The 129,207-nt window shown below is 36.5% G+C and overlaps 1 protein-coding gene and 1 pseudogene across 1 annotated transcript; both read right to left on the bottom strand.

The window, feature by feature from the left end:
- Positions 1-33,409: 33,409 nt before the first annotated feature.
- LOC127561660 (ras-related protein Rab-28-like) lies at positions 33,410-36,728 on the bottom strand (annotated as a pseudogene).
- Positions 36,729-62,959: 26,231 nt separating this feature from the next.
- On the bottom strand, positions 62,960-121,011 carry LOC127563025 (vitellogenin-2-like). The gene is made up of 32 exons (XM_051999199.1): positions 120,969-121,011; positions 120,352-120,372; positions 120,106-120,257; positions 109,716-109,967; positions 108,123-108,284; positions 105,757-105,905; positions 104,678-104,828; positions 104,426-104,583; positions 104,064-104,229; positions 100,916-101,038; positions 99,915-100,133; positions 97,404-97,621; positions 87,365-87,462; positions 84,142-84,266; positions 81,532-81,633; positions 79,439-79,558; positions 79,131-79,314; positions 78,275-78,368; positions 76,248-76,433; positions 75,725-75,854; positions 74,601-74,829; positions 74,446-74,516; positions 73,128-73,340; positions 72,873-73,015; positions 72,084-72,222; positions 71,626-71,761; positions 70,390-70,576; positions 69,911-70,005; positions 69,138-69,235; positions 68,572-68,731; positions 65,032-65,193; positions 62,960-63,259 (listed from the first exon to the last, which is right to left on the bottom strand). Exons 1-32 carry the CDS (start codon positions 121,009-121,011, stop codon positions 63,141-63,143), a joined length of 4,605 nt encoding a protein of 1,534 aa, XP_051855159.1. The 3' UTR covers positions 62,960-63,140.
- Positions 121,012-129,207: the final 8,196 nt, after the last annotated feature.

Below are 129,207 nucleotides of genomic sequence, written 5' to 3' on the forward strand. Positions count from 1 at the left end.
TAAGAAATGACCAGCGGGATGATTTCAGAAAGGCCTGGAGAGACTTACATGAACTGATGCTGAGTGAAATGAGCAAGGCCAGGAGATCATTATATACTTCAACAACAATACTATATGATGATCAATTCTGATGGACGTGGCCATCTCCAGCAATGAGATGAACCAAATCAGTCCCAATGGAGCAGTAATGAACTGAACCAGCTATGCCCAGCAAAAGAATTTTGGGAGATGAGTATGAATCATTACATAGAATTCCCAATTCCTCTATTTTTGTCCACCTGCATGTTTGATTTCCTTCACAGGCTAATTGTACATTGTTTCAAAGTCTGATTCTTTTTGAACATCAAAATAACTGTTTGGACATGCATACATATATTGTATTTAACTTATACTTTAACATATTTAACATGTATTGGTCAACCTGCCATTTGGGGGAGGGGGTGGAGGGAAGGAAGGGAAAAATTGGAAGAGAAAGTTTTGCAACTGTCAATGCTGAAAAATTACCATGCATATAACTTGTAAATAAAAAGCTATAAAAAAAGAATACATTGTCTTGGTCCTTACAACAATCCTGTAGAGAGGGAATGACAGATATCATTATCCCCATTCTAAAGATGAGAAAGCTGAAATTCAAAAGGACCAACACTGGAGATGGGATTTGAACACAGGCCCTTTGACTCCAGAGGTAAGGCCTTTCATTATGTAGCGCTGCCTCCCTACCAACAGATAGCAATGGATGGATCAGTCAACATGCATTTGTTAAACATCTTACAAGTATCATATATTATGCTAAGCACTAAAAACACAGATATAAACAGAAAGATAATTTCTGTCCTCAGGAAGAAAATAACACATAAAAGGGCTGTGGTTAGGGAAGTTTTTGTCTGAATAGTCCTAGGAGTGATGAATGAAACCATATCATGGTAATTGTCATAACCTTTGTAGGAACAAAAGGCAATAAGGTGGCCCCACATTGGATCTGGGGTCAGGAAGATCTGAGTTCAAATCCAGTCTCAAATACTTTCTAGCTGTGTGATCCTAGACAAGTCACTTAACCTTATTTGTCTCAGTTTCCTCATATGTAAAATAAGCCAGAAAAGGAATAGTAAATCACTCCAATCACTATCTTTGTCACAAAAAAATCCCCAACGGGGTCATCAAAACTAGAACTTAACCAAAAAATGGGCAAATCCACATTGCAGAAACAATGACAATATTTCTTTGTTTTTGATTGTCAGATAAAGAATTGAAAAGTAGCGGTGATGGTGATGAAATATGTGCTGAAAGAACAGATGGTAAATGTCCTGAGTTCTCTAGGCACTGACATTTACAGCTTAATGACCTTAGGCAAGTCTCCTAAGCTTGCTGAGCCTCCTTTTTTGTATCTTTAATAAGGACAACAAGATTTATTATACTTAAATGATAGGAAGACTGTAATGGCTAGAATAGAATAGCTTTGGAGTCTGGGTTCAACTCTTGCCTTTGATACTTATTAACTATGTAGTACCATGAGTAAGTCCCTCTTTGCCTCAATGTGTCCCCATTGTAAAAAATGCTAATAATAGTATATTATATATAATAGTAATAATATTATATACATAATAGCATAATAGTAATAATAGTATCTACTTCATATGGTGGTTCTGAGAATCAAAGAAAATAGAAACTGCGATATACAAACTTTAAAGTTCTATATAAATGATAGCGTATTTGCAAGGAAAGTTCTAGAGGATGAGAACAGGTATCTGGTGCTGGAAAGAACAAAGAGATGTTCTAGTCTGACTCCTTTATTTTACAGGCGAGGAAACAGAGGCACACCAAGGTAGGTTAAGAGACTTGTCCAAAGTCACATCATAAATTTCAGAGTTGGAATCTGGACCCTGTTTTACCAGAAAGCTAAAAAAGGGAGTAGGCTTTGTTAATTTATTTCTTTGTTTCTTAGCTTGGGCTAGTTTCAATCTGTTTTTTCATCTATAAAATGGGAATAGTAATCTGTGTACAACCTACATCATTAGGTTAAAGCCAAAAAAGTGCTTTACAGACCTTAAAATTCTATAGAAATCTGAGTTATTATTACATGAGGACTGCACCATCTTTTTTTGTATGTGCTTTGATGTTTTTCAAAATAGTGTCCATCAAATTGAGTCCTACTTTTCCAACCCTGTCCCAGTGGGGAAGGAGCTACGGATCATTGAAAGACCCAAGCAAAAGGCATTATTGTCTACCCATTGCTTAGATAGACATTCTAATATGTTCTAAATACTTGAAGAGAATCCTGTGAATTCTTTGATTATTCTGAAATGGCTGTGGAGCCAACAATTTCAAAATTAAGAAAACACAGCCTTTCATAGGAACCTGTTATCTTTTCTATTTTTGACATATTCTTTGGAGCTGAAGAAAATGAACACATCAACTTCCCCATATTCAGTCTCTGTGAACTGAGAAAGGAGGGGTAGTTGTGCTAACATTCCTTTTTTCTAAGAGTTCTTGGCAGGATTAAGATGAGAAAAGGTTCTCCAGGAACTGACATCATCGTACTTCTAGATGACTCTAGGTAAGTAGTAGTGGTAAGTCTAGCAATGGGGACAAAAAACTCAGAAGACTTTACTTACCATGCCATATGTCACTGACATAGGCAGAATCAATCCCTCCTGGAGTGGAATTGGAATGGCTACTAAAAACTCAGAGTTCCAATTAGAAGTCTTCCATACTAATTCAGACATCTGTAGATAGTCCCGTTCTCCATAAAACCAAAACAAGATAAAGCAAGACAGCACACTAAATTTGGACTCCAAAGACTTGAGTTCAGATCTCACCTCTGCTTGCTATTTCTGTGAATCACTTCCACTGCACACATATGAGTGAGAAGCTTCTGGGTTCTGTTCTTGCACAATTTGCCCCTTACCAACAGAGCATGTTCCATCTATAGATACCATAGTAATCTTCCCTGGGTTTCTATCTAAGGGTATAAATGACTGTAATAGAAGTCATAAATTTCTCATCGCTTGTTCCTGTCCCATTAAGATTTGAATCTCTTTCCCAATTTCCTGTGAATGAAAAGGAAGATGGCTTATCTATATTTTTTTCCACTTTTTACTACAGTGAAAACAAAATGAGTACTGTCAGTTTTTAAAATTCCCTGTACTGCTGCTACTAGTGAGGTATGAAATCTCACTGTCTCTACCCAGAATTCAGTGTCTAGTGTTCCTAAATGTAGCCAAAGACTACGGGATTTTGGTATCAAAAAGTATAACTGGACCTATCATCAATCATCAAGCATTTACTTAGTGTTTGGTAGGTACCATGCATTGGGCTAAATAAATGCTGGAGATAAAGTGATAGCTTCCAAATACTATGGTCTCTGTCCAAAGAGGCTTATAGTCTAATGATAGAGGCAGCCTATAAATTACTGGGTACATATGAGATCTAGACAGTGAATGGAAAAGTGTCAGCAGGAAAGATAAGTGGCATCTGGGGCAACTGGGAAAAGTCTTCAGCACATGGGATTTGAGCTAAGTCTTAGAGGCAACTAAGAAACCTATGTGGGAGAAGTGAAAAGAAGGACATTTTTTGCTGGTTTCATGGGCTCCTTACTACCATAAATGGCAGCAAGTAAGACCTGGCTAGATAATTATCAGAGCACTCACCAGATAGCCAATGGCTATTTTTTGAGCATTGTCTTCTCCTGGAGGTCCCCAATGTGTTTTTCAGTGTTCCCCCATGGCTTCTTTCCATGTTGCAGTGGAGAAGATGCTGGAGTCAAACTGAAACACTGACCATTTCTTAGGTCCCTATTTTAATTTCACACCCTGACTAAAGACTACTTGTATCTCTGCCACATTCTCCATATTTTCTGTAAAGCAGAGACTTTTATTTGAGAATATCCCAATGCAAAATTGGCACATCTCGGGTAAATACTTTTTTCATTATTTACCTCCAGGAAACTCACCTCCATACTTTCCATTTTTCTCTGGCACCCAGAGTTGGCAAGAAAATTCAGAGGAACAAATAGCACTGCCAACAAGTGTTTACACTAATCCTGAGAATGCCAGGTTAAAGGAACTTAGCAGTTACTGAAGGGGTCAAGAAAATATCACAGGTATTGTCTTCATGCCATTCCCAGATCATAGCCTACTAGGATCTCCATTTCCATTTCCACTAGATAGCACCACATTTACACCATCTATAGCTGTCTAGTACCCACTGAATCTTTTAAAATAAGAAGTCAGGAGTGAGTACAGCACTAGGTTAAATACAACTATATTTTTCAATTATTTTTCAGTTACATCCTTCTCTTTGTGACATTATTTAGGATTTCTTGGTAAAGAGTGATTTGCCATTTCCTTTTCTAGTTCATTTTACAGATGAGTAAATTGAGTCAGAATTAAGTGACTTGCTCAGGGTCACACAGCTAGTATTTGAGGCTGGATTTAATCTCAAGTCCTCCTGACTCTAGATGTAGTTTTAACTATTGGCCCACCTAGTTTTCCTATTGTGAAGTCTGGGTTAGCTCCCTGTTGATCTCATGATCAGCCAGAGTCTGGATCAGCAAAAGTCCTTGGTCTTTAGGGGGAAAAGTAAAGAAGATGGACGAAACTGCCACAAGCTCTCCACCTACCAACCTCCCTTCTCCTTGTCCTCCTCCAAAATGACTTTGGCTTGTTTTACTCCACCCCCTAATCCCTCCTACAATTATCTGTATATACCAAAAGACCGAGCCAGCACAGAATAGTGAGAAGGGCCATTTTCCAAGCACATGCTAATAGATTATTGTCCAATAGGTAATTAGCCTTAAGTGCTCGGTTGTTTAATCTCAGTGCACCTAATCAGAGTTTCAGCCCTTTACATCCTATGAAAATGAAAATGGTTCTGTTAGACATAGCTCCTCTCATCTCCACATGGAAATATGTCTAGTCAGAAGGTTATATCTATTCATATGTCAGTGTCATTAGTCAGTTGTGTCTAACTCTTTGTGACCCACAGGGTTTTAGAACACTAATCCTGTCCTTGCAGGTTTCTTGTTAAAGATACTGAAATATGCTGCCATTTCCTTCTCCAATGGATCAAGGCTAAGAGAGGGTAAATGACTTGGCTAGACCATATAGCCAATAAGTGTCTAAGTCAAGAATTAAATTCCTGACTCCAGGCCCAACTCTAGATACGTAGGTGTCCAGCTACCTAGAACTCGAGCTATCTAGCTGCTATGTATAACAGGGGGGCATCTGCAAAATCTACAAGGCACTGACTCCTTATGGTATGGGCTTTTGATGTTTTAGGAGATCAGAAAACTGTGCCAACAGTTTTGAATCTTTGTTTTCCAGACCAATTTAGTCTCATGGGTCGTTTTCTTGACTTTTTAGGGAGAAACTAGCTTTAGACTACATGAAATAGATGTAACTCCTTTCAGTCTCTAAGGTAATAGGGTCAAAATCAAATGGAGATGGAGATCTCTAAATTATACATAAGAGTCCCTGCAGATCACCCATTGACTTAGAAAAGTTCCCACTAATACTTCCTATGCTTTATTATGTTTTTATTTATTTTGCTCAATATTATTTGATTAATTCAAGTCACTCTTGGGAGTGTTATGGGCCACCATGTGTTGGATGCCTATTCTAAAGACTTACCTTTTTTTCAGTATTCATCCGATCTTTCTGTAGCTTGTGATACTATTGATAGTTCTCTTCCTTGGATCTTCCTTTTTCTTATGGCTTCTGTCTCAGCTCCCCTCTGCTTCTCCTACTACTCAATGCTTCTTTCCAATTCTCTTTCTTTATTGGTCATCCATCTTCTATTCCCTAAATAAAAGTGTCCACAAAGCTGTTTTTACTTGACCTACTTGTATCTCTACAATCAGTGTTCCCCTATGCCATCTCCTTTGAATGTAACAATCATCTATTTGAAGAAAACTTCCCAATCCATATCATTAGCTCTCGTCTCTCTCTTTTGAAGTCTAATTTCCAACTGTCTGTAGAATATCTCTTCCTGTATATCTTATAAACATCTCAAAGTCAACTAGTCTTAAAATGGAACTGATAATCTTTTGCCCTAAACCTACCCTTTCTTTAAAACTTCCTTGTTTTTATTTGGAACATTGATACTCTTTATAATCCCCCAAGTTCACAACCTTCAATTCATACTTAATCCATATTTTTTTCTTTCTCATTCCCTATAGTCAACCAGTTAGCAAGACTCACTTATTATATCATCTACAGAACTTCTTGGAACTGTCCTCTTCTCTATTTATACTATTTCCTTCTTGATTCAGACCCTTTTGCTTAGAACTGTGTAATTGCCTCTTAACCACTCTAATTCATTTCATGTTCCAGTCTGTAGAGAGACCAGAGAGAATGATCATTTGTTTCTTAGAGGAAATGGAACAAAGCCCCTAGATTTTTCAATCCTCTTGATTTAGCCCTTGTGATTTACATAGAACAAAGTGTTAAAGCCATTATCTCTGGAGAGGTTCATTCAGTTCCTTTTCCATTTGATGAAGTAGAGCCCTGAAGATATTTGTCTTGGCAAGGAGGGCATGATAAAGAATAACAATAAAAATTGATTTCTGAACATAACTCAGATGAGGATTGAACAAATAGATTTTAAGAAGTTAGTAGAAGAGAGTAATTTTAAAAAGAGTTAAAAATTTACATTTTCACCTGGTTGTATAGTATCCTCTGTAAGTAGTCTAGTTGAGGGTGAAAGTATCATGAGTGTTGACTGAGAGAGTTATAACTTTTCTCCATATGGAACACATAGGAAATATGGGTTATTCAGGTGACCCTAAAGAGAGCAAGACAGATGAGAGACTGAATAGAGAACCATGAAAAATTACACCAGTAAAGAGTAAGACTAGAAAAGAACAGGAGGATGAAATCCCCAGATGACACTGACATTGGGCCCATGACGTCCTCCTCCTCCTGTATATACCTGTCAGATGTACTTGCTCTGTGTGTACCACTCCACATAGGTGCTTTGGCTAAAGAACCATATGTGAACCCTCTACAGGCCCATTCTCCATTTTGATTATGTGTTTATGGGATAGTGACCTCAAGTTGAAGAAATGTCTTAGTTTTGTTACTGTGCTATTTTATTAACTTGAGACTATTTGAATTTTGTGATTGCCTGTTTAAGAAAATAAAATAAACAAAATAGCAAGGATGTATGAGTTGTAGTTGGAAAAAATCTGATTCACAAAAACCTGGCCCTTGGATGAGTATTCTGTTTATAAGTGAGCAAGGGCCCAGGTATTACAAAGAAGATTCAATTAATTTTGCAGTTGAAAAAAATTAAATAAACACATCAATGAATTTTAATGTTATGTATTTACATTAACAACATTAGTGAAAATTAAATACGGAATGGATAATGAATTTTTAAAAATTTCTAAAGGAAGCTCCAGTTTTTTGTTGGAATTTTTGTTGTTCAGTCATTTCAGTCTTATCCAACTCTTCATAACCCCATTTGGGGTTTTCTCAGCAGAGGTAGTTTGCCATTTTCTTCTGCAACTCATTTTACAGATGAGAAAACTGAGACAAACAGGGTTAAATGACTTGGCCAGGTCACACAGCTGATAAATGTGTCTGAAGCTGGAAGATGAGTTTTTCTGACTCCAGTCCTGGCACTCTACTCATTGTATCATTTATTGACCAACATTGGAATAGTAATTTAACCTAACAGCATATACATAAGACCTTTCTATTTAAGAAAGGATGAAAGAATAATTTTAAGAGGTATAAAGGAAAAGATACCAACACTTGTAGTTAGATAGAGTCAACAGAGTAAAGATGACAATACTACCTAAATAATTTAATGTAAGATACCAATGGAATTAATTCTTCATGAATTTAGATGGAGCGATAAAATTTATTAAAAGATAAGAATTTGATTGAAACTTTTGAGAGGAAATGGTAGAAGGGAAATTTGTTTTGCAGTATCTTAAATTATACTATATATAACACAATAAATTATCAAGATTGCTTAGTACTAGAAATACCAAGAAATGGATCAGAAATAAGAGTCCAGAATTAGAATCAAAGAAATGCAGTAGACTAATGTTCAATAAATATGTTGCAAAATAATATGGATGGGACAAATTTGATTTTTTAAATAAAATTTGGAAAAATTGCAAAGCAATATGGTTTTAAAAGAGACTTTGACCCACAACCCACATAATACAATGGGGTGTAGAGGAAAAGAAAGGAAATTTAGAAATAAACTAACAAAAGGTATACAGTATCACATTTGTCAAATGTAAATGAAATTGGTTTAACCTAAAGTTGGAGTCATTGTAGCTCCTAAAATCCTAAGAATGGGATCAAGTCTAATCAAAAGAATGGGATCCTCCATAAGGGACATCTACATGAATGCAGACAATATTATATTGACAAAGAAGCATTGGACAAATGGCAGAATCAAGCAATTTTGTCTATGGAAAGAGATAGATTTAGGATAGTGATTCAAGACCAGGTCATCATCAACAGAAATTAAAGACAAATTGTTATTGAGTCTAAAAAATTGCACTTATAGTCTAGTACTTTTATTTAACTACAAAAGCAATTGTTTTATACTCTTGTTTAATGTTTCATAGGATATTGAATGTTTCTGTTATCTTGAAGTTTTGTTGTCAGGAAAATAAATTAGCAACTTACTCTATGACCATCTTTACCTGAATAGCATTGAAAAAGTTGGGAATGCAATGGTAACAATAACAATAATGTTGCTGTTATTAAAAAAAAACATCATGGTGTAGTGGATATGGAGTTAGTTTAAGAATAAGAAAGAACTAGAATTAAGTCCTACTTCATAATGTATGCTGATTGTGTGATCTCAGACAAATTACTTGACCAGTCACTGCCCTCGGGCAACTGCAAAAATCAGAACAGATGATGGAATTCCATTTGGTATATGAAGCTTCCTCACCAGGATCATTCTATACCAACAAAACCACAAATCTTAAATTGAGAGAAGATGAAGATAATAAATAGATGGATAAATGGTAGGCAGACATCATTTATATAACTTTACCCAATGTGTACTATTTTGATTGTTTTCCTTCATTTTGGATAACTTTCTATAATTCTCCTTTGTATTTTTTAGATGGGACATTTCACACAATTTATTACTTTACCATAACTGTCATTTCTAAGCTATGCTTTGTTCAGTCATTTTCTAATTGTTGGTTTCTTCCCAGGTTTTTTTCTTCTTCTGTGAATATATTTGTACAAGAAAGTCTTTTCCCCTCTGTCAACAATGTCACTAGGGCTTAGTCCTAGTGATGTGATCACTGGGTCAAAGAATGAAAATTTTTGTAGCTCATATTGTATAATTGCAAAAAACATTGCTCCAATTCACAGCTCCACCAACTGTGTAATTATGTGCCCATTTCTCCATAACTCTGCCATCATTCATTTATTTTGAACTTCCTAAACTCTAATCTGTATATTCTGCCTCCTGGACATCTCTATTTGGATACAAGGCAGTCGGGTGATGGTTTAGATAGAGAATAAGAGTTAGAGTTAGCAAGACCTGAATTTAATCCTGAGGAGGAACCTGCTATTCTTAAAATCTACAGAGTTTGAGACACCTTCTGACTTGTCGGCCAATCCTCTTTGTCAAAGTATCTCATTCCCCTATTTTGGAGACCAAAGGAGCAACCAGAGCAATAAGACCAAAGAACAGGAAATATTGGACATGGCCAATGTGCATATGACACAAGATAGCCCCAGCAAGTCAGTCCCTGCCTGTGCTCTATGGGGTGAAACAATCTGCCAGTACATAACACTACACACATCCCGAGACTCTCTCTGGAATCTTTATCACATGATTCTTCTCTTTTTACCTAAAGAAGAAGATGGATCATGAGAGACTTCTCACTACTATATGGTGTGAGAAAATTAAAGCAATTCCATAGGAAAAAACTTTTTTTTTAAATAAACATATCCTTTGAATTTAGGAAGGATATACAGAAATTGTAAGAGGGAACTGAAATCTTCTTATATACATTTGTAAAAAAAAAAAATCAGAGCTTTAGAAATTCTCACCCAGAGGACATCAGTAAAAGATTTAGTGGAAAACTTTCCTTTATAAATCAAAGTACTGTAAGCCAGCAAGGACATAGTTCTTTCAAACCAAGGATATTGCTGGATTTGAGGACTGGGGACAATTTCCTGCAGAAGTAAGAACAGTTCAGTTTAAAACTAGTACTACAAGGGTAAACACAAGTTATTTGTGAGAAGAAAAAGAAAATCTTGATTCTAGACATTTTTACATTTAGCAAAAATGGATCCACCATACTGTACAACAATATTGACTATAATTTCAGGGTACTTTGAAGAGGCAGCATGGCTTGGAGAGAATATCAGGGGCAGAGAAAGGAAGATAGCTTGTATGGAGGCAAAAAAGCAGTGGCAGGTAGGAGAGGGTATTAACAGTGACAACTGCTATTAAGGAAACTCAGGCTCATAGATGGGTGGGGATTTGCTCAACAACACTGAATCATTGAGTATCAAAACTGGTCCTGAAACTCAGACTATCTGACCCTGAACCTGGGGCCCTTTTGAAGCTTCATGATCTCTGCAAACAGCCAGTTCCCATCCCAGTAATTCCCTCTACCAATACAAATAAAGTACTCCTCTCCAGCCTGTACTCTGAACTTTCTGGATCATGCCCTATCTCTGGGGATAACTATCTTGTCCCTTTCCCCTCTTTTCAACTCCTTTTTCAACATCATATGCTCCCATTATAACATAAAATTATTGAGGCTAGGGATTGTTTTTTTTTTCCTTTTTGTGTTTGTATCACTAGAACTTAGCATAGTGTTTAGTACAAAGCTGTTTTTTGGCTGATTGGCCAACTGATTTGAGCACAGGAAGTGCTTGGATTTTGTCTCAAAATCAGCACCTAGTGAGGTATATGTTGTCTGACTCTTCATGATCCATAGAAGATTTTCTTGGAAAAGATAGTAGAGTGATTTGCTATTTTCTTCTCCGGTTCATTTTACAGATGAGGAAACTGAGGTAAGCAGGAATAAGTGACTTCCCAAGGTTACACAGCTAGCAAATGTCTGAGAATGGACTTGAACTCAGGAAGAGAAGTCTTCCTGACTCCAGATCTGGCACTCCGTCCACTATACTTCCTAGCTGCCTCCTTCCTGGTATATAGTAGTAGGTGCTTAATAAATGGTTGGTGAAATTTTTGTGGGATAAAAAATTAGAAGTAAAACAGATTATCATGAATTGGGAAGCAGATAAACAAATTGTTCACAAATGTAAAATAAGATAAATACAGAGAAGCATAGAAAGACTTATATGAACTGATGCAAAGTGGAATGTACTGTGTGCAAAACAAAAGCAATATTATGAGATGATCAGCTGTGAATGATGTGGCTATTGTCAGCAATGCAATCAAGACTACTCTGAAGGACTTCTCATGAAAAATGCTGTCCATTCCCAGAGAAAGAACTGATAGTACCTGAACAGATTAAAGCATACTTTTTTTTACTTCCTATTTTTCTTGGGGGCTTTTTAAACATGACTAATATGGAAATGTTTTGCATGACTACACACCTATGACCTATATTGAATTGCTTGTCTTTTCTATGTTGGAGGCAGTAGGGAGGAAGAGAATTTGGAATTCAAAGTTTTACATGTAACTAGGAAAAATAAAATACCAAATAAATTTTTATTAAAAAGAAAAACATATACAAAAATTAATGCAAGGTAATTGGGGGAGGAGGCAATAGGAGTGAGGGGGATCAAGAAAAGCTTCAAATAGAAAGTAGCACTTGAAGTTGAGCTTGAAGGAAAACTAGGGATTCTAAGAGTCAAAGATAAGGAAGGAAGACTTTGCAGGTAGAATATTGCTTGTACAAGGGTCAAGTGATGAGAGACAGAGTGTCTTGTGTAAAGAACAGTGAGAATACCAGTTTATTACTGGGCAAAAACAAGAAGGACATAGGGTATAATAAATCTGAAAAGGTAGGTTGCAAAGATTTTTAACAGGCTAGGACAATAGGCCATTCTTATCTGAATCTACATTATGGAATACATTAATATCTATCCTTGTTTCTGTGACAGACCATGGCTCTTTTTTAGAGTCAGGCAACATTTTACAAAATCTCAGAATGGGAAGGATTACTTTATACTTTCCCATGTATTACCAAGGATTACTTTACACCTTTCCCTACATTAGATATAGAATCCCCCTCTTTCTTGTTCTTTCATAGCTTCTTGTTTCCCCAGAATTCTCCTCATAGAAGCAAAGAGAAGAACAGGAGAGTGGCAATGACAGACCAAAGTCTTTGCCAAAGTAAATCTTGGAAACTTGTCAGACTAGTTACTCAAAAGTACCATCTTCCTTTAGATACCATCAAGTTATGATACTCTGTTCTTGTTTCCAGAAGGGGTTTATATAAAATCAAAGTACATTCAGTTTTCATTCCTTGTGTTAGATGATCTTACCCTGATGTTATTGCTTTGTACTAAATGCCTTAATAATATGGAAAAAACACCCAGATTCCTAATTTTAGATGATCCTCTGTGATCTCCCCCATCCAATTTATGCCTGTATAGGTTTGAAGGATCAGAGCAGTATGTCACAGTATCCATTCATATATAAATCAGAGTGCTTATTTGTTCTCCTAAGGATATTAAGGAAACACGTGGCAGTTAAAGGAGAGAAGGAAATATTAATAATGATGATGATGATGATAATTATTTTTTTAAAAAGCAAACCTAAAGAGTGAGAAATTACAAGGCTTTTGTTGAACTCCAGGGTCATTACTGAGCTGAGCAATAAGAATTAAAGACTCACTAAAGAATTATTGAATGAATGAATTTACTCTCACTAAGAAGCTCTCAGTCCTCATCACACTTATTTTAGCTTGTAACTAGTGAGTTTTAAAAGCACAACTTATCATATAGGACTTCTGTGATGTAAAAACATTCCCTGATTAAATTGTAGGCTTATTTCAAATAGAATGTTTTGATCATAAGCCCTATTCACTGGAGAAAAGAAAAACAACCATAGACTTTAAAATTGTTCTTCCTTTCTAGCTCATTTGTCAATGTCACTGATCAATATATCATGGACAAGCGTTGATGCTCGCGGTTTCTTAGAACTATAAGATTTAGAGCTGGACGGGACCTTGGAGAACATGTTGTTCAACAGACTCATTTCACAGATATGGTTGTGTCACCACAAATCCATAAAGGACAATTCAATCAATTTCATTGGGAAAAACAATGACATTCAAAACATTCATTCTAATGGTGGACCTGTTGTTTCAGTTATTGAAGTAGCCCTTAGGCTGAGCCCAAAGAAAGCTTGCCTGTATCCAGATACTTAAATGATTTTGGCTTCTGTTCCATAAATAGCAGATTGAACTAAAGTCATCTAAAGTCATAAAAAACAAAGAAACAAACAGATTATCTAGTGACATTCAATATAACCTTTTTTTTTGGCTTAGTACTTCACAATCACTTTTTTTTTTTGCCCAAAAGTAGACTAAAAAAAACATAGATTTGGAATCTAAGGAATTATTTTATAGAGGGAAAAATTGAGGCAGAGTGAGGTTAAGTGACTAGCTAGTTAGTATCTGAGGAGTAATCACAACCCACAGCTTTTACTATGAGATACTTGCATTATGGTTGATGTACTACCCACTTTTCTATGGCTTCACTCCTCTTCAAGTTGCTGGTTGACCTATCTACACTAAATGACAGAATTTCTTCATAACCAGAGCTGAATGTCTGGATGTTTTTGACCCTTACTCTTTAAGGGGAAAATCAAATGAGTGTTGAATTCTCAATTCTCTGGGCATTTTCCCAAAACTCATAAGAAGTGAAAAGTAGATTTTTTTCCCCTGAGTTTTTTTTTTAGCATGTACATTCTCTTTGTTTACATGTAATACAACCCCTCTCATGCTTTCTCTGTACTTTGTGTCAATGTCTTTCCATCAATCTTCCATAGATAATCCACTGAATCTGCTGGAGACCTTCTTGTGGTTCTTTTACTATATTGCGAGCATCGATGCTCCACTCAAACTGACTCTCTATAGTCTTGTCACTTGTCCCTTTAAAAAAGGGACCTCTTCATTTTTTTATAAAGACAACTGGCATTCACAAAGTACATCAAGTGCTGAGATGGTGAAGTGAAATATACATCACCAAAGAAGTAAGATCACTTTAAAAAACCTGGCAGACCTTTTCCACTTTCATCTGTTTATTGTGCTCTTTCTGATTCTATCTATAAATATTCTTGGGGATGATCTGATCTTATTGGCTTATGCCAATAGCAGAAATCCAACCAAGAAAGAAAAAGCTGAAGTTAACCAAGACTTTTTGAAGGCACATCTAACTTCAATTCTATCTTTGCAGCTACTCAAAGAAGCTGCCAGTAAACCAGAACCAATTGCAGAATGTCGATGCATACTCCAAAGCTAAGCTTTCAGTAGCAGCATAATTCTAACCTCTTGTTTAAAATGCATCATAAGAAAACTTGTCTTTGGAGAACTGCTATTTATGATTCTCTTTTTGAAACCCAATGGATGCAATGGAGACTGAAAACACAAAATTAAACTACATAAAACAATAACAGTGACAAGGTTTGTCCCTTCATGGTGATGGTTATACTAAACTCAGTTACATTCATAAATGCCAAGAAAGGCATTTGTGGATATAAATGAAATCTTAACTTTTCTATGGTTCCTTAACTTATTTTTTTTTAAATTAGGAACACAAAATGGATATCTCTTTTCAAATACAAAGTGTGAGTCACTCTTACTCTCACTTTTCTAACAAACTCTTTCTCATTGGTTTGAATGTCCTTTTAAAATTGTGTATAAATAGCCATTACATTTTGATTAAGTCTGTGATTCATTTCTTGTTGGTTTCATGGGAACATAAAGGAAACCATTAATTCAACATTTATTTTCCTTTCCCTTCTTGGAAATCTGGATTCAACCTAGCCAGATACATGGCTCTACTCATGAAGAAATGGTTGGTTATAAAAAGGCAAAAGAAATTTGGAGACTCTGAGGATTGAGGGTTACCAACAAATTGGAGGGCATTGGAATGTCACAGAACACAAATCACCTAAGGGTACTTCTGAAGTAAGTAAGGTTTCTTCATGGGGAGCTAGAAAGTTATGTTAAATGGCCCAGATTTTTTTTTTTTTATGGTACTTAGCCTTAGCTTAATTTGCAATTTATGGAACTGAAGCCATGATTGATATAGCTCCAGTAAAAGAAAGTTTCCTTCAGGTTTAGTCTGGGGGCTACTTCATACATTCAATCATTCTCTCCTTTACTCATTAAATAAGCACTTATTAAAAGCTTATAATTTACTGGGCACTATATTAACTAATGGATATACCCAGTAAAATCAACATTGTGCCCACTCTCTGAGAATTAACACTTTTTTTTTCCCCAAGGGTGAAGCTTCAATTATGTACAACTTTTTTTTAAAAGTAAAGTAATTCTATTACTATCCAGCTTTCTGCTATCTCTTTCTGAACTTCCTTCTATCCTCTCCTGTGTTTTTATAAGAGTTTTAATGAATGGAAAAACTTATATTTTAATGGGGAAGAAAGATACTAGTGGATGAAAAGTAACTTAAGAGGGAGAGTTCCAAGCGGCTACATTAGAATTATATTTTCAACTAAGGGAGCTGGAAAAAGCCTCTTGGAGAAGATATCATTTGTATTGAAAGGACACAGGAAAACTAAAAGAAAGATGGAAGGAGGGAGAACATTCCAGGCATGGGGAGGAGCACAGTCTGTGCAAATGTGTGAATATAGAAGATAAGAACACTGCATATGTGGTCAGTATGGCTGGACCATCCAGGGAGAGTGAGATGAAAACAATCTAGAAAGATAAGAAGATTTTTGCTTGCTTCAAAACTTTACATTCCAGAGCTTAAAATCCTTTTAAGAGTGATATTTGGAGAAGTTAGATGGATAGAGCATCAGCCCTGAAGTCAAGAGTACCTGAGTTCCACTTCAGACTTAATACTTATCAACTTAACACTTACTAGCTGTGTGATACTGGGAAAGTCACTTAACTCCAATTGCCTCATCAAAAAACAAAGAATAAGATTTGATTCTAGAAGTAAGAGGGAATTGCTGGTGTTTATTGAGTAGGGGATAAATCAACACGGCCCTGCTTTTTTAACTGAAATAACAGATAAAACACCATAAAAATTAGATTGGCTATTGGTTTTTTCCATTGAACTGTCTGAAGGTTTTGAAATTGTTTTGGTACAACCAATCTGTAAAATGAGGTTGTTGAATTACATGTTCTCTAAGGTTCCTTTCAGCTCTAAATCTTATAATCCGATGAGCTTGGGAGCACTAAAGCTTTTCCATGATAGATTGATAGGTAAAAAATGAGCCTGAAGAGAAAGAACAATTTTTAAGTTTGTGGTTTGTTGTTGTTTTCCCCTGATGGATATGGCTTATGCTCAAAATAATCTATTAGAAATAGGGACAAAACTTTGTCCTGAAAGTTCTTTAGATCGCAAATTCTATCTGACAGCAGATGTGGTCAAGAATTTAAAGTGACAAGCTAAACATCAGTGTTTATGAAATAGAGTGAAAGTTCCATTGCTGAGGGAGGCAAATTAATGCTTTTTTCTTCATTCATTTAGCAAGTATTTTTAAAAATGAATTCTTTGATTTCTTTGTCTCAGCTTAGTGATAAGCCTGGAATTGAATATTGTTTTCCTGTTTTATTTTTTCTCATTCTTTGGGTTATTATTATTGTTGTTGTTGTCATCATTATTATTATACCCTGTTCTCCCTTAACTTTTCCCAGTGTCCCCAGATGAGTGCCTCCAGGCTCTCTGGAGTGTATGGTGACATATGATACCCTGTTCTTTCTTTACACTACCACCCCAGACATGAAGGCCTTAGTACAAAGCAATAATAGCAAGATAAGCTCATGTTACACGAGAGTTGAAACTCAAATACACTTTCTATGAATATCCTCTGGCAACAAGAGCAGAGTACAGCAACTCTCTTATTCCTGCAGGACACTGGAATGCCTGGCTAAGCTGTCTGGTTGCAGTTTCCAAATGAAGCCAGGGATCAGCCCGGGTGAGTCTCTCAATGTGTTTTTGCCAATGGAATCTTTTGTTTTGACTCCCAACTTTCCTCACTTTCCAGTGAAATAACAGGAGCATTCTGGCTGTGCAAAAAATCATGGAAGTTTAAGAGAGAATTAAACAAAGGAACATACAGCTTCTCCTGAAATCCTACCAACTGACGAATGGGAAAACTATAAGATCTTAAAGATACTATTCTAATCAATGTTGGAAAAATGAATTACACAGATTATGTGACTTATACAAGGTCCCTCGATGAGTCAATGTTGGAACTGAATTTAAACCCAAGAGTCCATCTGATTCCTCCATTATAAAAAGTGTTTTGAATTCATACCTCCATGCTTTGTAACTTCTTCCAGGATAGAATGAAAATTCTAATAAAAAGTTATCTGTCTTTTCTTTTTCATTCTTCATAGGCTGACATTGGGTGTATATGGAAATTAAATTCATCATCTGGAAAGAAGAATCCTTATCAATTAATTAAAGATGAGAGAAACAGATTTATGTCCCAAAAGTTCAAGATGTCCCCAATTATCAAATCACAGCAGGTATGAAGACTGGCCATCATCCCTACATTTAGGAAGGTATATTTGTTTCTGTAAATTAGGTATTCATTATGCTGAAGTGGAAATGACAGATGAAAGGGGAAAAAGGATTAGACTCCATTTGTAGTAAGCAGAGTTTGAGAAGCAAAAGAACCTAATTAATGTTCTGTTTATTAGAACCACAAAGTTTTGAGAGCTGTTTTGCCAAGTAAACCAGAAATACTAAAGAACATTAACCAAATTCATTTTTATACATCAATTGAATTGAATTGAATATTTTGGGGGAGGCAAGCCAGGTTAAGTGACTTGTCCAGAATCACAATGTCTGAGGCAGATCCTCCTGACTGTAGATCCATTATACCACCTAGCTGCCTCTACATAGCAATTTTAATCAAATAAGTCTATTGTATGCTCAGTATGCTCAATCAAAAGTGTGAAAGCAACCAAACAGCTAATACAATCTTAGACTGAATTGAGAGGTATAGTGTCCAGGTTTAAGTAGCAACCATATTCCTGGTAAAGCCATCTTGGCAGATGGACTAAATCAGACTTAAGATAGCCAACAGGCTTCAGACCCATTGGTGAATGTCTACTCTTATGCATGTGAATGGGTAGATTTATCCCGAAGAGTGAGTAGATGAAAACAATTTGTTCCAATGACCATAAAGGCAGCTGAAGCATGAGCAATGGAGTGCTTAGGGCTTGGTCAGATATCAAAGCTATCAAGGTCATCCCTGAATCTTGGGCCATTGTCAATCACCTTGACTTTTATCTTGCTACTGGGTTTTGATGACTCTGGAAGAGAGATTGAGGCTGACAACTTTATGCAACTCCATCTCGCTTACCCCCAATTTATTCATGAGTCAAAACATGACCCATCACATTGTAATGTCCTTATCTTTGGTCCTCTTAGAAAATGAAGGATGATCAATGACATGCTCAAAAGGTATTATTCTTTTTTTTTTTTTTTTTTTTTTTTTTTTTTTTTTTAGAAAGCAGCCTTAGAAGGAAGGTTTCCAAGAAGAAGACCTCACCTACTTGTTGGTATAGTAGTAGGGCTGACTGAATATTTTATGCAGAATGTCTTTACCTTACTAAATCCACTAGTTTCTACATCTCATTTTTGTCTTATTTTCCACATGAAATCTCTCTCTCTCAGGATAAATCTTAGGAAGAGAGACAGTCTGGGGTATTTTTATTATTTTTAATATTTTAAATTTTTAATTATTTTGATTTTTAGTATTTTACAATCAGTAATTTTAATATTTTAAAAATTCTCTCTTTTCAGATTCCTCCTACCCCCAACCTCCACCTCAGCTTGAACAGAGGAAAAATCGCCTCTCCTTTTAGAATTGTCATCCTCTAGTGTGAATTTCAAGCTTTGGAAAAAAAATAAGTGGCCATACAATTTATAGCAATTTCACATGGTATTAGAATGCAAATTAAGTATATAAAGGAATGGACTTTCATTTGCAGGTCACAATGATTATAGCCAGAAAGACTGACATATCTCCCATATCTAACCTTCAAGTCAGGAAAAATTAGAAGTGAAATGGCCAGACAAATAAAGGGGCAGGAGGAGGGCTGAGATTTTTTCTGGGTAGTGATTCATCGAAACATGAGAAAACAGATACTATGGATTGGATTCTAGGAGCCCCACCAATTCCATTCTATTGTCCTATGTCATCCTGTCTCTCCCCATCTTCCCAGTCTCCCAAGTTCCTTAAAACTTGACAGAGGAAACATGGAGAATCAGAATAAAACCTGGGGAATTTTGGGTAATTCTTATACACTAACATTTCTGCTTTATCACGTCTTCATGATCTTGTTCCTGGGGAAGGAGTTAGATTGTTTACATTATAAAAGCAAATCTTGAGCCATTATGAGTGGGAATAGTTGGCCTCTGAGACCAATCAGCTGTGAAATTCTGTTATTAAAATCTATTTTCCAGTTAACTAAAAGAAAAAAAAAAACATCTTTCATGATGATTTTGTTTGGCAACCCTACAATTCAATGGAATTCAAAGTGCCATTGTTCATGATCTGAATACTCCACTTGATTCTAAGATTTCTGGGTCTTCTTTTTCTAGGATGCCACTAATCAGAGACATCCTCTCCCACTTCTGCTTTTTACTTTCTACTCTTCTGCTTTTTATACAGTTTTTCTACTTTCTTTCCAACTCTTATCAATTCTATATATTTACAGCTATGACAAAAGCCTTCTTTATTCAAACTGTGGAACTGAAAGCAATTCAAAATTCAGGAGAACTTTATAAATAAAAATGCATCATGGAAGCTTAGAATCATAAAATAACATGGCTATTGGAGATCGTAAGGGTCATCTAGTCAGTCCTTTTATTTTACATATGAAGACAATAAAGCAGACAGAAGTGAGGTGTCCTATATCAGGATGAGATAATGGAGAGAAGAGTAGAATCTGGAACTCATGACTTTGATGTCAATGCTCTTTCAGTATAGTTCCAAGTTCCAGGTTCTTCAATTTAACCAGCCTTCTCATCCCAATAGATCATTCCCCTCTGAAATTCTTATTATGTCTTCCAGCATATCCCTCGACTACCTCTTTTATGGTTGATTCCAGATATGATTCTTTCCTTCAGCATCCTTCTTTGTTTTCCATTTCTGTTCTCTTACTCAACCACTTAACACAGTTCCCTATTTCTTTAATCCTAGATAAATGAATTAATTTCCTGGCTGCTCTTTTTGAGTACATATTTCTTTTCCAGACTAATCTTCCTAAATCATAATTTAATTTAGCACGTTGGTCCTTTATTAAAACAACAAAAACCAAAACACAAACTTGTAATGGTTCTCCATTGTCTTCAGGTTTAACTTTGAACTCCTTCTATGTTTCTTCCCAACCCTTATTCTATTGTCTTTTGAAATCAGCAAGAATGTAGAGGAAATTTGGATTTATTGAAGTACTTTATTGAGACCACATAACTCTGATTAGAGGCTGCAAATATAACTTCAATACCTCTTCATCTCTTGACTGGAAATACATAAATTTAAAACCATAAAGGATTTTAGAAGTCATCTAGTCCAACTGCCTTAATTTTATAAGTAAGTCAACTGAGGCCTACAAGCATTAAGTGATTTGACAAAAGTTTCACAATAGTGGGAATTACTTTCTTCTCTGATACTACTTCTCCCATGTTGCATAGTTTGAACCTCATTCCTCTTTTACACATAAAACTAATAGCCAATTTGGCCAGTCCTCTCTTCCCCTATACATGCAAATATCAGATCATGTCTTTCCCTTATATAACTTGTTCTCTCATCTCTATCTGAGTCCCTGTATATATGATTGAAGAACATTTCAAAATTATCATTCTTTTCTTTAACCAGATGTGAGATATTCATGGGTTATTGTCTCAGGAAATATTCTTCAAGATCTGATCCATTGTTAACCCTTCCTAAGAAGTTAGCATTTGATTCAGCACTCTCCCCACAGTCCTCTGCTCCAGCCAAAATGGTCTCCTGATTTTTCGTTGGGGAAGCCATGTACATTTCTGTATTTATGACATTGTTCATAGTAGATTACTGCTATCAATGCAAGCCTCATCTTCTCTATAAATTTCTATGAGTCCCAACTTATTTATCAACTTCAGGAAAGTATTTTAGAGAGCAGTTTGTTTGACAAAAATTTGGGAGACTTAGTGAGTTATAAACACAATTATTAGTCAGCAGTGTGATATAACAATCAAAAACCAATCTAATATAATCTGAGATTGTATTGAAATATAGCTCTTGGGAAGCAATCAGGCAATAGTCTCTCTCAATTCTGCCCTAACACAATCTAAAAGATTGTAATCAGCACTGGGTGCCACAGCTCATGGAAGAGATTGATAAAATGGACAATATCCAGAAGACAATCAGGATGATAAAAGATGTAGAGTCTATGTAATATAAGGATAGGTTGAAGGAATTGAGCATGATTAGTCTAGAGAAGAGAAGACACAGTTAGCATGGAATAGTTCTTTTTAAGAATTTAAAGAGCTGTCATTTGCAAAAGACATTAGACTCATTCGGTTTGATTTCAGAGGACTAAAAAGCAGGAGCAATGAGTGGAAGTTGAAAAGAGGTAAATTTAGACTTGAGCCAAAGAAAAAACTTTCTATTCATTAGGATTGCTCAAAAGTAGAATTAAGGGTCCTAAAAGCTGGAATGTTCCCCTTTTTAGGAAGGCTTCAGGTTGAGACCAGATGATGTTATATGGGAATTCCTTTAATGTACATATTGAACTCAATGGCCACGGAATTTCCTTTTCACATTACTATTCTGTGGTTCTGTGGATCCTTTAAGGATCAGATTCCCCCAGTTTCCAAGGATCTCTCAACAGTCATCTTGACTTTTGCTTTGCCATTGGACTATGATGAGAGAATAAAGATGATGATTTAGCTTAACTCTGCCTCACTTAAATCCAATTCATTTGTAAGCCAAGACATAACCCTTATTATATCACTGGTCTTCTTTGAGAATGAAAAGTGAACAACAAGAATGTTTTGGGGGAATTCTTTGTTCAGAAATAGGTTGGACTAAATGGCATCTGAGTTGCCTTCTAATTCTAAGATTCTGTGATAATTCTATAATCTTGTGGCTCTTTCTTTGGTTCTTTCATTCTTCCTTTCACTGGGATTTAAAAAAATATATTGAAGAGGGGACTAGTCTAGATTTTTTTAAAAATGAAGTCAAGATAAATTATAGCATTGGCAGAGAAGGGATTCATGACATTTGGAATAAATATTAGCTTTCCTTAATGACATATTATATCTGTCTATCCAAGAAGAATTAATTATAATAAAAGATGATTAAAGGGAGCCACTGTAACCCTTTTTCATTCTTCTTCAATTGCTCTTTCAAAATAGGGATTTCTGTGGTGAAATATCTTACATCCAAGACCTGGGTTTGGGAGGACTGGAAAATATCCATGTGAAACAGGGTGGAGTCACTTAGTTTCTTTATTACTTTTAGGCCACTAAAGCAGCCCACTAAAATATTAAATGTGAAACTCAGCCTTTCTGAATGTTGTTACAGTTTCTTGACTCTGATCAAAATCTCCATGGTGGGAACAATCGTATCCTGAAGCATATCAAATAAAGGAATACAAATTAATGACTTCACCTTTCTTGAAATCTTGCTAAACCCATTTAAAAAAAAATTCTTTCAGTTCCCTAAGGCTGACATCAGCATTTATCCCCAAACACTGAAAGTATGGATCTTTTGAAAATTTTGTCCCATTATACATCGTTATGAATTATATATTACATATTGTTCTCATCTGTCCATTCTGCTGGGTAAAGTCTTCATATACTTGTGTGCAATACAGTGGAACTAGGATAATGATGATGATGATGATAATGATGATGATGATATTAATAATTGCTAACATTTATATAGCACTATATGCCAAATTCTATTATAAGTGCTTTACAAATATTACTTCATGTAATCCTCATAACAATCCTATGAAATGGATATCGTTATTATCCTTACCATTTGTTTTGATTTTTGTCCTGCTGGATTTCAGTAACTCAAGAAGAGTGGGGCCAATGACTTTGTGTGTTTCACTTAAATCCAATTCATGTGCAAGTCAAAACATTGCCCTGTAATGTCATTGGTCCTCTTCAAAAACATTACATATATAATCTAGTGCATATATGTATATATATGTGTGTGTGTGTGTGTGCGTGTGCATGTATATATATATATAATACGTATGTCCTTAAACACTTAAACATAGACTCTATATTGTTCTATAATATTATGTATAATAATAGAGCTTCACCATAATATTATTGAGTTTCACTGAAACATTTTTTCAATAAAATCATGAAAGTACTCACTGTATTGTCATAGAACTAGTGAATGAGCAACATTCATTATGCCCTCACTCCCTAATGCAAAAGAGATGACATAGATAACAGATATAATAGAGGAGCATTTAATATTAAAAACAAATATACGTGGGGAAATCCAAAAAATAGAGGTAGAAGAAATAATGGTGGAAAGCAAAAGGATAAGGATCTATAATGGAGAGAGAAACACATTCTCTAACAGAATGGAATTTAATTACAGAGTACCTAGCAGAAGGACAAATTAGACAAGGAATTAAAGCAACAAATCACAAACCTAGCCCAGAGGCATGATATTAAAACTATGGGGGGACTTCATCTATAGACATCTGTTCAAGATACGTTTTCTCTCTCTCTCTCTCTCTCTCTCTCTCTCTTTTTCTTTGTGTGTGTGTGTGTGTGTGTGTGTGTGTGTGTGTATGTGTGTGGTATGTAGAACAAAAAAATTGGGGGGCATCTTATATTAATGATAATTTCATTCTTCATAAGACAGAGGAAGGTCTACTGTGGACCAGATTCTTTTCAATAAGGTAAAACTGGGGTCAGTGACTTTCCCATCTTGTGTTGATATCAGAGAAAGAAATCCAGGATTGGAAAGGGTCTTGAGTTCGTGTTAGATGGGGATCAGATGAAGGAACTGATCAGGTTCAGCCTGTAAAGAAGACTCAGAATACGATAGCTGTTTTCAGGTTTTGAAAGATTGTTATGTGGAAGATTTCTGAATGGCCCCAGAGGACAGAACCAGAGGCAATAGGGTAGGATGATTAGGATTAGGGTTAGGATTTAGGGATAGAGTCAGGAGTCAAGAGGCGGGAAGTAGGAGTCAGGAGTCAAGAGGCGGGAAGTAGAAGGCAGAAGTCAAGCATTTAGGAATAGGGTTAGGATTAGAATCAGGAGTCCGAAGATGGGAGGTACACCTTTAGGGTTAGTGTTAGTCACACAGTTTGTAGGTGTCTGAAGGTGAATTTGAACTTGATCTTCCTGATTCCATGTCCAATGTTCTACCTAGCTTCACCTGGTTGTCTCTGGAAGGAAACAAAGTCTTTTAGGGAAATTAGACTTAGACCTAATTAAAGAAAGTCATAGTCATGAACTGCTTAAAATAATGGACTCTTTGATCAGAGTTGGAAGGGGCTTAATAATTCATCTCATTGAACTCCTTTCATTTTACAGAGGAAGAGACCTGAGATTAGATAAGTAAATTGTCCAAGATCACACAGATAGTTAGCATGGAAGGTAAGCTCTGAAACCAGTTCCTCTGAAGCCAGAGTTAGTAGTCTTGAATGCTTCTTCATATAATTAACCATATATTAAATGAGCCTGTATTGTTGGTTAAGTGCCATTTAATGGTCCAGATGACAAGATAATCTTGGGAGCGATATATCCCTTTTATTTAACATGGATAGGGATGGCTTGGCAGAGAATATAAAATTTCATTTAGACTTTGAAAGCTGTATATCAATGGAAAAGATTCTAGAGCCATTGTGATGTTTCCAGGGGTCTCTGATTCTAGTGAAATTTTCACCTCCACTTCTGCCATGAAGTGGTTATGTTGGTTCTTGAAATCCAGGAAATTCTCCAAATGTTGATGGATGGCCCATTGCCTCCAAGACTCTAAACAATGACCTCTACTTTCCTATTTCAAGTTAAGCCTGGTCTTTCTGTGACCACCAAGATGTCTAACTTAATGCAGAAGGAGACTAGCTTCCCAAAAATTATTCTTATAAACTTCATAAAGACGATGGCCAGAAAGAACATTCCTACATAACAAGTGGCTACTTTCTTACATAAAGAGTTATTTCAAACATACTGACATCTGAAGATCAATGCAGCCTCTAATGTCCACAGCAGGGAAGAGTACTTAGAAAACTAATTAGAAAACTAATTACATCGATGGTGGTTTTGTGTACCCTTCACTTCTCTAGGATAATTATTTTTGGTTTAATTAAGGCCTCCTACCTTGGTTGGAGGTATGGCACCATGGGACAGTATACCACAGAATCACAGAGTCATATAATTTCCAAGTTAGAAAGTGACCTCAGAGCTCTTCTCCTTCAACCCATATTGAATCAAGAATGACCTTTATGATCTACCCAACAAATGATCATTTAGCTTTGTTCAAAGAACAACCAGGGACTGGGAACCCATCATCTCCCAAGATGTCCCATTCCACTTTAGAATAGCTCTAAGTATGGACATTTTCTCCTATTTTAGAGCTAAACTTGCCTCTCCCAACTATTGTTCCTAAATCTGTTTTCTGAAACCAAACAGGACAAGTTGAAATTGTCTTCCATAAGACATTCTTGGAATTTGGAGATCTCCCTTATCCAATCTTCTCTTTCCCAAGCTAAATATGCTCAGATGTTTTAATGAGTTTTCCTATAGCATGATCTTTACCATCTTGGTTATTCTTCTTTGAATGCTCTCTAGTTTGTGAAGGTCTTTCTAAAAGAAAGTGTCCAGGACTTAAAATAGTGATCAGTTGTGGTCTAATCAGGACAGATCAGTAGTATCATATCTCCCCAGTCTTAGATATTATCCCTCTCTTAAGGTAGCCGAAGACTCCATTAGCATTTTGGCTGCCAGATTACACTTGACTTTGTGTTTGTGGGCCACTAAAATCGGACAAAACAAAAGCTTCAGAATTTGAATAGGCAAATGGCTCTCTGATTATGGCCCATCCTTTCTCGTGGTTGGGAAAATGATTTATTGAATCCATTCCTAAGACTTTCTAGTTCTCTTTATTATGGTGGATTTTTCTTCTGGAGAAGAAACTTAAAATTAATTTGTGAAATTCATCTGTCACCTTTGGCCAAGAAAAATAAACAGAAACACAATAGGTTCACTTTCTAATGGTCTGTTATTCAACTATGGCACGTGCACATTGGTTCATTGAATATTTTTATGTTGCTTGAGAGGTAACAGTGCTGAGAGAGCCACAGAGTAAATGAATCCAAGAGACAGGGATAAGAAAGGGAACACTATGGCTGGTCATACTTGCATTATCATTTGTATTATTTCATGCATGTGAGACAGACTGGGAAAAGGTAGGAGACATGAAACCAGAGGCCATGGATACCTACTACCTTGCTCTCATCTCTAAAATAATAACAGCTCACATTTATAATGTGCTTTAAGGTTTGTGAAATGTTTTGTATGTTATCTTGGCAGCCACTACAATGGAAAAAGCATTACTTGTGTGATTTAAGTCATGTAACAACTATCTATCTCAGTTTCCTCAATTACAAAATAGAAATGATAACAGGACCTACCTTTTAGGGTTGTTACGAGGATTAAATGAAGTAATATTTGTAAAGCAAATATCACAATGCCTGGCACATAGTAGGTGCTTAATAAGTGCTTGTTCCATTTCTTTCCATTATCTCACTTGATTCTCTTAACAAACCTGGGATGTAAGAGCTATAATTCTCTCTCTTTTTTTTTTTTTTAAAGCTTTTTACTTTCAGAACATATGCATAGTTTTCAACATTAACTTTGTGTTCCAATTTTTCTCCCTCCTTTCTCCCCATCCCCCCCCAGACAGCAAGTAATCCAATCTATATTAAACATGTGCAATTTTGTATATGTTTCCACAATTATCATGCTACACAAGAAAAATCATCACAAAGAGAAAAAATGAGAAAGAAAACAAAATGCAACCAAACAACAACAACATAATTGAAAATACTATGTTGTGATCCACACTCAGTCCCCATAGTCTCTCTCTGGGTGTGGATGGCTCTCTCCATCACTAGTCTATTGGAACTGGCCTGAATCATCTCCATCGTTGAAAAGAGCCACGTCCCTCAGAATTGATGTTGCTGTGTATAATGAGATAATTAGGAGCATCAAATTAGAGCTAGAAGAGGCATTAGGGACCGTTTCATGGAGGAGGAAACTTTCCTAGACTAAAGGTGACAGATGGATTTCACAAATGAAGTGACTAGTCAGGATCACGTAGTAAGTGGTGCCTGAGGTTAGACTTGAATTCAGGTCTTCAGGTGTCAAGTTCAATGGCCTGTCCCAGTGAGCTACCAAGCTTCTCTTCAGCCAGTAGGCTCTGTGTAAAAGAACAAAGTTGGATCCAACTAAGAACATGATCTCCTGAGGATTGAAATTAGATGTATTTTTTTTCTCATTAATATGCAGAGGCTTGATTGTCCCTGAACCGAAAAAAAAAAAATGTTTTTAAACAAGTCTTTGTGCTGATCCTGATTGTATTTGGGTCGGCCGCCAGGAAAGTTGCCATCAGACCGGACCTATGGAGCTACAATTACACCGAGGTTATTAAAGACTCCTTTCTTTATTGTAAGTATAATAAGACACACCATGGGGGGGCTTCCACTAAGTTCTGTTTTTCTCTTTGAAGGATCATTAACCTTCATATTGAATTAGAATTTGTTGAGACTTTTTTTTTTCTGAGCAAGTTCCCCCTTTGGGGTCCTGATTTTGTTTTTGGTATTGCATTTTTGGTTTCAGAAGCGGGAGAGAGTTAATGACATCAAAGTGCATTCTAATTTATATCGGAAGTCTGAGTTATGATCTCTTACTGCTTTAGGGCCCCTTTAGTCTATAGGCCTTCTGGCTCCCATTAGCCTGAGTGGCCTAAAGCAGAGTTGGATGGAGTCTGGGTATGGTAGAGAAATGCCTTGTGTCATGGACCCCGGGCAGTCTGATAGACCCCTTCTCCGGATAATGTTTCAAATACGTAAATTAAAATACATGGAATTCCTAAGAAAACCAGAAGTTAGGGAAAATAAATGTAATTGGGGGCAGCTCGTTGATGCAATGGATAGAGCACCAGCTCTGAAGTCAGGAGGACCCAAGTTCAAATGTGACCTCAGACATCTAACACTTCCTGGCTGTATGACCCTGGGCAAGTCACTTAACCCTAATTGCCTCAGCAAAAACAAACAAAAAGAAAGAAATAGATGTAATTTTTTTCTGTCCAAATTCACAGACCCCTTGAAGTCTATCTACAACAGGTCCCTGCCGTAGTATCTCTGGATGACGTCAGAAAAGGTCCCTGAAAGAGTGAGACCCCACTAAGGACCCTATAGAGCTTTGGAAAAAAACCAACCTTTCTTGTTTGTTTTTAGTATTCAAAGAGGCTTTCAGGGAGTTTTGGTTTATGTAAGATGCAGAAATAAGCACCAGGATAACCTTCAGGGAACTGCAGAGCTTCTGTAGAGCTGGGAATGGGGGCTGGATTTCTGATTTTATTGCTATAGGGAACTCTCAGGTAAGGAGATGATCTCTTCCAATGAAGGTCAACACCTCTCTTCAATTTATAATCTTAGTGAGTTGTCTCTAGCATTGAGTGATATCGTGTCTTGTTTGAGGTCCCAAATAATAGCATATCAGAGGTGAGCTTTGAATCCACATCTTCCTGTCTCTGAGGTCAGATTTCTCTTGCCTTTCACAGCTCCTATAATGACCCCAACTTTCTTCCAGGAACAAAAGCCCATCTTTTTTTTTTAATACCAATATTCTAGGGGTATTGATGCATGGTATATTGTGAAACAGAATGAGAAGGGCTCAGCAGTTCTGAAAAGGCTTCGATATGCAGAATAACAGAATTATAGAACTTAAAGAGAACAGTTATTTAGACCAACTCACATCACAAAGGAATCTCTACTATAACATATTCAACAAAGGAACAGATAATTGATGTAGTGAATAGATTACAGGTTCTGAAGTCAGGAGGACTTGAGTTGAAATCCACACTCAGACACTTTAACACTAACTCTGTGACCCTGGCAAGTCACAAGCCCAACTGCTTCACCAAAATAAATGAATAAATAAAATAACATATTCAACAAAGATTTTGCAGCATTGGCTTTCGACCTTCAAAGAAGGGAAATATACAACTTCCCGAGGCAGCCACTTTCAGGTCGATCTAAATATTCAGCAGTTTTCCCCTATATTCTCCTGGAAAATTTTCCTCTTTTCAACCTCTACCTATAATTTCTTGTTATGACCTCTGGGGACAAAGAGAATAAGTTTACTCCCTTCTCCATAGGGCATGGACCAGAGTGAATACTAAATAAATATTTGTTGACTATTACATGCCAGGCATCTTTACCAGATCCTGGGGAATAGAAAGGAAAATAACAAAATACTCTTTATAGGGCTTAGTACATAATAGGTGCTTAATAAATGTTAATGGTTCTAGAATTTCTTTCTCTGGATGCCTCCCAATTTAGCAATGTCCCTTCTAAACTGTGATGCTCTAAACTAACATAAACACTCCAGATATGATCTTATTAGGTAGGGTACATATAACCTCTTCTTATTTTTAAAAGCTATTTCTTGATTTAGCCCAAAATCAATGGGAGTATGAGACTGTGAGAGCTGACAATAAAGAGAAGGTGGTACTTCTAATATTTGTTTTGCTTCTGTTTTTTGTTTTGTTTTGTTTTGTTTTGTTTTGATAAAGGATAATGACTTCCAGACTGGAAAGAACAAAACAAAACTTCTTAACAGGAAGTTAATATTTAAGTTAAGTAAGGAAATATAATAAAAAGGCACCCAGCTGCTTTTGCTTAATTGAAATCATCTCTTTGAAATTAACTACAGATTTGGGTATTGACATAAATGGCAAAAATGACACTGAACCACTCTCTGTGACATATCAAAATATCCTGGAACTCAGAAGAGGGACTAAAAAAGGATGTGTATCTTGATTTTTTTAAGGTGACATAATTTACCTAGATTTTAACAGAATATCTTTGAAAGTGTCTCATACTATTCTTGTAGAAAAGATGGAGAGATATGGACTGCAAAGTCTCAAGTAGAATGATACAAGTTCTGTGTTTAGACCTATGCTGTTTTAACATTTTTATCAGTGACACAAAACCAGGAGAAATAAATTTAAAAAGGAAAACAGGGTTGGGATCCAAAGGAATCTTGGTTGGCTACTGCAATGTGACCATATCTAATAAGATGAAATTCATTGTGGATAAAATCTTAATGCACAAGTTAAACAAATTAGTCTCAAAACTCTAAAATGAGGGAGTTATAGTTAGTTCGTATGGATAAAAATGAGGATTTTAGAGAATTGTAAACTCAATCTGAGTCAGTGTTTTATCTTGAAGCTGTGCTGAGAGGCAGTTTGCAGGACTAAAGAATGACAATGAGTATACACTCTGTCCCAATAATAAATTCATATTTATTGTCTTAGTTTCTGCTCTGGAAGTCACAATTAAAGAAGGATATTGATAAATTAAGGATCATCAGAATGAAGACAAGAAGAATGACAAAGGACTCTGAGTCTATGTTTTATAAGAGTCAATTGATGGACCTAGGGATGTTTAGTTTGAAAAGGAGGAAGACTTGGGAGTGACATGATACCTACATTCAATTATTTGAAGAACTGTCATGTGAAAGAGGTATTAGGTTCATTCTGCCTGACCACAAAGGACAGAATCTGGAAGAATGGAGTACCTATTACAAAGAGGCAACTGTAGGTTGGATATCAGGAAAAGTTTCCTTAAGTAATTAGAGCTATCTATAAGTGAAATGCCATGGGACATTATGAATTCCTCTTTCATGGAAATTTTCGAGGAAAGTCTAGATAATTATTTGTGGGAAATGTTATAGTGGGATTTCCCTTTGGGTATAGGATGGATTAAGTGGCTGCCAAAGTCCTACATGACATAGTTGTGTTTAATATTCGAAAAACTGTCACATAGAAAAGAAATTCTTTTTCTTGGGCTTAAAGGACAGAATCAGAACTAAGGACTTAAAAGTTATAAGAAGGCTCAAAACAAAAGGGGAAAAATACGTTATTTGGATAGCAAATGGTGTGGCAAATAAAATTGCTATGAAGGTAGTGGCTTCTTTCTCCCTGGAGATCTTCTAGCAGTATCCAGATAGTCATCGTAAAGGACATTGAACTCTGAATGGAGACTTGACTGGCAAAGTTTTGAAAGTCTCTCTAATCTACCTTCCACACAATTGCTGAAGTGATTTTTCTCTAAGTGCAAATGTGACACTTATTTGAAAACTTTATTTTTTTTGTTTAAATTTTTTTCTTACTTGAAAATTTTAAGTGGCTTTCCCATGTCTCCAGGACCTCTAAAGGCTTCAGTCTCACATAAAAAACCCTCCATAATGTGGCTTCCATCTTCCTTTTAAGTCTTTTGTAAAATAAGATTTAAGAAGAACTATATATTATATTACAATATGTATTTATACTCTAATTTTATTTTCCCCTTCTTACATTCTTCATTCCAGTCAAACCATCCTGCCATCTGTTCCCCAGAAACATCTTATCTCTTGTGAATTTGCCCAAGTAGATGCTTACATTTAAAATTCTCACTTTGGACTCCCACAAACCATAACTTCCTTCAAATCATCATAGCTTGCCACCTTCTACATAGGGTGGCACAGTAAATAGAATGTTGGATCTGAAGTCAGAAAGATCTAAATTCAAATCTGAGCTCAACTGTGTGACTTTAAGCAAGTCACTGTCTGCTTCAGCTTCCTTAATTCTAAAATGATGAGCATAAAAGCACCCACCTCCCAGGGTTGCTGTGAGGATGAAATGAGATAATATTTGTAAAGTGCTTAGCACTGTGTCTGGCACGTAGTAGGTCCTTAATTAACACTTGTCCTCTCCCTGCCTTGTCTTTGTTTATGAGTACTAATGAGTCTGCTGCATTTTAATCATTTTAAATAAAAGCCACACTGGATGCCAATATTGGACACTGAGTCATCATGCAGGAAGCAGGTATCTTGTTGCTCAGCTACTCATGAGCTATACCAGAGCTTTATTTTGGAGATGAGCCTAGATTAACTCCAGAAGGAGTCAATGAGCCAAAAATTTAGATCATTTAAGTAATTTATTTGAAGGAGAAAAAGGCTACCCGAACACTGAGGATGGGCTGATCCACATTGATCTGGCAATGCTTCATAACTCATTCTGAGTACATCACTAAGCAAACAGTTTGTAAAAGAAACTTCACATGGAACAGCTGGTGAATGTTCGTCAAAATTCATAAAGCCATCTACACAATAGATAATGATGGCGATTCGGCAAGAAAAATATAACATCAATATTCACTACTTAGTGAGTTTCCAACTACAATGTGAACAATTTAAGACCTTTTTTTATAGATGAAAAAAACCTACTCTCGTCTCATTTGTTTGAATTGTGCCTAAATTAAGAGGAAATAGACTCTGATCGAGGGCTTTGGGTGTTTCCTATAAGTACATGAATTTTAATGCAAGGATTTGGTGATAACTATGAATGGCTTCTCAAAAACATATTCTTTCTTGTTTGGGGTTTTGTTCTAGAGAGGTAGTCACTAAATGAGAATTTTCAGTTAAATACAGCTTTGAAATATTATATTGCTTTCTCTTTTCTCTAAGAGATGTCTGTTAATTATTTTTAGTGGGGGAAAATCTTAAGTTTAATTGTTTTATTCTGACAATACTTTCTGAGTTATGCTTTGATATATGCTGTTTTAAGCCATAGAATGAGACAGGCTGTGGCAAATCATCTGATTTAGGATTAGAAGATTTTCAAGAAAAGACCTTCTGACCAGTGGTAACTTTGGTTAGAAAGACATGAAGACATGATCAGTAAAGCAACTTAGCTATCAGAATGTCCTAAGAAAGTGGCATTATCCTAAAGAACAGATTTGCAATTTTGATTTCAAATTGTGTAGTCCTTGTTAATGCAAGGAAATGCCTACTGCTTTGTTGCACATAGAGGCATAATGTGGTTTGGTTGGTTTTATTTTGTTTTATTCCTTTTTTGGAAACTTCAAAATGTATTATAAGAGACTGTCACTTTTAAAACAAAAGTTCTCAGCCAGACATACATGGGTCCATCCACACAAGAGGCATATGGGCTGACAAATTGATCAATTCAAAGAAAAATATGTTCACTGAACTGTATGCATGGAGCTCTTAGGAGGGTTAATAATTATTGACAAAAGCTCCTGAGTGTAGTTTACAATATCTGTCTTCACCACCCTCAGTGACTGTTCAATTTTAGCCTTATTTAATTCAATCCCAAGGATTTCGGCAGTCACTCTATGAAATCTTAGGAAGACCGAGTCTGCTGTCTTAGCTGAGACAAAGTGGCTACTGAGACCATTTTCCTAGCAAAACCATAGTTGTTTACCAGGTTTTTACTGTGCTCATATGCTCCAAATCAATTTTATGACCCACCAAGACCACCAGTGGCTGGGTTTGGGATTCTTCATTAATTTTGTTCTCAAAGTTTTGGTAATTTGTAGTACTGTAAACAAGGGTTCCCTATACTCCACAATTATATTTATCCAACATCTTATCTCGGATTGTTTGCTCTCTTATATCCTAAAATCGAAGAAGAATATTCAGGTTTTCTTGGCAATGTTATCTTTCTCAAAAATAAATCTAGCTCTAAGGATGGGGGTAAGGAGAACTATTCTCCATCCTAATGATTGTATTAATACTTCCCAGAACCCGCTTTTCTTATATTTTAAGCCATAGTCCAGATATCCAAATCTTAAACTCAAATGTCATTTTATTAATCAATTCATTCCTCACATCTTCTTTTCTTTTCTGAATCCATTGCCTTTGATATGCAGCAGGGATGAAAATACCACCAGAGTCCTAACTTTTCCATCCCTGACCAAGACCCAGTAATCTCTTCCATTACTTTCTCTGGCAGTATCTTTTTGTGCTTGAGTAATTGTAAATGGTCAGGAGTGGATGGTAATCATCTGCTGGACTTTGGATATGCCTCTGTCATATAGACTGCTTTATTATTGTTATTTTGGGATCATATTCTCACTTTTAGATAACCTCTCTGTACTTTGAGATGACAGGAAAGCTATCTGTGTTCTATGATAGCAACAATCATTATGCTTCAGCTGAAGTAAAAAAGCAGGCATAGCAATCCTGATCTCAGATCAAGCAAAAGCAAAAATAAATCTAATTAAAAGAGATAAAAAAGGAACCGACATCTTGCTAAAGGGTATCATAGAAAATGAAGTAATATCAATATTAAACATATAAGCATCAAGTAGTGTAGCATCTAAATTCTTAGAGAAGTTAAATGAGTTGCAAGAAGATAGACAGCAAAACTATACTGTAAGGGGATCTCAACCTCCCTCTATCAGAAATAGATAAATCTAACCACAAAATAAACAAGTAAGAAGTTAGAGAGGTGAATAAAATTTTAGAAAAGTTAGATATGAGATAGATCTTTAGAGAAAATTGAATGAAGATGGAAAGGAATATATCTTTTTCTCGTTGATACCTACACAAAAATTAACCATGTATTAGAGAATAAGAAATAATAAGAAGGTTGATTTCAGAAAAGCCTGGAAAGACTTACATGAAGTAATATTGAGTAAAGTGAGCAGAAGCAGGAGAATATTGTATAGTAACAGCAAAATTATAGTGATCAACTATGATAAACTTAACATCTTCTCAGCAATACAATCCAAGACAACTCCAATAGATTTGGGATGGGAAATGTCATCTGCATACAAAAGGAGATTGAATTTGGATTGGAATATACTATTTTCACCTTTTTAAAAAACAATAGTAGCCCTGAGGAGTGTGAAAGATACTTTACAAATATTACTTCATTTGATCCTTACAATAATGTTATGAGGGAGGTGCTATTAGCATCTCAATTTTACAGAAGAGGAAACTGAGGCAGATTGCTGCTAAAGTGACTTTTTTCAGAGTCATAAGTGTCTTAGGAGACTTTATTCTTAGATCCTCCTGCCTCCAGATGTGGCACTCTGAAGACCTTCGTAAGCTAATGTTAATAGATGACTTGAAAAAAAGTTCAATTATCAACAATGGGAGAGATGGAGTGTTTGACAGAAAGCAGAATGTGGATCTGAAGTCACAAAATGTGAGTTCAAATTCTGACTTTCCTACTTATAATTTGTATGGTTTGGTACAAGTCAACTTCATCTTTTGAAATCTCACGTTTCTCACATGCAAAATCTATTAAGAATTATTTAATAAGCCTGGGAGTACAAAGAAACAGTGAAAACAACTTCTTGTTGTGCAGTGAATAGAGGAATGGATCTGGAGTTAAGAACAAATGTAAATCTAGCTGCAGACACTTATTAGCTATGTGACCTGGGCAAGTCACTTAATCTCTGTCTTGATTTTCTCACTGTAAAGTTAGGGATCATAACTTCTCAGGGTTATGAGGATAAAATGAGTTAATATTTACAAAGTACTTTCCAGACCTTAAAGAACTACATAAATGTGAGTTATTATTAGTGTTGTTGTTGTTATTATTACATTTACATTTTAATTTAATTGTAATTTACATTTTAATTAAGGAAAAATATATAGACAAGATATACCACATTAGATGAGAAGCACTCTTAAAGGGATGACTGGGAAATGAAGGTTGGACTAGATCAATATTTCTTAACATAGGGATCTTGAAATTATTTTTGAAAATTGTAATTCTATTTTAATCATTTTTTTAAATCTTATTCATTTAAAAGCATTTTCTGAGAGAGGTCCATTGATTTCACCCCACTCACAAAGGGGTCCATGACATAAAAAAGTTAAGAATGTTTAGACTAGATAATACAAAAATTCTCTTCCAGTTTTAAATCTCTGTTCTTCCAAATTTCCCATTCACCCTTCTCATTACAAGGTAAACCATGTAGCATCATATTCATGACTTAGCAGTTCTTCAAACTGGGCCCCTGAGAGAACTAATTTAAATTTATTACAATGAATCAAACTGGATGTTTTATTCAAATCACCTAATACTATTAACAACAAGAAGTGGATGGTGGCACTAATATTAATATAAGTCAGATATCCTCCCATGAGCATCCTAACAAAGTACACAGACTCCTGAAGGAAAAAATAAAGAATTCTCCTGGGAGGACTAATTATTTTGCTTGGGTAATGGGTATTTCTTAGAAGTTAATGGCCACGTGCTGGATGTCTGGATCAGCAGGGGTGTTCTATTGGTGTTCCCACTAGCAATATCCTACTGAGTTTTGATGTCACCCAATAACTAGAAGATATAGTGGTTAATCTAAAACTCAGACCAAGATTTCCTTGGCAATGGATAGAACTAAAGTTGGCTTTCTCACCTTTTGTCTTATCTTCATCACTTCTGCTGTAAGGTAATAATACTAATAATGCTCTAAGAAGCAGTAGAATGTTACCATGATTGGGATGGAACCCAATCTACCTTACCACCATACCTTGAATGCCCATTGTTATCCTCACATTCACACAAGGCTCAGCTTAGAAATGCTTCATTTTTGAAACTTTCCCTCAGGTTCTGGTTTGTAGAATTATTTCACTTCTATCCTAGTATTCCCTTTGAGAACAGAGACTGATTTTTTTTTTCATTGTGCTTCAATTCTTAACATAGTGCCTTATACATTTTAGGAGAACCAGACTTATAATTTCATTATTATATAGAATGTACAGAGAGGAAGAATTCTCTACCAATTCAGGCTAGCATTTACTGTTTAACTTAATAATTACAGAGAATTGTCTAGAGCATACCTGAAGGTTAAGTGACTTGCCTGGGATCATACAACCAGTATGTATCAGAGGCAAGATTTGAATTCAACTTTTTCAGATTTTGAGTTGTCTCTCTATGCACTGTTACATTGACTTACATAGTAAACATTTAGCAAAACTTTATTAAAGGAATAAAAGAATTAAAAAATGAATAAATGAGTACATCTGTCACTTGGAAGGTTTGGATTGAGGTCTTAACCAACCAACCAACATTGTCTGAAAAAAAGTTCCCTACATAAAATAAAGCCTATCAAGGCATGACATGTGCCTGATCTAAATGCTATATCTCCCTCAGTATTTAACACAGGGGTCCTGCATATAGTTGGTGCTTTATTAATATTATTAAATTGATAAAACAGTTGGAAGTGTGTTTGAGTATCTATGTATTATTTTCCAGTGCATCTTTTTTCTAAAGTACTCTCTACATACTGATGTATGATCCAGAGTTTACTAGTATCAGAAGCAATAACCAAAATGGTCCTACTTATCTTAAAATATTGAAAATCCAACAATCTCAATGATTTATACCATGAGAGATATGATAGGGTTGGAAAATGAAATCTGGAAGATAAAAGTTACAGTAGAACTGTTTTATGTGATAGCAGTTTTGGAATTGGCATTGATCTAACCCCTCTTGTTCTAAGAAACAATTCTGTTCACCCATGAATGACCAGCCAATAAAAGTGTTGGGTCACAATGCTCTGTCCCTTTGTCCTGTCAACTCTGCTGTAATTCACCAGCAAAGTGACCAGTTAGATTACCTATTATCATTGTTATATAGTTGTAGCCCCTGAAGGAAAAAATATTTTGAAGAGAAAATATAGTCTCATTTCCCTTATAGAAAGATGCTTCATTTTCTGATAGTTCTTACAAGGTAACTTGTAAGGGCATTCCATGACACATTGGTCTAGAAATCAGAGATCATTATGGAACATAAAATCCTTTGTTTTTCAAGACTTTCTAAAACATACCAATCTTTTCTTTTTTAATTCTCTAGAATACAATGTTCTTCCCACAGTTTTTTCATGACCACTTTCGCTACAAAGCTCTCCATGTTCTGTCCCACCCCCATCCCATCCTTCCACAGGGGCACACATCAACCGGTGACCAAATACTCTTCCAGGGCTACAGATGCTAAGAGAGCAGATTGGTCCTCAGCCCCTCAGTTGTTAATCTTCTTGATAAGTCATGGTGAAGATCATCATCTTGAGACCACTAGATATCTCTAGCCCTATCCTCTTTAATCTCTTGAGATTGCTGGGTTTGAGAGTTCATTTATTATGAAAACTTAACATTATGAATCAGAATGGGAACATTAGGTCTGGTCATTCACTGCCAGAGAGACTTTGAAGGTTTTGTTAAGAAAATACTGCTTCTTGTTTCTACTGGGCTTATACCCCAAAGAGATACTAAAGAAGGGAAAGGGACCTGTATGTGCCAAAATGTTTGTGGCAGCCCTGTTTGTAGTGGCTAGAAGCTGGAAAATGAAAGGATGTCCATCAATTGGAGAATGGTTGAGTAAATTGTGGTATATGAATGTTATGGAATATTATTGTTCTGTAAGGAATGACCAGCAGGATGAATACGGAGAGGACTGGCGAGACTTACATGAACTGATGCTAAGTGAAATGAGCAGAACCAGGAGATCATTATATATCTCAACAACGATACTGTTTGAGGATGTATTCTGATGGAAGTGGATCTCTTCGATAAAGAGAGCCTTAATTGATCAAAGATGGACAGAAGCAGCTACACCCAGAGAAAGAACACTGGGAAATGAATATAAACTGCTTGCATTTTTGTTTTTATTCCTGGGTTATTTATACCTTCTGAATTCAATTCTCCCTGTGCAACAAGAAAACTGTTCGGTTCTGCACACATATATTGTATCTAGGATATACTGCAACCCATTCAACATGTAAAGGATTGCTTGCCATCTGGGGGAAGGGGTGGAGGGAGGGAGGGGAAAAATCGGAACAGAAGTGAATGCAAGGGATAATGTTGTAAAAAGTTACCTGGCATGCGTTCTATCAATAAAAAGTTATTTAAAAAAAAAAAGAAAATACTGATCTTTAATCTGGAATTATGCCCAAAATGTTATCAAACTGTGCATACCCTTTGATCCAGCAGTGTTACTTCTGGGCTTATATCCCAAAGAAATACTAAAGAAGGGAAAGGGACCTGTATGTGCCAAAATGTTTGTGGCAGCCCTGTTTGTAGTGGCTAGAAACTGGAAATTGAATGGATGCCCATCAGTTGGAGAATGGCTGGGTAATTTGTGGTATATGAATGTTATGGAATATTATTGTTCTGTAAGAAATGACCAGCAGGATGAATACAGAGAGGCTTGGAGAGATTGACATGAACTGATGCTGAGTGAAGTGAGCAGAACCAGGAGATCACTTCAACAACAATACTGCATGAAGATGTATTCTGATGGAAGTAGATTTCTTTGACAAAGAGACCTAACTCAGTTTCAATTGATAAATGATGGACAGAAGCAGCTACACCCAAAGAAAGAACACTGGGAAATGAATGTAAACTATTTGCATTTTTATTTTTCTTCCCAGGTTATTTTTACCTTCTGAATCCAATTCTCCCTGTGCAACAAGAGAACTGTTCGGTTCTGCAAACATATGTTGTATCTAGGATACATATCTGCAACATATCTAACATATCTAGGACTGCTTGCCACCTAGGGGAAGGGGTGGAAGGAGGGAAGGGAAAAATTGGAACAGAAGCGAGTGCAAGGGATAATGTAAAAAAATTACCCTGGCATGGGTTCTGTCAATAAAAAAGTTATTATAAAATTTAAAAAAAAAGAAAATATTGCTCTTTAAAGCATTGGACTGATATGCAGAATGGGATCCACATCTGTGGACGTGGTCAATATGGGAATTTATTCTTGTTTTCCTTAACTAAATTGATTTGTTACATGCTTTTTTTTGTCTGTTCTTTTTACAGTGGTAGATGGGGAGAGGTGAGAGGAACAAAAAAATTAAATATTTGATAATTACAAAATATAAAATTTAGTTTAAAAAATTCTTTAAAACTTAATGCCTACCTTTTCTTCTTTTTAAACAACTATAAACATGACCTGTTTCTAGGCCCAAAGTATTGAGTATTAACTCAGTGTCAACTTTTTTTTTTTTTTTTTGCTGTATTTTAACTTTCAGCAATGGACACAAGGTAGGCTGAATCTAACTGAATAAATATATATAATTTTACTTGGATAAGAAGAGATACTTATACTTAATAAAGTAGGAAGCAAGTATATAGACTTTCAGGGAAATTTCTAAGTCAATAACAATCATACATATTCATCAAAAATGGTTTCTATGAATAGAGAAAATAATACTTAATGGTAATTTCAAATTGAAATGAAAGCCACAAGTATTGTCATAAATAAAATAGAATTAAACTACTACTCTAAGGGCTCAGTTGTAAGACGGAGTCAGTTATAAGACTAAATGAGCTTCCTAGATCTTTGGGAAGAGAAGGAAAAGGTGGATGGCTGTTGGTTCCAGAGCAGGAAAGGACCCCTCAGTGGACACTTAGTGGTTCACTTGTTTATATATGAGGGAACTGAAACTTCCTAGAGAAAGGGAATAACTTGCTTGGAGATCCACATGTAAACAAACAGGAGGCCTGCTTTGGTCCAAGTTCTTGGACTTTAAAGGCAAATACTCTTTGTACAAAATAGGATGTTCAGAAGAGGGAAAGGGGAAGAAAGAGGAGAGAGGAGTGTGTATGAGTGAATGCGACAGACAGACAGACAGACAGACAAGACAGATGTAAATACCCACTTGGGCTTATATTCCTCTGACCTCAGGAAAGGTCCCAAAGCAACAGTGAAGAGCCTAGAACTTGATACTGAAGGAGGGCCTTCCTTTCCCACAGAGAAGGTAACAAAAGATCTGGTTTTCTGATTATTAACCTTATAGAAAAAAATGGGAGCTCAAGAAATTATGACAAAGTGAGATCCCATGCTAGAAAACTCATGCCTCTTTCCTTTTGAAAAAGGGAAACTACATTAGACTTCCTGTATCTCAAGAACAAGTTAAAGGACTGTTTTTCAAAAAAATAAGTTTTTTTTTTAAATTAAGGATGGTCCCATCAATTAATAACAGAAAATGACATATTCCTCCCAAGCACATAACTTATAGTTCATTGGTATCCTCCTTTTCCTGAGACCTATTATTCTGGCTGGAGTCAAGTGAAGCAAGGATGGAGTGTTCTGGTCCCATCCTTAATAGCTAGAAGTTGACTGTGTCAGGTAAGATTATGAAACAATTATGAAATTCATAAAACTACCAAGTATAACCCAGGAGGCAGGTTCCTGAAAATTTAGCTGTTGACTACTAGTAGTTAGCTACAGTGAGTAGCTAAATTACTTTCAAATAGATATTTCATTTAAAAAAATTATATCTGGAAGCTTACCTAGTCCAGTTTGGAACTTACCTCAAGCATATTCCTCTATACTTTATAGCTGAGAAATCTGAGGTCAAAATGGCCAACTTACAATCCATGATTACATAGGTAGAGATACATATTTGTGGACATACCCAATATGGAAATTTATTTTGTTTTGCTTAACTATGCTTATTTATTACATGGTTTTGTGGTTATTTTTTTTTTCTTTTTCCATAGTAACTGGGAAGATGTGAGAGGGAGAAAAAAATCAATGTTTAATAATTTTTAAAAATTAATTAAAAAAAACAAAATACTCTTCTCTAAAACATTATGCCCACATTTCTTACCTCTAAAAAAAACTGTTAATATTACTTGTGTTTCTAGACCAAATTGGTTAAGGGACAGTTCTATCTTTGATAATATCTAATGGTTTTGACCAAGATTAGTCAAGGCATTAAAGAAACTGGACCGAGGTTCACATGACTCCTGGTCCAGTATGCAATGATAAATGCTCCTGAAGCTGATTTACATAAATAAATATAGACTACATACAAAGTAGACCCAAAGGATCCGAATTCAGCTTACCCCTCTGATTCTCATCTCAGGGATGTTGGATAAATTATTTCATCTTTTTTTCCCTCAGTTTTCAGTTATGAAATGAGAAATATGGCCTCTGAAGCTCCTTCTTGATTCTAGAGGTATCAGCATCCTAAATAAAAATCAAACATGGGTGATATTATCTTGGCAAAATCTAGTGAATGATGAGCTCTGATGGGTTTGCCATATTTCTTTGCTGAAACTTCTCCAAAGAGGGTGGTTTAGGAAAAAATTATGAAACGATTTTTCAAGCTTCTACAGAAGGGTTTTGTCAAAACAACCAGAGAAAAACAGTGACACCTTCTGTTTGTAAAGAGAAGTCCAGCCACAAAAACACGTTAGTGGTAATTTTTTGAAAGAACTCAAGTTCAACAGGGACTTGGTGGGATTTATTCTCCTATCCTTAAAGCCACCTGGTACCGGGGGCTTGAGATTCCACATCATCATTATCAGACCAGTCACTTTGGTAGTGGGAAACTCTCTTTTGGATAAATTCTTGTATCCTCTTTTGCCATCGTGTTAATTAGACCTTAGGTCGGAATTGAAAGGCAGCAGCTGTTCTCTAGCTAATGTTTCTCAATAAGGCATTTGATTTGTTTGGAACAGGGAAGGAGGCATTAGGCTGGTGGTGAGAGTGGATTTCACTTCTCACTCTCAAAGTAGTGTCACGAGAAGCATAAATCAAAAGGACATGGGATCAGAAATTTAGAAGCACAAGAGACCTAAGAAAACTCCTCATTGTAGAAATGAGGAAACTAAGGTGTGGAGAAGGGAAGTGATTTACCCATGTTCAGAAATCCTCATTTGCATTTCTCCTTTCTGCCAGGTTTCAACCTCAGCAAGACATACAAGATCACTTCCGAAGGAGCTGATAGCTGACCTCCAAGACTGGCAAGGACTGTCAGGGCTGAGGTTAATCAGCAAATTAGAGACAAATCAAGCATCATAATACATGTACATCCTCAAGATCCATGACTGGGATGGTGCTTTCATGGAGCCCCCAAAGAAGAAGTTGAGTAGAAGTGATTTTTTTTTTGAGATTCTAATGGATTTTCCTTCCTTAAAATAATCATATTGGTTATACTCAAAGCTGCCCTCCTTCCATTCACTCATTTATTCAACAAATACTTATAAAGTCACTATCCTAAATCAATAGGGTTTGTTTGAACTGAGCATCAGTTGCAAAAGTCTATACATGTCTTCAAGAAATTTACATTCTAACGAAGGGGGTGACATATAAGAGTATACTGAACAGCTACAAAGGTTTGGAGTAGGAGTGCCCTAATATCTAGGGGAAAAACAGTCAAATTCTAATCATCAAGTCAAATGAAGTCAAGTGCCTATTATGTGCAAGTGAGTGCAAGTGGAAGGGTGGGAGAATACAAAGGGAGGTTTTAAAAAAGAAGTCAGGAAGCACAATGGATTGAATTCTGGATATGAATTATAAAGACCTTACATCTTCTGCTTCAGTCACTTACTAGCTGTGTGATACTAGCTGATCAAGTGTTTTAACTTCTTGTAGTCTCAATTTATTCATCTACAAAATGGAGTGATAATAGAACCATGTAAGCTGATGCCTTCACTAGGAGGAGATTTCTTGTTTAGATACTGAAAAAAATGTTCTTAGACAGGTGTGGGTTGGACTTAATGATACCTTCCCATAGTAATCTCAAATTGTATTAATTAATCTAGGAGGAGGAAGCAGCACATCAGATGGACTGCAGGAGGGAAAGACTTTTGTTCTTCTATCATTTCAGTCATATCCAATTCTTTGTGACTCTATTTGGGATTTCTTGGTGAAGATACTGGAGTGATTTATTATTTCCTTCTCCAATTCATCTTACATTTAAGAAAACTGAGGCAAACAGTTAAATAACTTGCTCAGGATCACACAGCTAATCATTGTCTGAGGGCAGATTTGAAGTCAGGAAGATGAATCTCCCTGACTCCAGACCCAGCACTCTATCCACTGTGGCACTACCTACCACCCCATGGGAGGCTAATTAGGAAACTGCTCAAATTGTCCAATCTTTGGTGTAGCGCAGAGTTTGACACAACTTGTGAACTATGATCACTCTCCATTTTCCCATCAGCAGTTTTATTTAGTTTCAACTTCATGAAACATTATGCTCTACTTAAGATTTGATGATCACTTCAAGTTTCATTATCAAGCATATTGATTCAGCTTTTGATACTCAATACCTTCCTTCTCAGCTCCCTCAGTTGTCTCTCCCTTCTGGTTGGAGAACTAAAAGGTAGATTAAAAAAAAGGTAGGAAAAAAAAACCAACTCCTTCCAACATCTTCTTTTATGAGAGACTCAGAACTTTCAGAATTTTACAGGTAACTCCATTTTCCATCAGCAGCTCTGCTTGGCTCTGACTCCATGAAACATCATTCCCCACCTCCTACCTGCTTCCATAACTAAGGAAGATGAATCTATTAAAAGTACAATGAATAGGTTGGAAGAAAGAGTAGAGTTGAAAAGGGCTGGTAAGAGACTATAATAGCCTTTCTCCCCACCCTATATCCTTTTGAGTTTCCTTGTGTGTGTTGTTTTCCTCCACTGAATTTTAAATTCCTCAAGGACAAGAATTATATTTTCTTTTCTTACTGGTATCCCTAGTATTTAATATGGTGTCTGGCACATGGTAGAGATGCTTAATAAATGTTCATCAAATTGAATTGCAGATCCCAATGCAGCATGCATGGAAATCTCACGAGTGTGGGCCAAATCAGAATGACATATTGGAAAATTTTACCAAATTAAATGAAAATATATTACAATGCAGGTAATGACAATTTGTGGTTTTCTTAATTAATATTCAGCTAGGTGGTTCAGTGGATAGAGCAAGGGGGGGAAGGGGGGAACAACCCAAGTCAGGAAGACCTGAATTCAAATTCATCCTCAGATACTTCCTAGCTGTGTGATCCTAAGTAAGGTACTTAACCCTTTTTGCCTCAGCTTCTTTATCTGCAAAAGGATAGAGGGCTGGATTTATTTTATAAGGTCTCTTCCAGCTCTAAATCTAAATGAGAAATCATTTAAAGGTGGAAGCAAAAATAATGATGGAGAGAAAGCAAGAAGCAATGTGTCAGGATTCAGTCAGTCATTCTAAAGGAACAGACTCTGAAGTCAGGAGCTTGTGGAACTGGAAAAGAAGGCCGCAGAATCTGCCCAGGAGAGGGGAAGGAGGGGCAGTCTGTTGAGCCTTGGTGGCTTTGGGGGTAGTCATAGTAGAGTAGATAGGGACAGGGAGAAAATAGTAAACTATAATCCTGGAAACCTCATTTCCTTACTGGCTCCTGAAATTAAAAATTCAGGACAGGTCCCTTTTATCACTGTTAAAATTTTTTTTAAAAGATGATTTAAAGAAGGTCCCCTTCACAGCATTAAGAATACTAGTCTTTATGTACACAAATGTGCATACCTCATAAAATTCCTGGGAGAAGAAAACAGAAGCTATGTCAATCTTCTTAGCTGCTTTGTCCTGACAATTATTGAGATGCCGAGCCTGTGCCCAAAATCCAATTTTTCTCTTGTCTTGCAGGATGATAGAGTCAGTGCAGCCTTGGAAGAAGAAAATAGAAAAGGGGGGGAAGGTATTCTTCTCATCAGAATTTACATTCCCTACCAGAAAATAAAGTTTAGAAAAAATAGAATGGAGATTGTAAAATACAAAGCTTTCTTTTAGTTGTAGTCAGGTGAATTGGAAGAGGGATCAAGTTCCCAAATCCAGCTACCCCAGTAACTCACTGGGTGACCTTGAGTAAGAGTAAGGGACCTCTGAGTAAGTGGGGGTCTCAGTTTTTATCTCCTATGACATGTCAGTAATAATACTTGCATTAGCTATCACACTGGCATATGGGAAGAATTAAATGAATGAATGTGTATGAAAGGGCTTTCCAAAGCACAAGATAAAACAAGAGTCATTATCATTTTTCCCATTATTATTTTGGATATTGCAACAGGATAGTCATCAAGTATAAACACCCAAATTTTGCAAGTTCCTACTGCAATTATTTTAAGAGTGCTTTGGAACTTCTTTAGCATCATTCTAACTCGGTTGACACTGATAGATGGTCCACCTTCTAGGGTACAATTATTGCTGATATACCCCCTATCATAATCAAATGTAAATGGCTGAGTCATACCAGATAGGTCCATCCCTGTGAGCTTATATGGATGAGCAAATGAATCTCTAAGCGAGTTGCCAATATATTCTTCTAGCAGAGGAGATCTAATCTAAGGAGGGAAATTGAAAACTGTACATTATCATCAAGAGAGACATATGTCCTCCCTTCTAGGACAAGCAATATTTTCAATCAGTTGAGAAAGAGACCAACCTTATTTCACCTTTTTTTTTTTTTTTTTTTTTTTTTTTTTTTACTCCCTGTGTCTTTCTCTCAGGAAGAGCAGACATTGTCCGAAAATGTGGATGAATAAGGTTTGAGCATTTAATTGCAAAGCCACCATCACCATTTTCATGAATTGACTCCGTCTTCTCATCCATAAAATGAGGTGGTTAGACCAGATGATCTCAAAGGTCCCCTTCGGCTCTAACATTTTATAATCGTATAGCTCTATTGACTCTCTGTTCAGCAAAGCATCAGGAAAAGATCTTAGAAGGCGCTGATGAATGTTACAGAGCATAACGAATTGAGCCCAGCCCTCAGAGGAAAAAGCCAGTGTGCTAAACATGAGAAGTACCATGCTGGGGCAGACCTATGATCCATCCAGCCCAACCATCTCTTTCAGACATTGAAGCCAATCAATGGTTTATGAATGAATGCACACCAAAAGATGCTTTGCTTCTCTTAATACTCCATAATGAATTTGTCTTTCTTGAATTCATCTAAGTCATTCTGAAACTATTTATATTTTCAGCTTAATTTACTTTTCATTTTCCATCAAAAATTCTATTTCTTTCAAGCTTCAACTGATTCTCCCTAGTTCTAAAGCATCATATTTGAATATGATTTTTACAACTTGAAAATCTGTCCACAGTCTGATTTCCTTCATTACAGACCTTCAAGATACTCTTCTACCTTTATTGATGATCTTGGTTTTGGCAACTTAAATTTTCCTTTCTCCCACTTCTCCCACTCACCATCTGGTGATAACTAAGCTATGTACAATATACAATCTTTATTATAGCCCAATTTAAAATGCCTTAACTTCCTTTCTATTGCACTTCAGCTATTCAACATTACAGCCAGGTCCCAAATAGGTACAAATACCAAATCCTCCGAAAGAGTTGCATTATCAAATTCTCACTCTATTTCCACTCGGCTAGAATCAATTGCTATATTTTACATAATTATAACTTCAAACAGTGTGAATTAGAATATATGCGACCACTTTAGGGAACTCATTATTCACATTAAGGTACCTATTTAGATTGCCGTGTATTTGATATTATGAAAAATTGAAACTCTCTAAGGTCTGCTCAGAATGCTTCTTCTCAAATTATAAACTCTTTACTGTCATTACTCACATACCTATCCTCCTCTGAATCTATTCATCCCTTGTCATGATTCGCAGTCCCTCATCCCATCTGTTTTCTCAGTCCTTCAGTCTCACTGTACCTTTATTGTTATCTCTACCTTCCCTGGATGCTCTGATCAGCTATTTCAAAGATGTTTTTTCTGATACTCTAGAATCATCACCTCTTTGATCTTTACTCATGTCTGTTTATTGCTCTGGTCTTCATATACATGGCTAATGTCCAGGTACTTACTCTATTCCTAATACACGGTGCCTTATCTCCCATCTTTTTTCCTTTCCATTGGCTGTGCCTTTTGCCAAGAACATCTTTTTCTCTACATCTCTACCTTTTAGAATCCCCAGCTTCCTTTAAGATTAAACTCAAGTTCTACCTTCTATCAGTCAGTCAGATAATCAACAAGCATTAATTAAGTGCTTATTATATGCCAGGAACTGTGAAAAAGGTCTAGTAATCAAGGTGTTTTGCTCCCTTAGTCAAAAACTTCCAAAAGCACTCCATTTCCTACCATGTAACTAAGAATTCAAAGCCTTCTACAACAATTTCTCAGGCATATTTCAAGTCTCATCTTCCCTCTACTCTCCATTATAAACTCAATTCTAAAGATAATCAAGACTTTCCATGATTCTCTGAACCTAGATTGTTCTGACTCCATGCCTTGGCTCATACTATTTACTGTCCCTATGTGACCATTTATCAAAATCTATGTCATCCTTTGAAATCAAGCTCATGTCATTTATTCTATTTATCTTCCCAGATCTTAAACTACAGAAGTAACTTCCCTGTCTCTGCCATCCTAGAATACTTAGTCTTTGATCCACATATGGCTTTTGTCACTGACCATTATGTTGTAGTTGCTTGTTTACACATGCTATCTTTTCTAAATTGAAAGTCAAAGACTATGTTTATTACTTTTATTACTTACAGTACCTTGAAGGAAATCAATAAATAATTTTCAGCTGAATGGTGTTCACTTTATTCATATCTTTCCTTGACAACCATCTTCCCACCTTAGGCTATAATGCCTCAAGTCTGAAACTCTAAGAATAAGCTTGCTCCATGCAAACCCCTTATGTCTGTGTGCTCTGTTCCTAATTTTAGTAATACAAACATTTTGTTGTTGTTGTTAATTGACCCCGGCCATATGCATTGCACAGGCAGGAAATGCACCTGCACCCTCTGTAGCTCCTCCAGCCAACATTACATTTTGAATAATCTGTAGTGATTCCTCACTTATGCAGAGGTCGCATCCAGCAATGTTAACTATCTAGAATACAGCCAAGGAAGCAGAAACAATGGTCAAAATGGATTTCACTAAGTCCAAGTATTTCACTTATAGAAGAGTCCTTCAGCTACTTTCTCAGGATCTATTACTTCTTACTTTAGACACAATGCTAATGAGCTTAGTTTATCTGGTTTGTGGTCAGGGTAGGAATTTTAAGATGAATTTACATTGCAAAGAGATGAAAATTTAAAAAATAACAACCTAATATTAAGAGAATCTTCTAAAAGAACTAATTAAGAATAAGAGGCAGAATAGATAGCTCAGTGAATAGAATACTGGGCTTGGAATCAGGAAAATCTTAGTCCAATAAGAGCTGTGTGGGGACAAGTCATATAAATCACACACTCCCCACTTTGCTTTAATCTATCAGGAAAGAAAATAGTGAACTATTCCAATATCTTTGTCAAGAAAACCCCATGGACAACCTTGGTGTTCTGTGATCTATAGGATCTGGACACGACTGAATGAAAGAATAACAATAAAGCATAACAACTTGAGGTCTTTCAGATGTCTAAGCAAAAGGAAAAAAAAAACTGACCTGTCTCTAAAAGCATTCATTTTGATGACCTGAAGTTACCAAGGAAAAGTTCCATTTTGGTCCTCATGTTCCATTTTCTAAAGGTAGTGAAATGTGTCAGGCAATTTAGAAAGATTTCCATCAGATGAGATTGACATGTGGGTCTGAGATTTAATAGCTTCAAAAGGAAAAGGAAAATCTGGATCTGATAGAAACGAGAGAGAGAGAGAGAGAGAGAGAGAGAGAGAGAGAGAGAGAGAGAGAGAGAGAGAGAGAGATATGGAAAGAAAAAGAGAGGGGGGGGAGACAAACACAGAGAAGCAGGGAGAAAGACAAAGACAAATAGACACAAAGAGACAGAGAACCAGACAGAGAGAGAGAGAGAGAGAGAGAGATGGAAAGAAAAAAGGGGGGGGGAGACAAACACAGAGAAGCAGGGAGAAAGACAAAGACAAATAGACACAAAGAGACAGAGAACCAGACAGACAGAGACAGAGAGAGAAAGAGACAAGGAAGAAACGCAGAGAGATGCACAGAGATAGACAGACAGACAGAGACAGAGAGAAATAAATTCATTGACACAGAGAAGCAGAGATAGAGGAAAAGAGAAATCGAGAGGAAAGAAAAAAGAAAGGAAGACAAAGAGGGAAAGGAAGGAAAGAAGGAAGCAAGGAAAAGAAAGGGAAAAAAAAGGAAAGGAATGGAAAAGGAAAAGGGAAAAAGGAAAGGAAAGATATGTTGAGTTTGAGTCTATGTTAGTTCTTCTGTCAAAATTCTAGCCTGAAGAGTCTGCTCTTCAATCATTGACAGAAAATTTTGGGTGGCCTTGGACTTGAATCTTGTCATGTTAGGTTAGTTGAGCAGGTATGTCACACTTTCACAGGAACAATATAATGACCGAACATTGATTTTGTTGCCAAGAGGAAGTTTGCTGAAATGTAAACTTTATTTGAGTTTCAAGGCTCAAGTTGAAATGTGATCTTACTCTACCCTTAACTGCTAGGATTGTTGTGAGCATCAATAAAATACCTAGTGTAAAGTGCTTTGCAAATCTTAAAGCACAATATAAATGTCAGCTCTTATTGTTATTATCATTTGTAGCATTATTTATTACTATTATTATTGATATTGCTATTATTTTTACTACTATGATTACCATCATCATTATTACTATTACTACTACTATTATTACATTTGCCATTACTATTACTGTTATTATTACTAGTGCCATTATTATTATTAATATTACTACTATTATTACCATCATTATTATTACTATTGCCATTATTGTTGTTATTCTTATCATTGCTATTGCTACTCCTATTATTACTATTATTACCATCATTATAATTATTATTACCATTACTATGACTACTATTTTATTATTACTATTACTTATCATTATTGTGACTATTACCATTACAGTTATTACTATTTTTATTACCATTGATATGACTATTGTTATTACCATCATTATAATTATGACCATCACTGTTACTACTATTATTATTATCATCATCATTATTATTATCATTTTTACCATCATCATTATTATTACTATTACCATTATCATTTTTGCTATTATTACCATTCATTATTATTATCATTGTTATTACTATTATTACCATCATCACTATTATTATTACTATCATTCATTATTATTTTTATCATTACCACTTTTACTATTATTACCATTCATCATCATCATTATTATTACCATTTGAATTATTATTACTATTATTATTCTGCTGTTACTATTATGTCTTTAGTTTCTCTCTTAAATTTCAATATTTTGAAAATTCTAAACCTAGCAAACACCAAATCAAAATAATATTTCCAGTTATATCCTGAAACAGAAGAGGATTTGTTATATTATTATTTCTATCATGTTATAATAACTTGCTTTTCTTTTTAAAAATATACACTGAATTTGTGACCTTCGCCACCATCCTACTTGTCTGTGAAGCCTACTGGCTTTTTTTCTTCGGTGTATTCTGCTATTCTTTTGTACTGGGATCTTCATGGCAGAAAAAAAATGAAACAAAAAACACCACTCTCATTTTAGCCCTTGTGTGATATTCTCTACCTTTCAAATTAGACTTTCCTGAAGGTGGTAGATTGGATGGGATACTAAGTTTGGAATCAGGAAGTCCTGAGTTCAAATCCACCTTCAGACAATTAATAGCTGTGTGATCCTGGGTAAGTCTCTTTACTCTGTTTGCCTCCATTTCCTCACCTGAAGAAAAAAAAAAAGAAGAAGAAAATGGCAAATCCTTTCAACAGTTTTACCAAGAAAACCCTAAATGATTTCACAAAAAGTTGGGCATAATTGAAATGACCCCATGACAGCATCTCTTGCTTTTCCACATTGGCAATCTCAGCATCATTCTTACCTCTTTTTTTCTTGCTCACCCCACTCCTCCTGTATTCCACAAGTTGCTGATTCCTGTAAGTTTCACATTTACAGCATTTCTCTCATGCACCTATTTCTCTGCTTTCCCTTCTTCAAGTATCCTATACCCCATCACCATTGGCTGGGAGTAATCCTGTTGCCTTCTAATCTCCCTCTTTCTAGTTTTTTTCCCCCTCTCCAATTCATCCTTCATTCAGCTGCAAAAATAGTCGTCCCATCACAGCTCTGGAGGGATTTGAGTCTAAGCCCCTCAACTCTGTCCACAGCCAATATGTGTCTGGAGTGGTAGAACCCAGGTTTCTCTAGTTCTAATCCAAAATTGTATCCACTGCACCACACTGCCTCCACTCTTACTGCAGCAGAAAGGTGACTATGTTACTCTCTTGATCAAGCAGCTTCAGTGCCTGTCTATTGCTTCGGGGACAAAATGGAAACATTTTTAGTCTGGCTCCAACCTACAGAATAAGCATGTAGGACATGCTTGTTTGTTAGAAGCAACAAGGTATCTGGGAATGAGGTCAGAAAGACCGGAATTCAAATCCTGATTTCTAAGCAGTTATAAGACTGAATAAATCACCTCTCTATTGCTTGCCTCAGTTTCCTCAATTGTAAAATGGGAATAATAACATTTCTCACCTCCCTGTATGTTTGTGAGGATCAAATGAGATATTTGTAAAGCATTAACTTCAGTGCTTAGCATTCAATAGGCACTTAATAGATGTTTATATCCTTCCTTTCTTGATTTAGAAATCAAAATATTCAAAGAAAAGTTTTAAAGCAGAGAAAAATCTTCATGCAGTCTGAAAGTTATTCCTGAGTCAGAGAGATTGTGATAAAAGAATAAATAAAGATTTATCGAATAAGTGAATGAGAAAATGAATGGATGAATAAGCAACAGAAAAGAATTCATTTGTCTTCTCACTCATGAGTGCCAAACCTTATCAAAGGCATAGACCTCAGCTTTTAAGTTTAAATTTCTCACAGCACTCGCTGTCACACAGGGCCCACATGCTTCAAAGACCACCAGTTCTAAATTTTTGTGCCTATTGCAAATAGATTATTTCAAATACAAGTCACATCTACCAAGGGGAAAAAATGAAAATGCATCACCACTTTTAAAATAGCTAGCATTTATATAGTACTTTAAGGTTTACAAAGCACTTTACAAATATGATCTCATTCGATCGTCAACAACAGCCCTGGGAAATAGGTGTTAGGACTGATCTCCATTTTACAGGGGAGGAAAATGCCATTTTACAAGAATAGAAAGTCACACTGTGAAGATGACTCCAAGGCCAGATTTGAAATGGAGTTTTCCTGGACCCAGGTCCAGTGTTCTAAGTGCTATGTCACCAAGATGCCTGCCTTTCCAACTAAATTGCAAGTGTAAATATACTTCATTTTAATACATATTTACACAGAAATATAATTTATATTCATATAAATATACTTTATAAAACTATAAAGCTTTCATTTCTCCTAGGTTCATGGCACTATGAAGAGTCTTTGAATGTCCAGGTTAGAAAGGAAACCATTAGATAACTCTATAGATAGAAAAAAATTCCCTCAATAACATACCCTTCAAATGGTCATCAAATCTTTGCTCAAAGATTATCAATGCTGAAAATGACACAAATAATAAATACCAGGGTTGAAATGTCTATCTTCCTGATTCCCACATCCAGCATTTTATCCACTAATGCCAGGATGCATCTATGTGAAGGAGGAAGTTGTCATTAAATTCACCTAGCACAATTGCTTCATTTGACTGAAGAGGTTATATAAAAACAATCCTACAATTCAGTGAATTCAATGAATAAAACAATTAAACCAGCTGTAATGACTGGCCAGTTAATTCAATCAATGAAGTCGCCTAAAGGAAGCCTGAGTCAGGGAGATAATAGAACTATCTATTCTCGGTCTCTGAACAAACCATGAATTCTGTACCATGAATGGGGAATTATGTAAGGGCCCAAGGCTTGAAAAGCATAATTCTCAAAGGACCACAGGACTACAGGCTCATAGTTGGAAGGCTAGAATATGAAAGATCATCAAGTCCCCCCCTCCCCGCCTCCCCCTCCATTTTACAGGTGAAGAAATAGAAATTCAAGGATCTGTTACAGAGGATCTGAGACAAGGACTTGAAGGGTCTTCTTGACTCTCTGATATCTTATCTGCCATGCTTGATCCTAGGTCTATGGAACTGTCGTGGACATCCAGAATGATTCTAGCACCCCATCCCACATGTTCATCAGCTGCAAAGCCCCTATATACTTTGCACCACTCCCAGATCATACATGGAAGGTATCAGGCAGTTATTTCCAATATAAGATGGTTTGGATGCCTCTCTGGGTGCTTATCAAATTTGACAAGAATTGGTAGTTCTTGGAAAATGAGCTCTCCGTTGCATTTCACAGATCACTTCCAACAGGGTGGCTGATTATAGAAAAATCAGGTCAAGAATTGGAAGGAAATAAAGGAAAATGGCAAAGCGGGGAAGTAAATGGTGAGGTTATTTTTTTAAATGGGGCTTAAGGATCAATAAGCCATTTTGGGCACTGATGGTTCTAAATTAGGGGATATTTTTAGCAATGTCAATGATGTCACTTTGAGCAGAATGACGCACAAAGAAATGAAAATACAGATGGGTCCTTCTTTGACTTGGCACTTTATGAAGGAGTATGAAGGAGGCTATTCTCAGGTACTGACATTATTGATGTCTTTGTTCTATCATATTTCACTGATTGCTAGTTGGCTGGCCAATTTTAGCCCCGGTCTTACTAAAGCTTTTCTGATCAATCATGGTGATTCACTCCTCCATAATCATATCTTTAGGGTTAGGGGTCAGAAAGGGCTAAAAATGGACAGGACTGATGGCAAGCTACAAAAAGGAGTCAGCATTCTTTTTGATAATCCCAAAATTGAAGTGGGAGAAGGCAGAAATCTTTAGGATTTTTTCAGGTTTCAATATAGTATCTATCCCTTTACCTAATCTAAAATTCTTCTAATCCCTAGCTTCTTCTTTGAGACTAAGCATCTTGAGAATTTCTACCTTTCCTTCCCTGGACAAGGGTGACAGGACATCTACTTAGAAACTGGAGTCATTGATTTCTTAGGATTGTATGAACTTAAGACTCTTTTTGCCCCTCTCATCACCAACCCCATAACCATTAATTAGAACTATCGCCCCTTTGCTACCTCTTGGAGGGAAAAAAAGCAAACTCTTCTGTTTGCCCTTTAAAGCCCTTTACAACCTGATGGCAACCTATCTTTCTAGGATTATTATATGTTATTGCCCTTCTCACACTCTACAATCCAGTTGAATTGATCTTTCTGTTTGCCACACATGGTCTTCCATCTCTCCTCTATTTGTCTTTGTACAAACTGTCCCTCATGCTTAAAATGTACTCTCTTCTCATCTTTGTCAGTTGGAAAACTTAAATTCAACTATAATATCACAACATACAGGAGGATTTTTCTATATTTATTATATACTTTTCTGTGTGTTTGCCTTCCCCTTTTGAATATAATTCCTTGTGGACAGGTACTAATGCATTTTTTTTATCTTTGTACCCAGAACAATACCTGGTACATAGTAAACACTTAATAAATGTTTATTATATGGCTGATTGGATCTCAAGCTAGAAGGGATCTAGTAGTCCATCAATTACAGCCCATTCATTTTGCAAACAAGGAAACTGAGACTCAGGAAGAAAAGCATTTTATCCTAATGTCCCACAATTAGTGAATGTGAATATTAGAGATAGGTTTTAAATTCTAATAACAAGTCCAATGTGCCCTGATGCTAAGCAGATTCTCTGACCTTGAATTGTAAAGTACAAGGACCTATGGGGAAAGAAGATTTGTCCCTAAAATCAAGAAGAAGCACTAGACAAGGGATAACCAGAAAAAAAGCCCCCAAACCTCTCTTGTAGTGTGACCCCTTGCATATTGGGGTGAGGTGGAGATTGGGAGAAGGGGATAAATCACTTCCTTTTCCATAAAGGAGAATGAAGCCTCATAGGAAAGAGAAGGTGCTGGGCTAGATGAGATGGCCTCTAAGGCCCCTACCTGCTTTAAATCTATGATTCTGTATACACTCCCACTGGGACTGATTTCTGGCTCTGCTAGGGAAAACGCGAATGAGCTTTGGATTCATGGTTATTTGGATGTTCCACTGATACCCACAAGAAATGAAAGGGAGACTTTCTGATAGCATAATTTTTGCCCCCTGTTTAAAATAAATCAGAAGCATAATGTGAGAAACACCACGACTTAAGGACAAATGCTGCTTTTTTCATTTCTCTCTGCACTCCAGTGGACGTGATGGAGAGGGAGGACGTAAGAACTTACCCACAAGAGAGAACAACAATCTATCCATCCTGAGCTCCCGGCTCCAGCAGCCTATGAAGGGAGAATAAATCCTCTGCAGTTCCTTTGGCTTGCTATTTGGTTCTGCAGTCTGTTTTTTTATATTATTTTTAATCACTATGGACAAACAACCTATTCCATGGATAGACTTGCCTTTTCAAACCCAAGATGAGGTTTGCCTGCTTTGATTACTTTTGCAGAGAGATTCAAAGCTTTCAGTAGACATTTCAATGTCTTTCTATAATATTTTTTGACATTTGAAGATTAAAAAAAGACAAATCACTCAGAGTTTTCTTACTTAATAGATTTTGCCATGATCTCTTTGTCAGTGTTTGTTTTTCATTAAGGATGTCAATATCCTGAGAAGTTTAGTTGGAGGGTCTCAAAGTATTGGACCCAGGAGTTCTGGATAAGGAGAGTAATGGGAAACATTTAGATATGGAGAAAGAGGACTATGGAAACTGTAAGAGACTTTGCAGGATTTGGATGTCAATGACAATGTCATAGCTATGGATTTATTTATCCAAAAAAAGTAGGGAGCTTTCAGTCCTATCAGAGGTAATTTTCTGTGGATTATTTCCAATTTATTCCATATAGATCTTGTTTATACGTGGTTGTTTGTGTGTATCCCCCATTAGAGCATGAGCTTCTTGAGAACATGAGCTGGTTTTTTTTCTTTATATCCTCTATGCTGAGTACAGATAATAATGCTTTCTGATGGATCAAGTTGATGGAGGGAGGAAAAAAAACAACTGAAGAGCCTTTAGAAAGAAAATTATATATAGATACTAGGAAATAAACTTGGATTACATAAAATTTGGGTCTAGAGAATATACTTTTCTTCTTTCTTGAACCAGATATTCTGTTTTATTCATCTCCCCCTCTTTGTTTTGTACTAAAACCTTGCCAAATCTTCTGATTAATAAATATCTTTTGCAATAATAATAATATATATTAATAATAATAATAACAATATCTAACATTTATATAGTACTGATTAGGTGCTAAGCATAATGCTAAGCACTTTACAGATATTTTCTCATTTGAAACTCACATGGGAGGTAGTATTATTATCTTCATTTTACAGATGGGGAAATTGAGGCAAATAGATATTAAGTGATTTGCCCAGTATCATGCAACCAAATAAGTATCTGAAGCCAGATTTGAACTACTTAGGTCTTCCTGACAGCAGGCCACTGTGTCATCTAGACATCCCCATACATTGTGATTTCCATAATTAGGGAGAAAAGTACTTCTTTGGGGCTCTGCCTAGGAAGAAGCCAATGGACATAGTTGTTAGGGAGTTCCCTGATGTCCAGGTATGAGGCATTAATGCTTCACAAAATGAAGATGTCCCTTATTGAAATAACTTTCAACAAATCAATAAATAAGTACGTATTATGTATTTATTCTGTGAGAGGCACTGGGCTAGCCCAATGGGACACAAAAATAAAATGCAAAACAGTCTCTGTCCTCAAGGAGCTTACACTCTCAAAAGAAAGACAACATGTCCACATCTTGGAAGGAAAGCTCTACCAGGTAGGGGAACCAAAGGTGCCTTCCACAGGAGGTGTTTGAACCAAGAATTCCCAGAAGTCGAGGTGAAGAGGGACAGCATTTCAAGGGCTGAGGAATAGCTGATACAAATGCATGGAGGTGGGAGATAAGGTATCATGTGTGTGTAATAGTAAATAGACCACTATGACTGGATTATAGAAAGGGCTTGGAGAGGAGTAATGGGAAAAATGACTCAAAATTTGGATGGAATCAGGTTTTGCAGAACTTTTATTACCAATCAGAATTCCTTGCTAATTGTGAAAATCATTGCAGCTGTACTTTACCAAACCAGCAAAGTGGACTAATGCATTTTAGAAACATTAATGATAGTTTAAATCTGAGACAAAAAGGCTTTCTTATTTTGCTAGAATGAAGGGAGGCATAAATCAGAGCTCTGGTTCCTTTAATAAATTCCATTAGCTTAAGTTTAGCAATATATATAAAACATGTTCATCAGAACAAACTCTTTTGTTTGTTTCTGGTGTGGTCGGGTGACTTAGAGTATTGCTCTTAGAGGCAGGAAGACGGGTTTAAATCCCACCTCGGATACTTAGGAGGGATGTCATGCAAACTGTGCCTCAGTTTCTGTGCTTGGTTTCTAAGTGTCCTTGGAGTTTTAAATGTTTAATCTTATGACCATCATTGGTGGAAAGCTGGATCCTGCCTATAATAGCCACTTAACAAATATTTATTGCATTAAATTGAGGGGACATCTCTCTCTTCTTCCCCATCTGTTCTATAGTCTCCCCTTCTTTTCCCTTTTCCATTGACCATTGAGGCAGTGTGGTAGACCAACGTTATGTTCTCTAGGTTCAGAGATCCAAGTCTATGGTCTATGGGAGGAACTCACATTTAAACAACCATTCTAAATCAACTCTGCTGAAGCCAGGATGTTGGAAAATGTGCAATTGTTATTATTTAACTAATCCTGGCTAAAAGAAAGTGTTAAGGCTATTCTCTTTCTCAGCAGTCTATCAATTCCCTCTGTATCTCATTCCCTCTCTTACCAATAGACACTAGCAGACTAATATAAATCATCTTGGACTATGTTCTATAGACACAAGTGAAGAAAGTCTTGGTTCAAATCTCACCTATGATATTTACTACCTTGTGTGGCTATATTATGGAATCTCAGCTTTTTTATCCATAAAATGAGGATAGTGATTCCTGTAATCCATGTCACCATAGAATTGTCAGTCTAAAATACGGTATAAATAGAGTACTTTGAAAATTTTAAAGCACTTTATTAATGGGGATAGTAATTCCCATAATCCATGTCATCATAGAATTTTAAGTCTAAAATACAGTGTGAACAGAGTGCTTTGAAAACTTTTTAAAGTACTTTATTGATGGATGTTATTGATGTATAAGCTACTGCATGAGACAGATTTGGAACTCCTGCTCCTTTTGCTCTATCCCTTATAGCAGTGGTTCTCAAAGTATGGTCTAGAGAATCCTGGGGATCTCTGGAACCCTTTTAGAAGGTCTACAAATTCAAAAATAGTTTTTATTTCCAATATGGTAAATGTCTCTAAATATAATCCAGATAAACAAAAACTCTTTGGAGAGATCTTCAATAATTTTTAATAGGATAAAGATACTGAAAACAAAAGTTTGAGAACCACTGCCCTATACCATCTGGTTTTCTTCTAGTTTCTACCTTAATCTTCATCCAAATGTTCTTTCTTGTCTTCCCCATCTACCCCAATCTATCATCTATATTCCCAAATTTCTCTCTATAAAGATGTCTTTTTAAAAACATTTTGGGGGGTGGTGATGAGGCAATTGGGAATAAGTGGCTTGCCTAGGGTTGTATAACTAGTAAATATTGTGTTTGAGGCCCGATTGGTACCCAGATCCTACTGACTCGAGGGCTGGTGCTCTGTTCTTTGTGTCATCTAGGTGCCCCTGGAATATGTCTCTTTGATATTCACTGAGGTGGGTGGGCGCAGCAGATAGGAATCAGGGCTTGAAATCAGGAGAATCTGAGTTCAAATTTAGCTTCAGACACTGGCTGTGTGACCCCAGGAAAGTCACTCCTGTCTGCCTCAATTTTCTCCTCTGTAAAACAAAGATAATAATAGCATTTACTTTCCAGGGTTGATTTGAGGATCTAATGAGATGTTTGTAAATTGCTTTGCAATGTGGAAAATCTATGGAAATGCTAGCTATCAATGATTATGTTCATGGCAAATCCACTAATTCTTTAAAAACTCTTCTTTCTTTTGAAATGAATTTTCCAAAGCTTGTCCATTGTCACAGTTACCGATTTTAACTGATGTTTCATTAAGGGAAAAATAATAAAGTTAGAAGGAATCTTTAGATTACAAATAAGAGCAACTAACAGTCCTTACACAAGGGACAAATTTGACCTTACAAATATCACTGAAATTTAGTGGATGAAACTCATGAATAGAGTATAACTCTGGGTGGGTATAGCTTATTCAAAAAAACAGGCTTAATTAAAGGGAGTGAGGGAATCATTTAATCAAAAGATAGACTCATGAGGACATCTAAGAATCAGTAGGTGGGAAGTGTGGTTGAGAATGGTTAAGTGAAGATCAAGGGAAGGAGAAACAGAAGTGATTTTATCATTTAAGTGTACCATAGACTATCTGGTCAGGATAAAGGCATAGATAAGGTCACAAGCCTGACATAATTGTGATGAGAGATTCAGATTATTTTCAAGAGAGATCTGGGGCTCTCTCTTTTCCCAAAACAGAGTTGTCAATAATTTCTTAACTTGGTTTAGTGAAAATGTCATCCTTTAAAGGTAGAAGAATCAAGGATCCATTTGCTGAATTCTAAATGATAGAAAGCTCAAGGATATATGATTTTGCTTCTGTCTTTTCTACTGAGAAAAAAATAATCATTGGACTGAAAACAAAAACAGTTAAAAGGAAGTTGGAAGCCAAAGATACGAGAGGAGATAGTGAGAATGCAATTAATTAGCTTTGTGTTAATTCCAGCATCCAGGCCCAACTGAGTTACATTCTAAAGTACCAAAAGAAAGGGTAGATGTGATCTTTGAGAAATTCTTAAGAATGGGAGAAATACAAATATTTTCCTGATTTTCATAGAAGGGAAGAGGTTAGAGTTTATAAACCATAGAGGCTGACTTTGATTCTTGAAAGAATTCCTCATAGTATTATGAAATTGTAGTTTATAAGAAAGTAGAAAGGAAAATGGTGATCTTACAAGAGCCAGCATCAAAAGCAAGTCTTGCCCGAAGAACTTCATTTCCTTTTCTGACAAGGTAACAAGCCTGATAATAAGGGGACTGTAATAGATATAGTGTGCCTGGATTTCAGCAAAGAATTTGTCAAAGTCTCTCATGTAAAATGGTCAAAATGGAGAAATGTAAACAAATAGGATTCAAAGTCATTGAATGCCTCAACCCAAAAGGAGATCATTAATCTAATCTCCTAATGTCAAATTGAAAGTCATTTTTTGTTTGTTTGTTTTTGTGGAATACTCTGTATGTCAGCCTTTGGCCTTTTTTAATGTTTATATCCATATTGGATGAAAAGAACCAATTTGGATTTGTAACATTTGCAAATAACACAAAGCTGAGAGGAATAGCTAAAGGAGATGGACTTTAAAAGTATCTTACTAGGCAAGAACCATAAGTTGAATCAAATTTTAAAAAACTCAGTAAAAATAAATTTCAAATTTTTACACTTGGGTTCAAATAATCAGTCTCACTGGCACAGGATAGCAGAACATGTTACTAGAAAATTTATTGAAAAAGGTTTGGTGGCTTACGTAGATTGCAAGCTTAAAATGAGAACCAGATGACATGAAAATTCAAAAACAAAACAAAACAAAAAGGTAATGTGTTTGCAGGCTGCATTAAGAGAAGAACACAATCCAGAGTGAGAGAGGGGATAGACTCCCTGCACTTTTTTCCCTGATCAGACCACATCTGGAGTATTATGTTTGGTTCTAGATTCCACATGTTATGAAGGACGTGCTAAACCAGAAAGTTTTCTTAGGAAGGGCAGCAAGAAGGATTAGTGGATAGAGTTTTGGGTGTGGAATCAGAAAGACTCATTTTCTTGAGTTCAAATCTGGCTTCAGACAAAGACTTAGTGCAAGTTACTTAACCCTATTTGCTTCGGTTGCCTTATCTGTAAAAGGAGCTAAAGAAGAAACTGGTAAAGCTCTTCTGTATTTTTGTCAAGAAAAATTCAAATGGAGGGAGTGGGGCAGTCAAGAGAATCAGGCAGGACTAAACAATTCCAAAGAAAAGTCCCCTGAGTGGGGAGGGAAGTGGAGATTATTCCATACAGAACTAGGGACATTTAGCCTGCAGAAAAGAAAACTGGGAGGAGGAAAAAGGGAGCATTATAGTTTTTGTCAGATATTTAAAAGACTATCATGAGAAAGAGGCATGCTTTGTTATGTTTGCCTCCTAACAGAACAAGGAGAAGGGGTACACGTTACAGGCAGTCAGATTTCAGCTTAATATAAGGAAAAATGTCTTTAACAATTATAACTGTCCAAAAACAAAATGTTGTGCTTCTGAAGATAAGAAGGCTCCCCTTCTCTGGAGTCTTTTCAAGTGGAAGGAAGATGAATGACCATTTGTTAGTGGTGTTGGTGAAGGGACCCTTGGTTATGTATGGACTAGATTAGTCTGTACATGGGATTCCTTGAAACTCTGCTATTCTGGATAACCCTACCAACTTGATAGATGGTATTTATGATTGATATTTATAATGATCCCAGAATCATAGAATTGAAAAGTTGGGCGAGAAGCCAGAAATCACCTGGTTCAATACATAAAATGAGAAAAGTCTCCACTCTAACACATCTAAGAAGTGGACATCCAGCCTCTGTTTGAAGGCCTCCAAGGAAGGGGGATTTACCACCTCTCAAGGCAGCAGCTCATTCTTCTTCTGGACAGCTCTAATTGTTAGAGTCGATTAGGCTGCTGAGTCATCAATAGAAAGTTAATTAGGTTCAACACACTCTGTTTAAGTGGGTGCAGTCGTGAGGAACATATTAAAGAAAGATTTCTCCAAAAAATGTTTAAAACAAAACAAATTTGGAGGATAAAAGGGAAGAAGCTTCAGTTATCTGGAAAATCTACTTATGTGACAACTCAATGACAGAAGTTTGTATCATTCATTCAAAAGTCCAATGAAATGTTTGTATTTCCCCTAAAGACTTCACCTATGAGCCCTTGGAATGAATATAAAGTGCATTCACTGAGTGAACCAAGATTTTCCATCTTTCAGTAAAAAAATAAATATTTCCCTTGATATTCACACATTTATTCCTAATCAGATACTGAGATGAATAGTACATTGTTTCCACAAAGGTCAACATTTTCATTTCTTGTATGTGCCAGACCCAAATAAACTCATCCAAAAAACCTGGGCAAAGCACCATCAAGGGGAAGCCACGTAGAGAGGTTCTAAAGCAACTGAAAGTCACGCCAAGCAAATCTGCTCATCACAGAAACACTGAATAGGGACCTCAATTTTCTTCTCCACATCCTCAGATTTAAGTTCCAACCGTGTTGGTGACATGGCAAAAAAGGCATCGGAATCTGTCCAGGAAGGAATAAAAGAGGCTTGTAACTTAGAAACCAGTGAAAAATGGTCCTGGATGACCCCTCAAGCTCTTTTTGAAACCTCAGTTTCCTCATCTGTAAAATGGGGATGATAATAGCACTTTCCTCTTAAGGTTGTTGCAAGGGTCTAGTGAGATCATCATTATAGAGTATTTAGCACAGTGACTGGCATACAGTAAGTGCTATATAAATGTTAGTTGTTGTTGTTATAATTATTAATACCTTCTTAGGCTCAGTTAAAAAGGCCACTTTACCCTTCTGGATCTAGGACCAGGTTCTTGTGACCTCCAGCATGGTGCTCAAAGGCAATAAATAAACATACTGGATTGATTAAAATCAACTCAGGTGGGGAAAGGGGGGAATGAGGATTCCCTTAATCCAGATCTTGACAAAGTCATCCAGAGCAACTCAAACAACATTTAAACATTTAATGTCGATTCTAAATCAAGCCAGTCCCCCCACACACACCCCTTTCACCCCCAGGGAGCATCATTGTCTGTATTATATTGTTATTACTTAGATACATCTGCCTTGGAATGTGTTTAACAAGCCTATTGAAATCAATTCTCCTTGAGATTTAAAACCTCCTGGTTATGTAACCACATAGCTCAAGGTGTCCATATGGATGCAGCTCCTTAACAGGGCCAGAGTAGAGGCGGTATTCTCAAAGTTTCCCTGCTCTTGTTTGCAGAGAAGGCAGAGGAGTGGGTGAAGGCTTCCCCCCTCCCAAGTCTGATATAAAGGGCACCCGGGGAATGAAATGGAGACTCTCGGGCAAAAATCTCCCTCCCATAGATACTGGAAATTTTTCATTTTAAAATATCTCCCTGGCTGAAATTCTTTAAGTAGAGATTTATTTATTTTAACAAACCTGTCTTTCCAACTATAAATGTCTATGAGAAGAACTCTGAGTCAAAGAACCTGAGTTCAAGTGCTTAGCTTTTTAATCTTGAGCCTCAGTTTCCTCATCCATAAAATAGAATAAGAACATATGGCCTCTGAGTCCCTTTCCAATTTTTGAATCTCATGATTAAAATATTGATATGATAATTAACATGTTAATATAATATGTAACTAATGTAATATGATGTATATAATTCATTTAAAATAACTGTTCTACATTTGTGTGAATTTGTGGGCTCAGATATTGGTGTAAAGCAGAAGTCAGCATGGGCAAAGCTAGGATAGACAGAGAGGATTAAAGACATTGAACTATGGAAAGGGGACGGGAATTGGAGAAGAATGGGAAATGGGAGGATCCATTGCCTCCTTTGGACATCCTGGCCAGATTCCTATTCCTAATCCATTTTGTAAACCCTCCTGCCAGGGGTGGGCTAACGCCAGTCCAAACTGGCTCATAGATTACTAAATTTTCAGTGTGAGTATTTATACCTTGGAAACTATCATATTCTATAAATCAAAGCTCTATTTAGAACTTTGTTCATTGTCTAGATTTAAGAAACTAATACAGAAAGACTAAATTTAAGAGTATGTCTTCATGTGCATCTCCTCCCCCAAATCTGGTTGTTAAGTATTACTTATATACCCCTGATTCTGACTGTTTAGCTTAAATTTGGGCAGGCTCTACAAGGAGGCTCATTTTTGGGGGGCAGTAATATCCATTCTTCTTGTAGCCAATTCTTGTTGTTAAGTGTTAGCTGGGCATGGTATAGTCTCCCTATTTGGTCCCTTTTCTTGGCAAGCACAAGCTGAACCCATTGCTTTCTTGGAACACTAGAGATACTTACCACTTGGAAGGCAATGGAAGCCGACAAGGGTGGCAATGCTTTGGCCCTCTCTGCAGCCCTTCAGACACCTCAACACTGGCTGCACTGAAAAGCATGAGGAATTTTCTCCTTGAAGGTCAATTGTCTTCTCAAGTCTTATGAACTGGTGTTTAAAGGAACAAGCTGCAATAAAACCAAAGCAGTGAATTCCATTTTCTCATTTTTTTTTCCTTTTTTATGCCCTCTTGTCTCCCTGTGCACCTATCTTTTGATGAGACTTCAAAAGCCACAGCAACAAAACCCCAATGGGCAGGGGCCTCCAATGTCTGGGACAGAACCCATCCCAGACTCAGCCCCCTTCTCAATGACACTTCAAACTCAATGAGGTTGGGAAACATACACAGCTAGAAAGTGTCTGAGGGAGAATTTGAACTCAGGTGTTCCTTACTCTAACTCTGATATCCTATGCCATCAGCAGAGAGAAACTATCATTATTATTAGCCAATATTTATATGATACTTTAAATATTGCAAAACAATATATAATTATGCATACATATATGCATATGTATATAAAATCTTATTACTATTAAAGTCCTTAGAAACTTCAAATAATAACAATAATTATAATAATACCAAGTATTTATATTTATCCATCATATCTATCATATACATATTTATCATTATCTATTATTTAATATTCTAATAAATCTTATTACTATTAAATTACTTAAAACTTTAAATAATAACAATGATTATAATAATACCAAACATATATATTTATCATATCTATCATATACATATTTATCATTATCATCATCTAATATTTAATCTATCTATCTTTGGACACTTTACATATATCATCTCATTTCATTCTCCCCAACAGCCTGAGAGATAGGTGCTATTCTTCTTCTTCTTCTTCTCATTTTTCAGGTGAGGAAGCTGTAATTGAGAGAGCACATATCTTGTCCAGAGTCACACAGTTAGTTAAGTGTCTGAGGAGGGATTCAACTCCAATGGCTCTCAACACCAGTAATAATGCAAAACATAGTATTAGGCTTTGAAATGCAATGTTTTTAAAAAAAATGACAGTTGAGATTCCCAAGGAGTTTATGGAGAATTGGCAAGATAATTTTGACAGCCTTGCATAGGATAGATTAGCAGAAATTGAAGGCTAGAGAAGACTAATTGATTAGGAAACTTGGCCAAGAGTGCAAATAAAAAGTAAGGAAGGGCTGCACTAAGGTTAACACAGTAGGAATGACAAGATGGGGAGGATGTTAGAGATAATGGGACAATCAAGTACATGAGATTTGCCAACTGATTGGTTGTAGGACCAATGGAGGCAGAACTCCGAAGTGACTCTTTCTGCCTTAATCACAAATTGTCTGCTATTGCTGTTTTTAAAAAGGGATTTTCTTTTTTTCTATGTGCTTGCCTGCTGAGTCTGTAAGCCTCTTAGCAAGAGACACATCTTCTATTTCTTTGTGTCCTCACAGTCTCTAATATGTCATTTTAAAAAATTGAACTTCTGGTTTCATTATCATAGGGAATTCACAGTGAGGATTCTCCAACAATGTTGTGTGTGTTTATATCCAACTTTTCAGTCATATCCAATTTTATGACTCCATTTAGGGTTTTGCTGGCAAAGATACTGAAGTGTTTTGCCATTTCCTTCTCCAGATCATTTTACAGATGAGGAAACTGAAGCAAATAAGGTTAAGTGATTTGCCCGGAGTCACACAGCTAATTAAGTGTCTGAGGCTGGATTTGCATCAGGGAGATGAGACTTCTGGTGTTTGATCCATGATAACACCACCTAACTGTTCCAATAGATAAAATCCTGCTCAATCAATCCATGAGCATTAAAAAGTAGACTGAGAGGCTAAGTCACTACTCAGAAGTGAAACTCTAGAACAAGAGCTAGAAGGTACCTCAGAGACCCTCTTCTGTTACTATTAAAGTTCATGGAGATTAGATGATATTCTCTTGGGTTAAATAAGAAAAAAGTGCCAAGAGTAGAATTAGAACCAAGCTCCCCTAATTCTAGTGCCTCCTTCCTATGTTTCAGAGGGACCCGAACCCAAGTTTCCCTAATTTTGAGGTCAGATTTTTCTTTCTCATACATCATATACTGCACCCAATACAACTCAGTAAATATATGCTGAATAAACAATGAGTGGATGTTGTCCCCTTCCAACTCTGAAATTTGATGAGACTAAGAATTCCGTCCAAGAGCTTTTGGAGAATGTATTGGAAAGCTTTCTTTGAGCACCAGCATGGGAGTAAATTAATAGTAATAACAATAGCAATAGCAATAGGGTTAAATTAGGAATAGATAGTTGGCCTTGGAGTAAGGAAAACCTTGATTCAATCCTTTTGCTGACACATATTACCTATGTGATCTTTAGAATATCATTTACTCCCAGTACCCTAATCTACTCTAAGAGTTAGTATCTCTCAACCTAGATTACTTTCTTTGGAAAATGGGAATGACATAACACTTACTTTGCCAATGGCCATATCAAATGAGATCATGTGCATAAAACATTGTACAAATCTTAATATGTTAGGTAAATGTTAGCTGTTATCATTGCTTTGTTGTTATTCATTCATTTATTCTTTATTTATTTTAAGTTACAGCAATCTGGGTTGGTTGAGGAAGGTCCTTATTTAACACTCTTTTCATAGTAAGATAAGAATGGTCCAAAAGAAATGATTGTAATAGCCTCCATTTCTATTGTACTTTATGCCCTACAAAAGCTTTCCTAACAATGACCCTCCGAAATAGGTGGTACATAGCTCACTATCCATTTTTTAAACGGGGGGTATCTTCTTTACCATCAAATTACTAACATCAAAGCCAAAGCAGTCTACATTTAAGAATAAGCATGGAGTTTGGGTAGAGCACGTCTGAGTATATGTTGTATGTGTTTGTATTCAATAGAATAATATGAATAATTTTAAAAATCATTGCTTGTTATTACCCAAGCTTCTAACTCCCTCAACTGAAAGCTCCTTGAACTGCCACTTCACAAAGAATTCAGGGTAATAATATAAGAGGAAACTTGACGCATTTGGAGAATGTATTGGATTTCCGGTTCAGTATACCCATGGGACTCTAGACAAATCAATACTCTATTTCTTATCTGTAAAATGGACCGAATGATGTCCAAGATTTTCTCCATCTCTAATTCCATGATCTAATTACATATGGAGAATGCAGAGAACACAATTCTTGCTTTCAATGATCTGTTTATTGAAGTGCCAAATCTGGTAGAGACTTTGTAACTTCAATCTACTAGAGTTCTATTTTCCATTAGCCAGAGAATTGTAGGAAGGAACTATAAGGTATAAACTGATCTAGTTCCCTAACATCTGGCAAATGCCTAAACTACCTGGGAAGAAAGACACTCCTTAATTGGATACTATAAACCTTCCTTCTTTGTGGAAGATAAGGCCACAAAAAATATAGTATCTAAAACAATATTGTGTGTCAGAGAATCTCAATTGTGTTGAAAGCTAATTTTTTTTCACTTTAGGCTGGGGTCTAAGTTCATACCTCTGGAACAAGAGCCATCTGTCAGAACCCAAGATCGAGCAAAGCTCAGAGCATCTTTAGCTATGTAGCCACTGGGCATCTGAAATTCCTGGATGGTTTCTGCATTGGACTGTCCACACAAACCTCGGGTTTTTCCAATCATCCATAAAGAAATACGAACCTGATGATAATTTAGAAAGAAGAGGTTACTTCATTGAAGAAGAGGAAGTAGAATGAAGAAGGAAATACCAACATTGTCTAGTACAGAGATAGTGATTGGTTAGTCTCCTAATGACTTGCATTATCTCTAATATCTTTTGATCAGAAGGGGATGTACCTGATTGCCTTCTGCATCTGTATAATCTAAATTGATATTAACACCTGAATTTAGTGGTCAGGTAGAAAGCTGACTTGAACAGAGGGGCTGAGAGGGAAAAAACTACAATACTAAAGTAGGGACAAAGTTTACCTTTCCAACCTTTCCTAAGTAGGAAGATTTCATAATAGAGTATCTTGCTAGGAACAAGGGGAAAAATCTGCTTGATATTTCGGATAAAAATAGTAGCCAAAGAAAAGGACAAAGACACCTTGCATGTTTTCCCATCATAATAAAGTTTTTCAATGCCATGTTCTGGTGCAGAAAGAGAGAATCCTTGACTTTCATTCTTGATGGACACAAGTGATTCTAAAAAACAAAAAACAGACATTCAGCATGATCTTTATTAAGAAGGAAAATTTTATCCTTCAATTCAGAAAGAAGTAATGGGTTAAATCAAGATGCAAGACTCAAAACTAACACTATTTTATGCATAATGAATGCTTAATAAATTCTTTTTGAGTTGATTTGAAAAGCTGAGTTCAAATTAACTGGATTTGAATTTTCTTTCTTTTTTTTATTTTCAAGCAAAAAGCTCAAGGCATCTTGCGGCTTCAAATTACACACTAATTTAAATTCAACTGAAGTCTTTGCTGTGCTAAGGAATGGAAAGAAATACCAAGAATCATGGATTACATTAGTGAGAACCTTAAGACCGACCAACTCAGTTCCTTTTCCAAATCTCCCAGGAGTTCCCCTCATGACCTCCTGCATCAAAATTCAAGCAGCAGGGCTTGCTACTTTGGCTGAGGTCTTATACTAATTGGAGGAACCGAAGGAAGGGAGCTCAGAGAAATGGCCATGAATCACTGGATTATAGGATCACAAATCTAGTGCTGGGAGGGTCCTTGGAAGGGATCATCATGAGAAAAGTGAGGTGAATCAGAGGATCTCACCATTAGGTAATATCATGGTCTCCAATGGCATGCTTCTCCATTTCTAATAGAGAAGAAAAATAAGGAGCAATAAAAGAGTGATACTCACCATTGCCAGAAAGGATGATGCTTTCATTCACGGGGGTCTCTTTGCTATCCACCTGAAGCCAAAGGTGTCCTTGAGCAGGATACATGTCAATGTCACTTTAGAAAGAGATGGGGGGAGACAGAAAGAGATAGAGGGAAGAAAAAGAGTGACAGAGAGGTGAGTTGGACTGTTTAAACATTTGCTGACAAGAAAATGAGTCCATGCCCCCGGTTCATTAAGAGGTTCTTTTTAAATGATCCTCAACATATGCCATAAGGTAGTTGTAATAGAAAGAACATATGCATTTGAGCAGCATATGGAAAATTTAGCCCATCAGAATTTCCAAGTAGATGATTTAATAAGCTGCTTCCACATTTGTGGAGACAATAAAATTCTAATTCTCCCTCCATTTCTTAGGACAAAGCAGAGCCACGCTCAAACTATAGCAGTGACCTTCTGTTAGCAAAGCAGTTCCGACCAGAAGCTTTGGAATGGCTTACTGATTGGCCAGTTTGACATTGATAGCCTTTTGGTCAGCAGAGCCTTCAGCTGTCTTTATCAATACCAGGAACCTCAGCTCGGGGCTAGCATCCTGGGTTAGAATGTGGAAGCAGTTGGCAAGCAGGGGGTAGCTATACTGGATTCCATTGAAGGTGGTGATCTGTTCTTGATTGACTGAACAATCAGCTGAAGGAATAAGACAAAAAGGGAGAATTTTCATTTAGGGCCATCGCATTTGGATCTGGAAGGAATGTTAAAGTCCATGTATCCAATTTTGGGGTGAAGGACACTGGTACCGAAAGGCAGTGATATAATGCAATAGATAAGGCTTAAAATAGAGTACTACCTGGGCTAGTAGGAGTCAGAGGATTAAACCACTTCTACTGGCTGTGTGATCTTGGGCATTTCTCAGATCCTCAGTTTCTTCCCCTCTAAGATGAATGGGGTATCACCTCGAAGGCTCCTACCAACTCTAAGCCTATGGTTGTATAAAATAATATGAGGAGGGAGAAGATGCTGGCAGCTAGGGGAGTCAAGAAAGCTTTCCCATAGGAGCTAATCCAAGAGTTTACCCAGATGTGAAGTTTGGAATTCTAAGGGACCCAAGGGAATAAGCATCGGACAGAGCCAATAGAAATGCAGAGTAAGAACATGGTCGAGCATGAAGACTATGATTGTGAGACTGCCCCTAGTGTAAGCCAGCTGGTATTCAAAACTGCATGGGATTTTAGAGGCTGTCCAGTCGCAAGCCATCATGTTTCAGATCAGGAAACTCAGGTAGAGAGCAGCTCCAAGATTTTTCCAAACTTAATAGTTCATAGCAAAGAGGACTTATCTTCTAACTCAAAATCCAATATTCTATCTTCAACATCTCAATACACAATTTTCTTTAAAAAAAACTTATTATATGCATATAACTTATTTCTACATTGCCTACATTTCTGCCTGTGCCATTCTTTTCTCAGAGAGTTATTTTTCACACTAAAGAATTTTGTAAAAGAAAAGGAGGAAGAAGAAATCAATAAAACCGATTAATCCATCTGCAGAATCTTATGCTATATGCAATGTTCCATACCCAGAGACCTCCACCTCTGGAAAAAGGCAAGACAAGATGTCAAGATGCCATTTCCTAACTCAATAAATGCTACAGATTTCTATAGGGGGATTCCCATAGGGCAGGAGTACAGCTTATGTAAACCCCCAAGACAAAAGTCCCTAGAGACCAATTTTCTCACCTTGGAAAGTCTCCATTATGGAATTTGTGACTTGTGCAAAAAAATCCTCGACCTGGATAGGCATTTTGGAAGCTGGTGCTGGCTGACTTATAGGGTATGGGATGGGTAAAAGAATGTCTTGTCCATAAAAAGTAATCTGCCAATGGAAAAAAAAAAGCATCTAGGTAGTACAGTGGGTAGACAGTGCAGTGCCCAATCTGAGTTCAAATCCTGCCTCAGTTATTAATTGTGTGACCCTGAGCAAGTCATTTCACCCTATTTGCCTCAGTTTCCTCAGCTGTCAATTGACCTGGAAAAGGAAATGACCAACCCCTCTAGTATCTTTGTTAAGAAAGCCCTAAAGTGGATCATGAGGAGTCAGATGTGACTAAAATGACTAAGCAACAACAAAGGAAAAGAGAAAGTGGGACAGAGGACTCATTCTGGGAGAAAACCCAAATCATGGTGGGCATACTTACATGGGGTAGCCTGATAGTTACATCCCCACTTCTGGGAGATGAGAGCTCCATCACTAAGCTGGCCTTTTGAAGGGGATTTTTCCAAGCTCTTTCAGAGAATCCCAGTCTAGAGAGAAGCCCAGGAATGAATGTATAAAACCTGGAAATGAGTAGAAAATATTCATCCATCCCATAAATATATATTAGGCACCTACTAAATACAAGATGCTGGGAATACAGAGAGACAGATGGTGAAATGAAAAGAAAATTGAATTTAGACTCAGAGAATCTGGTTTGGATTCCAGCTCTGTCATTTACTACCTGTCTCATTTTGGGACAGTGATTTACCCTCTCTGGAACTCACAGTCTCCAAACATAAAATAAAAAGTTTGCTCAGGGATTCTTAAACTTATTTTATGCCATGGATCTCTTTGCCAATCTGGTGAAGCCTATAGACCAATTCTCAGAATTAATGTTCCTTCTGAAATATATAAAATAAAATCCATAGCATCACAAAGGGAATTGAAATGATTACAAAGAAAAAACTATATAAAAATAAAGATGTAATTTGTTTTTCTCTCATCCAAGTTCACAGATGCCCTAAAAAGAATCTATGAAAGAAGTTTCAGTTTGCAAAAGGGGAGCAGGAATGGAAGTTGGGGATCATCCTGATCTGACCCAAAAGAAATCTCCAGACCAGATTTCCACAAATCATTTGTGACTCCTATTCTTTGCCAACTCTAACACTCTCCATCCTTGTCCCATTTAGGAAATACAACAGACAGGGGGGGAAGAAAGGAGAAATCTCACCATTTTCCCATTTCTGTGACTTCTGCTGAGATTTTTGGCCACGCAACCTTCATTTGCACAATAGAGTGATTAGCAGACTGCCCAGTCACAATTTCCCCCAAAATTTGATATTCCTGGCAACTCTCACCCCATTTCAGGGATGCCTGAAATTCATAAGTGGGATAAGACATCAGCCTATTGGGGGCTTGAAATACATGGAAACAGCTATATATGCTGGCCCACTGATGTGCCCGTTTAGTGAGATTTTTAGCTTACCTTTACCACATGAATATTCTCCAATGAGATTTCAATACAAGTTTTCCATTGGCTACTTTTGATGAAATTAGTGACCCATAACTGGATCCCAGCTTTGGAGGAGTAATTATTTGTGAAAATGGCAAATTGGAAGCCATTAAGCTTATGGTCACTGTGTTCTACCCGAAATATTCCAGTTAGTATGAGTGAATTATTGTTCTCCAAGAACTTCATCTGAGCTCAAGGAAAAAGAAGAGAGATGGGTGAGCCTTACCTTGTAGGACACAATAACTCCTTTTGTATAGACAACAGAGGGATATCTAGTGGGAAATTATAGTCCAGTGGGGAGAGATGAGATGCTAACAACTATGGAATAAATAAGCTAGATATAGGATCAACTCAGGGAGAGAGGAATCTCAGAAGGAAGACAAATTCTCACTGTGAGACCTGAACTTGGAGTTGTAGAACCTAAATTGAATCCTGGCTCTGACATTGTAACCTTGAACAAGTCATCACACATCTCTAGCCCTCAGTTTCCCTCTCTGTAAAATGATGGTGGTTAGATTAAAGAGTTTCTAAGTTTCTCTTTGATCCTATGTATAATTCTAGGTTATCATGGTAGATTGTGGAATCTCCAGCTTAGATGAATATTAAAAAGGAATGGTAGATAGATAGGTAGGAAGATAAATACATATAGATAGATAATGGACATAACAGAAGTATGACCAGATGGACAGAGACAAATGGACAGATAGATAGATAGAGGTACATAGATAATGGACATAAACGGGTACACAGACAGTGGGACAGACAGATGGATAGATAAATAGAGAGAGAGGCAGATAGATAATGGACATAGATGGATAGATAGATAGATAGATAGATAATTTGAATCCAGCTCCCTAGACTTCAAATACTATGCTTTTCTTACTATTACCATGCTGATTCTTCAGATTCTCCAGATGTAAAGTGGTTTACAAATCTTAAAGTGATACATAAATGCTAATTATTATTAGGTAGAAGAGATTTCACCACAGAATCACAAAAATCATTTCATAAAATGAGAAAATTTGTTTAGAAAATTATAAAAACCAGGACACTAATTTATAGTTTCTCTCTTGACAAAAAATGACTCCAAGAATATGAGAGAAAAACCTCTTACTTTTTCAAAGTGTTTTCCTTATGGCATAAAACAGGACATTGGAAGAAGGGCTGGGTCTGCCTGAGACAATCTGGATGGACTCTACTACAAACCAGGTCTCGATAAGCACATTTTCTATTCCCATGATCTTTTTGAAGTTTCTTTGAATCCATCCTACTGCAAATACGTGGCACTCACCATCTGGATTAGTCTGGAAGCTGCCTTAGGTCCTGTTTCAATTTCCAGCCCAATCTTCTCAACAGTAGCATCTGTATAAGGTATCCAGTGCACAGGACATCAAGGTTCTGGATTTCCATCCACCCTCCCCGTGAGGAAGCCAACTCTTCTCTTACCTGGTTTTGCTATAAGCTGAGCCTCATGTGAGCCCACTATATGATGGAAAATGGAGCCTTGGAGTGATGTGGCACTCTGGGATTTCGTGGAGAAGTAGGACTGAAAACCCAAATAAGGCAGGTTGAACCAAGCCTCTTGGAAATGAGCCTTTCCATTTTTTCCATGGTGAAACTCGGGCTTGGGGAAGTTGAAGTAATTGGGAAAAAAAGTTTCAGAGGTCCTTCCTGGCTACATTTGAACAAGGACATTTTAGAAATCATCATTAAGAGGCAGGAGATGGTACCAGAAAAAAATCATCAAGTAATCATTTAGTCAACAAAAACATTTATTGAGCACCTACTATTTGCAGTTCCTTGAATGTGACAGTTGTATGCTTTTGCATAGACTGTATCATAGTTCTAAAATGCTCTGCCCCTCAATGTTACCTCCTGGTTTCTCTGCTTTCCTTGAAAACTCAGATAAATCCTACCTTCTGCAGGAGGCCCTTCCAGGATTCCCTTCCACTTCCACAGTAGCTAGGATCTTCTTCTCTTAGACTGCGTTCTATCTCCTCTGTATTCTCTTTTATGGACAGAGTTTGGGTTATCTGCCCTATCTCTTAGAATGGGACTCGTGGAGGGCAAGGGGGAATACTACCAATCTTTGTATCTTTTCAGAGCTTAGCCCATAGTAACAAGTACATGCTTCATAAATATCTGTTGACTGACTGATAGGGCTTTAAGGACAAGTACAAAGAAAGAAAAAATTTCTCTCCTCTCAAGTTTAACTTCCATTCTAACAGGGCAAGTCACTTAATTTCTGTCTGACTCAGTTTCCTCATCTATAAGATGAGGTTAATAATAATCCCTACCTCCTAAAATTGTTGTGAGGATCAAATGAGAGCATGTGAGCAACATGGCTTGCAAACTCTCTAAGCCCTAGAGGGATGCTATCTCTTAAATTCAAAGGCAGGAGGGAGAGCGCTGGCAGGAAAAGCTTGCCAGAGAAGGTCATGCTTTAGCCATTATCAGTGTTAATTCCAGGTCTTTAAACAATCACACATGGACAGTCTTTCTGTGGTAGCTAAAACCTTTGTAGCCATTTTCTATAGAAACTGCTAATCCTCCATATTTGTTATGACTACCTTCAAATTCATCTCTGCAGAACCAAATAGCCTCTGGGAGATCTCAGATCCAGCTTCCTCGGGAACTAGAGGAACCTTCTTTTCCGTGTCTGGCTCCCCATTCTTTCTCCATACAGCAAAAGCTTTGGCACTGTGGGGACAGTGAGAGCATACTTGGTGTCAGGGGTTGCTGGTTATTGCACATGGCTCAGCCCTTGCGTTCATCTCTGAGCTCAGGGGAAGGGAGGCTCCAGAGAAGCAAATGTTGACTTAAAAAATAGTGCTATTCCAGAAAGTCGATAATGTGAATGAATAAATACAGAAAAACCAATAGACTTCTCAGTACATCATTTGAAATCTCTAAGAATAAATGTCTCCAAACTGAACTGAATCTTTCAAGGCTGTTCTAAGGAAGCAGCTTTGTAATCAGAATATCCTGATGAAAGGCATGGTAATTCAAAAGTTCAAGCCTAGTTCCAACTTTGTCCAACTATTCTGTTCCCTCAAGAAGGAGTTTGGGGGAAGAGCTAGCTGAGTGGTATACCTGGCCCTCAGGAGCTCAGTCTCTTGGTGCCATGGGAAAGTTTCATACTTAAAGTTTTTCTCTTCTAGGTCCATTTTTATGTCCAACTTCATTGGATAAGCTGCCTGAAGCTTTGCCTGGAGCTCAATGCCAGACTGGAAGACAGGGGTATTGATGGTCATCGCTGCCACAGAATACCAGTACATGCTAGAGAAGAAGGAAAAAAGCAGTGAGCCAAGGACAGTACTATCTCCTGTTTATACTATCAAACTTCCTTCAGAGGAATTCTTCTGTGTGGGAAGTAAACAAGCAACATACCCAGAGAGCAATAACTAGGATGGGTAACTGGGGCTTTGTCCCTGGGCACTAGAACTTAAGGGGCATCTGTATATAGCACTTATATTCCTTTGGCCGATGAAAATAACTAATAAGTTATCTACTGGAAGGAGGTGATAAGCTTTGTGCCTACCTTTAGCACCTTATCCTTTTTTCCCCTCAATATTTGGAAAATTCAACAACACTAAAAGGACATTGAACAGATTTTCTGGAATATGGGTTTTATTATCACCGTGAGCAACTGTGTTCAACAAGGTTGTACCATTGGTCCAGGGAAATCAACTTAGGCTAAATTGTGATGCAGGTTACTCATTGAGTTAGATTTATATGTAGACAAAGAGCCTAATGCAAATGTTAAATCAGGAGCGTCCAAGAAAGATGCCCATAGCATAAAGAAGGGAAGGAGGTTCCATATGTTGATCAAGAAGGAATCCCAACACTTTCCTTCTCCCTAGGTAAGCTCCTGACCCAGTCCTTGTTGTGTTCCACCATCTCCCAAAAGCAATCTCCTCATGACATTTGATAGAAGTCTGCTTCCCCTAACAGAGTTTATCTGAGGACTTTTCCCTTATTATTTTAACTATTTTCTTAACCCTTTGGTTTCATGGTGCTTACTTCAATAACTACTAGACATAAGTGTACCCACATACAGTATCCTAAGAAATATCCAAACTGCTTCTATAGTAAAATTTGGCAATAAGAGAAATTTGAAGAGACTTTGGGGAGCTGAACCTGCCCAGCTGAGGATGAAACAACAGAATTTTTCCCAAGGGAAAAGAAGGTCTGTCTATCCATGTCCCCTTCCTCCTTCTAAAAGGCATTGAATAAAGTTCATTTATCAAACGAAAGCAATAAGCTTTCTTCTAAAAGACCCAATGATCCATTTATGTCTATTGGATCCAATGATGCAATGAAGGCCTTTTTGCAGGGTTTCTAGCCCCTATGAAGGGGTGATTGGCTAATCCATGTGTATGCCCAGTTGGAAGAGTATACCCAGTTTTCTCTCAGAAGAGCCATGAAATCCTAGAGGGGAAAGGAGAAGTTTCAGATCCCAAAAAATAAACCAGAAAATCTGTCTGGTCTCTTGTTACCCTTAAAATGAAAAACATGACAAAACATTCATCAAGTACTTACTGTATTTACCCAGCCTGATGAATAAAAAATAAGACAGTCCCTCCTTCCAGAGGGTTACATTCTAATAAGGGGAGATTAACACATAAAGAGAAATGGTGACTATGGACCTCAACATGACATCTGGGAATATAAAAGTGCAGATATGGGGACCAGGAAAATGGACTCTTAGGGCAATATGATCTCCAGAAAATGAAGGATATACCATATTTCCAGGGAACATGTTTCCTAATTGATCAATTAGGGAACACTGGAAGAGGACCTTTGTAGGATCATAGATTTAACACTGGAAAGATCCTCAGAAACCACTAGGTCCAACCACCTCATTTTAAAGATGAAAAACCTGATGCACAGAGTGATAACACTCAGTCATGTTCACTCCACGTCCAGGACTATATCTACTACACAATGCTGACTCTGATTTTACCAGGATAAGGTTTTGGGATGGCTCCTGAGTAAATCATCATTACATATTGATGGAGTAATTATCTAAAGAGGTACGTTATGAGTTTTTAAGAACCCAGAACTCAGCAGTAAAAGACAAAAGCCCTCAACATCCTCTGTTTGAAACCTCTCCTTACCAGGGTTTGATGTCAGCAAACATTTGAATTATAGGACTGGATGACTTTTTAGTTTCGGAATCATCAGACAGAGGAAGGGATACTTTGGCACTAACTGTGAATGACAAAGAACACACAAAAAGTTCATCTAAAACCTAGCAAGAGGATTTTAAGGTAGTTCCCATCTGTCACCACTTTCTCTCACCAATCTGATTTTCTGCTACTTCCTAGGACGTTCCCTTCACTCAAATCAGGCTGGTCTCATAAGTCCACATAGACAAAAGGAACCTTGAGACTTTTACGCTTATCTTGTTGGAAGAAGCCTCAGAAACCATCTTGTACAACCATTTCACTTTACAAATAATGATCCTGAGGATGGCTGATGAATAAAAAAATTAGACAATTCCTTCCCTCCAAATGCCTGCATTCGACTAGGGTGAGGTAGCACATAAAGAGTAATGGTGACTATGTAGGACTTAGAACAAATGTTCTTTCCATTGTATCACACTGTCTAATTTTCTCATTTTACAGATAAAGAAATTGAGACACAAAGTGACTTGCTCAAGGTCATATATGTAACAAAACCCTGCTTCCCTCAGTCAGGACACTTTCAATTACGCTACATTATCTTCCTGGTCCCATGTTTATCCTTTTTAAAATTCCTTTGTTATTGCTTTTCTATCTCTTCCAAAATCTAGTTCAGTTCTGTTCTCTGGAAAGTCTTCCTAGCTTGCACTCAACTCCCCTGAGTCAGAGCCCTGTATGGTCCCTACATGCCAGTTTTGTTTGTTAAAAAAGACTATAAGCTCCTTGAGGGGCTAAATCTGCTTTATCATGTAGCAGTTAAGAGATGATGGAGTGACTTAGCCAAACTCACCATTAGCTGAAAAATGTGCCAGGGTAGTAGCATAGAAACTGTATTCTAAAGGCAGTCCCATGGAGGTAGGGACGGCATACCAGATTTCTGCCAACCCCAAGGCTTGAGTCCATTGGCCTGAGATACCGTCCAGGAGCCGAGAGATTTTCTTAAGCGTGCCATATCTAACTGGCTGAGCCAGTTCCTGCAGGGACATAGGATGGGGATCAGCAGGAAGGTGAGGTGAGGTTTAGGGAGGTGAAAGAAGGGGAGAACCATGCAAATCTACCAAAAAAACATGAAGCCTAAAGCTTGGAGGGAGGCAGTACCTTCAGAATATTCTTCACAAAGTCCTCATCCACATCAAAAAAGATGAGTTCTTGATCAAACAACTTTAGATTGGCAGACAGCAATGGCTTAACAACTGGTAGCTCCTTCCATCCCAACAGCTATAGAAGGACAATGGGAAGAATAAGCTTAGATACCCTTATGAGAACTCAGCAAATAGAATATTATTATGAAATATCAGAGATGCTCCTGAAGTCTCATGGTGAAGTAGAAGGAATTCTGGGTTTAGAGTCAAGGGATCTTGGTTGAAATCCTAGCCTGGTCATTTTATCTGAGTGACTTAATCTCAGGGCTCAATTTACTCATCTGGGCACAAAATCAAAGATACTATCCTCGCTTCAGAATCCTTAATCTTTAACTGCTCTTTCTTCGCTGAAACCCCTTTTGGTCAGCTTCTTATTTTTGAATGCTGTTGTGCTGTTAAGGAACAAGGAAGAGAACATTTTCAGAGAAACCTTGAAGAATTCGTATGAACTGATGAAGAGTAAAATGAGCAGGGCAAGGAGAACACTTTATATGATGAAATAATTCTGCAATAACAAAAACAGCTTAAAAACTCTGCTCATCCCAATAACCAGTGGATTTTCCCAAGGATCAGCGTTGAAGAATATTGCCCACCTCCTGATTGAGAGGAAAGGGACTCACTAAGCTCAATGAGACATTTCTAACCCATGGGGAAATTTGTCTTGCTTGACTACACATATTTATTACAAGAGTTTTGTGTTTTGTGTTTCTCCCCCTCAGGGGATGAGACAGCAAAAAGGAAAGAAAATAGATATTTGTTAATTGAGAGAGAAAAAAGGAAAATTGATTTAAAAAAAAAAGGAAATCCATCCATTTGTTAGCATGCTTGAAGCAGTTTTCTGAATGCCTGGGTAAGTTATAACAATTCTCTGGTTAGCCATTTAGCAGCTTGGAAAACTTGATCTCCAATAACAGCTGCAATTTATATAGTTCCTTTAAGTTTGCAAAGAATATATGCATTATCTTATTCAAGCTTTACAACAATTTGTTGTGGTACGCCCTCCAAATATGATTTTTGTTCAACAGTCCCAGAAACTGAAGTACAGAAATGTGAGGTAGTTTCCTAAAGTCACAAAACAAATAAATATCAGAGTCAGAATTTGAATTCAGCTCTTTCTGGCTCTATCTGTGAAATAGAATTTTAGGGGGAGTGGGAAGAAGGAAAGTCCTTTGTGTCATACTGTTACTATGGATTGACAGCCAGGAGTAACCTTTTGAATTTCCAGAGGTTTCCACCTCTTACTTCTAAAGGAACCTAAGCGATCTGGCTGACTTACAAGTCAACAGTGCTTAGGATTCATTTGAAGTTTCTTTTGGGTGCTAAAACAGACCTCAGAGTCTTAAAAAAACCCACTATTTTTAAATCAATCAATAAATATTTATTAAGCATCTATTAAATGACAGGTATTGTATTAATGTGGAGATACAAAACAAGGCAAAAGAAGCTTACAATCTAATTGAGATATAAGGAAAAAAAAACAATTCTTGCCTCTTCTATTCCAAGGATAACTCAAGATTTGTCTGTCTTACTAGAATTATCATACTCAGGTCCAGCAAAAAAAAATTAATTAGTCTCTATATGTAAATATTCATCTTTATGACCATAGTTAGAATTTTCTAAGTGTGGCTTGTGTAGGCAAATACTTAGTGACCTAAAAGTGTTAGGAAAGCCCCCAACAGTGTCCAGGTTAATAGGAATTTGGATATTGGGTTTAATAAGTACTTAGAATGTCAATGTGTCGAAATCATTGCTACTCAAACTTGCTCCAATATAAACTCCTCAATGAAAGGCAGAGCCCACATCACTAAAAGATTTATGAAGCACAATAACCCACATCCCCATTAGGAAGCAATGTACATTTTCCCCCTAATGTGGAAACTGAGACTCATATTAACTGATCTACCTCTGATTATAAAACTAGGTCAGGAGTTCTAAACTTGGGGGCCATAAACTTCTTTTTTTTTTAATCTTTGGGGATGTAAGGTTGCATTATTAGAGAAAAACAGCTTTCTGATTTCACTTTATAAGCAGATAAAGGATAATACTGACTGTCTTTACAAGTTCTTTTATTTTCCTGTGTATGGAATACTCCATAAATGATGAGTTTGTTTTCTTCACAATCTCTCTCAAGCCTTCAACTTGTATACCAGCCTAGCAAAACAAAACAAATAAGCAAAAAGATATCAATCAGTCTAGTTAGTAAACACTGATTCAGCTTTTATTTAATCAGTGAAGTGTTTACTTGTACCTGGCACTGTGCTAAGTGCTGCGGATACAAAAAGAGGCAAAAGACATTTCCTATTCTCAAGAGGTTCCCAGTCAAATGGGAGAGACTACAAAATATATGCAAACAAGCAATACAAAGGGAAAAAAAGTAGGAAATCATTCAAAGAGGGGAGGCACCAGGATTAAGAGAAATTGGAAAAGGCTTCCTACAGAACAGAGCTTCTTAAACTTTTTCCACTCATGACTCCTTTTCAACCAAGAAATTTTTATATGGTCCCAAGTATACAAGTATATAAAATAGGTATATAAATCAAGATTTACTGATAATAAGTCATATTTCACACCCTCCACATTCAGTTATGTTACCCCAGTTTAAGAAGCTTTGCTATAGAAGATGAAATTTTACTAAGGACTTGAAAGTAGAAAATCAGAAGGCAGAGAGTAAGATATAAAAAGATTGGAAAGAGGTAGGGGAGGAGAAGGCCGAACTATGAAGGACTTTGAACAGAGAACAATATTTTATATTTGGTCCTGAAGGTGATAAGGAACCATTTAAGCTTATTCAGGGTGGGGAGGAAAAGGCAGTAACATAGTCAGACCTGCAACATAAAAAAAATCACTCCGGCAACTAAGTGGAAGATGGTTTGGATTGGGGAAATTGGATTGTGAGACAGGCAGCCCCACAACATTGCTATTGCAGTAGTCCAAGCATAAGGAGATCAGGGTCTGCAGCAGCATAGTGGTAGTGTTGGAGGAGAGAAGGGTTATATTTATAGAAAAATATTACAAAGGCGAAATCAATCAGCAGGTCTTAGAAACACATTGAACCTGAAGCATTTGAATCAGGGGTGATACCTACATTCTGAGTCTGAGGAACTGGAAGATTAGTGATACCCCTGGAGGAGATGGGGAGGGTGTAGAGGGAAAAAATAATGAGTTTTGTTTGGAGCGTGTTTAATTTACAGTGTCTATTAGATATCCAGTTTGAGATGTCTGAAAGGTGATATGAAATGGGAAAACAGAAAAGAGGTTAGAGCAAGGCAGGTAGATTTGAGAATGGTCACCAAAGAGATGGTAAGTAAATCCTTGGGAGCTGATAAGATCAACAAGTATAGAGGGAGATAAAAGGAGAGCCAGGAACAGGATCTTACAGGACATCTACAGTTAGAGGAGACTGAGAAGGAGTATTCCAATAATATAGAATTGGGGAATAATCATGTCCTGAAAACTTAGAAAGAAGAGAGTAGCAAGAAAAGAGGATGATCAACAGTGATCAGGTCAGCAAGAATAAAGATGAAGGAAGAATCATTGGATTTAACAATTAAGAGATCATTGTTAACTAGAAAGAGAAGTTTTGAAGGGATGATGAGAAAACAGAATCTAAGGGATTAAGAAGTGAATGAGAGAAGAAAAAGTGGAGTCAACTTATTAAATATGATCTTTTGAAAGGGGTTAGCCATAGAAGGCAGAAGATATAAGATGATACTAATGCCGGTGGAAGGGTTAAGTGAGAATATTTTCAGGATGGGGAGATGATAGAGGTATGTTTGGAGACACAAGGGAAGAAGTCAACAGACAAGGAAAGATTGAAAACAAGTGACAGTGGGGATGATGGAAAGGACAGTCTGCTGGAGAAGACAGAATGGAATAGGATTACTGGTGCAGATGGAAGGATGGACCTTGACAAAAAGTAAGGTGCTTCTTCATGTGAGACAGAAATGAAGAGGGACATGGGCAGAAGGCATTTGAGTAAGAAGAGATAAAGAAGGAGAGGAGAAGGAGGAGAACAGGTGAATGGCTACAATATTTTTTCCTATAAACTATCAGTCAAGATTCTCAGGAGACACGAGGGATGGGATAGGAGCCAAGCAGATTTGAAAAGGATTGAAAAGATTTAGAGAAGTAGAGAGTGGGATAGTGAGTCAATAAAGAAGGCATGGAAGCATTATCTAGCAAGTAGAATCCAGAGGAGGGTCTGTAACATAAACTAACACTCAGTCAGCAAGCATTTAATAAGCACCTTCTCTGTGCCAAACACAGATGCAAAGATTGGAGCAATCTCAGCTCTCTAAGAGGTTAAATTTTAGACACAATCATCGCTCAGTCATTCAATCAACAAGCATTTATTAAGCACATCATATGCCAGGAACTCTACTGGGCTCTGCAGGATATTAAAATTATGGGACAGCAACATAGTGCCGTGGATAGACTTGAGCTGAAATCCAGTCTCAGATATTTAATTGGTTATGTGATCCTGGGCAAGTTTCACTTAACGCTGATTGCTTTAAAAAAAAAAAAAAAAAAAAGGCAGACAGTCCCTGCCCTCAAAAAGCATACATTTTATTACAAGGGAAACAAGAGGAAGTAGAATATACTCCAGAGGAGAGGAGAGTTAATTTGAAGGAAACATATTAGTTTCAGAGCAATAGTTACCTCCACAAGACTGATGGATCCCCCAGCAAAGTGTGCCCCCAGACTAGAAATGATGGATGTTGGGAACAAAGTCTCAGGGCTATTTAGGATGAAAAATCTCATGAAAGCGCCAGCGTCATAGTCTCCTGGAGTAAAATAAAGAACACCACAGCTATTTATCCTGTCTCTGGTTGCTTTGGATTCAGCCAACAGTTATGTATATCTTTTTTATACAAGATTGTGGCACATGGTTTATGCTTCCTGTGGCTGACAAGGCAGACAAGGCAAGTCTCTCTTCAGGATCCCCATCAGTGCCCATCTAATACAACCTGTGCAAGAACTCCCTCAATGATGTATCCTGCAAGAGGGCATCCTGCTCCTGAAGAAAGATTTCCAATGAGAAAAGAATAGATTCACAATCTGTGGAGGAAGCCCCTTCCACTTGGAGACTACCCTAAAGACTTTCCTGACTTTAAGCTTACATTTTTCTCTTTGCTAATTCCCCCCACCATTGCTTTCTGTTCTGCCCTCAAGGCTAATTAGACAAGTTTAATTAATTTTCCATTTGAGTTGATGGCAGTATCATGCCCCCAGCCTGTGGGTTTTCTCTTGTGCAGCTTCAGCATTCCCAGCTTTATTCAATACAATTGGAAGCTGAGCAAAAATTCTCTCTAAACATTCCCTAGAAGTAGTCTCAGTCTTCCACTCAAAGACATTCAGTGAAGAGCCCACCAGAGGCCTCAGCTGCTTCAAATGAGTTCTGTAGATGACCCTAAAAATGACATTATTAAATGAATTCAGTAGATGACCCTATACGTGACATTGTTAAATGAGTTCCTTAGATGACTCTATATATGATATTATTATTTATTATAAATCCAAGCAATCTCCTGTCCTAAACTGTGATGTTGGTAAAGTTTCCTTTTAATACCTTACCATCCTTCTGTCTACATCACTTTGATTCAACAAGATCCTTGCTCCATGCTCACAATTTCTGAGCTGTCTCTGATCCTGTTGGACTCAACAAAATTCATTCATGCTAAGATGTTAGTGACTTAAAATGTTATCCTATTAAAACTATTTGAGTATTTTAAAAGAATAGCATTTTTCTCTTTCTTTTTCCCCCCAAAGGGGAAAGAGTAGGAGTGAAAGGGGAAGAAAATAAATAGTCATTAAGTTGAAAAATAAAAAAAAATTTTCCTAGTAATAACAATAACTTGCATTTCTATAGGGCTTTTATAGGTGGTTTTTCATTTGATACAGTAACTCTGCAATGTTATTTTGTCCCCCATTTTACAAAAGGGGAAAGTAACGCTGCAGAGTTACTGTTATTTTATCCCCCATTTTACAAAAGAGGAAAGTAATGCTGCATAGTTACTGTTATTTTATCCCCCATTTTACAAAAGAGGAAATTGAGCCTGAGTGATTAAATGACTTGCCTAGGATCACACAGTTACTAAGTAGCTGAGAATAGATTTAGTGTTCCTGTTCAAGTCCAGCATTCTATTCACTGAACTAAATTCTGCAATTTGGGGAACAAAGGATCAATTCTTCTATTTAACTAAATAAATAAAATCCTGAGTGTCTAGAATACGGTGTTTAGTCCTCAACTTCACACTTTAGGAACAAGAAGGTCATTTGCTGTTACAGATCTTCAGAAAAGTAGCCAGGAAGACAAAGGGACTGAAAACGTGCCCCTGAAAAAAGGGGAGACTCAAATGGTGGAGTGAGGGGTATGGAGCCAGAGGGAATGAGAAGAAGAGATGAAATGGAATTTCAGAATCTGAGAGTTTTATCCAGACCAACCCATAAGCTATCCCCACTATAAAATATCCATCTGGTCTCAGTTTCAAGACCTTTAAGACAGAAGAAGTTACTTTCTCTCCAAGCAGCCCCTTCCACTCGGAGCAGCTCTAGTCTTTAAAGACTTTTGACTGATATCAACCCTAAATTTACCTCTTTGCTTCTACCTTCTGGTTTTGCCTTCTGGGATTAAACCTACAAGAGCTATCTTCTCGATTTTGAAGGGCTGTCATGCAGAAGAGGAAGGCAACTTGTCTTGCTTTGTCCCATGGGCAGAACTGGGAGTGATGGGTTGGAATTACTGAGAGGCAGGTTTTGGTTCAATGTACAAGAAGCAACAACAATAAACAACTTGTTAATAATTAGGGAAATGAATTAACTGTATAGGATGATCAATTCCTTATCACCATGGGCCTTCACAGGGAGGTTTGACAACTACTTGATGGGCACCATGTACTGTGTACACACATATTTTAAATGGCAGCTAGACTAGATTTTAGATCTTAAACTTAGAGGCTACATAGAGCCCCATCATTTTATAGATGATTTCTAAGCTCTAGGATTCTAAGAATGAATGAATGCATGGAATGGACAAAAGAATGAGTGAAAAGAATGAATTACAAGCATTGCAGGACCAAGATATTAAAGATATTTTAATACCCTTTTTTATCTATGGATAATCTTAATTTTTCATTCTTGAAATATAAGTATATGTGATTAAATTAAATTTAAGGGGGCAGCTAGGTGGCACAGTGGATAAGAGCACTAGCCCTGAAGTTAGGAGACCTGAGTTCAATTTGGTCTCAGACACGTAATACTTCCTAGCTGTATGATCCTGAGCAAGTCACTTAACCCCAATTGCTTCAGATAAAAAAAAAATTAAATTTATGTGATGAAAATTAGCCCTATGATGCCCGCTAGTGAGGTTTTCTTGGTTTTGCATCACCTCTTAGTTTAAGAGGAATATAGTGGCTTAGTTATAGTGGCTTTGTTAAGTGACTTTTCCTATCATCATTTAGAAAAGCCAAAGTCACTCAGTGCATCTCACATGAAAAAAAAATGATGTTTAATAGAATTATTTGGTAACTTGGTAAGTCATTATTAATTACTAATTCCTTAGTAAGGAAAAATGAATCCTGGTTCAGCCACCTACCACCTGGATGACTTTGGCAAACCACTCTCTCCGAAACCCATTTCTTTTCTGCAAAGAGGGATAGATTAGATGATGTCTGATAAAATATCATTGTTACACAAGAGAAACCATGTTTTTGCCTTTCTTTGTTCCTCCAGTACTTAGCATAGCATCTGGCATGTGATAAGTATCTAATAAATGTTTGTTGATTTGTTGACTTGATTTGGCTCTTCAAAAATAAAAATGAAAAAAGAAAATGTACAAATACAATCCTAATGGAAACAACCCCACATTATTCCTTTTACTTACTGAAGAAGCGGGAGACATGAATAGCCTTGCTATAGCGGTAAGTCAGATGGTCCAGTTTGGGATTCAAGAGTTTGATGGCAATATTGCTCACTGCAGACCTGGATATAAGCAGTAACAGCACATAGATCCAGTTTAAGCTCTTTACCAAGTACAATTAAACCTCCATAGAGATGAACGATCTTTTGTCATCCTGTGTACTTTATTTTATACAGTTAAATAATCTTTTTTGTTGTTATTTGAGATTGTCTCCCTATCACTGCCTAGCTACTTTGGGGGCTACTTTGGCCCTCCTTGGGCAGTCCAGTGATTCTCTGATCCTGGGAGCTCATCACATTAATTCCAGATTTAGTGTTGACATCTCGACAGTTTAGCCTAATGTAACTCAGAACTTAGCTCAAGCCATTGATCTGCTTCAGCCTCCCCAGTAACAAAGCTTATCAAAGTACTCTACCATGTTGCCTCTTATAATACTATTTGGAGAAGGGATCCATAAAGCTGCCCCAGAATGCCAAAAGAATTCTGGGCACATACAAAAATGGTTAAAGATTTTGACTCTATAAAAATGGTGCTTATTTTTTATGTGTTAGCTTTTCTGAATTGATTATTTTTTGTATTTTTGAATTTTTTATTATAGTGAAGGCCCTCAGAAACATGAAGATACATTTGAAACTAGTGAAAACAAAATATAACAAATAAAATTAATTATAATAATAATGGTGGAAGGATGATTAGCTAATTGCTTCCTGTACTTATACATAGAATTTAAGCAGGAGAGAATTCTCCAGGAGCCTTCACAGGATTGTTCTGAGGATAAAATGAGATATTTATAAAGTTCTTTGTAAACCTTAAGTTGTTATATTAATATTAGCTATTATAATTTTGATTATTATGAGAGGCATATAGTACAGAACTTAAGACTTACATTGAAAGGGAAAATAACACATTCCTTTTCTTCTTAATTTTAAGACAGAAAAGAATTTGACATTGAGCCCTAAATGAGACAGATCAATGGAGGGTAGAATGTTGAGAGGTTGGGAAGAGAGAAAGATGCTGGATTGCTAAAACTGAATTTTCCATTCTATAATTATAATAAAGTTGTGTCTAGTTTATAAAGCTGAATTCCAAGAACAGCAGCAAGAGCATCCCAAAGCCAATCTTTTTATCATGATGCAATCAAGATAATACTCTTGATCTGGAGCATTCAGAGCTAACTGAATTGTCACCATCTACATCCTTGTCCTAAAAAGGACAGCTAAAAAGGAAAAAGGTACAGGCTTGGGAAAGAATTAGTTGGATTTTTATACCAAATGAGATGCATTGGAAATTTTATTTCCCACAAGACTTTTGCTTGGAAAGTGGTTATTGGAGGACAATTAGTTCTAAAGCCTTGTAAACATGTTCAGTGATAAATGAACATGAGAGATGGCTAAAGAAGACAGGATAAATAGCAGAAGAAATGCCCAGAAATTCTCTGGAGAAAAATATCCAAGAAGTGAAGGAGCCAAGAAAACCCATGGCTTTAGATAACTATTCACAAAGGCAAAATGGGGTAACAAACAAGATGAAGCAGAGCTCCTGATGCAAAAAAGATAAATTTGATCCCCTAAGTATCACTGAGAATTAGTAGGCGAGGACCTGGGATTATATTATAGCTCTGGAAAGGTACACTTTATTCAAAAGAAACTGGAGAGATGAAAAAGTGGTGGAAGGGGAATAGCTGTGCTGTTTATTAAAAAGATAAATTCATAGGGGTAAAGGTTATTCAGAGCATTTGGGGTAAATAGTGACAAAGTAAAAGAAAGAATATTGTCATCTGTGTGCACAGCAGCTGACCTGGACAGAAAGAGAACAAAATTTAAGAAGATGGATAAACAGATCACAAGCATGAAAGCATAACAGAGTAGTAATGGGGGATTTCAATTGTTTGGACATCTGCTAGTACTCTCTCTCCCTCCCCTTCTCTGCCAAAACCAGAATAGCTAATAATTTCTTCACCAGCCTTAATGATCATTTTATCCTTGAAAAGGTAGAAGAACCACCAAGGGCACTTCTAATATGGATTTGACTTTTGCTAACAAGAAGAAGCTGGTTGCTGGGGTAGAAATGATGGGGCCCATGGGAAAGCGTCTTAGAATTTGTGATAGAGGGGAGGAAAAGTGAGTAGTCTGAAGGGCACCCTAAGTTTTAGGAGAAAAAATTTCAAAGGTCTTGGAGGCAGGCTTAGGATAATCTTTAGCTAAAACTATATAGTGGATGTCAGGCCAAGAGATCTGAGAATCTTCAATGCAGAAGTCTTTTATCCTGAGGTATCCTGACTTCTGAGGGGCTCATGGATTGATTTCAGAGGGATCAGTGAGCTTAAATGGGAAGACATATTTATATTTTCATTAGCTTTTAATCAAAATCAAAACCAACAAAATGCTAAAACATTATCCTGGGGAAAAGTTCATAAACTTTACCAGCCTGTCAGAGTGGTCTATGATACTAAAGAGGGCAAGAATACTTGCTATAAAGAATTAAATTCTTAAAATTAGGGTTTGGTACTATGAAAAAAATCATATGTGGTACTGATCTATTACTAAAATTAATTAATATAATCATTTATATTTGATGAATCTTATGAATCAATTAAATCATGTGATTTCCCTTTGGGGAAAAAAGAATTAAATTCTTAACATATAGGGAGGAAAAATTCTACTAAATAAAAAGGGGATTATCTAAAAAGACTGCTATAGATCCAAAGAGAATTAATTTATCACTTAAAAAACTTTAAAGATACAAATACCATAAATGTACAGAATGAGCAAAAGAAACTGAACACTGTGATTAAAGTGAGCAAGCTAGGTCCCAGAAAAAAAAAAAAAGGTGAGAAAATGTGCCTCTCACTTTCCATTGGAAAGGTGGGTGATTATGGGTATGGAATGCTCCATGTAGCAGTTGGTTTTACTTCATTGTTTTCTGTAATTTTGATTACAAGGAAAGCTCACTAGGCAGGGAAGGCAGAGAAGGGATATGTTTAGAAATTATTATGATGGAAAGAGAAAAGGGATCAATGAAATTTTTTAAAAAAAGAACACATACAAAAAAGTCAAAAGCAAGGGCAGGTAATGGAAAATGAATAAAAAATATGGTAGTGTCCTATAAGAATAACATCAGAAGAGCTAAAGCTCAAAATGAACTGAGGTTCAAGCAAGGAAAACTAAGAACAAAATAGAGGGTTTGCCTTCCAAAAAAGGGACTATATTAGAAGAAAAAAGAATTAAAGAAGACTTGAAGATAGAGAGAATGAATAATAATTTATTCAATGAATAATAGATGGAAGGTAGAACTAACTACTCAGCTCTTATTTTGATTGTTTTCTCTGCCAAAAAGAAGGACCCTTGGAATGGAAAGCAAAGAACAAATGCATTATACCTCAAAATCAAAGGACTTATTGTTGACCTGGCAAAGGCAGAAATTTGGAGCAAAAACTAGAGGTGGGGAGTCATGGAGCAGTGGTTTGATATGATTGTCTAGTTGATTTTATTTCTCTGTTTCATTTTCAAGGAAGGAGGGAGGGAAGAAAAGAAAAGGGAAGAAAGAAAATAAGCACTTACTCTGTGCCAGGCATTGTGCTAAGTGCTTTACAAAAATTATCTCATTTGATCCTGACAACAAGCCTGGGTGGTAGGCACAATTAATACCCCCCTTTTTATAATTAAAAAAAAATGAAATGAATTACCCAGTGTCACATAGTTAATTAATTTCCAAGTCTGGATTTGACAAGTTTTTCTAATTTAAGATTCAGAACTCTATCCATTTCGCCGCTTAGCTGCTTAAGACATAAATGGTTTCACACCAAGGAAAAATTGAAGTATCTGAATTCCATATGAGTCTTATGAGACTACTTTTGCAAAGCATCCCTCCAAAAATGAGTTTGGAATAGAGGGTTCCCTGAAGGAGACTGTGTATTATCTACATGATCTGTCCTATCACACATGATAATTAAATAGATTATGATTAAATAGAACTATAAGTGATCTCAGAGGTCAACTAGTCGAATGTCTCATTTTATAGATGAAGAAACTAAAGTCAAAGAGGTTAAATTATTTGTCTAAGGTGACATAAATAAGATACAAACTGAAGTTTTCTGACATTTTACCATGATGATGTTCTCTTTTCTTGGGACAGAGATCTTGTCTGTAGTGATCAAGAAGAGAAGATTCAAAGATGGATTAAAAACAAAATGGCCTTTGATATTTTGTGTCTCTAAAGAATTTGGTCTTTTAGGATGAAAACCCTCTTTCTGAAAAGGAAAGACTGTGGTCAAGGTTCTGGTAAATGAGAGACTCATTATGGGGAGGTTTGAAAGATGCTAAGGGGTTGATGATGGGTATATGAATGTTTGTTAACCAGCTTCTTTAAGAAGTGAAGCTTAAACCTTTGTGCGATCAGCTAGAAGAAAAAAAGGAAGATCCATTCTTTTTATAAAGAGGGGATATCTCAGCTGAACTTTCCAGCTGAAGCCAGCATCTGGAAGCAGAAAATAAGATACACAGATTTAAAGCATATTTTAAAGCTGTATCTACTTGTCTGAAGGGACCTAAATGCAAATGGAGGAGCATTCTCAAGTGCTACACACAAGTGGCTAATAGGAAGTTTTTACTAAAGAGAAATAGGAAGACAGTAAGAAACTATCTAGCTGCCCTTATGGGAACTACAACTAGGATGCTCAATAAACTAACATACATGGCTGTTGAATTTCTCAGTGAACTTTTGTGAATAGAAAGGGTCCTTATGTATGTCTTTCACACTTAGACAAATCAAATAAGGACTTGAAAATAGAATTTTAGAGAAATTAGATATGTCATTACTCCTTTGATTACTGAAAGGGAATAGGAAGGAATTCACATACCTGCAAGCTATACAGGGCATCTTTACAAAAACTGACCAAATACCTTTGGCATAAAGAACTTACCAAAAAAGGCAAAAGAGCAAAAATACTTTTAAAAACAAACAAAAAATCCTTCATGACATAATGTAATAAAATTTTATTTCATAAAGAGTTCTTAAAGAAAGAATTAGAAACTAGAGACTAAATAATAATTATATTTTTAAATTTTTTAAAGAAATAAAGGGTCAGAGAAAACATGATAGAAACAATAAAAATTTCATCAAAGGAAATTTCAATAATGAGATAGCATATCTGAATTCCTAGAATGCAGCTAAAGTAATGCTTGGGGGAAATTTATATCCCTAATCTCTTTAATTAACAAGAGAGAGAGAGAAATCCAATAAATTGGGCAAGCAACAACAACAAAACCCAACCTTGAATGAACATCAAGACAAAAATCTTCAATTAAGTAATAAAATTGAAAGCAAAAAAAAAAAAAAAAACCCTGTCATATAAACAAATAAAGTTAGGAGCTCTTTTTAAAAATAATAAAATAAATAGCTAATGTGATTTTTTAAAAAAAGAATTCAAAATGCTCACATTGAAAATGATAAATAAGAATTTACAGTAATTGAAGGAAAAATAAAGGAAATTATTAAAAATTGTTTTGCTCAATTATATGCTTATGAAACTAAAAACTTAGAGGAAATGGATGAATACTTATAAAAATGTAAACTACATAGATAAAAAGAAGAAAAAACACAATTCAAATAAAACAATGACTTTTTAAAAATTGAACAATCCATAAATTGTCTCTCAAAGAAAAAAAGTAGGAGATGACTATATCAGCGAATTCTATCAAACAGCCTTAATCCAATGTCACATAAATTGTTTACAATAAGAAGAAAAAGTACCTGTACAATATTTTTCTATGATACAAAGATGTTCTTGATTATTACAAAGAGACAAAGAAGACAGAAAACTTCAATCTAATATCCCTAATAAACAGTAAGGCAAAATTTTCAAATAAAAAATTAGCAGGTAAACTATAACATCATGTTAGTAAAATTAAACACTATGACCAGGCTGGGTTTATCCCCAAAATACCCAGCTAATTCAACATAAATTATTAATTCAAAAAGCATGTTAATAACACAAATTATGTGATTGTATAAATTAATGCCAAAAAGGCTTTTGACAAAATTCAGCATCAGTTATTAGTTTTAAAAATAACTGGAAAACATAAAATCAGACCTTTCCACAATACAGTAACCACAATTTATTTAACTCTAAGAGGTTAATAAGAGATGAAAGTTAAGAGTCCTTTTCAATATGATCAGAGGTAAAGCAAGGATGTCCATTTTCATAATTATTATTTAGAACTGTGTGAGAAATATAAATAAGAAGAATTGAAGGTATGAGCATAGGAAAAAACCTGATCACTTTTTACAAGTGACATGATAATTTCCTTTAAAAAAAAAAAAAAAACTTCAGAGTCAAGCAAAAATTAATGGAAACAAAAAATTCAGCAAATTTGCAGAATATAAAATAAATCCATAGAAAACATCAACATTCCTGCATGTTATTAATGATACATAGCAGGAAGAAATAGAAAGTGAAATTCAATTCAAAGTAACTATAGAAACTATAAAATACTTGGTAGTGTATCTATTGAAATGGACCAGGAATTTATGAACCAATCTGCAAAATACTCTTTACAGTAATAAAGACAAACCTAAGTAATAAGAAAAATACTTATTCATAGATAGGTCAATACAACAACAACAAAAACAACAATAATAATACCTAAATTAATTTACTTATTATATCAAAAGAATATTACATAAAATTAGAAAAAATGATAATAAAATTCATACGAAGGAACAAAGACCAAGAATTTCAAAGATTATAGTTTTTAGAAAAGATAGGAAATGGTTTATATGGAGTGAGGGGTTAATAGCACTAGATTTTTTCAAATTTTATTTCAATGTACTAAGCATAAAAAAGTGATACTGGGTAAATGATAGTGATGTTGATCAATATAATTATACAATAAAGAGAAATACATAGTGTTTGATAAACTCAAAGATTCTAGTAACTGGGGGAGAAACTTTTATTTGACAAAAACTGCTAGGAAAATTAGACAGTAGTCTGAGAGAAATTAGGTTTATCTTAATATTTTACATCATACATCAATATAAGCTCCAAATGGACACATGACCTAGCTATAAAAAGTCTTATCTGAAACAAATTAGAGAAACAAAAAACAAATTATGTTCCAAAAAAATTCACAAATTCCAAAATAAGTGAAAAAGAAGATCATATGAGATAAAATATATAATTTTGATAATCTGTTTGTCCAAACAGATGAAATGTAGTTCAAATTAGAAGGGAAATTGGTAAATTAGGAAGAGAAAAATCTCTGTAGCAATTTTCTCTGATAAAGGTTACATATCCAAGACATCTATAAAATTGATTCAAATTTATTAGACTAAATACCATTTCACAATAGATACATGTGAAGGATGTGAAGACATAGTTTTCAAAAGAGATAATTTAAGTCATTAACTATCATATGAGAAAATGTTCTAAAAATCATGAATAATTGAAGAAATAGAAATTAAAGCAATTTTGAAATTCTACTACACACTTATCAGACTATCAAAAATGACAAATGATGGAGGAGCTGCAGAAAAGTAGGCACATTCTGCACTTGTGTTGGAGCTATGAATTTGTCCAGATATTCTTGAGGACAATTTGGAACTAAAAAAATTTATTAAATTGCACATATCCTGTGAACCAATTATATAACTACTAGGATTATATCACAGAGATCAGAGGAAAAAAAGGGATAGATCCATATGTACAAAAATGTTTACAGAAGCCTATTTTGTAGTTACCAAAAATTGGAAACTAAGGGGATATTCTTATGATGCCAAATAGACGTAGAAACTATGGCATATGGATGTAATGTAATATCCTTATTGTGCATTAAGAAATAATAAATTGCGATAACATCTTTGACCTCATACAGAGTGAAGTGAACAGAACTAGAGCAATTTATATAATTGCAACAATATTAAAGAGAAAGGAAGATTTGAAGGACTTAAGAACTCTCAGTTCAATGACAAAGCATAACTCTAGAAGGCTGAAGATGAAATGTTCCACTTCCCTTCTGCCAGAGAAGTAATGAACTTAAAATGCAGAGAGAAACATTTTTTGCACATGACTAACGTGGGAATTTGTTTTGTTGGATTTTATATGTTTAAATAAGAATTGTATTTTTAGCTTTGCTGTTGTTCAATGGAGGTATTAGGAGAGGTATTTATCAATGAATATAAAAATAAAATAACTTTAAAGCAAAAAAATTTAAAGATTGCAAAGAATAAGAAAGATATGATGGGACTGGAAAAGGGCACACGTCTTAATTTTCAGGAAAAAAAAAGAAAAGAAAAAGAGTGAAGATAGAAAATTCTAACCCAATAAGCTTGGGTTTGATTTTTGGCAAAATAAAGAAATGCTTAGTGAAAATCTAGAAAAGGAAGCAGTGACCCTAATTATATATATATATAATCTTTATCAAAAACAGAACATATCATTATACTGGTGCATAAGGGAAATTAAGTACACAAAATCTAGACGTGAAAAGGGCCTTAGAAGCCATCCAGAGCAACTTGTTCATTTTTCAACTGAAGAAACAGAGATCTAAGGAAGTTAAGTGACCCCAGGTAGTAAATATTACAGATAGAATTCAAATGCAAATCCTTTAACTTTTTCTGTTGTTCTATGCTGATTCTCCTTAATAATATATCAGGTATATTTACCCAAGATATCAAAGAAATTGACATATGTGAATCACTATGAATAAATTTTAAAGAATAGTTTAAAAAAATTGGGAGAGGTGCTATAGAACTGGAGAAGGATAAATGTCTCAGTTTTTTAAAGGTGGAGGGGAATAGAGCAGAGATTGAAAATTCATAAATTTAACTTCTATTTTTAGCAGAAATCTAGGCTGTTATTAAAGAAATGATAAGTGAAAGATTTTATTCTCATACTGGATTAGATGGGTTAACATAGTACTGTTAGGCAGATTGAAACTAGTTTAATTAGATCCAAAGAACAATCATTATTGTATCTATGTAAATGGATCTCCAGGAGAGTGGCCAAAGATCTGTCCTTGACTGTCTTTTGTTCCATATGTAGATGAACCAAAGTAGAAAGAGATAATGACCACATTGGATCCATTATGACCTGAAAAGATTTCAAGCCTGAGATTTATTAGGGATGAAGTTAAAGTCTCAGATTTGCATTCAAAAAATATACTTTACAAATACAAAGTTAATATATGTGATACAGCAATGAAAAACACTATTTTAAGCTTCATAAAAAGTGTAGTTTCAAGGAATAAGGTGCTCTTTGCTCTGGTCAGACTATATCTCGAGTATTCTGGTTAGTTTTACGAAGCATATTTTAGAAAGACATTGACAAGCTGGAGAATGTGAAAAAAAGAGATTTGCAGGGCAAAAGGACTTGGCTTGAAAATCAATCCAAGAAACTGGGGTTGTTGAGTCAAGAGAAGGAAAAAGCTGGAGGGTGAGAAGAGGAAATGACAGAGCAGCCTTGTGATTAAAAGATAATTCTTGTTCTGTTTGACCCGTGAGTGTGAGACTAGGAGTATGGGTGAAAAAGGTAGAGAGAGTGATTTGAGCTTGATGTAAGGAAAAATTTCTTAAGAAATCGAGGCATCCGAGAGGGGAATGGGCTGCTTTGAAAGCTCATGGGCTCCCCTTCACCAAAATTCTTTAAGTAAAGACTGGAAAATCCCTGCCAGAGTATGTTACAGTCTGATAGCCCTTTAATAAAGGGAAATTATGTGCATTTCCTACATACTTTATAATTTCACCAGTTATTTCAGAATTTCATACCAAGTCAGGTCTATAATATATTTTCATAATGTGACATAGCTCTGACAAAGATAGGAGGCTTTAATTAAACCAAAAAATAATTTGCCTAGGAACTGAAGTGTGCATAAAACCACTATTGATGCAATTAGTGTTCTAATTGCTCTTCCCTACTGCGGACATCAGAGGCCACACTGGTCCTCAGATGTCACTATGTTTGAAATAACTACTTATCCTAGAAATTTGCCACTGATTCCCTACGTACATGTTAGTCCAATCTGGAAAATAATTTGTGGAGATGGTCTTCATGTAGGAGTAAATGAAGCTGGCTACTTGCAAGTTCTTCTCCTTCAGCATAATATTCGTCACTATGGCCATCACAGAAGGAGGAGGCCGTGCTTCAAACAGGAAAGCAGAGGCCATCATCCGGACTTTGGGCTGCAGGGAATGGTCTGCGATCATCTGGAGAAGTATTTCTTGGACCTGTAGACATTATAGGCATTTTACAGCAGAAGCAGAGCAGAAACATATTAGAAATAAATCTTCGTGAAAGGACCACACTAGCTCCCTTGCTTGAAAGGCTCATTATTCTTTTGTATCACTATAAAGCTTCCCAAGGCCAGTTAAAAATCTTTTTTCTTCCATGAGACTGTCCTTAGTCAACTGAAGACTGAAGTGACCTTGTCCTTCCCTGAACATGAGAAATATTTATTGTTTATGTCATTTATTCCCTTTAACCAGATCTATTGTATGTGATAAGCACTAAGCTAGGTGAGAGAATCCCTGAATTCAAGGGGTTTACATGTTATCGGGGAAAAGTCAACACACAGAGAAATGAATACAGAAAACATGCAAAGCAAAAGGAAATAATTTAAGCAGGGGGAAACCATAGCCCTTAGGATGAGGACATGTCTGTTGTAGGAAGTGACATTAAGTCTAGATCCTGAAGTTAGAGATTTCAAGCTACAACAGGCGGAGGGGCAGAGGGGAAGGAATAAAGCCAAGAAAGATGTATCATCTATAAGGAAAAGCACAAGTAGAATGCATAAGGGGAATTCAAAGAAAGTAAATATAAGTGGCAAGTGTATTGCCACTTGATCAAATGCCAAACAAAGGTATTTTCATTTTTCCCAGTGACCAGGGAACCATTGGAGTTTATTGAGTAGGGAAAATACATGGCAAGATTTGTATTTTAATAATCCCAATTTGGCAGCTGTAAGGAGGAAAGACTGGAAAGGGAAGAGAATGAGGGAGACCAGATAGGGAACTATTGGGGTCTGCCAAGAGTTGAAAAGAGCTTCAATAGAAATAGTCTACAGAAATAGAGTAAATGCTGTGGATAGAGAGTTGATAAGACTTGACAATGAGTGGGGAGATATTAATCCAACTAATATCATAAGATAGTTTATATTTCTCTTTAGTTGGTTTATGTCTTAATTTCCCAACTAGATTGGAAACTTCTCAAGGGCAAAGAATACAGTCTTGTATTTATTCGTGTGGCTCCTAGTGCTTTGGTTATAGTAGGATTTCAAAAAATATGTCTTTTTAGTTGATTCAGATGAATTTATCATGAGTCAATTATAGATATCAATATCTTCTATCTCTTCTCATAACTGCGTTTGCCTCAGGAACCAGGAAAAACTTATTTGTCTTACTCTTTGCTTCTTCTTTGAGGGAAATGAATGGGTAGCACTCCTTCTGAAATACCCCTAAAACTCACTCACAGATTGGGTCATCTGGGGGGATAATGACACCAGGTTCACAGATTCTTGATAGATATACATACATACCCCCCCCACACACACACCACCAATGCAAATGTAATCCTGGAGATAAAGACAACTCCTTCGACTATAAAAAGATAGTTTAAGTTAAGATTGTTTAATATCAAAAATAGGGCTTGAAGGGTCTCTCCCCATTATAAAAGGTCTCAGAGTGGGAATAGGATTCTTCCAAAAGGGTCTCCAGATTATAAAAAATCTTTGCTTGCAGAAAACACATCAGGTAAATATTCTTTTTAATAAGAGTATCCTAGGAGACTTGTTTTCATGAAAAATGTTCTGTGCCTCATCTCTACTGAGTAAAAAACCTAAATTAAAATGATTAGAGCCATTTGGTAAAGTCCAGTGCATGAGTCATGGAGAGGTAACATTATGAGCTGAAATAGCTCCCATACAACATTTTCTAATATCCATGGTAATGTCTTCGTGTAGCCACTGAATTAGCCTTTTTTTTTCCTTTTCAATTAAATTGAATGTGTGGGAATGAGGAGAGAAGAGGGAACAGTGGAGTTTAAATAAGTGAGTTCTGTACCAGTGCTCATCAGTCCAACTTGTTTCCAACGTCAGCAGCGAGCCATTTTTGGTGCGTCATTGCTCACATTAACTGCTTTCCCCATGGTAAGAGGGGACCTTGATCATATCAAATCAGATCAACAAACAGGACAAAAATGACTTCCTACCCTACAGATAAATGCTTATTGTTGCCTGGCAGATTGTTGGTGTGAGCAAAAATCAGAAGGCAATGTGGTACAATGAGGGAAAAATCCCTGATTCTGGAGTCAGAGGGCTTGTATTCACATTTTTCACTTTGTGATTTTAAGGAAATTCCTTAACTTTTCTATGTTTCAATATCTACATGTATAGAAGGAAGGAATGGGGCAAAATATTGCTAAAGTTCTTTCCTGATCTCAGTATTAGGTCCAATGATCCTGATCCCAAGCTTTCCTGCTGCATTCCTGGAGTGTGTGTTTAAAGAAAAGGAACAGGATTCTCACCTTTGAGGGATCTTTCTTGATTATATTCCTCAGGGCCATCACTGCTTCCATTTGAACCCTGACTGGAAGATCAGAAGCAGATGGTGAGAATCCAGGCAGGTACTTCTGGATGCGTTTGATGCTGGCCACTTGGCCCGAGTTTCCAAGGGCCTTCAGGGCCAGGACCATGGCTTCTTCCCGGCCATTTTTTATTGCTTCAGTTGTGTAGTTGTGAAGTACCTGCCAACCAAGTACTTGGTCGTTACTGGATCATCTCATATAAGACCTGGTGTATGAAGTCAGGAGTTCTTACTCACTGAGAACAACCATCACCATTTTTCCAGAATTCACAAAAATATATAAACTACTCATTTAACAAATTAATCATTTTTTACTATTTGTCAGGTATTGTACTAAGCTCTGAAGATACACACACATGCAAAAACAGTGCCTGCCTTCAAGGAGCTTACATTCTAATAAATAATATATCGTGTAAATAAATAGATATCTACAAGACACAGAGCAGCATCTCTTAGGAACCTTGCTTCCAGGATTATTGGGAAAGGGAAAGTGATTACAAGGGACTTTGTAAATACAAAACAACACTGAGCAATTCATGATATCTGAGAACCAAAAATTATTCCAGAAGAGATTGTTTCTAACAGAAGGGAGATAGATTGACAAAGCAGAAAAAGATATATTTTCTGGTCATGAACAATATGAGAATTTGTTATGCTTGACCAAACATAGGTTTTCTTTTTCTTTTTTTCCTTTTCTTTTAAATTCAGGTAGGGACAGGAGGGAGAGAAAATAAATTTTTAATTGAGAAATAAAATGAAACCTTCTAACATCTGTGACTAATAGGAGGTTAAAGGGCATTTTACTTTTATTTTAAACAATTCCATAGCATTTTATAAGTATATTTCATAATATTAGAAAAGGGAGGAAGCTGTGAGAATGCATTGGAAACTTTCAAGGATGGTATATGGAGAAAATAAGTCCTGAGATTTGGAATCTCTCACCTGAAGGGCTTCAGGAGGTGATGAACTGGAAAGAAACGACCTGTAAACTATAGAACCATAAGCCAGGAGAGCAACCTTTTGAAGCAAGGAAGAGTTCTGTATTTGAGGACTGGTGACAATTTCCTGTAGAAGTCAAAACAGCTCCATTTTAAACTAATGTAACTAGGATGTTTGTAAAAGGAAAAAAAAAAAAACCTTTGATTCTAGGCATTTTTGTATTTAGTAAAATTGGATTCACCAGATTGCACAATAATGTAAACTGCAATTTCAGGGTACTTCAGGGAGGCAGCTGTGTTTGGGAAGGATGAGGAAAGGCAGAGGGAAGTGGTCAATCCCACCAGAGTCAAATGATTTGCAGCAGCAGGGACAACTGCTGGTAGGGAAACTGAGGCTAGTAATGGGAAGCAATTTATTTAAAGTCACTCACACATATTTTCTTGAAAATTCACATGTAATCCTTCAACAGAGATTAATTAATCTCTTACTATTTGTCAGGCACTTTGAGGATACACATGTACACAAAAGCAAAAAGAGCCTGCCCTTAAGGAGCTTGGGTGCTGGGGCTTTTGCACTAGGATGTTCTGCCAGCAACCAGTTCCTACATCATCCCAGTGGTCAGCAAGGTCAAGTGATACGGGCAGAGGAGAGGGAGTGATGGGACACCCTGGGAGACAACCTTTAGAGGGAAGAAGTGAGTCACGTCCGCGGGGTTTGTAGGGGACATGACATTAGGTTAGGAAAGGGGCCAGTTATTCCCAGCAAAACCTCAGGGATGATTGCTAGAATGATGGTTATTAACCAGGGCTTTGCATATAGAACACGCTTTAATAAATGTTTGTTGAATTTGTTTACTCCATCTGTGAATGTCTGCCAGTGCCCGGTGCCCAGCTGTTCCAGGCAGTGCCAGACGCCTACACGGGGGCCTGAGTCTAGAAAAGCACGCCACCGAGAAGGCAACCTAAGCCTGGGCGCTGCAGGTATTGCTAGTTTAAAGGTTACATATGAATATTACCAAGCTGCCTCATTCCTATGTCCCCAAAGACCCTGTCTGGAAAGAAAAACATCTGATTAAAAAGTCACTCAGAAAAACCCATGTCACAGCCTCAGATATAACCCTCGTCATGTCCATAAATAAACGTAACCGCAGAATAGCACAGACGGAGAAAGAAATCGATGCAAAATGTCCCATTTTGGAGAGGGGGGCACCGGGCCCACCTGCCACAGACGCAAACTTTCAAATATTCAACTTCCCAGACAAGTGACAGCTCAAGTGAAAAAAAAATATCTGGGGATTTTAGTGGACAGTGTGACTCAATATGATTCAGTAGATTGACACAGAAACCAGAAAATTTCAAAACCTTAATGGATTTAAGGTGAGTAAGAGAGAAATTGTATCCAGAACTAATATTTCTCAGCACCTTGTCTTAACCAGGTTACTATTATATTTCATTTAGAGCATCACCTTTTTTTTATTTGTATGTCTTTATCTTCATTTTCATTTTTCTATTGTTATTTGTTTATATTAACAAGAGGTTAGATGATAAGTACTGAAATACTGCAGGAGAAAGCCAGAGGAGGATGATCCAGAATATTGGACTCTATATCCACAGCAGAATCACTTGAAGGAGCTGGGGATGTTGTTCTGGACAGGCAAGACCCCAAGGGATCCATGATGGCTTTCTTAAACATATGAAGTCTTGTCATATAGAAGAGGAATTGGACATTCTTAGTAGATACAAGAGACAGAAGCAGGACTAAGGGTGGAAGTTAGAGGATAATGATCCACCTTTAATATTAGGAAACACATCTTGAGAATTTGAACTGACCAAAAGCAGAAAATTCTATTCTTGCAGGTGATGGAGTCCCCATTTCCCTCCAATGGAGAGCTTCCAGGAGGGACAGAATGAGCACCAATTGGTCATGGATGTGACTCAGGGATTCCTGTTTAGATATGAGTTAGACTAGATGGCCTCTGAAGCCTTTCCCAATACTTGAGATGTTGTTATTGAGATTTTCTGATTTTAGGAGCCAGTATGAGGATGGTGGGAAGACTTTCATTCTGAATAGGAGATCTTTTCTGTCTTTTCCACTTATCACCTATACTTTTTGTACTTTTTTGTTCCTCTAATCAGCTTCCTAATCTGAAAAATAAGCAACTGGATTCCCTACTTTATCTCCATGTTCACTAGAGCCAATGTGTCCAACATGTGGCCTGTCAGAGGCATGCTCTGCAACACTCCTAGATGCAGTTCAAACCATTCAAATGTAATTGGGAAATATTTGTCGAAATAAAAAATACAATAGAAAAATATAAAAAAGTACAAAATAAAAAATACGATAGAAAAAATAAAAATACATTTAAAAAACACAATAGAAATAATGTTAATATGTGATTATCTTAAATACACTGCCCACAGGAATCTTTATGTTGATTTTGTGGCCCTCTTTCTCTATGTTTGACACCACTAACTTAGATTGTAAAGACATAGATGAACATTACAGGGGATCAGTGTGTATCATACCTGTAGGATCATAAGACAGAGTTAAAAAAAAAAAGATAATAGAACCATCTAATCTAATTCAGTCATTTTAGAGATGGGAAAAGTACTATTCAGAGAGGTTTAGTTATCTAATAATCATAATAGCTAGCATTTAGATAGCATTTTATAGGTCACAAAAAATTGTACATATGTTAACTCATTTGACTTTCATAACAATTGTGAGAGAGAAGTAGTCTTGTCCCCATTTTAAAGATGAGAAATCTGAGGCTCAGAGAGATCAAGGGAAGCTTCATTTTAAATTCATAAATTCATAGGTTATTTGTAAAAGGAAAAAGAAAGCTTTGATTTTGGGCATTTTTGCATTTAGTAATTCAATATAATAGCAAAAGCCGGGGCTTTCTGATGACAAGTTTAGCATAGTTAGAGCTTGAGCCACCAAATCTCAGACCCTGGGCCCCTATCAGATTCAATATCAAGATGCAGCTTCCTGGGCTCTCATCCCCATCAAACTCATCAAGGTAAGTGGGGGACTTGTCAAATGGATTAGGGATTCCCTTGATCTTCACACCTTTCCCTCCTTCCACCCACCATGAGAAAACATGATCTGGACAGTCCATGGAGGAGTGCCACCATATGCTTTCACTCACCGCAGCTATGGGAAGGACACTGGAGTCGGCTCTAGTAAGTTGAAATGAAAAAACAATCGCCAGCAAATTTTCCAAGAAGGAAAAGGTGTCACTCTCGATTCTTTGCTTGATGAACTTCAGGGTGTCTTTGGTTCCTGCCATGGCAATAGCACTCAGCAACCAGTGCCTACAACCACAGTCACAATGCCTTCATTTCACACCTAATGTCTTGGTCCAGGAGGTTTTTGTAGCCTACAGGGAACAAGATGCTAGGGGATTTTCCCCTACCCTGCTGGTGGAAATCTCCCAGCCCACTCAACCCAGGTCCCAGAAGTGCCAGGGGTCCCACTAGTGACGTAGGAAGGACACAGCCTGCCAGTGACCTGTACTCAGTCTTGTCTTCCCACTGCTTCCAAACTCTAACCAGGCTTCTGTCATCCATCACCCGAATCAATTGGATAAGCTCCAGGAATTTGGTGGGAGCATCTTCATGGAACGCTCCTTGGTTATTCTGGAGGAGGTTCTGGAGCACCTCTGTGACCTAGCACCCAAGGAGAAAGCAGGGAAATCAGTGCGACGTAAGGGCTTCCAGCCCTCAGGGAATCTGCTGAGGAAGTGAAAAGTCGCTTTCTCACCTGCTTCTCTGGTCTATTCATTTTCACTAGCTGAAAAGGCATCTGACGTCTGGTGGATAGGAAACGGTACTGAAGGCTTCCCTGATTCTGCATTCGAACTTCTGGGGAGCTCATACGCTCATTTTTCACTTCACTCAAGCTGAGTTCTTGCCTCAAAGAACAAAACAAGCACATGTGGTCTAGGAAACACAGTTAACCTAATGGGTGATTATTGGGAAGCAGCGTAGTGCAATAAAAATGTTTTCTTTGGAATTGGAGGCTGGGTTCAAATCTCATCGCTGATGTTTACCATTCACTTGGGTGACTTTGGGCAAATTAGTTAACCTGAATTTTCCTCTTCTGCAAAATATTCCCTGGGGTCCTTTCTAGCTCTGGATCTATGAATCTCCTTAGAGACCTGGATTCAAATGCCTAACTACTAACTTACTCATGTGACCTTAGATAAATAAATTAATTTTCCTGGTCCTCAGTTTCCTCTGTAAAATTTCCATCCTCCACAAAAGCATCTGGTATCTATCTGGTAATTAGAAAATGGTGCTAAAGATTGAGGGGCACTTATTTGGTATTTCAAAGGGCCAATTTCTATTTAGGAATGGGTCTGACTTGGTCACTCTAGGTTCCCTTCCAATTCTAATAAAGATAAAACTACAATTATAAGAGAGTGATTAGGAAGTGCTTTTCCTCTTCTATCTCCTCCTTCATTCCCTTAATACTTTTGTATGGAGTGAGGGGAGTGGTAGCTTTTTATATTCAATGTTATGGGTCCATGACCAATTCTAGTGGTATAATGACTTTGACTACATTTTTGGAAACTTAGATCAGTCCTTTCCTCAGTCTCAAACTTCTAAGTATCCCAGCTCCCAGAAGTATTCCCCTTTATATATTCTAAGTATATTTTTATTCTATTCTAAGTACTTCCCTTCTTTCTTTTTTAAATTCCAAAGAAAAGCAGATATATTGAAAGAAAATTCTTCCTTGGTCTGCCATTTGATTCCTTAGGGATCAGTTCACAACTCAGGGAGACTCAGCTATTGATTAGGAGTCATAGGAGGGAACTGTTTTCACAAAATTGAACTCACTCCGTTTCTGTCACACCAACCCCGTTCTCCTCATTGAATGGGGAGACTTGATATACTTGGTGAACCGTAACTTCTGAGATCAAAGCCCCACATCCCGTATATTTCATTTTGTAGGAGTATGTCTCTGTTCCTTTAACAATCCCAGCTTTCTAGAAAGAAAGGTAAACTCAAGCAGTGCATAGGACAGGCAACAACTGTTTGCTCAATCTTATATTTAAAAGGTACTTAATAAATGTTTATTGGATTAATCGATTTGGAATACATTTTTTAAAGTGAGGCTATTTAATAAAGCTGCTGCTCCATCTTCCATGAAGATTTTTCTTGGATGCAATATCTTAATTCCAATAGCAGGCAAAATATTATAGTGGTAAGAAAATTAAGTTTAGGGCCAGATAACCTGGATTTGTATCCTAGGTCAGTCACTTACTAACCATGGCTTCAGACCATGTATGTATATAAGTCAAAACAGCTCCATTTTAAACTATGTACCTTCAAAAGTCAAAGCAGGTTCACTTTAAATTCATAAATTCATAGGTTGTTTGTAAAAGGAAAAAGAAAACTTTGATTCTGGGTATTTTTGTATTTTAGTAAAATTGGATTTACCGACTTCTACAATAATGACAGCCATCATTTCAGGGAACTTCAGAAAGACGGCTGGGTTTGAGGTGAATGAGGGAAGGAAGGAAAAAGAACAACTCCTGAGTGAGTGCTGTAACACTGGTCAAGTTTCTTGGGCTCCTATATAGAACTGCTGCAGGTCAGAGGTTCTTAACCTGGCATTTGTGAACTTTATTAAAAATGTGGATAATTATATTTTAATATAATTTGACCTTATGCATTTAAAAACATCACTCTGAGAAAGGAGTCCACAAGTTTCATCAGATCATCAAAGGGATTCATGACACGCAAAAAAAGTCATGATCTAATCTAACTCCCTCATTTTATAGATAAGGAAACTGAGGCAAGTCAGAGAGGTCAGCCAGCGATCATTTATTAAACACCTACTATATGCCAGGACTCTGTGCTACATATTGGACTTAAAAATTACTTTCTCGATGTCACAGCAAATAGCAGAGCTAGAACATGAGCCAAGGTTTTATAATTCCATGAGCCCTAGCTAGAGAAAGTTCAGGAAAGAACACTTAATGGGCTAAGAACCTAGCAATAGTCTATGCATAACAGGCCGGGAAAAGCTAATTAAAAAGAGTAATTTTGAGCAATACTATTATTGGGACTAAGCTAATAAAATATTGAATTCAGAGTTAGAAGATCTAGCTCCTATGTCTCCCTGCTTCCTCCCATTCCAGCTCTATCATCTTCCCTGTAATCTGGGAAAAATCTCCTGATGTCTCTGATCTCTATTTCTTTATATATTAAAATGAGAAAGAAAAAGATGATTTCAGGTCTCATAAGCTATGATTCTACTACTATGATACATTTTACACTGTAAATATATTCTGTAACATAGATTTTCCTTATGTTGATTGTAAAATAGACTTTTATGGATCATTAACCAATGAGTATATTTTTAAATTTTTAAATAGTATTTTATTTTTCCAAATATATGCAAAGATAGTTTTGGGGTTTTTTGTTTTTTTGCTGAGGCAATTGGGGTTAAGTGACTTGTCTAAGGTCACAAAGCTAAGTATCGGATGCCAAATTTGAACTCAGGTCCTACTGACTTCAGGGCTACCAACTAACTGCCCCCAAAGATAGTTTCCAACCCTCATCTTTGCAAAACATTGTGTTCCAATTGTTTCTCTCTCTCTCCTCCTTATTTCTTCCCCAAAACACAAGCTATTTGACATAGGTTAAAAGTGTGAAATTCTTCTAAATGTATTTCTATATTCATCTTTCTGTGGAAGAAAAATCAAATTAAAAGGGAAAAAATGAGAAAAAAACCAACAACAACAAAGGTGAAAATACTATGCTTTGTTCCACATTCAGTCTCTATAGTTCTCTCTCTGGATGCAGATAACACTTTCCATCATAAATCTATTGGAATTTCCTTGAATCAACCAATAACTATACTTTTAGGATTACTTAAGAGAAAGGAGACAGGAAGGGAACAGAAATTACAATGTTGAAGATATCATAGGTAAGAGCTCCTAGAAGACCTGTAGTTGGTGATAGCCTAAAAGGAAAGAGAGGGCCCAGAAATCTGAGGACAAAGCAAAAGATTTTGGGAAATTTTCTTTTTGGTCACCATGTTGCTTGATGACATTGAGGAAGAAATCAAGAAATGTCTTTTTCTTCCCTGGCCACTAACTGAGAAATAAATGGATTGTCTAGCACAATAGGACCTCTCTCTATGGCAAAAGGATTGCTTGGGTCTTTTTTTATACAAATTATACAAATAGATGTACCTTGTCAAATTGGGGAAAGACATGAAAATAAGTCATTCCTGTCTTCTTGGCTGCTTTGTCCTGGCAGTTGTTGAGATCTCTGGATTTCCTGATGGAAACCTGGTTATTTATCTTATCTTCATGGATGATGTAGCTAGTATAACATACACCACCAATCCCGGCCTATGAAGAATAAAATATTCAAATCAAAAACTTCACCTCATGTTACAACGTCCATTTTCCTCCAGAAGAAAGTAAATAAGCATAGAGAGTGAAATGCAAATTGGAGAGCTAATTGGATGGAGAGTCAAGAAAATTAGGTTCTCACCCCAATTCCATCAAAGTTTCACTAGGCAATTTTGAGCAAGCCATAAGAACTGCGTATATATTTCCCCAATTAAAGACTGGATATAATGACAATTGTTTTGTCTTTCACAAAAAAAAAATGCTATTAGACTCAATTAAGATGAAATACGTCAAAAATGTCTCAAGAACTATAAATTAATATATAAAAACAGTGCCTTTTATTGTAAAGGGAGTACCTTTTTTTTTTTTTTTTTTTTTGCAGTAAGTAGTATAGAACAAGATGTCTTAGCTACATCTTTTCTTCCCTCCTTTCTCCCAAGTCTTTCTAAGTATAATTCCCAGGGTAATTTACAGAGATCCACATAGCAATCAAGTATACTATGATAAGTGAAACATATATTTTTACTATTAACTCTAAAAATTGAATGAATTCAAGGAAGGCAGGAATCTGAGGGAAAAACAAAGATGTCAAAGAGAGGATTAATTTAAGTATTTAGAGCTCTATTGGTTTCCACTGGGTTCTAGGGAACTCATAAAAATAACCACTGCTGCTGGGTGCTACCAGCTATAGCTGTGAGTTTGACTCATAAAAGGAGCTAAAGAAGCCTTGGGGTCTATGGTTTTAAAAGATGAAACCCCTTCATGCAGGGCAAAGTCTAATCAAAGGAAGAGCAGCCAAAGGCAGCAGACAGCAGCCTCGAGGAGACCTCAGTAAATGATAATGGCCCAGAGAGCCATGAGGTAACATAACAAAGAAACAACATTAAAGTAGACAAAACCAGCATTTAACAACAACATGTGTATTTTATTGGCTTCCTCAGATCAACGGCTGACATCACTGGCTCTACAAAGAATCAACAACTATAGAAAGCTGAGGAGGATGGGACATAGATCTAGAAATGTGAATTATTCAGATTTTTGGATTATGGAAGTACATACTCTCTCCTAACTTTCATGTTCCTTAGTCACCTTTCCTAGCACTTAGATGGAAATCAGTGGGCAAGTAAATCCTTGTGTAACAGAGGGAGAAGTTATTTATCATTTATTTTGCTTATTTAATTAAATGTCTTTTGATTTGAATTAATGAGCCTTTTGGTTGATCTATTTTTTTAAACATCTTAGTGGGGGCTCATGAACTATGAGTTTTGATTAAATGCGGATTCGAAATGTTCCATGAACGTGGTAGTAACTTCAGAAGGTCCATGAATGAAAAAAGCATAGGATACATTATTAATAACATCATCAAACTGCTTTGAACATTGAATTTTGAATATTGAAAGTAAGTAGACCTACAGTAGAAATATTTACCTCTTGTAAATAATATATATTTTGAGACTTTTTGATGGTGACATGGAACATATTCAGTATCCCTCTTACTATGTTAACAATAATAGCTGGGGTGTCCTTTGGGGCATAAATGTTGCCAATGCGTCCATTATTATACTCAAACTTGAATATTTGCATAAGGCCAGATGCAATTGTCTGAGTGAGTTTAGGTGAATCAATGAATGAATCTTTAGACCAGATACCAGTGTATTCTTCTAGTTGCACAGACTGAATCTGGAGGGGGAAAAAATAAAAACAGTACATTATCATAGCCAGAGAAATGAGTCCTTCCTTCTAATGCTAGCAATATTTAATATTATACAAGTAATCAACAATCCTGATTTTATTTATTTTACTCCCTGTGTATTTCTCCTAGGAGGTCATTTGGAAAGATGGCAGAGGCACAGTCGGCAACCCCATTCCCCCGGGGGCAATTTCCTTCTGAAATAGAATCCAGAATGAAATTCAGAGGCCTGTGATTTAGGTTCAGTGACTGCACTGGACAGAATCTGATATTAGACCTTTTCATCATAGCTTGGGCCATCTTGGCTGGCTGCCTTATGGCTGCAGAGGACAGAACCCGGTCTCGTCCCTCCCTACCGCTTCCACAGGGTCTCTTCTCACTAGACTCTCCCTCTCCCTTTCATCTTCCCTGTAGCACTTTTACAACGGATTCCTCTTGCTCTTGCTTTCAGCAATACTAACACTTCCTGTTCACCTGCTCTGGTCTGCCAGAGTCCTAAGCATCCCAGGATGCAGCCATCCCATTCACTGATTGCTCAGTCTTGCAACAATCCTCCTTCACAGTATCCCAAGCTTCTGAAAACTAACAGTCATACTTCCTTACAATTTGTTCCCCAATTTCATTTTTAGAGAAAACTCCCTAAATGGAAACTCCCTTGATCCCCAAGGTCACCAAGTCAATATATTTCTTCCTGACTCTATGATCCATCTGGTCTTTCTCATTATGATAATGACAGTCTTCTCAATCTCTCTCTCTCAAAAATATCAACAAACATGGAAATTTTAAATCACTAAAGGTAAGAATGATAAGAACTAGCATTTTATATAGTGTTTAAATTTTGCGAGGCAGTTTATGACTTTTAACTCACGTTAATACTCCAACAAACAATCCTAGGAGACAGATGTTTTTTCCATTTTATAGATGAGGAAACTGAGGCAGACAGAAGTAAAGTGATTTGCCCAGGATCACATAACTAGAAGGATCTGAGGCTGGATTTTAAATCAGATCTTCCTGACACCAAGTGCATCTTAATTTACTGTGCCTAGCTTCTAAAGAACACCAAAGTAATGAAAAGGAAAAAAAAAGTTATAAAATAAAAGAAACATTAAATTGTCAAAGATGATGTATAATAAAGCAAAAAGAGAAACCAAATAAGAGATTACTAAATACAAAATACATTTGATTAATAAATAGTATAAAGGAATTAAGAGAAAAAGAGCAAAAATACAAAAAGCATAAGAAGAAATAGGAAATAAGGTAGGTAGAGTGATGGAATCTCAGGATGAGGTAAGCAGAAAACTCCATAGTTTAGAAGAGTGACAATGAATCTATTCCTCTGATGAAGGAGGAATAGATTTGTCCAAAAATGTTGTGAGTGTCTAAGCTCTGAATATTTAATTATAAGTTTATTATCATGATTTTTATGAATTAATGTTCAGTTTCTCCAATAGCAAGATGGTGATATTAAGCTAGCTGATTTCTGAGGCTTCTGCAAAGCCTCAAATTTTATAACTTTACAGTTTTATGATTTGATGTTCAGTAAATCATCAGAAAAAGATTTTATAGAGCATTGATGGAATTTACAGAGCATGACAAATTGAGCTCGAAGCTCCGAGGGGGAAAAGCGATATGTAAAAACATCAGAAATGCAATCCTGAGTCAGACCTGTGATTCATCCAGCCCAAAAATCTATCTCTGCCATTGACGTGGAGACATGATTTGCAAATATACATACACCAACCTCCTAATCCTTCGCAATGGATCCATCATTCAAGAAGCTATCTGAAGTCAGCGTTCAATTCTCTGCTCATCACTGATGTCCTCAACATTTTCTCTGCTCCCATCTACATTAATGTCACTCTGTTGACTTTCTTGATTAGTGGTTCGGTTCTATTTACTGGGTGCATCTCCCGACATCTCTCCAGGAAGCTGATTCATTAATGTTGCAGATCTTTAAAGGTCCTATCCTTGACATTTCTCAAAGTTCTCAACTCCCAGGATATCTAAGGCCCCTCTACTTCAGTCATACATCAATGCAATGATGTTTTGGGACTTATTTTCACTTTCAACTTCTCTATCCCCAAAACCTTTGGCTCAGAGTTCTACTCTGCCTTTAATCCCTGTTCTAAATCCATTGAACCTGCCCTCATCCTCATTATGATCTCTGGGAACCCCTCAATCTTTTTCTCTTCTAGGACTGATAGAATAGAAAAAGATTGAGTTGAAAAAAACCTTGGGAATTCAACCATATCTGGTCAAGAATCTCCTCTATTAGGACACTAAAGAGTTGTTGATCTAAACGCAAAGTACAGAAACTTCCAAATAAGTTCATTCAAACTTGGGAAAGCCCTAATTGTTAGAAAATTTTTTATTGCATCAAGCCTAAATTTGTTTCTTTTTGTGGCTCCCATGGATTCTTTCGTAGTTTTATGCTCTGGACAGAACAAATCTCTGTCCCATGAAACCACTTTTAAAATACCTGAAGAGAGCTATCATGACTTCCCACCTCAACCCAGGATAACTATTTCTCCAGGATAACTATACCAAATTTCTTCAAGTCTCCTACAGCATAGAATTGAAGCCTCTCACCATCCTAGTAGCCTTCCTTAGGAAAAAGAAAATTCTCTTTTCTTGTGTCAAGTATTCTCCACTCTGTCATCCTATCTTTGAGCTTTCTCATCCTTATAAATGTCTCAAGAGAATAAACTGCACTTCTTTAACTTCTTTCATCACCTAAATTCTTGAAATCTGCAACCTGATCTTACCATTACCTGACCAAAACTGCTCCTCTGGACATTCCAATTTATTCTCTGATTGCTAAATCTATTTTTATTTCTTTTTTTTTTCTTTTGGTGATGGTGGTGGTAGTGGGAAGGAGAAAAGAAGCATCAATTCCTTATCTTTCTCGAATGCAGCATAACAGAAAAAGCATTGACTTTGGAATCAATCAATTAAACATTTATTAAACACCTAATGTATGCTAGACAGTGTGCTAAGTGTTGAGAATACAAAAAGAGGCAGATCTGACATGGGATTAATCCCAGCTCTCTCACTATATATGAGTCTTTAACTTCTCTGGGACTCAGTTTTCTCATTTTTTAAAATAGGTGTTAAATGACTTCTAAGAGCTCTCCCAGTTCTAAATCTATAATCCTGTGTTTTCTTTGAAGAGATGAATATCCCTTCATTCTGGGAACCTTTCTCTTGCCTTCTGTGACACTGAACCAGCCCGTCTCCTTCAATCTGCAATGAAAAATTCCTCTCTCTTTCTTCTGCTTTGTCAGCTTATCCCATAATTCTCCTTTTATCTCTCTATAATCCAATCCATTACCAACTAGATACAGAGTGACTCCCAAATCAATATCTATGAGTCTGGTCTTTCTCCTGCACACCAATTCTGCATTTCCAATTGTGTTTTGGACATTTCCTTTTGGATGCATTGGTAGAACAACTCATTTAATACATCTAATGCCAATCTTTTTATTTCTAGCCTCAAACCAGATTCTTTTCCTGGTATTCCTATTTCTTTTAATGAAAGAAAGCTAAAGCAGTTCTGTTCTTGTGCAGAGAGCACTGGATTGGGAGTCAGAAAGATCTGACTTCTAATCTGGCCTTAGATACTTACTAGTTGTGAAATCCTAGGCAAGTCATTTAGTTTTAGTTTCCTCAACTGTGAAATGGGCATAATTATAGCACTCACCTCCCAGAGTTGTTGTGAAGATTTGTGAAGTGCTTGGTACAGTGTCTGACATATAGTAGGTGCTATGTAAATCCTCCCTTTCTTCTCCTTCTCCATCAATTGTCTCAGTTGCCCAGGCTGAAAACCTTGCAGGGATCTTTGATTGCTTCCTGTCCTTTAGGACCCTTCATCCAATCTGCTGTTATGGATTATCCATTTTAAATTTTCTTTCTTCCCTCACACCTTCTTACCACCATTCTCTGTGACATTGCCTCCCCAAATCCATCCTATATGCCACTGCCATATTAACTAATCTTACTAAAGATTGATTAATTTTATTACTCTCTACAAGTTACTCATTGATTATCTTTCTTGTTCTAATGTCTCCTCAGTCTCCTCTGCCAGATCTTCATGTTATTCTCACCAAGTGTGGATATCCTCTGACACTCTATTCTGTTTCTCTTCTCTTTTTCATCTATTCTATTTGACGTGATGATCTCATCAACTCTCACAGATTCAATTGTTATCTCTATGCCTATGATTAGAGATTAATATATCTATAGCCTTAGTTTATTTCCTGAGAACCAGTTCCACATTTCAAACTGCTAATTGTTTATTTCAAAATGGATAATGCATAAGAGTTGTAAACAAAGCAAAACAAAACAAAACTTCTCATCTTTTCCCCAAAATTGTCCTTGCTCCAACATCCCTATTACTTTGGAGGACACAACCATCTTCCCAGTCAATCAAGCTCTCTGCTTTCATGTCATCCTTGAATCCTCACTCTCCCTCCCCTCATACATTTATAGTTACCAAATCTTATCATTTCTACCTTCACAATATCTCACAAAATGAATCTTCTTATACAACCTCTCATTCCCTCTTGCCTGGACTATTGCAATAGGTTCCTAATTGATGCTCCTTCCTCCTGTCTCTCTCCATTCCTTATCCATCCTCCTCAAAGTTGACAAAATCACTTTCCTAAAGTATAAGCCTAACTATATCACTTCCCCTACTCAGTAAACACGAGTAACATTCAATTACATCTCCTTTCTTTGATATTTAAAGATTTTTCAACACTTGGCCCGTTTTTACCTTCCCAGTATTCTTGTTCAGTAGTCCCAACCATTCACTTTTCAAGTCAGCCATACTGGGCTATGTGTCATCCCTTACACACAATATCCCAAAGCTCATCTTTTTGCCATTTACTGTACCAGGACTTCTTTTCTTCAGGTAGAATTTTTTAAATCATTGGTTTCTCTCCAGACTCAGCACATGATTATATGAAATTTTAAACAACAAAAAATAAAACAAACAAAACCAAAGTAGACAAAATTAGAAAGAAAGCAGAAAACTACTGGGATATAGTTTCTCAGTATGTATGTAGCCTCCTTTGTAAAAAAGATCTCACCTCATCCATGCTTTTCCTCCCTCACTAATGATTTTGCTCTTTTCACCTATAGTAGTGAGTGGGACACTCAAATGATCCTACTATAATTCTTCATTATCAATAAACAATATTATCAATATATCAGTGCATTGATTATATACCACCAGCCCATTTATTTTCACAAAATATTTCTTGAAAGGTATCCTTTATACTACTTATAGATTATCATTATTGATATCCATTGACATGATCTGGTCAATGTGGGCCTATTCCTTTACCATCCTGACCTTAGTTTCCTTGCCCATAAAGTGAGGGGAGATGGACTCAATGATATCTGCAGTTCCCTCTAGGTTCAAACCTGTAATCCCAAGATTTTATGGTCTCTTCTTGCACTCAAATTAATGATCCATGTCTTTGGGACATCCACAACTTTGATCTTTTAAAAGAGTATGTTCATAACTTTCTAGGACCAAAAATTTAAAAACATTTGTGTACAAATGACCATCTAATTGTATAAGAAAGCAGTGGGTTGTTGACTCTACAGTATAATTCCCATTTTGCTCTTAATGTCTAATTCAGTTTTGAATTAAACTCATTGCCTATCCAAATAGCCTACTCCAGACTAAAGGACTGTTGATTTTCAATCCAGAAGGGATCTTATAGCTTGATTCCAACCCCTTTTATAAATGAGGAAACTGAGTCATAGAGTGATTTGCCCAGGGTCACATAGCATAAATAATCTGAATTCAGATTTGGGCCTAGTTCTTGTAGCGTTTAGTATAGTTACAGGCCCATGGCAAACACTTAATAAATACTTATTGATTCACTGACTGATTTTAAGTCCAGGACTCCATCCACCTGTCATGCTGATGAGCTAATTCAAAGGATGGATTAACTTTCAACTGCTTGTCACAATCTGAACAATAGACATTTTCTCACCCATTAAGTTTTTCCTGTTAGGTTGATGACTTTTGAAGAATCATCAATCTCACTTGAGGAGGACCTGTCACATCATGGAGCTTGACATAATTGATACAAAATCATCCATTAATAGGGTGGTCTGGTAGATTTCATCATCCATAGAAAGTCCTTTTTCCATTTGGACCCCACACAGGATAGGGCCCATAATGGCAACTAGGATGCATCTACCAGGCTTATGACCTGGTTAATAGTTATAGGGATGTTGACTGATTATCCCAGTTCCCATTCAGTATCAAATTCATACTGAATGCTTTAAAAATGTCTATTGACTGATTAGTTTTAGCACTGTCAAAATGGAAGAAGGGAAACCCAGAGGGGAAAAAATTCATTATGTTTTTTTCTAAGTCCCCATAGGCTGATGGATAGGAGCTTGGAACAGAGTAGGTGCTTAATAAATGTTTGTTGGTTGACTGAAAATCCCAAGTATACCCCAAAATCTCATGAAAAGAATAATCACCTCTTGTAAGCCCTTTTCTGTGACAGCATATTACTATTTCTTTCTAAGGGGCCAAGTTACATCTTAAAGTTTCTGAGGGATGTAAGAAACCTCAGTTACTTCATACAAACCCTTCATTTTCTAGATGGCTCAGAAAAATTACATGATGTCCCCAAAGTCACAATCTGGGAAGGAAGAGGAAGCTAAATTCACATAGGCTAACTATTAGTCCAAATTTTGAGTTTCTTTTGTTTTTCTGGAATAATTTATACATTTGTCTCCTCCTCTTGAGACACATTCCACCAGCTTAGAACAAGCCTTACTTATTCTATATATGAATTATAAAAATTGCTTCTTATTACATTTTTCAGCTGTTAGTCTCTTTTCTTTCCAACCCATCCTTTATAGAACTTCCAATCTAGTCTTTATAGAAGAAGAGATTTATTCTAATCCTAATATCTATTAGGATAAATTCTATCCTAATAAGGACCTGAGAAATCATCTAATCCTCTCCAATAGCTGTCAGAGAAATAACTGGAGTACTCCATTGGTATCCTCAAAAGATATTTTACCAATAAAAAGGCAAAGGTGATTCCCTCCATCATGACGAAAAATCTTGATTCCATGTTAGCCAGTGGCTTTTATGACAAGAGTAATCAAGGTCTCCAGTATTTTGGATCCAATCCTTTTCACTCCAATCTCCTTTGTCATTAATATTCTCTCTCTCTTCAAATTACTTTATATTTATTTATCTCTATAGAATTAGATTCCCCCCTTGAAAGCAGAGAATATTTAGCTTCCATCTTGGATATATCCAGCCCCTAGCACATTTGCTGAATTTATGGAATCGCAAAATCTCAGAATCATACTGCACCAATGAGACCATGTGTAGACCAACCAATACCCAAACAATAGTCCATTATATGTCACCAACAAGTAAGGATTCAACAAATCTTATCTTCAAGAACTCCAATGAGAAGGGAATGCACCAACTCTCATAATAACCAGTTTTATTTCTGGTCAGCTGTACGTGTTAGGAAATTTTCTTAAATTCACTTCTTCTCAACTTCCTCTCTCACTCCCAAACATGCCCCAGAGGGTCAAACAGATTTAGTCTAATCTCACTTCTTCATGGTCCTCCTTCAGATACTTGAAGACAGCTGGCACATCCTTCCCTAAGTTTTCCTGATTCCAAGCTTAGTATCCTTCAAGGTCTTCTCTGTCCTAATTGTCCCCTCTCTGGACACCCTCCAGCTTAAAGAGAGTGTAAAATATGATACCCAAATCAAATGCAGCATCCTAGATGAACTTTAAGACAAAGGACAGCAAGATTATTTCCCCTTAATCTTTGAAAGATTCTCAAGGCAGCCTAATATTTAATTAGGGGTTTTGTTTTTTTTTGGCTATCATATATACTATTGGCTCATGCTAAATTTGTGGTCCACTGAAATGTCTAGATCTTTTTCAAATAAATGTCTATCTAGCCATATTTCTTGCATCTTATACTTATGAATTTTTAAAAAATCAAATTGTAAGACTTTACACTTATCCCTAAATAATAGCATCTTATTAGATCTGGCCCAATGTTCTGTCCTCTCAAGATCTTTCTTGGACTTAAGTATACTATCAGACATGTTAGCTGTTCCTTCCAATTTCACGTGAACTTCAAATTTTATAAGTTTAATTTCTATTCCTTTATTTACTTATGTCATTAATTTAAAATGCTAAATACATATTGTTAAGCACATATCCCAAAGGGATAGCTCTTTTCAAGCTGGTATCTTTTAATTTTTTTAGTTTTTAAGTTTTACCGAAGCTGCCCTTTGAAAAGCAGGCCATGTAATCAGTGAAGGATCCGTGTAACTGAAGGCATTGAATTGAATTAATATCTAGCTTTAAATTTTTGACAGTGCATCCTGTCATCCAGGACTTGTGAGGACAACAGACTTGCCATGACAAAACTGTGTCCTATTCCTAAACCAATTCTTTTGAGTACAAGTCATATTCACCGGGGAAAAGACAATGAACCTTCATTAGTTTTAAAAGTAGTCTTTACTTTTTGTCTCATTTTTCAATGTTTCATTGAAATCTACCACCAGAAATTATATTCTCCTCGATTCATAGCACTTCAGAACTTAAAACTGTAAAAAGCCTTAGAGATTATCCATCCCATTGTCTTCATTTCAGAAAAGCAGTTGTGAAAAACAGTGGAATTTTAAAGGGGGACACAAACCCACCCAAATCAATGGCTGGGTGTAGTGATTGACCAGCAAGCTCCATCAATCCACTGGCCCTCAAGCTGAACCTAAAGGAAACCTGCCATTCATACAAAGGGCATTAAGACCACTGAATTGACTATGGACCTCCAGAAATAATGAGTTTTACTACTGAACAGAACATGAAAGTCATAATTATTCATTAGTAACTATTACATATATTAATAAGGATGTCAGCTGGTCTGTGGAACTCATTTATACTCAGTGTGATTCTATCCCCTGTGTCCATCTCACAGACACCATTTCCTACAGCAGAGTTTCTTAATTTTTTGTATTTTAATGAGTTCTTTATCTATCTGTGGAAGTTATGGTTCTCTCTTCAAAGTAATGTTTAAATAACATAAAATGCAAAGGAAACCAAGATTGGTCAAAATAAAGATGAAGCCCATGAACTCCCTACTCAAAATAATGTTTTTAAGTATATAAGATAAAATACAAAGGAAATAAAGGTTGGTCAAAATAAAGATGTGTTTTTTTCCACATCTAAATTAATGGACTCACATAAATTTGTCCATAGAACTTTTGGGGTTCTGTGAATCACAGGTTAAGAAACGTAACCTGGAGCAAAGTTGAAATCACAAGCAGTAGATCTCTAGATATCTATACCATCATTGATTAATCTAGAACCTCACCATCTCTTTTGGGTACCTCTCAAAGTGATCAATATTGTCAGGCCCATGAAGCAGAAAAGGGAGTATCAGAGGAAATTGTAAATCTATGATTAGAGGACCAAGCAAGGTTGCTGTAATGAGGAGGTTGAGGAGAGACTTAGAGGGACCATGGAGAAATAATCAGATTAATGTGTGGCTGTCTCTCTTGACTTGAGAAGCTTGACTTTCTGGTACCAGAAAGAATACTGGTCTTGGAAGTAACTCTTCAAATCTTGCCTCAGATGATTAAGTGTATGACATCAGACAAGTTACTTTACCTCCATTTCCTTATCTTTAAAATTCTTATCTAGATTATTGCACATCTTTAAAGTAAAGATAAACTATTATTATGAAGTGTTTCATGTAGGCTGGAGAGAAGCCAATATAGATGAAGGTTAAAGACCCCAAATCTACTTTTCGCATGGGCAGATCAATTTGGGGGACATTTTGAAAATGACTTACTTATAAATGGCACTATTTGAGGTGACAGCAATTTAACTAAATGCTATAAGAATATTCAAATCTAGGCTCCTAATGTATTCCAAGCTGGATATTTCAGAGAATATCTAGCCCAACTGTCTTGTTTGCAGATAAGAAATCAGAGGCTCAGAAAGGAGCAGAATGTTAACCCAGATCAATCAGATTTCAGACTTTTTTTATTCAAAACTACTTTCTGGTGTGTCCCACATAAACACCTTTCCCCCCCCCAGAAGTACCTTGAGGAAATAGAGCTTCTGGGATGCGCCACCGATCTCCAATTTGCTAGTCAACCTCAGACCTGATCTAGCCAAACCTTTTTCTGGCAGCCCACTCAGAATCACAGCTTGGTAAGTATATACATAGGTCTTGTTTGGGTTGAACGCTGGTTCTAGAAGGAAAAACTCACAGATGAGTTTGGGATTTATGATGTCTCCAGATGCTTCCCACTCAAACCCATGAGGCATGAAATAGAACATACTTACCCATAATATACTTCTCACTCCCTGTTAAAAATAAAATAAATTAAATTAAATTAAAAATGAAATGCAAAGGTGAAAAATTCTTTAGTTGGAGAATAATATTATTATAACTGAATGGAAAAAGGGGAGTTAAAAGAGGGTCTTTTTTCCCCATTTCCCTCCTATCCCAGCCTTGACCTCTACTCTCTCTCCAGATCAAGGACCTTAGGAGAAGACCTGAAAAAAAAATCACCAACCACTTCCCTAGGCCTCCACAACTCCAATCCACAGCAAACCACCATCCCAACACTTCCCTGCCTCCATCTTCCCACCTCCATCCTGCTCTAGCAAGCCCTACCCGCTCCAACTAAAGGTGTAAGGGACACCTCAGAGCACAATTTGCTTCCAGAAACAATGGGGCTGTCCTTGTCACCACTCTAGCCCTGGATGATGTACCTGCCTTCACACTGGGCCCCCACTGGCCATGGCCTTGACTTTGGAGCTCTGCTTTTATGGGTTCCATCAATATATTTCATGCTTAAAAATTTTCCTCAGCCAAATTCATTTGGGGAAAGCAGGACTCGGAAATTTCTAAGGCCTCTCCCCATTCTGACATTCTATAAGAGGGCACAGCCACTTACCCACAAGAGAGAAGAGCAGGACCAAAGTGATTCCCTTCATCATGGTGATGAATACTGAGCCTGGGGCAGCTGGTGGCTTTTATGGCAAGAGAAGAAATCCCACGTGGTCCCCTCTGGGTTGTTTGACTGGGCTGTCTGTTTTTTTAATCACCCTTGGCAAACACCCTGCTGCAGGGTGAAAAATTCTCTTTTTAAACAGAAGAGGTCACTGGCCTATTCTGTCCAGCCTTGCAAAGCCCTTCAGCAGAAATTAGTGTCCCATTTTGTCCTTTGTCTAAAATCGCCCTGTTCAGTGGTGCTTGTGATGAGGGAACAACTGGTTCACCCTGTCCAGGGGTGTTGGTGATGAGGGAACAACAACTGGTTCACCCTGTCCAGGGGTGTTGGTGATGAGGGAACAACAACTGGTTCACTCTGTCCAGGGATGTTGGTGATGAGGGAACAGCAATTGGTCCTTCCATATGAGTTCCATGTTGACAAGATTTTTGCCATGATAAATTTCTACACTGAATTTCTTTTTGAGAGCCCCATGCATGAGGGCCCAAAAGAGCCCTAGACCTAAACCAGAGGTGAGTTCAGAAATCACCTAGTCCCACCCCCTCATTTTGCTAATGAAGAAACTAATTCCCAGGCACTGAAGACCCAGTAAGTCCAGTCTTACCATTTTATAAATGAGGAAATTGAGATTCAACCAGATAAAGTAATCTTCCCAAGACTACACAGATACCAGGAGGGAGAATTTGAACCACAGATGTGTTGGATGGGGGTGAGAGATGAGGGAAGTGACCCGTTCTCATCTCATCTTGGTCATCAATTGTGTGAATTTGGATAAATCATTCATTCCTCTAGCCTTAGTTTTCTCATCTGAGAAATGGAAGGGGAGTTGGACTAGGTTCCTTCTAGTATCACTCTTCTAGGAGTCTATAAAAGGCTTAATTAAAAACTGAGACAGTATGGTACAATGGAAAGAATGTTAGTCAAAAGATTTCAGTTCAGACAATTTTCAGATGATGAAGTTGGAACTATTTCCACTTATATGAGTGTTCCAAATCATATTGATTGGAGAAATGCAAATTAAGACAATTCTGAGATACCACTACACACCTGTCAGATTGGCTAAGATGACAGGAAAAAACAATGATGAATGTTGGAGGGGATGCGGGAAAACGGGGACACTGATGCATTGTTGGTGGAGTTGTGAACGAATCCAGCCATTCTGGAGAGCAATTTGGAACTATGCTCAAAAAATTATCAAACTGTGCATACCCTTTGATCCAGCAGTGTTTCTACTGGGCTTATACCCCAAAGAGATACTAAAGAAGGGAAAGGGACCTGTATGTGCCAAAATGTTTGTGGCAGCCCTGTTTGTAGTAACCAGAAACTGGAAAATGAATGGATGCCCATCAATTGGAGAATGGCTGGGTAAATTGTGGTATATGAATGTTATGGAATATTATTGTTCTGTAAGAAACGACCATCAGGATGAAGACAGAGAGGCTTGGAGAGACTTACATGTAGTGATGCTGAGTGAAATGAGAGGACCAGGAGATCATTATACACTTCGACAACGATACTGTTTGAGGATGTATTCCGATGGAAGTGGATCTCTTCGACAAATAGAAGCTCTAACTCAGTTTCAATTGATCAAGGATGGACAGAAGCAGCTACACCCAGAGAAAGAACACTGGGAAATGAATATAAACTGCTTGCATTTTTGTTTTTCTTCCCGGGTTATTTATACCTTCTGAATCCAATTCTCCCTGTGCAAGAAGAGACCTAGTCGGTTCTGCACACATATACTGTATCTAGGATATACTATAATTTATTTAACATGTAAAGGACTGCTTGCCATCTGGGGGAGGGGGTGGAGGGAGGAAAAAATTGGAACAGAAGTGAGTGCAAGGGATAATGTTGTAAAAAAAATTACCCTGGCATGGGTTCTGTCAATAAAAAGTTATAATTATTTAAAAATTAAAAAAAATAAATTCTAACAGTCAAAACAAAACAGAACAAAAAGATTTCAGTTCAGATTCTGATACATTAACTATAACACTTTGGACAAGTCATGTCATCTTACTGGATTTCAATTTACTCTTCTATAAAATAATGTACTAGATGTCTTTGAGTCCCTTTCCATCCGTAAGATCAAAAGGATCTTAGGTTGGTCCTTTTTATGACAATATGAGTTAGCCGCGGGAGTCTTACATGGTCTATAGCACAGGGAAGTCCCATAGAACCCTGAGAGCTTCCTGAAGGAGGTGACCCAAACCAAGTGCTCTTACTCAGACTCACACATTGGATTATATTTTGGCACCAAGTTAGCATTCAAACCCAGCAAGATCAGGAGATTGGGAAAATTTTGAAGTTCCACTGAGGGTAGGATGGGATGGACGCTTCTGACTTCTCCAGACTGAGCTCCTTATCACTATACCCATGAGCCTGGGAGCTCAAAAAGGAAGAAAAAACAAAAGTTCACATGCTTTCTTACTCATTTTCAAGATGAATAACCCCAAACTCTGGAAGATGGTGTACACCCTCCATATGTGTCCAAAGGCTAATATAGACTCCTGTGGAAGAAGAGGAATGAGAACTCTACAAAGGGACTTAGTAAAAGAAGCTATTGGAGTGTTTCAGACAAAGAAAAGGATATTATATTCTAGCTAGATTATTGGGGTAATGTTGTGTTTAAGGATTAGAGTGCTGAACTTGGAATCTGAAAAATCTGGATTTGAATTTCATCTCAAGCATATAATCTTGAGGAGTTTGGTATTTATAAAGTTTATTTTTTGAATTTCAGTGTAAGATTTATCCTTATGGAATTTTATTTTATTAGATTTATTTCAACATTCTGGTCTGGTCAAGATTTGGGGAAAACCCTGACTTTGTCATTTATGTAATCTATCCTTCCCTAGTTAGGGGTTATCTAAAAAATTGATCAAAATCTGCTTGAATCTCAGTTTCCTCATTTATAAAATGGTCCCCCATAAGGTCCCTTCCAGTTCTAAATCTATTTTTTTTTAAATTATAAGAATTATCAGAAATGGAAACTCTCTTTTATAAGGGAAATATAACCTATTTTCCTTTTAAAATATTTTTTGAACTGTGCATTGATGAACACAGATCTCCCTTTCATAAGGGAAATATAACCTATTTCCCTTTTAAAATATTTTTTGAACTGTGTATTGATGAACACAGATAATCCAGCTGGCCAGTATTTTTCCACATCATAGCACAGTAAACAGGGCAAAAGGGCAGAGCACGGTGACCTGGCTATTTCTGTTGACAGGTCATCCTTGGGTGAATAGAATTTTTTTCTCAGAGCAAGGCAGGTTAGGTAGATGAACACCAATTCTGTAACAGCTGTCAAATGTCATATTTCTATTCTAATTCTGATGATCTAGTCTTCATCCCCCCATCCTACCAAATCACATATGCTATTCACCGCCTAGATTATTGGGTTTTCAATATTTCAAAAAGTGAGATCTTGCTGGTTAAATTTTTTCTGTTTTCAGCACATCATGGAAAAGCTATCGTGTATATAAACATAATATTTTTAAAGTGTGTATATGCATATATAAACATAAATATTTAAAATCTTTAAATATGGATAAGGACTCCAGCAATTTTCAAAAGATTTGCAAACTATTAACAATCACATGAAGATTACTCCAGTTCATTAATAATAAAAAGAAACACAAATCAAAAGAGCCAGAGAGTTCATCTCATTCCTGGGAAATTGGCAAAGATATTCAAAGAGATCAATAAAATTTTAAGTCACTTAAAAAAAAAAGTTCTCTTGTAAAAATGCTATAGAGAAACTCAGTTTAACAACCTGAGAATTTTAAATAGGAAACCTCTTTTAGATTAGAATAGTTGAGTTGGAAGAAGTCAAGCCTAAGCTGACATTTTCCACACTTAAAAGGAAATGCCATATGGTTCAAGGAGCATATCAACATCCTCAAAGTCAACTCTGTGAATGAATAGAAATTCTTTTAAGTTTCTATTAAGTGCAAAGCACTGGGAATACAAATGGAAAACTAAGATGGTCTCTTTTTTTAAAGAATTCACATTCACATGATTTATGATGTGAAAATAATACAAGTAATTAAGATACTTTGAGTTGAGCAACTTATTTAGAAAAAAAACATCGTCATTACTTATATTTTTATCTGAGAATACAAGATATAAAAAAATAATTTGAGAAAATCCATCATAAGTGATAAGTACTCCTGATATTTATAAAGTTTTTTTTTGAATTTCAATGTAAGATTTTGAATTTATCCTTATGGAATTTTTTATTATTAGATTTGTTTCAATATTCTGGTCCGGTCAAGATTTGGGGGGATTCTGACTGTCATTTATGTAATCTATCCTTCCCTAGTTAAGGATCATCTAAAAAACTGATCAATATGCTATCAAAGATTTCTTCCAAACCAAATCCTTGCTCAAGCAGCACAAGTTTCCTGAGACACTAGACTGGAGACTTGCTTTCAGGCTGACATGGAACCACTAATGATTACCTCTTGGATCAGGCTATTCAGTCACTTCTGAATCAACTTAGCTATATTACCTCCCGGCCAATATCGCTCCAATTTTTTCACAGGAGGAGAGAGAATAACTTTATCAAACATGAAGTAAAAAGTACCTATAGCATTACTGTCCTCTGGCACATCAAGCAAACCAATCAAAAAAGAAAATAAGTTCAGTCTGATATGTCCTGATCTTGATGTTTCCTTGTTGGCTTATTTCAGTCACTGCTTACTTTTCTGGATATTCACTATCACTTAAAGAAAAAAAAAGCTTAACTATGTTTTAGAATTTATGCAAGGAATTTAAGTCAAGCTCATTGGAATCTAGCTTTCAGACTCCATTCTCTTAACATTTTTTGAAATCAGAATGACTTTTGCCCTTTTCCAGTCTTAAGATTCCTCTCCCATTGCACACAATTGTTCAAAGCTAGCTAACAGTGGCTCAGCAATCACATTTACAATTTTTTTTTGCAATAACTAAGAACATTTGAACTAAAGAACTAAATTCATTTGAACCAAGTATTTGAACCACTAAAAATAGTTCGATAATTGTAATCAAAACAATATATTGACTGAGAAGCAGAAGGAATGCACCAAAAAATTCTAGAGAAGGTAAAGATAAACCTCTTATAAATTTTCTAATTATGGAACATGCTGCCTCAAATCTCTATAACATTTATTTTGTCTTTGTTAATTATTGCAAAGCTTTTGACTCAGTTCTGTACTCATGGCTTTTTCATGACTGCCAAAAATATGTTATGAAAACAGTATAGTATTTGATATCCATATGGAAAACTATTCTCTTTTTCAAACATTCCACCAACATAGTAAGGTCAAGAATAATATCAAATATGATGTTTTTCAGTGGGACAATTTAAGCCATATTGTGACTTTGTTGTTGTTGTTCAGTCATTTTTTGATGTGTTCAATTCTTTGTGACCCTATTTGGAACCTTCTTGGCAAAGATAATGGAGTAGAGTACCACTTCTTCCTCAGTTCATTTTCCAGAGAGCAAAACTGAAGCAAATGGGGTTAAGTGATTTTCCCAGAGTCACACAGCTAGTGTCTAAAATTATATTTGAATCCAGGAAGATGAAGGGAGATTGACTATCTTTTGGTTTTTCCTATCCTTAAATCACTTTCTCTTTACTGGAATTATTAAATGCATTTCCAAATAAAAGAGGGGAGTGACAAAAACAATTTATTAATCATTTGGTATATGTGGATTGCCTCAGGCAGAAACAAAAAATATATTGAATTAAACAAAAACACATTCAACAACAAAAAAATAAACTACTTCATCTCATGTCATTTTTCTACAGTGGGATCAAATATCTTAGGACTTCATAAATGTAAATCCATTCTTAATGCATACCAAAGAAAGAAACAAAATTAAGGTTTTCAGCTTTAATCTAAAGGTCACATGGAATCAATGGATGAAGGGGATTCTTACAAATGCCTTGCTTTTCTTCAAAAAGAGGCATCATACATAAAAATGTTAATTATCAAAGAAGGCTTAAGTTAAAGACTTAATAGCATACTGAAATTAAAGCTAAATTAAAGTAACACCAATCTTAATGAATACTATGGGACCTTTAAAATTGCCAAGATAAATTTGGAAAGTATCCTAACGAAAACAAAATAAATGAAATATAGGGCCCACCATCCTAAGACAACTATAAAAAGATTAATATTTCCTCCCCTGAAGGGAGGATAAGGATTAATGGATAGTTTTAGAGCAAGGGATAAACACATAAAAGACCTATAGAAAAATTTTTGGAAAAGGCAAACATCACAATTTTGGATTAGTCAGATAGAACCAAAACTGATTTACTTCCTAATGAAACCTACAAAATTATTAAGCTCCAAGGATTAAATCAAAAGGTATTTCCTGGGCAACACCTGCATATCCATAGCCAACAATATATTGATTCAGCATAATCAAACAAATGGCTAAGTCACATGGATGTTTGTGGAAACACTGGGGTCTATGATGACAGTCCCATTTCAGATCAATGCCACCAGAAATTACAGAATGGGTATTCATCAGGTGTCTGTGATTAGCGATTCAATTTATCAATCAATCAAGGGAATATAGTAAACTTTATCATATATCATTGTAAGCTATAAAAACTTAGCACCTACTGAAGACCTCTCAAGTTATTTTATTACAGATGACAAATCTCCATTACAGATGACAGATATAGACTTCAGAATATCCCAGGCAATCAATCAATATAGCAATCAATCAAGGGAATATAACAAATTTTATAATATATCATTGTAAGCTATAAAAACTTAGCACCTACTGAGGACCTCCCAAGTTCACTCTATTTTATTACAGATATCAAATCTCCATGCTACAGAGACAGACTTCAGAATATCCCAGGTAATCAATCAATATATCAATCAATCAAGGGAATATAACAATATCATTGTAAGCTATAAAAACTCAGCACCTACTGAGGACCTCCCAAGTTCACTCTATTTTATTACAGATATCAAATCTCCACGCTACAGATACAGACTTCAGAATATCCTAGATAATCAATCAATAAACAGTACTGGAACTGGACCATTACTACAGATTGTTCTTGTTGTTGTTCAATTGTTTCTCTCATGACTTCCTCTTCATGACCCCATCTGGGGTTTTCTTGCCACAAATTCTGAAATGATTTTCTATTTCCTTCTCTGGCTCATTGTATAAATGAGGAAACTGAGAAAACAAGTTTAGGTGATTTGTCCAGAATTTCATAGTTAGTAAATATCTGAGATCAGATTTGAAGTCTGGTCTTTCTGACTCCAGTCCTGGTTGTTTCATGCAATATGGCATTATTTAGCTGCTCATCCCAGATTATTGGTGGCCACAATGATCTGTATGTAGCACTGATTCATCAAAACTTAAGAGAACATTTTAATATCTGGTTCCTATGCCAAACAATCATAATTTCCATCCAACATAGAAGGAAAAGTTTACAAAACATAAAGTCAGCAGAAGATATCACAATCATGTAGGACATCTCATCCCTGATAATCTGTCTACTAATAGAATGGTACCAGATACTTTCAGTGAGCCTATGCAGGAAGTACTTACTTTTTAATACTTTTATTAACTATTAAAAAAGTTATTTTATCTATCTGTGCAACAATCCATTAAACATAAAAAAATAATGGCAGGATAGTGACTTGCCCCATAATTATTTCTGTTTAAACTCTATCAAAATAGATGAGAATGGGATGAGGAGAAAGATGATGATGAATAGAAAGAAGAGGAAAAAAGAGAGGGTTGGAAATAAGGCTGTATGTGCTCTTCTTTGTACCACATTTGAAAGATTATGTTATATTTCATATTTTTAGGAAGGCCATTAATCATTTGAGAAGTTTACAAAAGTTTCTAAAACAACCAAAATGGTAAAAGGTCTCAAGTCCATGCCATTTAAGGATCACTTAAAGGAATTTGTGGCATTTAGCTCCAGAGAAAGAAAGACTCAGAGAAGACCTTATATTGTCTTGAAGTTCTTGAAAGACCATCCTGTGGACAAGGGGTTAAATTTGCTCAGTTTCATGCCAAAGTTTAAAATAAGAAGTTGCAGAATAGTGAATTTAGTCTCAAGGTATAGAACACCTTCCTAACACTTAAGAACTAATAAAAAAATTTTTTAAATTGCAAACATCATTATAAAAATATATTCTGATGATCAGTACCAGTG

This window comes from Antechinus flavipes, chromosome 4 (assembly GCF_016432865.1).
Source record: "Antechinus flavipes isolate AdamAnt ecotype Samford, QLD, Australia chromosome 4, AdamAnt_v2, whole genome shotgun sequence".
Classification (NCBI taxonomy): domain Eukaryota; kingdom Metazoa; phylum Chordata; class Mammalia; order Dasyuromorphia; family Dasyuridae; genus Antechinus; species Antechinus flavipes.

Coding starts and splice junctions, on each gene's coding strand:
- LOC127563025 (XM_051999199.1), bottom strand. CDS start 121,011: ATGATGAAGGGAATCACTTTGGTCCTGCTCTTCTCTCTTGTGG. Junction 104,829..105,756: donor GTTGGTGTGACAGAAACGGA/GTGAGTTCAATT, acceptor TTGTTCTTTGAG/GCAAGAACTCAGCTTGAGTG. Junction 69,236..69,910: donor CATCATCCTTTCTGGCAATG/GTGAGTATCACT, acceptor TTTGTTTTTTAG/AATCACTTGTGTCCATCAAG.